This window comes from the organism of the source record quoted next, unplaced genomic scaffold (assembly GCF_019419815.1).
Source record: "Pyrus x bretschneideri cultivar Hongxiangsu unplaced genomic scaffold, Pyrus_bretschneideri_v1 Contig1, whole genome shotgun sequence".
Taxonomy (NCBI): domain Eukaryota; kingdom Viridiplantae; phylum Streptophyta; class Magnoliopsida; order Rosales; family Rosaceae; genus Pyrus; species Pyrus x bretschneideri.
In genome coordinates, this window is record NW_025999390.1 from 1591062 (window position 1) to 1718929 (window position 127868).

At 37.9% G+C, this 127868-nt stretch overlaps 18 protein-coding genes, 4 non-coding genes and 2 pseudogenes across 30 annotated transcripts in view; 10 read left to right on the top strand and 14 right to left on the bottom strand.

Moving 5' to 3' along the window:
- Positions 1-272, bottom strand: part of LOC103954491 (zinc finger protein GAI-ASSOCIATED FACTOR 1-like) — a 3443-nt gene extending 3171 nt beyond the window's left edge. The window contains exon 1 of the mRNA XM_048578215.1: positions 1-272. This exon is cut by the window's left edge and continues 229 nt beyond it. The gene's annotated coding sequence lies outside the window, so the exon portion shown is untranslated.
- A 4253-nt stretch (positions 273-4525) lies between these two features.
- On the bottom strand, positions 4526-10091 carry LOC103954480. 2 transcript variants are annotated; one of them, XM_048578218.1, is made up of 16 exons: positions 9779-10091; positions 9010-9221; positions 8463-8674; positions 8266-8376; positions 8038-8139; positions 7795-7903; positions 7501-7701; positions 7068-7236; positions 6838-6919; positions 6655-6748; positions 6383-6479; positions 6042-6135; positions 5819-5891; positions 5420-5593; positions 5204-5326; positions 4526-4910 (listed from the first exon to the last, which is right to left on the bottom strand). In XM_048578218.1, the coding sequence occupies exons 1-16, from the start codon at positions 9789-9791 to the stop codon at positions 4749-4751; spliced, it is 2028 nt and encodes a 675-aa protein (XP_048434175.1). In that variant the 5' UTR covers positions 9792-10091; the 3' UTR covers positions 4526-4748. The 2 variants fall into 2 exon arrangements, with proteins under 2 accessions (XP_048434175.1, XP_009364592.2); XM_009366317.3 differs by having other exon boundaries at positions 8463-8599; positions 9779-10080.
- Positions 10092-13179: 3088 nt separating this feature from the next.
- On the top strand, positions 13180-17073 carry LOC103954468 (COP9 signalosome complex subunit 4). The gene is made up of 14 exons (XM_009366305.3): positions 13180-13467; positions 13576-13721; positions 13937-14040; positions 14143-14203; positions 14578-14670; positions 14769-14869; positions 14953-15061; positions 15139-15183; positions 15318-15386; positions 15467-15558; positions 15641-15683; positions 15891-15950; positions 16364-16423; positions 16628-17073. The coding sequence occupies exons 1-14, from the start codon at positions 13338-13340 to the stop codon at positions 16700-16702; spliced, it is 1188 nt and encodes a 395-aa protein (XP_009364580.1). The 5' UTR covers positions 13180-13337; the 3' UTR covers positions 16703-17073.
- A 360-nt stretch (positions 17074-17433) lies between these two features.
- Positions 17434-19790, bottom strand: LOC103954458 (uncharacterized membrane protein At1g75140-like). Its single transcript, XM_009366296.3, has one exon. The coding sequence runs from the start codon at positions 19504-19506 to the stop codon at positions 17626-17628; it is 1881 nt and encodes a 626-aa protein (XP_009364571.2). The 5' UTR covers positions 19507-19790; the 3' UTR covers positions 17434-17625.
- A 688-nt stretch (positions 19791-20478) lies between these two features.
- On the bottom strand, positions 20479-24896 carry LOC103954450 (clumping factor A-like). Its single transcript, XM_048578232.1, has 11 exons — positions 23872-24896; positions 23727-23781; positions 23537-23636; positions 23270-23426; positions 22815-22868; positions 22589-22728; positions 21827-22430; positions 21553-21664; positions 21388-21437; positions 21155-21292; positions 20479-20960 (listed from the first exon to the last, which is right to left on the bottom strand). Exons 1-11 carry the CDS (start codon positions 24490-24492, stop codon positions 20598-20600), a joined length of 2394 nt encoding a protein of 797 aa, XP_048434189.1. The 5' UTR covers positions 24493-24896; the 3' UTR covers positions 20479-20597.
- A 146-nt stretch (positions 24897-25042) lies between these two features.
- On the bottom strand, positions 25043-27072 carry LOC103954438 (outer envelope pore protein 24B, chloroplastic). The gene is made up of 3 exons (XM_009366276.3): positions 26801-27072; positions 26367-26723; positions 25043-25221 (listed from the first exon to the last, which is right to left on the bottom strand). Exons 1-3 carry the CDS (start codon positions 26996-26998, stop codon positions 25141-25143), a joined length of 636 nt encoding a protein of 211 aa, XP_009364551.1. The 5' UTR covers positions 26999-27072; the 3' UTR covers positions 25043-25140.
- A 1207-nt stretch (positions 27073-28279) lies between these two features.
- Positions 28280-33045, top strand: LOC103954403. 2 transcript variants are annotated; one of them, XM_009366231.3, is made up of 7 exons: positions 28280-28643; positions 28780-28845; positions 29184-30741; positions 30826-30901; positions 31774-32156; positions 32267-32365; positions 32567-33045. In XM_009366231.3, exons 3-7 carry the CDS (start codon positions 29251-29253, stop codon positions 32735-32737), a joined length of 2220 nt encoding a protein of 739 aa, XP_009364506.2. In that variant the 5' UTR covers positions 28280-28643; positions 28780-28845; positions 29184-29250; the 3' UTR covers positions 32738-33045. The 2 variants fall into 2 exon arrangements, with proteins under 2 accessions (XP_009364506.2, XP_048434214.1); XM_048578257.1 differs by having other exon boundaries at positions 28280-28622.
- A 67-nt stretch (positions 33046-33112) lies between these two features.
- LOC103954411 (transcription repressor OFP7-like) lies at positions 33113-34566 on the bottom strand. The gene has a single exon (XM_009366240.3). It carries the CDS (start codon positions 34289-34291, stop codon positions 33263-33265), a length of 1029 nt encoding a protein of 342 aa, XP_009364515.2. The 5' UTR covers positions 34292-34566; the 3' UTR covers positions 33113-33262.
- A 2205-nt stretch (positions 34567-36771) lies between these two features.
- Positions 36772-38448, top strand: LOC103954421 (annotated as a pseudogene).
- A 754-nt stretch (positions 38449-39202) lies between these two features.
- LOC125480229 lies at positions 39203-39290 on the top strand. Its single transcript, XR_007260622.1, has one exon. It is a non-coding gene; the product is annotated as a small nucleolar RNA R16 (small nucleolar RNA).
- Positions 39291-39353: 63 nt separating this feature from the next.
- Positions 39354-39439, top strand: LOC125480232. The gene has a single exon (XR_007260623.1). It is a non-coding gene; the product is annotated as a small nucleolar RNA R16 (small nucleolar RNA).
- A 4731-nt stretch (positions 39440-44170) lies between these two features.
- On the top strand, positions 44171-46396 carry LOC103954431. The gene is made up of 3 exons (XM_009366264.2): positions 44171-44898; positions 45025-45249; positions 46021-46396. The coding sequence occupies exons 1-3, from the start codon at positions 44638-44640 to the stop codon at positions 46099-46101; spliced, it is 567 nt and encodes a 188-aa protein (XP_009364539.2). The 5' UTR covers positions 44171-44637; the 3' UTR covers positions 46102-46396.
- Positions 46397-47786: 1390 nt separating this feature from the next.
- On the bottom strand, positions 47787-55514 carry LOC103955714 (protein ESSENTIAL FOR POTEXVIRUS ACCUMULATION 1). Its single transcript, XM_048589336.1, has 10 exons — positions 55359-55514; positions 54649-54737; positions 53543-54466; positions 53350-53461; positions 53065-53256; positions 51971-52735; positions 49219-51829; positions 48808-49002; positions 48676-48734; positions 47787-48400 (listed from the first exon to the last, which is right to left on the bottom strand). The coding sequence occupies exons 1-10, from the start codon at positions 55426-55428 to the stop codon at positions 48030-48032; spliced, it is 5388 nt and encodes a 1795-aa protein (XP_048445293.1). The 5' UTR covers positions 55429-55514; the 3' UTR covers positions 47787-48029.
- A 1705-nt stretch (positions 55515-57219) lies between these two features.
- LOC103954394 (deoxyuridine 5'-triphosphate nucleotidohydrolase) lies at positions 57220-58147 on the top strand. Its single transcript, XM_009366220.3, has 3 exons — positions 57220-57479; positions 57558-57649; positions 57754-58147. Exons 1-3 carry the CDS (start codon positions 57292-57294, stop codon positions 57996-57998), a joined length of 525 nt encoding a protein of 174 aa, XP_009364495.2. The 5' UTR covers positions 57220-57291; the 3' UTR covers positions 57999-58147.
- Positions 58148-58222: 75 nt separating this feature from the next.
- LOC103954379 (glucose-6-phosphate isomerase, cytosolic 2B) lies at positions 58223-64828 on the bottom strand. Of its 2 annotated transcripts, none has more exons than XM_009366200.3 (24): positions 64693-64828; positions 63734-63820; positions 63572-63648; positions 63371-63452; positions 63231-63278; positions 62929-63084; positions 62753-62849; positions 62562-62604; positions 61888-61955; positions 61696-61780; positions 61508-61556; positions 61169-61241; positions 61030-61090; positions 60602-60668; positions 60448-60504; positions 60309-60362; positions 60097-60225; positions 59860-59923; positions 59696-59769; positions 59406-59459; positions 59264-59332; positions 58869-58958; positions 58660-58767; positions 58223-58524 (listed from the first exon to the last, which is right to left on the bottom strand). In XM_009366200.3, exons 2-24 carry the CDS (start codon positions 63782-63784, stop codon positions 58474-58476), a joined length of 1707 nt encoding a protein of 568 aa, XP_009364475.2. In that variant the 5' UTR covers positions 63785-63820; positions 64693-64828; the 3' UTR covers positions 58223-58473. The 2 variants fall into 2 exon arrangements, with proteins under 2 accessions (XP_009364475.2, XP_009364484.2); XM_009366209.3 differs by lacking the exon at positions 64693-64828 and adding an exon at positions 63919-63963.
- A 120-nt stretch (positions 64829-64948) lies between these two features.
- On the bottom strand, positions 64949-65020 carry TRNAE-UUC. Its single transcript has one exon. It is a non-coding gene; the product is annotated as a tRNA-Glu (tRNA).
- A 144-nt stretch (positions 65021-65164) lies between these two features.
- Positions 65165-67723, bottom strand: LOC103954364 (protein LIKE COV 1-like). Of its 2 annotated transcripts, none has more exons than XM_009366188.3 (7): positions 67444-67723; positions 67073-67125; positions 66512-66621; positions 66044-66211; positions 65738-65962; positions 65512-65636; positions 65165-65413 (listed from the first exon to the last, which is right to left on the bottom strand). In XM_009366188.3, the coding sequence occupies exons 1-6, from the start codon at positions 67588-67590 to the stop codon at positions 65530-65532; spliced, it is 810 nt and encodes a 269-aa protein (XP_009364463.2). In that variant the 5' UTR covers positions 67591-67723; the 3' UTR covers positions 65165-65413; positions 65512-65529. The 2 variants fall into 2 exon arrangements, with proteins under 2 accessions (XP_009364463.2, XP_009364455.2); XM_009366180.3 differs by having other exon boundaries at positions 65165-65416; positions 67444-67722.
- Positions 67724-68083: 360 nt separating this feature from the next.
- Positions 68084-70451, bottom strand: LOC103954357 (glucan endo-1,3-beta-D-glucosidase). Its single transcript, XM_009366168.2, is given in 6 exon segments — positions 68084-68397; positions 68468-68765; positions 68767-68796; positions 69063-69386; positions 69585-70249; positions 70344-70451. Coding segments are annotated over 6 exon segments (1413 nt in total). The 5' UTR covers positions 70402-70451; the 3' UTR covers positions 68084-68359.
- A 1661-nt stretch (positions 70452-72112) lies between these two features.
- Positions 72113-77068, bottom strand: LOC103954346. The gene is made up of 7 exons (XM_048589552.1): positions 76150-77068; positions 75798-75859; positions 73975-75692; positions 73871-73889; positions 73692-73805; positions 73494-73563; positions 72113-73264 (listed from the first exon to the last, which is right to left on the bottom strand). The coding sequence occupies exons 1-7, from the start codon at positions 76256-76258 to the stop codon at positions 72642-72644; spliced, it is 2715 nt and encodes a 904-aa protein (XP_048445509.1). The 5' UTR covers positions 76259-77068; the 3' UTR covers positions 72113-72641.
- A 139-nt stretch (positions 77069-77207) lies between these two features.
- LOC103954337 lies at positions 77208-79425 on the bottom strand (annotated as a pseudogene).
- A 3534-nt stretch (positions 79426-82959) lies between these two features.
- Positions 82960-83031, bottom strand: TRNAD-GUC. Its single transcript has one exon. It is a non-coding gene; the product is annotated as a tRNA-Asp (tRNA).
- Positions 83032-89984: 6953 nt separating this feature from the next.
- On the top strand, positions 89985-92238 carry LOC103954309 (NAC domain-containing protein 71). 5 transcript variants are annotated; one of them, XM_048578340.1, is made up of 7 exons: positions 90020-90071; positions 90161-90228; positions 90561-90769; positions 90882-91108; positions 91185-91385; positions 91490-91784; positions 91879-92238. In XM_048578340.1, exons 3-7 carry the CDS (start codon positions 90577-90579, stop codon positions 92100-92102), a joined length of 1140 nt encoding a protein of 379 aa, XP_048434297.1. In that variant the 5' UTR covers positions 90020-90071; positions 90161-90228; positions 90561-90576; the 3' UTR covers positions 92103-92238. The 5 variants fall into 5 exon arrangements, with proteins under 5 accessions (XP_009364403.2, XP_048434310.1, XP_048434297.1 ...); XM_048578361.1 differs by having other exon boundaries at positions 90027-90071; positions 91224-91385; XM_048578354.1 differs by having other exon boundaries at positions 90029-90071; positions 90561-90736.
- A 7004-nt stretch (positions 92239-99242) lies between these two features.
- Positions 99243-102749, top strand: LOC103954301. Its single transcript, XM_009366117.2, has 6 exons — positions 99243-99686; positions 101045-101171; positions 101627-101766; positions 101872-101934; positions 102023-102091; positions 102249-102749. Exons 1-6 carry the CDS (start codon positions 99483-99485, stop codon positions 102321-102323), a joined length of 678 nt encoding a protein of 225 aa, XP_009364392.1. The 5' UTR covers positions 99243-99482; the 3' UTR covers positions 102324-102749.
- Positions 102750-119216: 16467 nt separating this feature from the next.
- LOC103954292 (calcium uniporter protein 4, mitochondrial) lies at positions 119217-121476 on the top strand. Its single transcript, XM_009366106.3, has 2 exons — positions 119217-120185; positions 120719-121476. Exons 1-2 carry the CDS (start codon positions 119610-119612, stop codon positions 121184-121186), a joined length of 1044 nt encoding a protein of 347 aa, XP_009364381.2. The 5' UTR covers positions 119217-119609; the 3' UTR covers positions 121187-121476.
- The last annotated feature ends 6392 nt before the right edge of the window (positions 121477-127868 follow it).

The window sequence follows — 127868 nt, forward strand, 5'->3', positions numbered from 1 at the left end:
CAGTTCTGATTGATTAAAATAAACAAAAACTTTCTGTTTGTTTCGAGGGGAAGTGAAAAATTTCCGGGAAAACCCGACAAAACTGCTCGAGCTAAATTAATGGACTTTTTGAACCGGAACGCGGAGTCAACTCAGTCATCTAGGTCGCAGACGGAGAGCCAAAGTCCCATTAGGCGGCGCGCCTCCGCAGCTGGCAATGGAAGAGAGGGGGAGAGAGAGAGAGAGAGAGTGCTTGTGAGATGCAGGTAGAGAGAGAAAGAGAGAGATTTGAACGCAGTGGAAAAATATTAAATTTATTGAAAAATGGGTTAAAGCGGCGGAAGTTAACCATGGTTAATAGTCGGAGGACATGGATTTAACCATGGTTATACCTGAACCCAATGAGTCCAAATTCTGATCCCGTGGCTGATGTGTAGATCTGGCCGTCCACGTGGGGCAATAAGCGGGAAGATGACATTTGTCGGAGGAAGTCGGACTAGGCAGTGCCTGCCTTATAGCGCTAGAGATCGAAAGTTCAAACTATTGTTCAATCAATACACTGGGAAGAGATCCTCATCTCATCAATCAATTAATTCGGATTCTTAAAATTTGATTTAACAATTAAAATTATTATAATTTTTAAAATAATTTCATACTTGTAATCATTAGATTAAATTTTAAAAATCAAAATTAATTAATTGATAGACTTTGATACGAGAGATTATCTCTCGGAAAGGATCTCTTTCCTTACCCAATTATGCTAAACTTGTCCTCATCCGGACATAAACTTTGCCAAATCCTATTTACGTTAAAAGACAGTTATACCCCTGCACAATCCACCGTTTCATAAATGGTATGACGGGTTTTCGAAACACCATGTTTTGAGTCAAACAGTAGTACTGTACCAACGGAGGTCAAATGTCACTGATACCCTCGTGAGTCGGGTGCTTGTACTGCACACCTTACGTGCACGTGCTCGAGCTCGAGTCTGCCACCAAAGTGAGTCCAAAGAGCTCAAATCCCGTAAGCCACAAGTCCATTGCAACCCATGGACCTCATGGTGTTCGGAGTTTAATAGCCGTTGTTAGGTCAGATCCAAAGTTTAAGATGGAGACGCGATGTATTGGATAATATAATGTTTGCCTACGTAGGCAAATACGTACCGTTCTGAGTTCTGTCATCCCAAAAATGGACAGCTAACGCAAAGGCCACCATCTTTTTCAAAATTCGGATCACGGCCGGAGGATTTTCGATGGAAATGAAAAGTTGTTGGGTGATGTTATAATTTTAAAACGTAAGGTTAAGTAATGGTTGAGCATGAGTTTTTAACTTTTAACTTGAAATAATTTATTGTTAATTTATAGAAGTTTATGCTTATCATTAGAATCGTTCATATTATAAGTTATTTTATAAAAATCATCTTTGAAAAAAATTAATTAAAACTAAATTCGTTTACTATCAAACTGTATAAAAAAAAAATGAACAAAATTGATAAATGCATCACAAACCGTCCAACGGGTTTTAGATATTTTATAAAATAGTATATTTGTATTCAGATTCGGATTCAGATACAGTGGACTGAGTTGTGCAGGCCGTGGACGGTCCACATCTCTCAGGGCCCACCGCCACAGGTGCTGAGGTGGACGGTTCAGATGCAATCTGCCAAACACTCGTTAGTGTATTGACAGGTACTTTTTATGCCATTGTTTTATCTCAGAGGGTCATAATTACTCAAATAATTGAAACGATGGACATAAATCTTGATAAAATAATAAATAATAATATTTTGTTTAAGCAAGTTGCACCCTGAACTCCACCTTAATCTGTGATTTTCCCCCAATAAACTATTTTTAATTACAAAATTGAAACCTTTTAGTTGATATTTTATGAATTTTACCCCACCTAAATATTAAATCCTCATAATTTATGTTGTGCCAATTTAGCAAGAAAACAGTGCAGTCACTGCTCCGGCTCTGGCTGGCTTGTTGCAAACTGAATGAGTCAAACGACTTCGTTTGCTTTGTTTGATCTTTGTATTATTTTATTTTTGTTTCGTTTGGTTCTTTTTGTTTCATAGTGTTTAGACGACTTTTGAGGTTTGACCCCAAAACAAGCCAAACCTCATGAATTGGACTTAAATTACACGTCTTGAAGTTTATCAACATTCCTTTTATTTCGTTGATAAACTTAAATGTTCCTTAAATTACACGTCTTGAAGTTTATCAACGTTCTATCGGTGTTATAGTGTATGTTCTCGCCCATATATTGTTAATTCTGTCAGTTATTCGATAATGTAAATAAATGATATTATCTACATTAAAGAAGTATGAAAGTTAGAAAAGCGTTACAATGGACGTGGTTCAAATTCGTCTTTAGTTGGTAATTGAATATAAAATTATTCACTTACAAATAAAGATGAATACTACTAAATCGTAGTACTAAGTGACATTAAAGTTTAACTTTCTCCATTTTGAATAGTCAATGCCTTTTAACTTTTTCTGGTAACTTAATTATTGAAATGAAATTGAAAGTGTTTATCTATTTGTGAACGTAACTTTTGTTAAAGTATATATCTTTTTTGTAATAATTGAATTTAAGACCTCTCATTTATAAATGAAGATAAATATCACTAAACCGTAATACTAAGTGGTATGAAAGTTTAACTTTCTCCATTTTGAATAGTCAATGCCCCTTAACTTTTTCTGGTAACTCAATTATTGAAATTGAAAGTGTCTACCTATTTGTGAACGTAACTTTTGTTAACATGTGCATAGCGCGAGATCACGTGGGGAGCATTAACACAAAAAATTGTTACGAAAATGACGGTCTGAGGCTGCTGGTGCGTATTAAAAATTCAAGAGGGTTGAAAACCAAATTAAAAGTTTGAAGCAGCATCAATAAAAAAATCGTATATTAAAATAAGAATATATTATATTTTCGAAAGTCCAACAAGACAAGTATACAAGTTGGATTGATGAAAGCTTACCAAATAAAGAAAAATATTAAACAATGTCATAATTTGAGATTGAGACGGATTAGTTTATGCTAAGATCATAATTAAGCATCCATTGGGGTCAAAATTTGGCATGATTATGTTCCAAGATAAACTTACTACTTATCCATGGAATATTGACTTGGCAAGAACATATTATGCTAAAAAGGGTAACTGTGGGAATATTCGGATAAGGTTTCATCCAATCAGAGACTGGCCACGTGGAATTTCACCATATAGTCTTTTACTTTGGGAAGGGAAGAGTGGTTGGATGAGAATTTTTTCACTTTGTTCATTGATTAATTGAGAACACAACGTCGGATGTGACTGAAAACACAGACTTTTTTCAAAAATCGAAATCATTTAGTGGCTCAAAAGCAAATAAAAGCAAGCAGAGAAAGTTGAAATTTAAACATGTTGAGTTATCTTGCTTGCTCGAAAGCATCATCTTTTGTTGACAAGTTATGAGATCATGGAAGACTAGCGTCTTTTATTGCAGATTCTTTAGATGTGATTTTAAAATGATTATAAGTCTATAGTTAGGCTATTTAGTTTGAAAATAGTTTGGTTGGTTTGCTTTTGATAGAAGCGCTTATGTTATAAATATATTGTTGTTTGAATTAAAAATTTTAGTGCTTTATAAAAAAACCGCTTAGAATGTACTTCTAAGTTTTTATGTTAACAAACTACTAGAACTGCATTTAACTAGCAGAAAACATTTTAGTCGTTCCATAACATTTTCAAACATGACCTAAGCAATTTTTAAATAATTAAAAGTGCTTCTGACAACACTAACAACAAAATTTGATAGGATTTATAAAAGAAGAAATTGTAGCAATGATTCTCAAACTTTTAACCAATTCAAGCTATAGCATATGAATTAAAAATCTGTGACTATTAATCTCTGAATTTTTCAAAACGCAAAGCAAAAGTCTTTTTTTTTTAACTCTGTTAAAACTTCAGTGCCAAGTGAGGTTGCATTATGTGAAAAAGAAAACAAATGGATGTACAGTCACAAGCCCAAAGTAATGATGACTAGTTTGATTATATCTTTCGGTAGCTTTTCTGATTCCAATATGATGCAAAAGGTCCATCTTCAATCTCGATTTTTTTTCGTTTACGTGACCCCCACTCCCTCCCTTTCTCTTTTTTGCCCTTTTGTTATAAGTGGCACTGTGGGCTCCGATACTGCTTTGGGGATGCGTACGAGTCAATGGCGTACTAATTTTTGAGGGATAAAGGGCCATGGGGAAAACGATTTTAATTGTTTTCCTGTTTCTGTGTTGTGCTAAATGCAGTGAACCAACGAGATGAGTGTTATCGACAGAAAGTAGGCCACTATTGTATGCATCGCCGGCTTTATTGGCAAATTAGGATGCGTCGGGATGATTCCATCGCAGTATTTCAAATCAATCATGCTATTCCACGAGGAGAAGTTGTGGCATTAGTGATTGCTTTTAGTTACCGCCGTAATGACATCTTAGTTTCTCTTAGTAAAGTAGTCGGAAGATGTTTCCTACCTATACCGTAAACTTTTTCAGACTGTTTCACATGTATACAGTAACTTTTAGTAATCTGACTCCGAAAAAAAGGTATACTAGTTGTCTGTACATTACTCCAAAAGATTATGAAAATATGGAAAATGCAATACCCGGGGGTAAACAAAAACATCTATCGTGATGTGCAGGCTCCGATCTCGCTGCAAACGATGTTCGTTTGCAAGTCTGGAAGTGCGTGATGAACATTAAGATTACATCCTGGTGCCGACTGTTTTTTCTCACGACCGGCATGCATTGTAGATCTCACCCCGCATTGCATCAATGGGCATGTGCTCGTGCGTGTAACGCTCAGGACCCAGGTACAAACCCGTCTTTTCAAGGAGAGCCAGTCCTTCCTCTCTACCGTATCTTGAAGAATAGAGTCTGAGGTACTCAATGTCCTGATGAAATAACCACACAAATTTCTAATCATCATGAAACAGGACTTGGAAGAAAGAAACAAAACACCATACACGACGTTTTCAGTTGCAACCGCCATGGAAACGCTTTAGTTTTAAGATTCAAAATTTTTGGAGCAAGAAAAGATTCAGGAAATAAAGTTCCGGATTTGTAAACATTTGTGTTTTGATTGTCAACAGAATGAATGTATACCCCTAAATGACTCGAGAATTGCTCAAAGAATAAATGAAACCAGACCGGGATAAACTGACTATAATATCGAAGTTTCACTTACCTGCAAGCCACTAAGAATGCGTTCAAGTCTGACCGAAGCAACTGGTTGACTTGATGATGAGAACACCTGGCCAGGGTAGAACAAAACTCCATCTCCAGGGGGAAGGCCACGCCTGAATCTTATCTGCTCAGTCACGTAATTTATTTCAGTAAAATGCAAGTAGCTTTTTATAATTGCTACTCCATCTCATAAATTGTCTAGATGCTAGGAAAGTACCTCTGCGCTTGGAACATTTGCCTTCTCATAGCAATTGGCACCCCAATATAAGAAACCTGTTCCACCTTCTTTCCATACACGCCACATTACAGCACGGTGTTGTGTACCTCGCATACCAAGGTGCCAATTGGGATGCGGGTCAGACGGTCCCATGCACACATAAGTCCACCATTCCTACAAACTCGACGAGCTCACATCCTTCAGCAAGCAACATCCAAGATGCAAAAAATTGTAAACAGGTATCCATACATAATTCTTACAAACTGTTTAATCCATAAAAGCAAAAGACCACAAACTATTCCTTCAATTTAACCAAACTCAACAAGAACAGATCCAGAATTTTAAGAAAGCTTCTCAAGGAAATTAGATAAGAGCCAGGCAAAATTTCTGTTACATCACCTCGCCATTTTCTGGTTGTATTTCGGAAACAATATCCTTGACCAAATCTTCTCGATTCCCAAGCACCCATTCACTACCAATTCAAACCAAATTATATTGTTCTCAGACATTGTCATTGACCAAAAACTAGCAACTAAAGTCAAATACCTGAATACTATCACTTCCACTTTTCTTTTACAGAAGGTTCTTAGAGGGCACTCACAGTACAAATGAATATCAATACCTTGTACAATAAATTTGAGTGTGTGGGCGCAGGAATTTTGGAACTTTCACAAAAGCCTCAAACGCAGTAGGTGCAAGAGGTGCATCGCTTGGCCCTACATGGTGGAAAAGAGCAATATATAGTAACATAAATTCGCAGGTAGAAGGAGCCAAATATAGATAAACTAATGAAGCACTCATCAGCAGAACCAAAATAAACAATCAGACACACACTACTAAAGATAAACTAATGAAGTACTCATTCAGCAGAACCAAAATAAACAATCAGAGACACACTACCACCTATGAAACTCTATGCAATAATTAAAATCATTTAGCTATAAGAAGAATATGAGTTCATACCACAGTAGTAAGTAGTTAAAACACGAGCATCAGGAGCATACGCATGGATCTCGTTGGCTATGCTGCGGAGGGACTCGTATTGCTCCAAATTCAGTGGCTGACATATATTATAAAGCAGGCACATTAACTTACAATAAATTAGTAATGCATTTTGCAAAAGGGAAAATGACAATGCATGAGTTATATCTAGTACTGCTACCTTTTACAAATATTTCTATACTGAAAAACTTAAGCGGAGTTTAAGGGAAATCATTTTTCGATTGTGTTCATACCTCATCCCACAAGTAAAAATAGGCTTTCTTCCAGTGAGACTTTGTCCTTAATATATCAATCTGTTTCTGCATGTAATCCTTCGTTGCATTACCACTGTGGCACATCAGCAAATGGGTAGAACCTCATCAGTTTTCATCACACATATACCTGAAAGAAGTGAACTTGGATGATGAGCTCTATACCCAGAGACAGATCGACTATATGGCAAAGCATAGGCTGCCAACCGTGGATCCGAAAAGTATTCATCTGATTTTGGATGATCAGCTGCAACAAATGAAATTCAGAAAAGCAAATAATGCATCTTTTTAGAAGGCATTTATTGAAGACAACAAAAAGAGAAAGTTTAATAAATCAGAGATAACAGCATAAGTAATTGATAATAGCAGAGTAGCTTATGGCTTGTCGTAAGTACCTGGCCAAGGGCAGGTATATGTCAAGACACGCATACTATCACCCCATCTGCAAAAGTATGGACTGATTTTGTATTGAAGAAGCCACTTAAAATGCTGATCCAGTGCCTCATACCACTCATCAGTCCCATGTTCAACACCAAAACGATCTTCAATTACAGTATCAGATATCTAAAATATAGTTTAAGGATGCAATGACATTGTAGGATCAAAAAACATGTGGTTGAACATACAACAGAACATTAATTTATAAAAAACTTTTGGTCTGTCATAAGAACAGGACATCTGCATCTTCACGCATGGGCATTATTTGCTGTAAGGAATTAATGATCCCCCTTCCAATTTTACACTTACTAATAAGTGTTTATGCTTCTCAGTTACTTGAATTAATATGTCAGAAGTTAAATACTATTTTTTTAATATAACACAGGATACGCCAAAAACGGCAGGGAGTGATGGGGTTACAGGAAGAATGAAGTCCCAAACTGTCATATTAATCTTCACACGTACTGAAAGGCTCGAAATAGCATCTTCCTCCATCATATCAACTGGCCCATTTAATGATAAGTATTCAGAAAATAGTGGCGAAAGAAGAACACTTCTTAAAGATGCTGTAGCAGATTTCACCCCTTCTACCTAAAAAAGCACATGCTCAAATCAACAGCTAATAACACACCAAACTAAACAGAAATAATACAATTGTGTACAAAGTTTAATTTGTAAACCAACCACTTCATCCACCGGTTTCCCATCAATGGGGTCCAACATTTCAAGACAACTTTGAAGATCCCTATAAAGTTGATGCTTCTCGGCTTTGCCCAAGCAATGTGCTGGAACCCTGTACCAAGTCAGAATCAATAAACGTGGAGAATATATTTCAATGTATAAGGAAAGGAATACCCATATTGCTAAAAGAATAGAGAGCTAAACTTTTACAACTTATTGACTAAAAATAATTGTGAACAGACTCACTCCGAATCTGCCTTTGTAGCAGTAATGATGATCTCCCCCTCATACTGTCCTGGGGGTTGTGCACTAGGAACATCAATGGAAACCCAAACTGCAGTTGTTTCTCTGGAGGCACCAGCATGGGGAGGAGAGGGAAGGAGAAAGAAGATTGTGTCAGTCTCTTGCAATAACTGTCTTATAGAATTATGTCGCACCAAATTAAGACTATCATATTACTAATGTGATCAGTACCCTGGTAATAGGCTTATTTGACTAACTGGAAGATCAAGAGGTGCAAGAGCATCTGGGACACCCAATATGGGAACCACACGCCGCATGTTTATTGATTGTCCAACTACCAACCTGCCCACAGTAAATATCAGAAAGTAAGGAAATGGAAGAGTAATTGTAAGCCTACAGCAAGAAAAATATGACTTCAAAGAACTAACCGATCACCAGATGTGGAGCATAAGTCACTACACTGGACCTGCACAACCCCTGCATTTCCAGGACCACCCCATGAAACTTTTGGACGCATTGCAATTTGAATACTTTCTTTTTCATTTCTACCAGCCAGAAGATTAACCTTCAAGTAAACCCAACTTAGAATCCAGAAGAGTACAGTACCTCTAGAGCAGAAGATCGGATGCTTCATCCTATTCTATTAAGTAAAAAGGTCACGAATATAATGTTTCACAATATATGATAGCTCCTACATATTCTAATAGAAATTAAATGGAAGAAAAGAAAAAAACAATAGCCTCCAACAGGAAGGTAAGTATCTATTGAAATGCAAATTATTAAAAAATAAAAATAAAATTGCATAACTCATTCTCAGACATGTTAAGGATTGAAAACCAAATTACATTAGGTGTGGCAAGAGTCGCAAGACGGCACCTAAGCTGCTTGCCTTCCATTTTCAATAAATCTTGTGGAATTCGTAGTTTTCAGAAGCTAGTTAACATGACACCATTTAAATCAAGGAACTATACGTACCGACTCCAAATTCCTTGGCATTTCTTGTGGTCCAACATTTGCTGTGCTTGGCATGCACCACACATGCACTAAATCAGCAGTCGGAAACTCTGTAGGGTCGATTGATCCTTTGAGTGGACTTGGAACTTGTAAGCCACCATCAGTCCATCCATATGCCGTCCCTCCTCCAGCAACACCTTCAACTGGTGGCACAACGATGTCTTGAGGATTCCCTGGTAAGTTGTATCCACAACAAAATCAGCTCATATGAATCTCTAGATTCAAAATTATTTACCAAATTTCAAGGCAAATCCAACTAAAAGGCACTTTAATTGGTTTATGGTCGAAACGCTTTGCAACAATTAAAAAAGTGAATTATATTTCCGAAATCCAATCAGAAAAGCCAATTCATAAACTCTACATCAGAAAATTCGAAGTTCCGAACAGCTTTTCAAGTAAATAACCTTAGTCGATCATCAAAGCTAAAATACAAACAGTTGCGCGATTACAAGCAACATGTTCAGTTTCGCTGAGATTGCAGTGAAAAAAGCAAATATTTATAACGTCATTTGCATATCGGACTGTAACCGTGAAGACTTCAATTTTAATTTCTCATATTTTCTCACTTACTCCTCTATTTTTCTCAGGAACTCAAACAGTGCATACAGGAATCAAGAAAAGAAGCAATTTTCCGAGAAAATGGTAGAAATTGAACACCGGCGACTCAAACAAACATTAAACTAGCGCCTGAAAAACGAAGAGAGAAAGGTGAAAATTGGCCGGGACTAACCTGAGTCATCCATTTCCGGCAATTACAATTTGCAGAAGAAGATCGGCGGTATCTTCTTCTTCCTCCGAGCTCGGTATTTGCTTTTCAGGTGAAGAAATCGAACTGTCGCCTGAGGACTGAAAGAAATGATCACCCGCTCCGTCTTCTCTCGTTGCGAATTAAAAGAACGCAAATGGATCATGTAATAAGTGCTTGGCAGATTTAGGGGTGTGGTCGATTTAGATTTAAAAGGATTTTAATAGGCTCTTTTTATGTGACAGATTTTAAATAATTTTAATGGGCTTTTTGTATGAATTTATTTCATGGATTTCTTAGTTGAATCTTATAATATAAAATGGATCCTTAGATTTATTATGTGTTTCTCTTTCTCATTTGAATTGTAATTTTTTAAAAGAAAATTAACTAACCAAAACAAGGATAGATGATTTCAATTACATATCTTATAGTCAAAAGCTAATACAATTACATAAAACACACATAAATCAAAATTTAAGAAGATGATAGATGGTTTCAAGATAAACAAGATAATAATGTTGCTTTAACATGCATATTGCTCCCTCGGCCTTCATACGGTGCTCCTAAAAATCAGAACACTAGCATTATTGATCACTCATTATCCTCCATTCACATTGTTATAATTATGGGCATATTTCCATATGTCCAAATCTATGTTATATCTCCATTCATTAGCAATATTCCGTTTTTGTTCTTGTGTTTGAAAATCTTGGTCAAGATCCCCTTCCAAAACTGACAACGGTTGAGACGAAGAAAATTCATCATCTGGTTCAACATGAAATTAGTCCACTTCCATTTCTTCCTCATCTCCTTCCGCTTCCATGCTTGATGGAGACATTATATATAAACTAACCAACCAAATAAACAAAATCATAAAGAAGTTTGTACTTCTAGCAGACGAACAAGAACAGGAAATAATATAGAGTGAACACGAAATGAAGCCAAAATCAAGTGAAAGTAGAGCAAGTACAGAGAAAGCTTGAATCTTAATAAAATTCAAATAGCAGAAAGTTTACTTCGCTGTCTAAGGTTCACACATTCAGTTAATGAATAAGCAGGTAGTACTTGGAGCTCAACATGATCACATAAAGTTTCACAAATATAAGTTTCAATTTTGCATTTAAAACAAGAAAGGGGGAAGATGAAACAATAGCGGTTTGCCTGCTCCAAATTTCAGATTGGAAACCTATGTTGAAGAATATCAACCATAACCACTGAGATGCCACAACTAAATAAGTAATTATACAGTTACAATGAAAACAAAACGCAAGACTGAGTTCAAATACGCATTGTGCTTACGTGCTAAGAACAACTATTTATAAACACCATGAAAATAATAAAGAGTCCTTGTACAAATTCAGAAAAGAAAAACAATACCTTGAGGAATGGAGAAAGACTGTTCTTCCTCTGTCTGAGAGAGGAAGATTGTTCCTCTTCTATATGATGAACGTGAAAAGGAATCAAAGGGGTTAGTGTTGGATTCTTGATGACATAATAGTATTTATACCTCCCACCCTCAAATCCATCCAAATCCATCATTCATTAAAATCCCAATAAATATTTGGTATTCTCACTACACCTATGATTTGGTGGATTTTTTTTTAAAACGTAATTGACTTCCCATAGATTTGGACGTATTATTTAAAATCCTAATTTGACTACCCTATGATTTTGAACTCCTTTAAAATCCTCTTTTAAAATACTGATTGACTATATTTGGATTTTAAAGTCTATTAAAATCTTACCAAATCCTAATTGGATCCGCTCCGGACCTTAGTGTCCGGAGCTTAAGGATCAATTCATTTGGACAGCACAAATTGAATCCAATGATTCCTATTAACTTATTTTCCTGACCCACCACATAAAACCAATGGTTTTGATTTCTTTTACACACCAATCAACGGCCCAGATGATTTGATCCTTAAACTCCAGACATTGTGTCTAAAGCAAATCCAATTCCATTACTAAACAGTGAGAACTGGGAAACAATATTATGATTATGTTTCGCCACAGCATCTGTCAAGAAATTCGCTTCTCTAAAAATATAACTAACCTAATTGGTATGACTCATCAATATCATTCTACTATTTTATAAGGGTATTTTGATATAGGCGTCTCGTTTTTTAATTTTTTAGACTAAACATACACTTCCCTTGAAAATTTGATCACACATTTTCTAAAATTTTGGTTATTAATTTCAGTTTTTATATAAGTTCAATTTTGTTTAGAATTTTTAGTTTTTCATGACTTTTCCTAGACATTTCGTTTTTTTCTCTTTCTTTTCCTCTTATCCCTATATTTATGCATTTATTATCCATCCCTATGCATTTTTTTATTGTTTGTTATAATTTTACTTTTTTTTTTGTGAATATAGTAGAATATTTATAAAAAAATTGTCAGATTTTATTATTTAGAATACCCAACACATAATAAAAATTTGTTTGATTATATAGCTACGTCTAGTTACCTATAATATGGACACATTTAGTTTTATAGTGGATTTGATTTTTTGTATTTCTCGGTACATTTGGAATGTAAATATACCAAAAGAGTTATCCAATAGATACATTTGGTTTTGTGGTATGTTTGTGATTTTTTGTTCATTTGGTCTTTTGGTACATTTGGAATCTAAATGTACCAAAAGGGTTATCTGACAATGGACACATTTGGTTTTATGGTACATTTGAAATTTTGATATATTTGGTTTCTCTGTAAATTTGAAATCTAAACGTACCAAAAAGGTTACATAACAATGGGTATATTTGGTTTTATGGTACATTTGATCTTTTGGTACATTTGAAATTTAAACGTACCAAAAGTCAATACTTTTGTTCTCAAATGTAACATAAGTTTTAGTATAGTTTTTATATATCTATACATGAAAAACTATGTATTGAAGACTTTTTATTGAGACATTTTTAATAGAAAGAGAATTTTTTTTTAATACGATAATAAGGTAATGAGGAATTAGTTAATTATTTTTTTTTATTTTATTAAAAAAATGTCATTTAATGCGTAGAAGGGGATTAACGAAATTAAATTTCTATATTATTGACAATTAGTTGCTAAGCTCTTTTATGCCTTTATATAAATGCATTTAAATTAATGAAATGAAAATTAAATAAATAGAAAATTATTGAAGTGACAATTGATCAAAGCATTTAATCAAATATTTAAAAGGAATGAATATTTAACCTAACAATTATAGAAAATATGTAGACCATTCTCATTTTCTCTATTTTATATAGCTAACCTAAATAAGATGTAAACCGACTAAAAAGACGATAATTCCTTGTTTATGTAGAGAGACAAAATTACCCTTCTTATTCCACCACGTGTCATTCCCTGATTAGCTATAAATCACGCAACGCTACACCTGGATGCAAGTAGCCCAACCACTGCTCCTTGTTCTAAGCGCCCGCCCTCACTGGAAAAAACTTGCCGTCCGTAGAGGTTACGAAACCACAACGCCACCGTAGCCTGGGTTTAGGGTTTGCGTGACAAACCACACCACCCACCGTTAAGCGACGTCGTTCAGGCTGCCATGGAGAGTGCCTTCGCGAGCGCCTCTGCGATCTCCGACCAGCGGCAGAAGATCGAGCAGTACAAGCACATTCTGTCCACCGTGATTTCTTCAAGCGACGTCGTTCAGGCCAAGAAGTTCATCGATCACTGTAAGTATTTCCTCAGCGCTCTTTCTCTCAATTTTTGCAATTATATTATTTATTTTGGTTTAGCAGCTTTGTTTGGAGGCCTAATTTTGTAATTTTCTACGCCTTCAGTGTTGTCGGATGATGTTCCGTTGGTGGTTTCCCGGCAGCTTTTGCAGACTTTTGCCCAGGAGTTGGGGCGGTGGGAGCCGGAGACCCAGAAGGAGATTGCCCACTATGCCCTTTCTCAGATTCGTGTCGTTTCATTCGAAGAACAGGTTCTTTTCGGACTTTTGTATATCGGGAATTCCCCGTTTTGCATTTGTTTTGTTCAATTTTCTAAGATTTAGATTAGCATTGCCCGCATTGTCGTGAAACATGCGGAAGTTACTTGATTTTTTATAGCACATTTAGAAAATAGTTTTGATTGTGTACATCTTTTATTTGGGATTATTGTGATTTAGACAGTACGGTATGGTTTTGTGTGATGCAGGTGATGATAATAAGAGAGAAACTTGCGGAATTGTACGAGTCTGAGCAACAATGGTCAAAAGCAGCTCAGATGCTCAGTGGAATTAATCTCGACTCAGGAACAAGGTCCGATAGTAGGATACTGCTGTTGTTAGTGTAACTTTTCCTTTTTTTGGCATGACCAGTTATGGAATTAACAATGTTTATGTTTTCATGGTATTCCCTTAGAGCCGTTGATGACACATTCAAGTTATCAAAATGTGTCCAAATTGCTCGCCTATATCTCGAGGTATTGACCTTTTTTTTTCTTTTCTTTTTTTCCAAAGGGTGCCTATTTTTCATTTGATACAATTGATGAGATTTGGAATGGTGTTTAATGCTGTTGTTTTGTTGGTGCTGCAACTCCTTTATTACAAAAATACGAGCTGGACTATGAATGTCTGCATATAGAAGACCCATGATGGATGATTTGCGTTGGAATTGATGTGCTGCCTATATCTGTTTGTTGTATCTAGATATGTTGTAGATAGCCATAGTGTGACCTCTGCAAGTGTTTACTGGAACAAATATCTTCTTTTCGTGTCAGTTTTGGAACAAATAAGACTTTTATTGACAAGTTGTTGACATGAAACCTTACCAAGTTTTTGTATGTTTGTTTTGCAGGACGATGATGCCGTGAATGCAGAAGCTTTTATTCATAAAGCTTCATTCTTGATTACAACTATTCAGCATGAAGTTTTGACTTTAGAGTACAAGGTTTGACATTATTGGATAGTCAGTGAAAATAATTGCATTAAGTTTGCATGCCAAAAGCATTTTTTAATTTCTTTTCCCCTTTGTTTCCTTCCTATTAGATTTGTTATGCAAGGATTTTAGATTTAAAGAGAAGGTTCTTGGAAGCAGCATTACGTTATTATGATTTTTCTCAGATTGAAAAGAGGCAAATAGGAGATCAGTATGTCAAGTTTAACTTTTTCCATTCTTGTTATTTGTACCACTTGAAAGACGGGTGATATGAATGTATGCATTTTGTTGCAGAGAGATTGATGAGGAAGCACTGGAGCAAGCTCTATCTGCTGCAGTTACATGTACAATTTTAGCCGCAGCAGGACCCCAACGTTCTCGTGTTCTTGCTACTTTGTACAAGGTTAACTTCTTTACCTGGAGATGTATATTATGTGTTCTTTATTTTAAATTTGCTGATACCTTGGGGTTTTCATTCAGGATGAGCGATGCTCAAAGTTAAAAATATATCCAATACTACAAAAGGTGCTCTCTCTCTCTCTCTCTCTCTCCCTCTCACACACACACACACACACACAAAAGGTTTTCGTCTGTATACCTTTTTCTCTCCTGACTGTATGTTACACTTTTATTGTTTTGCTTCAATGGATATTTATTAGGTATATTTGGAGAGAATTTTGAGGAAACCAGAAATTGAGGCATTTGCTGAAGAGTTAAAGCCCCATCAGGTTATAAACTTTCTTCTCCTTTATCTATGATATCGTATCTGCACATGAGCCATAACAGTTATGTCTTATTTTTTCAACAGAAAGCACTTCTTCCAGACAACTTTACAGTGTTAGATCGTGCAATGATTGAACATAATCTTCTGAGTGCCAGCAAACTTTACACCAATATAAGGTAGGAGATATGTTGCTATTGATTTTTCCTTTTTTGAATTATGTGGGACCATTTATTCTAACTATCATGAATTCTGTGGCAGTTTTGAAGAATTGGGCACTTTGCTGGGAATTGAGCCTCATAAGGTACAGTTTTCTTTTGTTGAGCCATTCATGTCAAACCGCATCCTTCTCTTTCCTTTTTTACTCCCTGGACATGGGGATGTAAAAAAGGGGATCCTATCAACTTGTTCCAACCTAGGATAATAAGCTCATGAGCTTAGTCTTACGTCAACGTCAAGAAACGAAAGAAGACTCCCATCTCCTGACATGGATTTAGTTTATTTCTTACAGGCTGAGAAGATTGCATCAAAAATGATATATGAGGACAGAATGAGGGGATCTATTGATCAGGTATGAATTACAACTTATCAGTATCCAACCAAAAGGACCTTAAGTCGTTTTCAAAAGAAAAAAAATGTACTTTTAAGTAGTCAGACCTCTTTAGTTGTGAGAGCCACTGCAGTTTCTTTCTATGGAATATAGTTAAATAGTCTTTTAATCCACTGTATGGCCCTTAGTTTCATTTTGTCTTTATGAACGCGGCTTCCACTACGAAAAACTTGGAATTCCAAAGTTTTATGTTAGGGGAGGGGGTAGATGGTTGTAGTTTAAAATGCTTCGCATCTACTACCCTCCTCTTTTACTGGAACAAGATTCAGAATAGTTCGTTTGCTTTTGTAATCCATTCTAAATGTGTTGCTTTTGGTAACATTCTTTATTCTACCTTGTACCTCTCAAGCATTTGCCATGATGTTTCACAACAGGTGGAAGCTGTCATACATTTTCAGGATGACTCTGAAGAGCTGCAACAGTGGGATCAGCAGGTAAATTTGTCTGCCTTAATTAGCATTATATACTCACTGGAATTTGTTCGATTTCAAAATTTGCTTTACGAACATAAGTTGTATCCAAATATGGCCTTGTTTACACTCAGTTTGCAACCTAGAACTGTATCTCTCTCTCTCTCTCTTTTCCTCTCATATTTTGGTGATCCAACTCTTAGGTATTATATTATCCTTTGGTTGCAGATTGTTGGCCTGTGTCAGGCTCTCAATGAGGTCTTGGATGGCATGGCAAAGAAGGGCATGGCAATTCCCGTCTGATCTTCGCTAGCAAACCTCCAGAAATTGGAAAGTGAATTTGCTTTCACCCCTATACATTTTGTTAGCCGTCGCCTTGCATATTGTAGTGAACTTGAATTTCAAATCCTGTTACCATGGACCGAAGATCTCCCCCGGAAATGATTTTTGCGTATAATTTGGTTGTGGTCGGAAATCGTAGGATCTCTTTTTTGCATCACCTGTGGGAGGGTTTGGAGTAGCTATACTTTAGTATCTTGGTGCCAGCAACCAAGTTGAACCCATTTCTTACTTCTTCCGACCTCCAATCGAACTACATTTGAATACGAGGAACATCTGTTGCTTTTGCCCCAAGACAACATTTATTTGAATTTTGATGCGATGTTGAATTTGAATGGTATTTAGCGCAACACAAAATCTCATGCTTGGGGCACCGGGGTTGCAATTAATCATAAATGTCCGACTACTTCGTAACACTTGGGCGGTTTCGCCGGGCTTCTGATGAATATATATGAGGCCCTAAGGCGGTCATAGTGATGCTTTCGGCTACTGGACTCTTGCCATCTGGGTATCAACACTCACACTGCTTTCGGAAATTGATTATAATTACACGTGAATTGCTCTCCTGCAACCTCGTTTTCATGGTTTAAGCATGGTACTATAATCAATTTCCGTGTAATTATCAACAGAAATTTATAAGTAAAAAATAATGAAGAATCAATTCATCTACTCCAACCAAAACAAGAAACAAGATATTGTTGATCATAAATATATATTCCTTTCTATAGTTTTATTGTTTTATTCAAAAGTTGAAGTCGCGTTACAAAATACAACGTAGTGGGAAGTTCAAATGGCCCTGACTTGCCAAATGAATTGGTCTAACAACTAAATCTTAAACCAACTTCTCAAGTAACAAAATACAAGTTGATGAAATTTGATCACACGGGTCAGCTGCTATCATCCTTCGCTTGGTTGTTTACAAACAAATTCTCCCTCCGTTTCGGAAAACCCGAAGATTCTAACCCCGAACCTCTAAACTTTAGCTCTGAAGCTGTTCTAAAATTAGGATCGACAGATGATGGTCTAGGGTTATGATCCGCCGTACCTGGCCTGTATGAACTGGTTGCTCCGCCTGCATACCGGGGAGGAGGAGACACATACCTCCTCGACGGTCCTCTTAGGCCACCACCTCTCGAAGACCCTTCCCCAAACGACCTGTCTCCGGTGTTACTTCCCCCCAATGGAGCTCCCATTGTAGCAGATGTTGATGTAAAAGGATCATCCGGTCCCCATGAAGTGAGCGCTTCCTTTTTCTTCGCGAAAAATTGCCACGCTCCGAATAGGAAAAGTACAAAGAAAAATACAGGGCTGGTCCATAGCATTGTGTTAAATTCGTTTTTGAATACCGGAAGGTTAGAACGATACATTCCAACATACCCTCCGCCAAGGCCAAGCACAACAAGCCTTTCCCTGTCACTTGCGATTAAAGGTATCACATTTCTCTTCTCTGCGTCCACCGTCTGATGATTGAGAAACGATGACCTAATCTCATCAAGACCAGCGGAGAAAATAATCCGAGGCGCACCAACCCTAACGTAATGCTGAGTCGAAACATTGTACACGAAAACCTTCTCCCCGCCAACAATAAGCAAACACCCCTTAATTGCCTGAAAAGCGAGAGGCTCATCAATCTCAAACTTCCTCTTGGACCTAACCCTGCATTTGAAGTTCATTATATCCCCCAACAACAAAACATGAATCAGATCGCCTTCGGATGTAAACCCGTATGCCTTGGACCGCTCCGTGGCATCAAAAACATAGTACCGAGAATGCGAACGGTTCAACCCTTCACACTCACTCTCCCGAACTTTCATGGTCTTCAGGTCCAAAGACCCTGCACCCGTCTCCGTCAAGAACAAAAGCCGCTGCCTCAAGAAAGCAAGCGGCCTGCTCGACGGCATTGTGGAGCCGTGAACCGAACCATCCTCTCGGTAAACCGAAATCTTCCCACTCACATCACTAGCCAACACATAACTCAACCTCCCAACATGGTGCACTTCCAAAATCGTAACCGGCAACCCTTCTCCGCCCGTGTTGAATTTCGTCACGGTTTCCATTAAAAGCGAGCTCCAATCTTCCCCACTCGCTCCCTCCCAAACCCTATGCATCAAAATGACACCGTTTTGATGCCCAGTGACCACGAAACTCTCATTCTTGTAAACCGACAAGAAGGAAGCCATGGCCATGATCGGAGACCCCAGCAACGTATCAAACTCCACCAAAACGTCGCCGTTTCTAACAAACACATAAACCCTCCCTCTCTCGTCTCCGACGGCAACATATTTTGTTACCCCCTCGAAATCCCGAAACGGCAGGACGTGAATACACGTGGCCTGGGAATCCAATTTCACCGCGGAAACGAACTGAAACCGGTCGGACCAGAACGGGCTGTATTTTGTTACCGAAACTGGCCTCGCCCTTTCTCCAATTTGACGATCGGAACCAGACCCCTCTTCTTCTTCAACCTGCTTGATCAGCTTCTGGCTTTCCTTTTCGTCAACCGCCAAAGTCAAACCCTCGTCAATCGGAGCAGGTTTTTTCGGATGATTCGATTGTAATTTGAATTCTAATCTCGCGACTATTTCGGTTAGGTTCTTCACTACTTCCTCGAGCCTCTGCAATACCAGCTGTTGCGGATTGAGCTCGATTTCGGATTTAGTTTCGGTTTCGGTTTCGGTAGATTGGACGAAAAGCTTAGAAACAGGGGATGGAGATGACAAAATGAAGAGGAAGCAGAGCAGAAGGAGCTTGCCTTTGAGGGAGTTCATCGCCGCCGCCGCCACTGGAGCCCCACACAATCTATTCAGCTGAGCTCGGAGACTTTTTTGCTTTCGCTCGCTACTGTTTCAGTTTCGCCATTGCAGCGGGCGGGAGTCTGGGATCTGCGGGTTTGGATCTGCGATTCGGAGGGCTTTGGACTCGAGATTTTGAGGAATATGGCTGTGGCGGTGCGGCCGTGTGGGGTGGGTCAGTTAGAGAGACCTGTGAGCTTTTGACTTGGGTCTTAGATTTTCAGACTAGATTTTGGAATTTTGGAATTTTAGGGCAACAATTTTAGATTTTCGGGATAATTATTATGTAATAAAAGGTCATGGTTCGATGCGACATACTTATCTGCATCGCATGTGATATCGACTGACTAACCTCTAAAGACGTGACACGTATATGTTTCCTACTGCGCTCCGTTTGGGTCAACCAAAATGGTTGATTTAGCCTCTCCCCTCCTCCTCGTACTGGATTAAGATGTCATGATAGCTAAAACACCTTCTTTTTTGGAAAGCGATCCTCTTCATATCCCTTTCCACTTAATCCATTTAGTCCAGGATCCTAGTCGTTGAAATTTGATTCAATAACTACAATTATTATCACTTTTAAAGGAGCCTCTGTTTATAACCGTTTGATCAAATTTCAACGATTCTGATCCCAAACTAGGTGGATTAAATGAAAAGAGATCCGAAAATGATTTATTTCCTTCTGTTTTTTGCCATCTTTAGTTTATGCAGTACTTCCTTAAGAATAATACTTGCATTATCTCAGTAGAGGATGAATTCATACACCCAATTTCAAATAACATATTTTTAATGCAGAAATTTCATAATGGGAAGTTTAATATCTTAATTTTTATTTGAAAATCATTCTTACAAAAAATAATTCGAAACAGTAACAATTTAGTCATCTGAATGTATTAAATAAATTAAATAGCATATTTATAACGAACAGTTAATTTATTTACATTTGAATGACTAAAAATCACTAATTAAATGATTTTTATAAAAATAATCTTCAAATAAAGATTAAGAGATTTGAGCGATTGAGCAATTCTAATTATATAATGTTCCACAAATCTCTTATGCATACATTAGGTTCTTCTGTATACTTGTCCGTTCGCCCGCATCGATTTCCTCCCGTTTTCGAACGAAGCTAAGACGGATTCGATTTGGTCAACCGTAATCCCCCTAGTGCATCGCTTTGATGGCAAGGAAGGCTGCCTTAATATCGTGAGTAACGAAGATCCAGCTGGTGCGGGGACAGCTAATGCGTCCGCCCACGCACCAGCTCCAGCCGATCTATCTTTCTGTGCATCGGCTTCAGCCAATGTCTCTGTATTCGCAACAGCTTCAGTTGATACCGCATCAGGTGACAATGTCTGAGTACCAAACTTTGCTTTGGACTTGCTAAGCTTGGCTGCAGTAGTCTTTTTCGGTAGAATCTCCCTCTGTACCTGCATTTCATTCCATAACCAGTCGACATTCAGTGTTTGGTAAGAAAAAGTGATGGTTTGGCATAACAAGTTATTCCTATTTCCCTTTTAGAGTTGATATCTTTCGAATTCCTGACCAGCAGAAGAAAACCAATTGCTAAAAATACCTAGTGCAACTTTTGAAATAACCATACGATAAGATCTAAATGCACTACCATGTCTGAAGAATCCTCTGACATTGAGCTCCTACTATTGCTGTCACCTTGTACTAAGATAAAAGAACGAACTGTGCTCAGTCCATGCTTATTGGATGAGGGCAGAGAATGACTTGGCCCCCGACCTAAGAAGGACGACTGCAAAATTTACCAATAACAGTTATGATCAAATGGCATCTTACAAAAACTTGGCCCAAAGACCAGATGTTGCATCTACTTCTATATCAAGTTACCTTTGATGATATGCTCCTGTCTCCTCCCGCGAGAAGCATATTAGGGAAGGCTGCAAAATTAACAATATGTCAAATGACGATAGAGTTAAAAACAAAATGATATCAACATTCTACACGGAAGAAATTTACACAACCGTATAATACATGACAAATAACAGATCTTACAAGGGACTTTGGCCTTCTTAGTATCAGGCGCAATATTCAGTTTCTTTATATGACCAAAAACTTCTCTTGAACTTTCATCCTCTGCCGGTGACAAGAAAGTAGCCTGCATTTCCTGTTCCAAATCAAAATGTTCCAAATCAAAATGTTCTTGTAAGGTTAAAAGAATCTGTACAGAAAAAATGACATAACATGCAGTTGAAGAACATTAGCACGGATAATTGATTTAAACAGTGAATTAATTTCCACCATCATATGGTATAGTGGAAGAACTCACAGCTTTCTCAGACAGGCACTGTTTAGATAGTCTCTTTTCTGTTTCATCATCATCAGATGACAGGTATACATCATCGTTATCAGTATACAGTAGAGGCATCATTTGCTTCAGCTCTCGTAAGTTCATTCGCACAGCATTTGCGGGTGCTGAATCATCTGCATCTTCATTACCAAACTCTTCATCTTCTGCATTTTCTTCACCAAACTCTTCATCTTCCTGTACATCTGCATCTTTCTCTTTGACTAACTCTGTTTCTTTTTGTTTAGAACCAAACTTCAGCTTCTGCATAAGTTTTTCTGTTCCAGAAGCATCCTGTTGCTCGAGCCACTTTTGATGGAGTTCATTCCGTCTTTCGTTATCAACTGGTCTTTCTTCATATCCAGTTGCTATCATATCATTAAGCTCCGCAGCATCTCCATCATCCTCATCGTCGTCACTATCTTCGAACCGATGCAGGTCATGATCACTGTCGTCTTCTTCCTCGGCTTCATCATCCACAAAAGCTTTGACAGGATCACCGATTGGAGATGAAGGCACGTCAGCCACTTCAGAAGAATGAGGAGCAATATTTTCTTTGTCATTGTAGTCCTCCTCGTCAGAAGAACTACAAAGAGAGAAGTGTCATTTGTCCATTTCACCAGAAAAACTTAAAAAACAAACAGTATCCAACTTAATTAACTTTAGGAAACATTTGAATGCAACAATGACACGTACTAAGCTTCAAATTTACAAGATATGAAGACATAAACAAATAACACTTACACATCATCGGGAGGAGCAGAGTCAAGTTTTAAGTTCATTGCAAGTACGGATGGTGCAAAAACCTCTTCCAGCGGACTTTTGGAATCATCATTTGGCAGACCATCCTTATCGCTGGTAGTCTGGTTATCAGAAAACAGGTCCTACAACAATGGACAAGATGAAACAGTTATGCTTAAATACACAATCCTATCGAAGAATGATAAATCTAGTGAAATGTGAAAGGAACCTGAGTATAATCAATAGGTGCTCGAAATGTTTGCTTGGGCTCCTCGTCAACATCCTGCAGTTCAACAAATACAATTAGATACTGGATCTCAAGTCTCTCAATTTAATGCAAAAGACTATCTTCCCCAACATAATAAAGATCATCAATAGGATGAAGGTTTGACAGAAATAATATTTTAAGAATACATGGTATAACATAAGAAGGATTGAAATGATAACCATATTGTTCTTGGATTACCACTTAAAACCCCTCTTTTTTTCACTTTGAACTCTTTCCAAATCACTCAAAATTTTGTTTGCGTTATTAGTATATAAAGTATTTCATTGGTCAAGAAACTCAAATCCATGGATGCATATATCCCTGTCCCACTATTTGTGGTTAAGAAGGAACACTCAGTCAATGAACTTTTATTTTGGCAAAAACAAAATTGATAAAGAAACTCGAATTCAATTTACCATCCCGGAAGACACATTTCCACAGCTTGAATGCTCCTCCTTATCATTAGACCCATCAATGCACACCTCATTTGCACTATTCCCCTTTCCAGCCTGGGATGCAATTGACTCCTCAGTTGCCACTTTCAGTACCTTATAATCTCCTGTACTACTACATCTGCAACACTCAAAAGACCAACAAAGAATTACTACAACTATTAATTAATTGAATAAACACTAAGAGCCAAAGAATAAGATCATATCTACGGTTCTAAATAGAATACCGACTTTTGTGAAACCTCCAGTTTCCTTTTCCGAATTTTCTCCAGAACTGAAGATATCGGCTTCTGAACAAGTGGTATGGGTTTAAATGCTGCATCTCTGGTTTCTAACACAGAAGAAGATGATAACGAATAAGACACAATCAAAAGTAATACATTGTAAATGAACTATATAATTAGCATCACTTTGTTTATACCTCGCAAAAGTCTCTGAGATTCAGCATGCAGTTGCTTCAGATGCTCTCGTCTTTCCTACAAAATCATAACAATTCAGGCCTAAGCAAAACAGTACAAACTAATTTCAACCAATTTTACGGAATACAACACGAAAAATCTTAATACTTTTTCAGTCGTCCTTATGCCCTCGGCAGCCCCGGTTTTGCTCTTGGCCCTCTTTTTCTTCTTCTTGTTCTCCTCTTCCTCAAAGCCATCAGAACCACGCCGTTTCTTGTCCGTCTCTTCTACCCTCACACCCCCACTTTCTTTCGGCATCTCCTTGTTTAGATCTTCGCCTTCTTCGCCAAATTCCTCTCCCGCAGAATCAAAATCCAAAACCCTCTTAGCTCCGTTGCCATCTTCGCCGCCACCCAAACCATCAAAACTCGAATTCATTTCACCTTCACCGCCCAAACAATCAAAACCGGAATCGATTTCCCCTCCACCGCCCAACCCGTCGGAACCAGAACTCATTTCAACTTCACCACCGCCCAAGCCGTCAAATCCGGAATTAGAATCCCCTTCACCGCCCAAACCTTCCGATCCCAATCCTAACCTTGGCGGATCATTCGATTCCTCCAAGCTTAGAGCTTCGAATTCGGAGGGATTCACTCGGCCGCTCTCCGATTCGTCGACGGGAGGTTCTTCGGAAACCCTAATTGCTTTCTTTAAGCGCTTCAGCTTCGTTTCTCGGACTGGCGGAGCAGCCTCCGCTGACAGCAGCTCGAAATCGTCGTCGCTGTCCATCTCCGCAGTGGATTTCTCGGCGTAACGGAAGAAAAATCAAATTAGGGTTTAGGTTCTATAAGGCAATGAAAATTTGGGGCGGATCAGATCCAATTCCTGAGAAGAAAACAGGTAAAAGGCAGTGATATTTAAGCGCCAAATGATTTTAAAATTCTTTTGGGGATTGCCACTGCCGCCAAATTTACCCGTTTTCATGACGAAACATCAGGACCGTCAGATTTTTCAGGGTTTGGTGAGCGGTTCTGATTAAAGATTGAGATCAAGCCCCATACGTACTGATAGTATTGTTTTGGGCTCGATTGGGCCCAATTTTGGATTAGGCTGATAAATTGATAATGTACTTTAATTATTTTGATCCAAACAAAGTCTAAGAGGTCTAAATTCCTGTATTTCCGTACGCATTTCATTTTAAGTGGCTCAGATACGTCTGTTATATTCCTCCAAGAGAGGATTATTTCTGGTAGCAAATGAAGTTTTTGGTTACTCGGACCATCACAAGTCGATGCTGCGCGTATGAAGCCGCCTATTGCCGGGTGTATCAACTAACTAATGAAAGGAAAACACTATTCAATGAGAAAATGATGTTTTAAATCCATCATGAGACAATTCTAAGTTGTTATCAGACTACAAGCAAAATACAATAATGAATCACATCTCAAAATCCCAGGTACTCTCAGCAGTCAATGTTGGCATCTTTCGTTCCTCCGCCAAATTGACAGATGCTGAAACCTGGAAAGAATACATGAACATTATCAGGAAAAGCTTGGTTTAGTAACAACAGATAAGCAAAACGCTACAATCTTCGAAGTAGTCATGCGACTCATATACTCGGAAGCAACATTTCCGAGAGTTCAATGAGTAGGAGCTAATAGTTTTTTACATATGAAGATGTACTAACATTTAACTGATGGTCACATAACGATTGAACTACACTGCAATACCATTACCGCCCAGAGCAGTGCTATCCACCACACAAACATTGCTAGTACCGCTGTGGACATGAAGCGTCATCTTTGATGCTACTACCACCAAGATTTCAATTCAATCCAACTACCCCACTAGTAGGAAAAACCACAGTTGTAGCTCTGGGCACTGCCACAACCACAACCCTTAACACAGAAAACAATAGTGGACCACCTTGTTTTACAACACACTCATGAATTGGAGGAACCGAGTGTGTTGCAGAATTGCTTCTTCTTTGTAACTTCATAGGACAAACTGTTACAAGAAACCCTTGTGTACTTGGATTGACCGACATTCCAAATGACATAACAAAACCAAAATTTCAACTTCACAGGCCAAACTGCAGCCCTTCCAACAGAAACATTTCCGGAGTGTTACACACACCCGATTTCACAATCATCAACTCCTCAACACCCTCATCTCGAAAGAACAATGTCACCCATGTCCCTCAATTGACGTTAATCCATTCCTTAGCAGATTTAAATTTCCCTCGAAAACCTCACACCTCACTCACCAGAGGTATATTCAAGTTTAACAACGAAAGTAACATCCAGGATCCAAAACATGAATACTAACCAAATGCAATTACATCTCCTAAGTGATAAAAGCATACCGTACTCAATGTACTCATATCAAATCTAGTGAAGAAGCGGAAGCCCAGGATGACACAATTGTCGACAGAGAGAACGGATCATTTCCACAAAACACATTCTTGTGCCATAATCAATTTACACTCACCATATCACTTATTCAAAACTAAGACCATAATCTGAAAGCAGGCACAAATCATTGACAAACCAAAATTCAAATGCCATACTGCACTCAAACATCAAAATCCTAATTGCAATTATATAAACCAAATCAAATCCAACATATAAAACAAGAAATATCAATTAAAAAAGTTTAATTACCTTAAAAGAGCCATTGATTTTAGAACTCCTCGACCATTCCAACCCCAACAACTTGCTCGACGTCTGGTACGAAGCCCTGAATACATCATCATAAACCCTCTGGGCCACCGCGAAATCCCACGAATTCTTGGCCAAATCATACGACGGCTCAAATGTCGTCGCTCCGCCGTGCAGATAAGAGTACTTGAACTTCCCGTTCCTCGAGCCGAGCACGTGATTCGCCGACACCTTGTTGGCCGAATCGAGCACCAGGGTTCCGTCCAGAATCGTCCGGTTGTCTCCCCTCATGTGAATGTAATTCAAATTCAACGGCTTCCCCACAACCCTAACCGAGTTCATGAACTGGAACCTCAAGTCCTGCACACACCAATTATACAGTTAAATCACTCAAGGCCACCAATTATAACCAGACCAAGTCGCCGAAATCTGATTACCTGTTTGGGGACGTTGTAATCGACGATGAAGGAACCGGGTTTCTCGACGGCGAGGACCAGGCCGTTTAAGCTGGGTCCGGCGGCGAAGGTGGCATCGGTGAGGGAAGCTCGGAACTTGACATCGCTGGCGAAGAAGGCGACGTTTGCGGCGGCACCGCTCTTGTCAGTTTCATACTTGCCCTTCAAAGATGCCTTCATCGTGAACGAGGTAGGTGGGGGCGGGGGAGGTTGAGAGAGGGAGGTGATGCCGCTGGTGAGGGTTTTAAAATTGTTTTCTTGTGAATTTGTTAACTTTGGAAATGTCGGTGTTTTTGGTTGGTGGTGCAATAGGAAAAATTTTTAGGTGTACCGGGTACACCAAATTTTTTTGGTGTACCCTCACTCATTAGAATTTTTTTGGTGTACAAAAAGTGAGGGTGCACCAAATTTTTTGGTGCACCCTCACCATTATGAGTGAGGGTACACCAAAAAATTTGGTGTGCCGGGTACACCGAAAAATTACTCGGTGCAATAGGGCGCCACGTCAAATCATTTTTTTTGGGTTTTAAATTTTGTCGCCATTTTTATTTTTTATTTCTATTTATTTTTAATTAAAATTATGATAAAGAATAAAAGGAAGTCAAATTGAATTTATAACCTAATTAGTTTTGCAAAATATATTTTTGCTGGAATTTTGAGTCTTGTTTTTGTCATAAATTGATTTTGCATAGACATGAGGATGTGGAGTTTAAAATGTGGTAAAGGCTATAACTGTCACATCCCCACTAGGGTGAGACCACTTTCCGGCCTTGATTCCGCCGCAGCACGATATTGTTCGCTTTGGGTCTCAACCACGCCCTCACAGTTTTTAGGAACTCACACGAGAACTTCCTAGTGGATCACCCATCCTAGGAATGCTCTTACCTGAATTCGCTTAACTTCAGAGTTCTCATGGAACCCGAAGTCAGTGAGCTCCTAAAAGGTCTCGTGCTACGTAGATATGAGAATATACATATAAGGCTTACATGATCCACTCCCCTGAACGATGTGGAATTTCACAATAACTTTTATGCATATTTTTGCGTAAATAAGTTGACTAGGTTAGTATGAGTTGTGACCCTTTTACATTTGAATTTGAACCTTTTGATACGAATATTGGTTGAGTTAAAAAATAAAACTGTAATTTCTAATATAACAAACAAATATATATGGCAAGGAAAAAAACTCACAAATTAAACAAACAAAAAAATTGAAACATGGGCCGGCTCAGGAACTAAATGCAAGGCCTAAACCCTGCTAGTTTGAAATTGGGTCAGCCGAGTCCATAACCAAAAAAGTAAAACTGGGCTCTAAACGGCCCATCGGGCCTCCGCCCTTTTTAATCGAAGTGACTTTCAAGGGATAAAGAGAAAGAGACGGATGGACGGCGAGATATGTAGAATCTGGCGCGCTCTCTACAATTCCCACCCGAATATTCAATGGAGGACGGATCATTTGAGTTCCCGCCAAACACAATTTGGCGCGTTCTCTACAATCTGAAAATCCCTCTTTTCCCGCGAGCTAAAAAGCCCATTTGCCACTGCCACTAGCCCTACCATCTCAAATCTCAAACTTTCCGTCTCTCCAAACAGTCCCTTCCGATTCAGTCCAATAGCTTCAACATTTTCAGCTCTCTCTCTCTCTCTCTCTCTCTCTCTCTCTCTCTAGGTCTTCGTTTACGCCCTCTCCGTCTCTCCGATCCGGATATATCCCCCAATCATCTCGCCGCTGTTTCGGGAATCACAGAGAGAGGAAGTTCGTGGAAGGTTCTATTGCTCTTTGAAGCAACCGAACGTTTGCAATTGTGAGAGATTAAATTTTAATTGTATGTGACCTAATTGATTACTGATTAGGGTTTCAATCTGGGATCTGACTTTTATGCTGGATCTATTTGTTTGAAATGATTGTTTAAATTACTCTGTGTAATGTTACGATGGCCTGAAAGCTTCTGTTTCCCGCAGGTGTCTCCGATTCAATTCACTGGAGCGAATCCAAATTGCAGTGGTGCTCCTCGTGGTCGTAATCTGGTACAGTTTCTCTTATCCCTGTATTCTTTTTGTTTATCATATTTTGAGGGTTTATTTTCTTTTAATTGTTGCTATCAGCTGCTCAATCTGAAAACTTATTAGTCATTTTCTTAATGTTTTTAATGGAGTTAATGTAATTGATTGATCTAATCTTTTAGGAATGGTCAGTACTTTGAATTTTTTGTCATTAGTGTAATTTAGTGCTTTGATTTTGTTTCAAAGATTAATATGTGTCTAACATTTTCTGAAATTTGAGGCTGTTGTGTTGTGTTTAATAACTAAGAATTAGTTGAGAACAATTTGTTTAGTTTTATAAGTAAGGTTGATTTCCGTTGCAGGGAAAGGATCTTGTGCATTTTAATGATTGTTCGTGTACTAACGAGTAGAACCTGAGTTTTATATGTGATGGAGTTGAGAAGTTGCAATCATTTGCACTTTATCCAGGCTCTGGAAGGTGGTTTAGTGGTAAAGACTCTGAATGTGGCTCGCGGACGGCCAGTACTCAGATTCAAGGAGTTGAAAGACATACATGAAAGATTAGATGCCAAAAATGGTGATTCATTCCCAAGAATTCCGCCAAAAGATAAGTTCAGGGGATCACTTGTCAACAGAGATAGGGTCATGGGTGAAAGTCCAAGTAGGAGTACTGTGTGGAATGTGACAGTCAAAACTGAACCTGAAGTTTACGATTTTGATAGCAGTGATGGCAATGCCGGAAGAAATAATGATTTGGATGGTTTTGGTAATATTACACTGAAGCAGATTAAAGAGACATGCAAGGACAAGAAAAGAAAACGTTCAACATCTGTTGATTTGAAAAAAATAGAAACGTGCTCACCTGTAAAGCATGAGTGTTCCAAGTTGCAAACTGATGAAGAGGATTTTGATCTCATAGAGCCTCTTAGTAAGTGGAAACTCTCAAAGAAGGCAAAGGCCAATATTAAGAGTAAGCGTAAGAAAAACGGTTTCTTTTCAATGTCTCAAACTTCCATATCGACTATCACATCAGAACACATCCCAATTGAGCCGGAATCTGGTCTGAACATTAAAGTAGAGGTTCCTGAAACTGAGTTTTCAGATATCCAAAACACAATTCCTGCTGCTGGTGATACCTCTTTGTCCTGTGATAATCAGGAAGGTTCTTGCAGAGTGGTGCCTGATGAATCTCCTGCGATAGCTGCTGATTGTGTTTTCAAGACCGAGTTGCCAATTTACGAAACAAATGAAAATCAGATTTGTGTTGTAAATGAAGTCTGCTACGAAGATATGGAATGTGCAGATCCCACACCTATTCAGATTGTAACGACCTCAGGATGGGAAATTGTTGAGGTTGATGATTCAGAGTTCAATAGTTACGAGTGCTTGGATTTGCCACTATTAGAATATAACGTTGAAGGACATATCACGAATTCGGTTCACCCTGACAACTTCATTGAAGCAATATGTTCGGCACAAGATCAAAATTTTGATATGCAAGACACTACCTCCTCTGAGGATGAAAGGTTATGTCAGACTAACAGCGAGACCCAGATTCGAATATCCGAGGTGGTGGGTAATGATCTCTTTCAGTGCATGGGACCTGTTAACGGAACTGATTCACGTCTGTCTGAGCCTGACATGAATGATGATTCACCTTGGAATGTTGAATCCAGTGCTGGCTCTGCTAGTGATTGTGACTCGGGCTCTGGTAGCGGTATGGTTTCTGTTGCAGATGATTCCCCCGTGGCTGAGGAGAGGAAGCAATCCCCCAAGTTTGCCTGTGCTGGTGCAGAAAGAAACTTGTCTCCAGGGATATCTTCTTCTGATGCTGCTGACGAGCTTACAACACTAGTGAGTGGTGGGAGTCCTAGTTTAAACCAGCAGCGTCCTCCTCAAAGGCTCTTTCCGACCAGGAAGGTATGTAACAGCTATTCGTTTTTTTATTTTTTTTGCTTTATCATAGAGTGGAGTTTGTTTCTCATAAACTGTTTTCATGTGCAGGTCATTTCACCAACTTCCCAAGAAAAACTGTGTAAGGCCATGAAGTCAATTGAGTTACACAGTGAAGAACGTCCCAGTAAGTATACAAAGCCTGTTGTTCTATTCAAATGATTAGGATTGTAGGCTCGTAGCATACTCTGTCAGCTAGCTGCTACAATGATGCAGTAAAATTTAAGTTTCATTCTTGAAAGTACAGTAGAAATCTGACATTATTAACCATAAAAGTACTAAGCGCATATTTTATTGGCCATGAGAACCTATTGATGAGCTGATAATGGATCTCCGCTGTGTTTTGATGTTCTCTATACTGCGGTGTTATGTAGTCCGTTGACATGTACAATGCTTAATCAATTCTTGTGGCCCAAGTACACAACTGAGTGTTATTCTGGAATACTACAAATTTCTTTCTGTCTGTTTTAATTAAATTGCTAGAGTTTTCGGTATCCAGAATTGGGTTGTGCGGCTGGACAGAAAATAGGAGTTTTGACAACATTAGGGGAGGATTTACTTAGATGGCTTAAACCATTCTTTTGTGACTTATGGCTGTTGCCTGTTGGTGTTTATTGTACTGTAACTTGTATGTTTTGCTGTGTAACTGTTTCCTTTTCAGGCCAACTGTGTAGCTGTTAGGTTTGGTTTCTCGTACAACACCTCAAAACAAAATTTTCTATGTTGGTTTAACTGATTTTTCGTTACTCTTCTATCAGAAACAAAATTTTGCTCAATTTTTGGAAACAAAATTTTGTTCAATTTTTCTTAATATTTAAGCTTTCAATTGCTTTTGCATTTTCATAACAAATTCATTACGAAATGCCAAGAAATTGTTTGGGTACTTAAAATTAAATTCCGTTTTTCTGTTCATTACTCCATTTGCAAATTGCACAAATTGCTATTCCTCTCTTCTCATTCACCATGTACTTGACTTTCATGGTTTTCTGATTATATCAGGTTGTAAGGCGAATCTATGTTTTGGAAAACAAACCGAGACGATGATTGGCGGAGCTCAAGGGCCTGATCAGATCAAGAGAGCGAAATTGTCTATCAAAGTGCAAAACAACCTGAATCCGAAGAACGAGAAGATTAATTCCCACCCTAAAGGCATCCCTAAAGCTTCCAAAGTTTCTGCAACACCACCGCGTTTTACCACCGGGTGTACTTCAATCCGAACCTGTTCGGAGAGTGCCATTGCATTCTCGCAACGCCAGATGCAGGACATTGAATCCCTTGCAACGAAACTCACGAATGAGTTACAGACCATGAAGGAGATAGCAGAAGAAAGATTACTGCCCGAGGCCTATCATGCTACAACCTTGAAATATAATGCAAACGAGGTACCATTATATACTTTTTTCAGATGCGTTTTCTCACACAACCCCTTTTCTGTGTGAATGTGCAAGAATAATTGTGTGCTCAACTGTGTGCTTCCAATGAAAAAATGCAGGTGCGGATGGCTATTAAGAACGTAACTAGAGTCGAAGCATCTGCGAAAAGGTTACTTTCCATGATGTCAAGGGACTGCAACCGGTTTTGTAAAATCATGGTTTGCTTCTCACCCTATTTCCTTTCATTTATCCGGATTCTGTTATCGCAAGTCTAAAATAATCATCCTGCATTCTTCAGTTATGTGAAATAAGATAGAGAAGTGCACGATGACTATTTCGACGTGCTAATAACAATTCTATTTTCTTCCTCGGTCTTGTTTTGAGGCATGGATTTGATCATTTCTGTTTATCCATTGCAGAAAATGGCTGATATCGACGCCGATGCTTCTGAAAATGTTGCAAACAAGGACAAGGAGGGGAAGAAGATTGTGTTTGCTGATGAAGCTGGGGAAAAGCTCTGCCATGTCAAGTTTTTTGAGAATGACTTGGCAACATTTTCGGATCAAAATCTGGATTTTCTGGTTAAATAACTTGAAAACCATGTTTTTTCTTGCACCTTAATTTAACCTGGATCCTTTCCGTACCATCAGGAAATCCAGATTCTTGATTTGTGTGGAAGAGAAATTGGTGTCTTTGGTTTGTATGAGGTGAATCAAGAAAATGGGTTAACGAGGATTGTCGAATTTCGTTTGAGCAATTCAAATTGCTTGATATTTTTGTTTTGGAGAGTAAAATCCGAAGTGAATTTTTGTACATGCATTTCAAATTTTCAACAATTAGAATTTTTTATTACTAGTGTGAATCAAGAAAATGAGTTAACGAGGATTGTCAAATTTTATTTGAGCGATTCAAATTGTTTGATATTTTTGCTCTGGAGAGTAAAATCCAAAGTGAATTTTTGTACATGCATTTCAACGATTAGAATTTTTTATTACTGGTGAAAACTTGACAACATATATTTATGAGTAGTGTTACGAAGATCACGTATTTAAACTATAATATTTTTACATTAGTAATTTAGTAAAACAATAAGGGGCAAAAACGACAGTATCAGTTTAACTAAAATTTCCCTCTTGGTCCGAAGGGTCGTAAAACAAGAGCTCCCAAATCTCAGAAAACGCCTCCACAATAACGTCCTGGTAATGGCGGGAATTCAAAGTCAAGAAACAATGGAGGAGCTCTTCCAACTCCTTGGCCTCGAATATCTGTTTTTCCATGATCATCTCCATCATCGACCTCCGAAAGTCCTCGTAGGGATCCTCCGACTTCTTCACCACCGCCACGCTCTCCCTCACCCTCCCCTCTTCCCCCCAGCACGCCCTCATCGGCCGCAGCACCGTCTTTATCTTTCCGAACTCGCCGCCCGTCGTCCCCACCGATTTCTTCGAATCCGAATCTGAATTCGATCTACGAACCTTATCGTAATCGCCACTGTTAGGTCTCTTCTTGCTGCTCTGCTTGTGCGGTACCGAGATCTTCTGGCCTATGGTGTCCATCACCAGCGAAAATTCGGTCGAGAAGCTTCTGGAAGAGTAGATCGGAGTTCCGCTTTCTTCGCTGATCTCTTCGCCGCCGTCGAATTCGCCGCTGAACCAGTTTCCCGACGAAACATTTATAAACGGAAGCTCCGGTTTCGCTTTCAATTTCGATTTCTTCCTCTTCGTCTTCCTCTTCTCCTCGTTCCGCTTCTTCCTGTAATAATTCTCGGTTTCCGAAATCGGCGACATAAAATTATTATTATAGTTATTATAATTATGATTATGACTAAGTTTGTCATTATCTGCGGATGATGTGATTTCCACGTTGCAGTCGGAGATGAATAGCGTGGATGACCGGGACCGGCACGATCCGCAGCCGAGGGATTTGGTGGGCTTGGATGACACGTGGCACTTTACGGAGGGGTGCTCCAGTGCGGACGGTGGCGGGACCGGGAGGGTGAGGCCGGGGAAGCCGATGTCTATGGCTTTGGCGTTTACGGGGGACAGCCGGTAAATTGCCGGTAAAGTGGAGTTGTGTTTGGGGCGACAGAATTGGATTAGCGGGATAACCCGGGGGAATTTGAGCTTAAAGGAGCGTTTAGCCATTAATTAAGCTCGGGATTAAGCGGGATTAAGATGGAGGATTTGGGGTTGAATTATATAGTGAGGTGAGGCCGGCTGCAGATGCAGAGACAGTAGGATCGGATGGATTAAATTAAGAGGGATGAAGTGTGCATGGAATTCTGTCTAGCGATTGTATGGATCGAAAATGTGTGTAAAATAAATGGCTTGGTTTATGATTAATTAATTGATAATCAAATCACTAATCAGGTTGAAAGCTACTTAAAAATCAAATTAAGGAATATCATTTATGATTCAGGTGGAGGATGTGGTTGGTTGTATCCAGTACTGATAGGTTGACGAGTTCCATGCAAAGACTTGATCATACAAAGGGCCAAACCAATCTCATTACCGTACATAATGGTATCAACATAGCATCGATAGTACAGAATGCTGATAGATATTGCATCAATAGTACAATGTCAAGAAGTACCGTGTTGTATGATGATTTTTAACTGCACGATGTACAATTAACGAAAACAATTAATTGATCATTCGAATTCTTACAAAAATGATCAAAGAGGCTCCTATTCCGTTGACAAAATCGACGACGAGCTGCTAGCCAGATAGATACAATTTTGTATGACACGTGTACGAGCAGAATATCACTACAAGACAAAGTGTAGAAAGTTTCTTCTACTATACAATACACACGCGCCTTGACTTCTTGACTTTGCACTATGGGTCGGGCTGGAGGCAAATACCAATTGGGCCTTCAGGGCCCGGGAGAGAAGTAATGTGCCTGTTCATCTTCCAATTCCAGCTAAGATTTTATCTCTCTCTCTCTCTCTCTCTCTCTATGGCTTACGATTTGGTCAAGCTCCCCCTTTGCCATATTTGCCGACTGCAATGATTCAGGCCAGTCACAGGCAGCGTCAACGACACAACCGCCACCGGGGTGTGGCTAAGCTTGGGTGGGTGGGGTTGGCAGATGACGGACGGGGGCGGGGGAGATGCGCCTGAGATTATGTTTTGTTCTTGTTTGCTGTTTATTTATTAATTAATTTGGCTTCTATTTTTTTTTATTTCAAATAAATGGTTTTTTACTGTCTACGTTGTGTGGGCTCTTAGTGTGTCACGTTAACAACTTAACAGAAAATTTGACGAACCTAGATGATCAGGACCAAGTTGATGTGTGCTGGAAATTTATGGATGACATTGATTGATTTTCAAATTAGGGGACCAAAACGATGAGCGAGGTCAATTTCATGGACTATTTGTAATAAAACCTTTAAAATTATTTTTGCAACATAGGTTTAGCTATGTTGGTTAGAACAGTGTGCCTATGTTGGTTAGAACAGTGTGTTCTATCATTTGCACTCAAATTCGAATCTATTTTTATTAAAATTTAGATGAACTTACAGTATGTTTAGATGTCACATCCTGGCCCGGGACGGATCACTTCCCGGGCCTGCTCCACTACCGTAGCACGATATTGTCCGTTTTGGGCTCCGACCACGCCCTCACGGTTTTGTTTCTGGGAACTCACCCGAGAACTTCCCGATGGGTCATCCATCCTGGGAATGCTCTCGCGCGCTACTCACTTAACTTCGGAGTTCCGATGGAACCCAAAGCCAGTGAGCTCCCAAAAGGCCTCGTGCTAGGTAGGGATGAGAATATACATTTAAGGATCGCTCCCCTGGGCGATGTGGGATGTTACATTAGATGAAGAACTTTAAGATTTCTAAGAAATTTTAAAATGATGAGATTTTATTTTCTAGAATTTGTGAATTTTCTTGTTTGGTTAACCTAAAAGAACAATGGAATTGAATACATAATTTGTTATTTATAAACTCTCAATCAAAGAAATTGGGAAATGACACCTATTTACATGGAATTTAAACTTGGGAATTGGAGGTTCCAAAGTTCCAAGTTTTTTTTCCATCCGGAAATTCTAAATTTCTATGTTTATGAATCCAAATAAGGGAATTAGTATATGTCAATTTATAAATTCTGATTTTTATCCAAATTCCAAGTTTGTTTCCCTCATCTAAATAGTGTTAATGTAATTACCGTATCATTCACAAACAAAGAATAACAAATATTGTCATACCACTATAACAATATGCATAACAAGTTGAAATTAACTTAGCTACCTTGACTTGATGATCAATGTTAATTAGTTGTGGTAGGGGTTAAGGGGTCCTAAATATGCATGTGATGTGCCCTTAAATGGTTCCAAGCCACGCGAGACCTACGCGCAAGGAGCACCTTAGGCAACATGACCTTCTCATTTCCAATACCAACTTAATCTCCCACTAATTAAAATTAAAATTTCCACAAAAAACCACCCCTTGTCTCTTCAAATTTTCAAGCACCCTAAAGTCCCTTTAGGGTGAGAAGGGGAAAAGTTTCGCTTTTCCTCTTTCTCTAATTTAATCAATTTACCTCCTCCTCTATCCCCTCACATATGTTCCTCAAATATTTAATTATTACACTTTGACTTCACAATTTAATTTAATTTAATTTCTATGAGGAAGCTGTGCCCTAACCTAGACAAAGAAGATGGCCTGGATACCGTCCTCGAGGTGCCTATTCCGGAGGAAATGTTCACCAGCATGGGCAGTAACGCCGTGTTGCGGTGGGCGATCTCTGTTCTTTCATGAAAGATCAGTCCCACGTCGAGAAAAATTCGAGATCATCTCATCCGTCGTCAGGATCAAACAATGAGTTTATGGCATTGCTCAAGCTCTTGTTGGTTCTCCTCTCATCCCCCTTCAGGTTCATTGTGACAATGCACTCTCCCGCCCCATTAAAGATTGTTCCATTGTATGTAATATTAACCTAATTTACCACATTATATAGTTTTCAGCTTTCACTTTTCATTAAGTACGTACGTGGTTTGATACATGCATGCATGCATGGCGGGCAGAGGCTTCTACGGCCAAATATATAGTGCAACAATATGTGGCGGCAACCGGGGGACTGGCGTCGTTGAACTCTGTGAATAGCATGTACGCCGTTGGGGAGGTTAAGATGGTGGGATCCGAAATGCGCCAAGGTGATGATAGTGTACACGTTCAGAGCAAAGTCAACAGCGAGGTTGGTGGGTTTGTCCTATGGCAAAAGAATCCCGACTTGTGGTACATGGAATTGGTTGTTTCCGGCTTGAAAGTCAGTGCTGGAAGTGATGGCAAGGTCGTGTGGAATCAATCTGGCTCACAACCTTGCCACGCGAATAAAGGCCCCGCAAGACCCCTCCGTCGCTTCTTTCAGGTATATACAGTTTTAGGTCGCAATCATCTTGAATATTAGGACTCATATGGAACTCTCTTTTCTAAATGTACTTTTGTTTAGAAATATATGTTGAACTTTTTAATAAAGTCTCAAATGTTTAATGAAAACTGTGGTTAAGGAGCGCAGTCAACTTCAAATCGTGATTAAGGAACAACATTAACAATTATTTGTTGATTAGGGTTTGGACCCCAGGAGCACAGCCAACTTGTTCCTAGATGCAATGTGCACAGGAGAGAAAAACATCAACAAAGAAGAATGCTTCATCCTCAAGCTCGAAACCCCCACGGAAATACTCCAATCCCAAAGCACTCCCCAGACTGAAATAGTCCATCACACCATCTGGGGCTACTTCAGCCAGCGGACGGGACTGCTAATCCAGTTCGAGGACACCAAGCTGGTCAAGATGAGGTCGCGAAGCGACGACGTTTTCTGGGAGACGACGATGGAGACGGTGATCGGGGACTACAGATACGTCGACGGGATAAACATAGCGCACGGCGGTAAAACGTCGGCTTTGCTGTACAGGTACGGACACGCTTACAACCAGAAGAGGAGGATTGAGGAGACGTGGAAGATTGACGAAGTGGATTTTAATATTTGTGGGTTGTCCATGGATTGCTTTCTGCCTCCGGCTGATCTTAAGAGGGAAGATGGCGGTGGAGATCAATAACACGTACGATACGACTGTGTTTTGTTTGGTCAATTGATTTTTACAGAACCAATACAAAAAACAAAGAAATAAAAAAGAAAGAAGGACTGAGGAAGAAGTGCATGTACATATAGGTAAAAAGCAAAATTGTTTTTTATGCATTGAAGCCTGTGGTTTTTAGAAATTAGAGAGCAAGAAGAAGAGAGATTAACATCATTTGACCACTAAATTAGCATGATATTAAAGTAATTGGTCGGAGGTTTAGTCCAGTTTTAGGCCCCATGGGTAATCAAATATCAAATCAATGATTTGCGATATTAGTCGTGCGTGTGAGTTGATCTTGACCGTTCATAATTTTTAGATCCACGGAATAAGATCCCATAGGCATGCGTTACTAATCCAAACACTCCTCTTTAAACACAATATCTGAATCAAAGCATTTGTTTTACTGGGCCAGTCCATTAAACTTTACAACTGGGCCTAACAAAAGTTGGACTATTATAATTTTATTAAAGCCCATAGAAAACCCTAGAATTCCATTCAAAGCCCAAAATAAAAAGAAGTGGGCCGCGCCACCAAAATGTCAAGTCTGTTTGTCAGATGGGTAAAACCCTAATTCACATATACCCCTATATAATCTCGATCCTTCTCCTATCCGCCTCTCATTCTTCCCCTTTCTGAGTCGCCCTTCAAATTTCAATCTCCGCAGATCCGATTGTGTTTCGGATCTGAGTACGTAGCGTCTGTGTTTGTTTTCCGAATTTTGGTTTCGATTTTCTTTGTGCGCGTCTATGTTTGTGTCATGCATCTGTTTACCCTCTCATTCCACGCAAAATTCAATGGTGGACGAGCTTAGAACGGATGCAGATATCGATTGGTTGGCTTACCAGCTCACTGCAGATTGTTTGAGTTTGCTTTTGGGTCAAATGGACCTACCGATATACTTATATGCGTAATTATGTTTAATTTATTTTGTTAATTATGTTTGGTTTTGTGTGAGTTGAAAATCAAATGGCAAATGATGAATAATCTTTTCCGCTTATTGATATACTGAATCTTCTGTGTTGACATAAACTCCGCTTATTATCTGATGCCATTTTTCTATCTTTTTATTTATTTTTTTGGTTTATTTAATTTTATTTTTGGGAAGAAATAGAAGGGCAAAGCGTATGATGTAAAACATTATCACTTATACTACACACCGAAATAAATGTGGACAAAATCTCCGCTTATTATCTGAAGCTTTGCCAGATTTTATTGATTTTTAATCAAACTAGTATTTTTTTTTCTTTTTGTGGATTTTTAGTGACAGTTTTGTTATGGTGTTAAAAATGGTTTCGATGATGAGGAAAAGCAGACGGGCGGACAGAATCTGATGCTGTGTAGATTGTCTGCAATTTCCACGTATGTGGAATTGTCTCTGAGGATTATTTGTTTTTAGTTTTTAAATTGTATTAAAATTGAGTTAATAGTGAGTAGAAGTGAAATGTGTGAGTTAATTGCGTTTGATTAGTAATTTAGTAGTTTAATTGTTTGGATTATGTTTTCCTGAGTCAGTGCAGTGATGATGTTGCTCTAATATATGTCTGGACATATGAGATTAAAACAGTGATATCATATGCAACACTTCTGAGCGCCCTAAAAATTTGATTTCTTCAACTTTTGATTTATTTATACATTTTTGTGTTGTAAAATCAGTGGAATAAATTAAAAATGATATAATATTTATGAGCTTCCTCTACAGTCAGTGTGACTGGAGTACATTATGAGGGTAAATGAAAGCATCACTATTGCTTTGAGCACTGGAGTACATTATGAGGGTAAATGAAAGCATCACTATTGCTTTGAGCACGTACACCAACCACACAAACGGTAGAGGAAACTTGTGAATAGTGTCTTATTTTATTTATTCCACATTACATATACTGTCGATTTTACAACATTTTGGAATTTATATGATTTGTCATTTTTTTTTAACAAATAGTAAGATACTTTACATTATGATGGTAACACGGATTAATAGAGCTACAACTCACTTGCATATGATGGTAATTAAACATTGGTAAATGGCTTTAGTAACCTTTCGAAAATGTTGACATTTTGACAATACATATCAATAAAATTGACGGTGAACAAATAATTATGTCGACAGAGATTGAGCTAATAAAATGATGAGGAAATGTAGCAATGGCTGGTTTAATCTAACTTAATTTGAGCAATTGTCTTCCAATTAAAAATACCATTAGTTTTTTACTTCATCAAACTATGCACTTATGATTCTTTTATTTTTAGTTAAAATGAATCACGTCCCAGTGAAGTTAAATTAAAGGACAAATATGAAGAACCAAATGAAAAAATTGTAGCAATAGTCTTTTAATTGTAATGTAATTATAGCAATGGTTCTTCAAATATGGTTTCTTTTGACGAAAGCTTTGAGGAATTGAAGGACTATAGTTGTATGAACTTATGATCACAAATTTTTAGCTAAGAGATCATAGTTAAAGTTGGAGATCATTTCTTCAATTCAATATAATATTAATGGAGAATATCGGTTTGGTAATAAGGATATAGAACAATTTAGGGAGTTTCCTCTTTTAAAATTCTTCTGTTGGGCTTAAAGAAATATCAAAGTTATGGGTTGAGTCATTCATATCCCTCCCTAAATGGGCTACTTAAAACGCTATGTCGGCCTTGATTAAAGCATGAGTGGGTTGTTAGTTCCGGCCCTGTGACGAATAACGTTGGTGAACCTAATTACGAATTAGAAACTGAAATTAAATGGTTTTTTTTTTTTTTTTTATTATTTTCAAAAAGTGGACAACTGGTTCACTTTTTTCCGATCCAGAGAGGTTATAGAGAATTTCATCATATTTGTGGTCATAGTAAAACAGACTCATCATCTCGGAACATCAAACTTGGGACCTTTCACATTTTTTTATCTATTAACGAGCCGTAATCCGTCTTCTTACCACTAGACCACTTGTTGCTATTAAATGGTTTTATTCGAGTTTGACAAAAAAAAAAAAAAAAAAAGAAATGATTTTATTTAAGTGTGGTTTGTTGTCGGTTAATTATTATATGCGACTCGCGAGTCGGCGGTCCTAATTAAATTAGGCTAATGTCGTTGCTTAGATGTCAAATCGGTGGTCCTACTCACGTTTGTTTTCGAGTCTAATCTATCTGTTATATTTACAGTCAACAATGGAGGAGTGAGGCCAAGGTACGTCCACATCCACTAAAGTAAAGATTGTCTTTGTATGCATTCTTTCTTACTTGGAATTTAAAAAAAAGATGGAGGGAGAATAAGATTTTGTGAGGGTTGTAACTGGTAGATTGCTCTACAAGTTAGGAGTTTAATTTTTTAATTTATTGTGTTTTGGATTCAAATTTTTATTTTTATTTTCTTAGTCTATCTTAGTGTCGTAATATAGATTGTATAAAAAAAGACTTGCATTGCGAAAGGTAATTTCTTGGATAAGATAAGAAAGCTTCACTTGTAGCTAAAAAAACACGAAAATCTTCGCTTCTATTTGATCAAGGTTTCCCAAGAGGTACAAAATCTGGAATCACTAAGTTGTAAACAAGCTACCTCTGCCTATCTCTCTCTAAGCCCTCTTATGTTGCCCCATTTGAGAGGGCATGCCCCCATTTTAGGGGACCAAAGGGTGCACTAGGCACATAGCTTATCGAATCCAGTTGCAACACAGATGGGAATGCATCCTACGAAAGATAGAGTTGAGATTGATACATTAAATGTCTAGTTAATATCTAGTTCACAATCACTGCACAAGATGAACCTTGGTTTGGTGAATTGAAGTTGACCTTAGGTGTAATAGGGACTACTAAAAAATAAAAAATAAAAAATTTACAGGGGATAGTAACTATGATTTGGTAAATCTAGTATAAGTTCTTTAGTATTTCTTGGAACTAATTATATAATTATTTCTAATCATGATCAATTGACCAATGAACACAATATCAAAAGTTCACCTATCACAAGTTGACATAATTTAATGGTATCTAAATATTTCTTAATAAAATTCACAAGTACCATACATAAAAGGCTTAAAAACGAGAGAAAAACTTGAGTATGAACGTTGGACCAGACTAGCAATAACATGGTTCTCACAAAAAAAAAATCATAGTACCATGATCGTGATGGAGGCTAAAAACGATAGGAAAACTTGAGTACGTATGCCAACCACACAAATTGTAGGATGTTTCTGACAATAACACAAGACTATATATTTCAATCGAATTCCGCATACACGATCACATTCGAGATGAGAGTCGGTGATTAAAACTGGCCCTCAATGCCAAACAAACGGGTGTCGTGACGGTGGGAAATGACTTGTGTAGTCGACAGATGATACCTAGGGATGGGCAAAATACCCGCGGTTATGGGTAACTGCGGTCACCCGTCCATTTAAATTTTACGGTTACAGTTATAGGTAACCGTTTAGATAAATAAATGGTCATGGGTATAACCGTTTACCCGTGAAATTTAAATGGTTGAGTATGAGTATTAACCGCAGTTATAAACGGATAACCGTTTACCTATTTATTTATTCAACTTCCCAGTGGGTCACCCATCATGGGATTGCTCTAGCCCCCTTCTTGCTTAACTTTGGAGTTCCTACGGAACCCGAAGCCAGTGAGCTCCCGAAAGGCCTCGTGCTAGGTAGGGATGGGAATATACATTTAAGGATCACCCCTGGGCGATGTGGGATGTCACAATCCACCCCCCTTAGGGGCCCGACGTCCTCGTCGGCACACACGCGACCAGGGTTAGGCTCTGATACCAAATTGTCACATCCCGGCCCGGGCGGACCACTTCCCGGGCCCACTCCACTACCGTAGCACGATATTGTCCGCTTTGGGCTTACCATTCCAACTGTCACATCCCGGCCAGGAGCGGATCACTTCCCGGGCCCGACTCCACCACCGTAGCACGATATTGTCCGCTTTGGGCTTACCATTCCCTCACGGTTTTGTTTTTGGGAACTCACGAGCAACTTCCCAGTGGGTCACCCATCATGGGATTGCTCTAGCCCCCTTCTCGCTTAACTTCGGAGTTCCCATGGAACCCGAAGCCAGTGAGCTCCCAAAAGGCCTCGTGCTAGGTAGGGATGGAATATACATATAAGGATCAGTCCCCTGGGCGATGTGGGATGTCACAATCCACCCCCCTTAGGGGCCCGACGTCCTCGTCGGCACATTTCCGGCCAGGGATAGGCTCTGATACCAAACTGTCACATCCCGGCCAGGAGCGGATCACTTCCCGGGCCCGACTCCACCACCGTAGCACGATATTGTCCGCTTTGGGCTTACCATTCCCTCACGGTTTTGTTTTTGGGAACTCACGAGCAACTTCCCAGTGGGTCACCCATCATGGGATTGCTCTAGCCCCCTTCTCGCTTAACTTCGGAGTTCCCATGGAACCCGAAGCCAGTGAGCTCCCAAAAGGCCTCGTGCTAGGTAGGGATGGAATATACATATAAGGATCAGTCCCCTGGGCGATGTGGGATGTCACATTTTATATATGTAAAATTAACACAAATCATGTTCTTTATCAAACAAATTATGCTATTGACTATAATGCATTATTTATATAGCGGTGTTTTAATTAATTAAACAGTAATAAACAATAATCCGTTGAGCATTTCTATCCTTAAATTGAATAAATTAAAAGAAATTTAAGTGAGAAAAATAAACAGAGCGCACTGAAAAATAAACGACAGATGATAATTGATGGGGTGTGCTATTTACACATCCCATTTTACTTCTCACACATCCTTTAATAATTTCTGTCCGTTGATCTTCTTCAATTTATCTGATCCGACGGTCAAAAATTAAAAAGATGTATGAGAAGTAAAATGAGATGGGTGAATATCATAGCCCTAATTGATACCCCTCCCGCGTCCAAGTGGACCCCGCATCCACACATACTTTGCTGGGTGCTGTCGCCACAAAACCATTCAGAAGTTTCGGAAATGGTAGCTCGCAAAGCACTCCACGATTTCCCTTCCCTTCCCACATCAAAATCCAATTTCAAAGCTTGTCTCGTGTCTCGTTCCGTTGACTAAAAGCATTCATCGCCAAATTTGAGAGTTTGAGTCTGATTTTTTTCACCTCGCATCGTCTTGCTAGGAACTTGTTGTTCAATTAAACAAGAGTATTTACCACAACTTGAGGTTTCTAATTCGATTTTATTCATCTCAAATTGCCTTGTTATGAGTTGGCTGATTAGTTAAACTCGAGATCTCAAACTTCTTTTTCTCCACCCTATCGTCTTGTCGCTAATCTGAACCTGAAGTCACAAGTTCAATTTTCCCCTAACCCCATATACACACACACACACACATATATATAGAGAGAGAGAGAGAGAGAGAGAGAGAGAGAGAGAGAGAGAGAGAGCTCAACCGTGAAACTTCATCTTCTAAAAATGAAGGACAACGACTCACCGACACTGATAACAATCCCATCATCAACGGTGATCAGGAAGGACACCTCGTCGTCGTTGTCGTCGAAAGCCGGAGGCTTTCTCGACAAGAATCGCTACAAGATCTCAGTTTTAGCTGCGATTCTCCTCCTCGCTTTCTGGTCAATGTTCACGGGGTGCGTCACCCTCAAATGGTCCGCCGGCAACTTATCCCACCTCTCCGACGACCTCGATATCCCGACCTTCGACGATCTCGACATTCTAGTACTTAAGTTTACATCTTTCTCGTACTTGGGAGACTAACCCTTTTGCTTAATTTCTCTGTTAATCATTGTGGAATTGGAATTACACAAATTAATTAGTGATTAATACTGGATTAATGATTTGCAGGAGGTGGAGGAGAGAGAGAAGGTAGTGAGGCAAATGTGGGATTTGTACACGCAGAGCAGCAGCAGCAGCACGAGTCGACTGCCGCTGTTTTGGCAGGAGGCTTTCGAGGCGGCGTACGAGCATTTGAGCAGCGACGTTGCTGCCGTTCGAGACGCCGCCGTTTCGGAGATTGCCAAGATGTCCATCCGCTCCATCGTTCTTGATCCCATCCCACTTCAATCAACGGTTAGTATACCCTCTAATTCGTATAATCAAGTCTCTCTCGTATGTTCACGTGTGATTATTTCTCTACTAAATTCTTATTGAGGGTTTAGTAAAGTTTTTTGGAAAGGGATCATCTTTAGATCCTTTCTATCTGATAAATTCGGATCTTGAAATTTGATTTAATGGTTAAAGTTATTATAACTTTAATGGCCTCCTGTTTTTAATCATTGGATCCAATTTTAAGGATTTAGATTTGTTGATTAGGAGGCTTAGATGGAAGGGATATGGAGAGGATCTTTCCAAGTATTTTTAACTTCAAATAATTTCCTGCTAAACTACTTTACTCTGTTTTTGTATTCTCGCTTCTGTTGACCCGTTCTATGAAAGTCCTTCGGCTTTAGGTTTCTTTTGATGATTTGCTTGCTCTCTGATGATGCAAGATTAGCTTTAGCCACGAAAGTTTAGTGAGCTAAACAATTTGAGTAAAAATTAGTACAAGTTCAAGAGCTTGAATAGTAGATGTAGGTTAGGTGAGATGATCGAGATCTCTTGCACCGGAGTTTGAATCCTCATTCTGATAGGCTAGAATAATTTAGAATATAATATCGTCATGTAAAAGAAATATGAAATTGAGTTTGTTTGTGCACGAACAACGTGAACCTCTCTATAACATCAACCCAAGTTGTGATAACTGTTGTAAATTTGTCGAAAATGGAGCTCACAAATTCGTATACGAGCCTTGGTAATATGTGATTGCGATTTGTGACGAATTGTGTTTGTTATTGTGTCCAGAACATAAGAGAAATGCAGAAGAAGAGATCCAAGAAAGCGGATGAAGGCAAGAAGGTGACTACATTACGAAGTAGTGGCTAGAATTCTCCGTTTCAAGTGCTCGCCGTCGAGCTCAGTGCTTAAAGTTTCGTCGGAGAACAGTGAACACGCGCCGGGACTATGTGCACGGTTTATACATAATTAGGGTTCAGGTCAATCCCCTTCTCAGATAAAAAGAAAAAGATCCATATATGAAAACTTGTCTCTGAATTGTCCTCCTGTGAACCCCATTAGTTGGGGAACTTGGGACATTAGAAAATCCAATTAATTGGAATTTGATTTACTAGTATATTTTATTTTTAATTAAGAGTAATAAAAACAGTAAATTTTCCGGTCCTGTAAGTGTGAAAATTGTGTTCATTTTCGAGTTAAAAATCTCAGCAAACTGATATATATCATTTTTCACAAAAACTGTGAACTATTTATGCGTTTTAACTGGTTTTGCGGTCAAAGTTAAAAGAAAAAGTTTTATGATGGTAGATGTAGGAATTTGCTAAATCGTTAAAAAAGCATGAGTTTCACAGTTTTGGGTTCCACTTCAACGTTAGGTAACATTAAATGTTAGTATTGGATAGCCTAGATTCACGAAACCATACTAAAAGCAATAATCTAAACAAATGTAGATCATCCAATGTTCAAGTATTTAATGACACATAATACGAAAGAACTGTCCCTCAGTTTGGAAAATTTTAAAAAAATAATTAAAATTTAAACTACATACAAAATTATGGCCACTCTTTTAAATTTATTATAATTCTAACAAAAAAAATTGATATAAAAGTACTTTAAAAGTTGACTGGGACTCTCTCTCCAAAAATCCCAATTGAAATTCGCAGTTTTGTTTCTTTATTTGGGCGCTCAAAATAGTCCCTTTGCAACATGGCCAAAACGAGCTGCAACAGCGCGAAGCTCAATGGCTGCCGCCACGAGTCGGAGGTGCCTAATCTAATCTTTGTAGCTTCGATTCTCGTCGCCAGTCGTCGGAATCGCCACTCTCCTCGTCGGTAAAAAACCGCAGCCTCTTCGTCGCTTCTAAATTTCTAGTACCTTCGCCAACGTCAATTTGGCCAACCGGTTTGACCCGACACGAGAAAATGTCTAATTATTTTATGTTTTAGTAAGTCATTAAGGATATATTAGTACTTTTATATCAACTTTTGATTATAATTATCATAAACCTAAAAAGATGACTATAATTCTATTTGTGATTTAAATTTTAGTTATTTTTCTAAATTTCGTCCACAGTTTTGGTAAAAAATGTTATTTTTTAGTCTTACAATAACTATTTCGTTAGAAAATTATTATAAACCCTCATCTAGAACCAGTCGCAAAATGTAGTTTTTCTATTAGATTTGACTCCCACAACATAAACATCCGATTTTCAACACAAACATTCCACAATGGTTTAGAAAAGAGCACGTTGAGTTTGATTCGTATTACATTATTATTACAATATTGTAAGCTTGTTATTTATTTCGTAATACTTATGAATTCAACGTATATATCAAACTCAAAAATAAAAATCACTCTCATATCACACAAACTTACCGGCCTACTGTAAAAATGTATTTCCTATATTATTCGTACAACTCAATTTTCCGGCTGAGTTAAAAAAATTTCCTCGAATAAGCAAGTAGAAATAGAAATCGGCGGTGAAGTTGCAATTCAAATTAATCAAATTGAACAAAAAAACCAGAAACTCGAGTACGTCGATTGAGGAATAAATATAACTCTCCCGCAGGATCTCAAAAAGCGACAAGATTAAAAACATGACGATAGTTTAAGGTTACACAAAATCGCTCGAGCAGAAAAATTAGCACTGCTGCTGTCGGCTGGCTGGAACTTACTACTACAAGTCTACCTCTACTACTACATCATTAGAAGAAGAAGAAGAAGAAGAAATGACAGTCCAAAAGCCAAAAAACCTATTTACAACTGCCTCTTCTCATCTTCAAACTCCATCATCCTCCCTAATCTTCCAGTGTCTGGATCTCACCCATCATGATGCGGTTACTCACGACATTAAATCCCAAGACTGCCGGACTAACCTTCTTTCCTTTCTTCCCCTTCTTCTTGCCAACCCCTTTCGAGGACGCGTCTTGGTCCACATCCCCAACATCTGCACCGTACAAATTCACATCTCTACCGCTCAACCCAGCGACCCTTTGGTCATTCCCTTTTTGAAACGCAATTTCAAGGACATCAGCAGGTAGCAACTCCTTGTAGTTGAGAAATTTGTCAATGAATTCGTGATCGGGATCATACGACCCTAGGTTCTCTTTCAGAAGCAACTCAGCCTCCGATTTGGATTGCTTCAGGCAAAACTCAAGGAAACTCGTATCTGGAAAGAAAAATATATGACAAAGCCAAGAATAAGACTTTGAAAGGACGTATTCTTCTGAACAAATTCTTGCAAATCTTATAATTCTCAGATCAGTAATCCAATTATGAAACTGAATATCACGACAAGGAATGGAGTTGGACCAACACAATGACTACTATCAATTCACCTTTTTAAGCTACGAAGAAAGCAAAATCATTATAGCAAAAACACCTGGTTCTATGGATTTTGCCCACTATTTAATTATATTATGCAGGTCACAAGGTCAAAAATACCTTTCGTGCCAATAAGCCTAATGCACTCGTTCTTGCACCAATCCGGAAGCCCATGGCCTCTGCAAAGGAAAATAAAACAACGTAAGTACGTGACAAGAAATATTTCTGACAGAAAATCAACAGTACCACGACTGCTTACCTGATTGCTTGGTCATGGCATCTCTTTTTGCTTTCATAGATGTCTGAGACGGTGAGGATGAAAGTAATCGCTCAGTTGCTTTTCCACCCACTGATTTCTGCCCGCCTAATGAACCAGCTGAAGTTCCTTTACCAGGAGTAATTTTCACTCCCCGACTGCCCTGGCTTGCAAGATGAGGAAAATCTGCCCTGCTCACAGAAAAACAAACAAAAACACAAGCTCCAGGTCAAACTAGGTCAAATTAGTTCCTTACAAATGCAAAAGATGTGAGCCAACCCCATGTATATGCATTCCGACAATATAATTAAGTGAGGCTCATAAAGCTTTCCTTCTCAAGGTAACATAAAGCGGACAGAACCACACGATGAATTAATATAAAATAAAGCAAAGAAGTAATATCATACTGCTTATTTTCTTGCTTTGCTTGATCAATTGGGCCCCAGAATAAGTCATCTTCTACTTTATTTCTCGACTGAGAAGCCTGGGAATTAGTCGCGATGGGAGATGCAGCCTCAGATGGAGATGATGCAGAAAGTGACCATGATGGAGCACTACTGCGGGTGACTTGAGGTGGCTGTGATTTCTGAGGAGTTGGAATCTGATTTTGGTGCTGAGCAGCAGCAACCCTCTTCTCCTGCTCCTTTTGGATATCTCTTAAAGATGTGGGTTTAGAAATCTTCCCAGAGTCCGTAGACCATGCTGGAGAAGGAGCAGGGTTAGCTGTTTCTCCTTTCCAAAGAACAAAATCTCCCAATGAAGGCCCTGATGGAATTGCAGGCAATACTTCATCGTCCTGATGTACAGAACGGGAGCTTTTGACTTTCTCAGTGGGGCTTGAACTAACAGGCACATCTACAGCTGTGACTGATACTGAAGTCTTGGTTCCAACACCCTTTGATTTTGCTGACCTTTTGCGACTTTTTTTGGTGTCTTTTGCCTCAATAAAGTTATCGTCATCTACAGATTCTGGACGGGTGGGCATAATTTGTGAAGGATGCTGAGTTGATACACCATTAGGAATTTCAACATCTCTTTCACTAGACTTGGCCAAAACCTCCTCTGCTAATAAATCATGCAGCGGGCTCTTCTTGCCCTTTGAGATTTGAGAAGTTTTGGGCTTCCCAACATTTAAGTCATGAATACCTGCATCTACCGGAGTTTCTGTAGATATTTTTGGTTCTGAATTGACTACAACCCCGGCCCAAGGAGTTGACAAACTGGGGGAGTTGATGATGACCTCAGGTATAATCACTTCTGTCCATGCCTTCCTCTGTTCTTCCTGTTGAATTTCTAGCAACGATTTCGCCTTAAAACCAGGAGCAGGTTTCCAACCTCGCTGCCAAATCTGTGTTTGAGTACTTTGCCCAGAAACAGACTCAACTAACTTAGAATCACCCCTGAATTCATTAGGTTCCTTATCACCTCCAGAAACTTTTACAGGTTCTAGATTTTCAGCTTGTTGGGATTCCACAGCCTCTGCTGTAACAATTACAGACTTACTGCCTTGGTTGCCTCTCGTCTCCAATTTTGTGTCGCTAACAACAGGCTTTTCAGCTTCAGGACTGCGCATTGGATGCTCCTTTGCTTGATCACCAGAAGACTGTGCCTTGGCAGATTTTTGCTTCTTGGACTTCTTCTCAGAAGTCTTTCTTTGCCCTCTTACTTCAACGTTCTTTGCTTCAACTATTGTAGGAGCCTCATCATTGCATTTTTCCCTTTCAATCTGCTGTTCTTCAATTTGATTGCCTGATTGAACATTCACATCCTTAATATGCTCATGTACATCTTTCTCGAAAGCTCCCAACGATGGCAAAGAATCTGCAACACCCTGAGAAATTGAAACCCCAGCAGATCCGTCAGCTATGAAAGTGTTTTCAGCTGCCCGTTCCAGGGTTTTCACAAGAAGGAAGTCAGATCCAGGTATGTCCCGTGCAAGGGACACCTCTCTAGATTTGATCATCACATCAAGCAAAGGTGAGCTCTCAACACTTGTTGACATTGGCAATGACTCCTGCTGAATAGAAATTGGTGCTGCCATATTAACATCCAGACTACTTTGATGAGTAATATTCTCAAGCACTTGATGAGGTAACACTGAGGATGCTCCCTCACTAACATTATGATTAATATCTTGGGTACCTTGGGGAGGCAAAGTCATATAACTACTAGTGAGTTCATTTTGCGTATTGGGAACTTGCACATTTGTACCAACTGGAAACATTTCTTGTGATGACTGAAGCCGGGAAGGATCTATCCCTTTCAGCACCGCAGAAGCCTGCATCTGTCCAAAAGATGGCTCAGTAAAATGCTGTCGAGCTTGATGCTCTGACATAACCTGGGAAAGCAGCTGCTGTTGTTGCCTTAACAAACTTTGCTCCTCCTCCTGTTTCTGTTGCTGCTGCTTCAGCAACAAGAGCTTATCCAACAATGTCATTTGTTGTGTTGGAACAGGCGCTTGGGAATGTAACTGCAACAAATACTGCTGTTGCAACATGCCCAACACTTGTGGATCTTGTAATAAACCAGAAGAAAGTAATTTCTCTTGCGTTGAAATACTTGAACCATCCATAGCTTGGGAAAGTAAAGATTGTTGATTCTGAGGATGCAGCCTCTGCTGTTGGAATCCAAGAGGGACCTGGGGAGGAAAGTTAATCTGAAGTGGGGCTTGAGGAGGAAAATTACTCTGGAGTGGGTCTGAGCCACCTTGGACAGGAAAAGTTGACCGACCAGCAGCACCATTATGTATGCCCAATGATGACCGGTCAGTTAATCCTTGAAGGATGGACATGATGTCAGAGCTTTGGGTATGAGGAGGCTGACTAGGACTTTCTGCCACTGAAGAGAGGAGGTTTGCATCTGGGACAATCTCCGACTTAGGTATCACAGATGAAGCATCTCTCCCAGGCCAATATTGATGAGGATTGGGAAAAGACCTCTGTCGTTCAAGAACCATTCTCTTGGCGAACAGATTATCTAATCCAGTATGAAGATTGTTTTCCATAAATCCTTGTAAACCTAATAACAAAACATATAGATCAAAGTCACAAGAAGGCAGCATGTGATATGCAGAACAAATGAAAATAAAGTATGAATAGAGCTTCAGAAAGTATGAAAACATTATAATCAAAATGTAAAAGATACGTCAATATCACCAACCTTCCGTAAAAGGAAACTTCTGAAGTGGTGAGCCACTCGGATTACCAGACATTAGTGACTCCAGAAACCTATTCTCAGCTTCTGCTGTTGAACCCTGTTTATTCCTTGGATCATTTATTGCCATCTCTGCCTCACTTATGCCAGCTTGCATCATCCCAACATTACTAAAGTTTGGCCTTCTTGATGTATCTGCAACCTCCGGTTTAGGTGCAGTAAATCCAGGTGGTGGTCTAGCTTTAGCTCGTAAATGAGGCATAATATCACCAAGTGCCAAAAATGGCGTATCATTTGAAGCACCTGCTATGCGAACTAGCAAATCTATGCCAAAATATCCAGCCTCAAACCAGCCAATAATGTCAGCCCCAGAAAAAGGACCTTGAATTATACCTTGAGGATCTTTATAATAAAGCTGAAGATCCTCTGGAGAAAGCTGCTGAGGTTTTCTCAATTCTTGTTCCCTATCTAGAATTCCAGATGGCTGCCTCCTTATAACTGGATCGTCACTGGTTTTCCATCTTGCCTCATCCCTACTTTCCCATTCGTTATTAAGATCTTTTGGTCTTAGCGACCAGCCCATATCAGGAGTTCTTGACTTGATATCACCGGGAATCTCTTTCCAATCATGCAAGACTGTATGTGCACGCTCCTGTGATGGAGCTCTCCATGGAGAGCCAGAGTGAGCAGTAATACCTCCCTGCATGCTCAAATCTGCACCAATAGGTACATCCTCAACCCTTCTGAAAGGACCACTGTCTCCTCTAAAAGCTGCAAACAGAAAGTAAATTGAGTAAATTTAAACAGGGAGACCCATCTCACGTCAGTAACATGTCTGAAAAAGGCCAGTGCCAGTTTCCTTGTTTTTTTTCTTTTTCTGAAACATAATCTCAAGAAAGAATGTAAAATTCTATATCAAGAATCAAGTAAACCAGTTGCTCATGGGCACTGAACAAGAGGTTAACATTTTCCTTTCCATTCAAAAGACTAGGTGAATTCAAACTATCTAGCCCAAACTTTTCCAGCCCACCCTAGTAACCTTTACCAATATGCATACTGATGTTGTTTCAACATCCTTTTCATGTCGTACATCAACATACCTTCCCCTCTGAAATTGTTCTGTGAGTATGTTTTCTGCTCCTGCGTTGTTTCTGCTTTTAGGCTGGATCCATGATGGAGCACCTGCCTTTCATAAGAAAAGCCCTCTGAATAAATAGGAAGACCACCTTTTGAACTAGCAGTGCTTTCATCTTTACAGTCACTAAGTGCGAGGGGTATATCTTCTCTACTGCCTGCTCAAACAAGACAGTTCCAATACAAGTCAATTCCCACATGAAAAGAATCATGCATGTATAGTTTTAAAATACCGTGAGCCAGTAAACTACCAAGCTTTGGTCTTCTTGACTGTGTAAAATCATTTGGGTTCCTTCCATCTTTAGAAGTCTGGGGTGCACCACTACTTACTATATCTCCTTTGTCAATTCCCTTCAAAAGAACCTGCACAAACAAAAAAATATTCAACTGCACTGATGAAAGTATCAGAAGTAATCATAAAATAATACAATGAATCTGCATTACCATTTCCTCAGAATTCGGTGCACAAAGCGCCAGAGGCTCCAATGGTTCATCCACCGTAAGAGAACCCATTTCTATAAACCCATCAACTAGTTTTTGATATGATTTCATATCAGCCTTCCTGTATACATCAATCAGCTTTGTCCTACTATACCTTAATGGATAAGGCTCTCCATGTTCACTTTCAACTTTGTCCAATACAGTTCCTATAGACTGAGGAATAGCAGGACTGCTGTTCATAAAGCCTCCACCAGAGCTACTCCTTCCATGACCAACAGAAAAGGTGGGAGGTGCATTTTCCCCACGCCCCCAATTAGATGAATATATAGGAGCATTCTTGTTTGTTGATAGAGTCTGGTTATGAGAAGGATCTCCCCTTCCTCGGGCTTGGGATGAATTTGATCTCCAAGGCCGGTAGTGATCCCCATCCTTCTCATCCCTTACATAATTTCCAACATGAGACAAACCCTTATCAAGATGCATGCTAGCATCTCTACCAGAGTCTGCCCACTTGTCACGCAAACCTTCTGCCTCCTTGTCATCAGGCCCCCAACGCGTGTTCCATTTGCTCTCTCGCCGTTGTTCATAATTGGATTCCTTGTTACTTGAGTCAGTCCACCGCTCAGGTGGGGCACGACGTGCTTCTCCAAAGTGCTTTGCAGATGAATTTTCCATCCGTCGATCCATCCTGCGAGTGTCACCAATTTCCTTATCCCCATCCCTCCAATGATCTTTGCGTCCTGAGAAGTTGGTGTCTCTTTCTTCATCACGCCAGCGTTCACGACGACCACCAGCTTCCATATCCATCAAGGATGGCCTGAAAACATCCTTCTTCTTCAGGGTATCGTGAATTTCATCACCATTACCTGATGATTTCATGGTATCCAAGTGACTGCCAAAGGATGGATTTGGGCTGGGAAGTTTTTCCTGCATTTATTTTTAGGAAATAAATAACAGAGAAACTCTGAAGCAATATTCCAAACTTATTTTGATAACTAAGATAGAGGTGCATGCTAACTGGAACAAATGTAACAAAATTTTCTTCTGAAACTAAGCAGCAATTGAGGTAAGCAGATTAATATACAATCATGAAAGCGATGATAACACACCTCGGTTAACATTCCCTGCTTACTCTCCCCGGGCTTAGGCAGAAGCCATTGCGGTGAAAGGGGAATAGGATTCTCAGAACCTTGTCCACCTGTGTACACCAGAAATAAACACAATTTAGAATTATGTGAAAATTATCAAACAAATCCAACTAGAATCACAGTTATTCGATGAAGCACCACTATTACGAAAAAATAAAAAAAGAAGGGGAAAACCTAAACCACCAAAACAGGATCGAATTAAAAACATCATAACATTACCTATCCAAATCAATCAAAATATGAATTGAGAAAAAAAATTTGTCAGAACTTTAACTTTGATAAAGTTTATGATGCAAAATACTACTACAACGGTCAAGCATGGAAATTCTTATGGTGAACCAAATTACGATATTCCTGGAGCATCATCATTAAATTCATAATATTATTTCTTCCAACCAATAAACGGGAAAATGTAAAATTAATTGCATTTACCAAGATTAATCAAAACCCTAGGCATAAAATATTTATCAAAACCCTAACTACGGAATATTTATCAAAACCCTAAAATCAGCCATGTAAAACAACAGTCACAATACGAACGACAAAGAAAACGACAAATGTGCGAACTTTGTCAGAACCACCGCAAAAGTCTAGGGTTGTGGTAGAAAAACGGAGGGTGGAGGCGGAATGCGAAAATCGAAGACGGCAAAGGAGGTCGAGAGAGAAAATACCTTTGGAGATCTGGGGCGGAGTGGTGACGGAGAGCTGGTTGCGGGAGGCGGAGCTGGAGAGGTCGGCCATGGATGATCAGTTGAAGTTGCAGAGAGCGAGCGAGCCAAAGAAACCTTTTTGCGCTTTGAGAGTGAGGTAAGACGGAGAGAAGGAGAAGGGTGGGAAATAAGGGCAACAAAAAAGAAGGGAGATAAATGCGATAGGGGTAATTTAGGGATTTTGACCAACCGGCTCACGTTAGCAAATCAGCGATTAGTTGTACCACACATCACCCTCCTAACATTTTTTTACTTTTTCACATCTTATTCACGAATGTCTGAGTAAACCAACCGTTTTTATAAACACAAGTACGAAAATGTAAAAACGTCTGAGTAAATCACCCTCAAAACATTGTCGATACAATGAAGAAAATGCAAAAGAAAAAACACAAGTACGAAAGTAAGATCTCAACTAAACTACGTGAACAACTATTATAAGGTGATTTAAGGTTGGTTTGGTATGTTGTGCTTTAAAAAAAAAACTGTTTCTGTTACGATGTGAGAATAAACTCATTTTTGCTGTTTCACGTTTTCAGCTTTTTTTTACCAAAAACTATGAAAATAAGTTGTTTTTAAGTGTTTACCAAACACCTTTTTTTAGCTCAGTTTTTTTTAATACCCACTTTTTATAAAAGCACATCAGTACCAAATCAGTACTTAGTGGTTGAAATCGAATTTCAAGCTTGTGTACTACATAGCTAGTTTTAAGTTCGATTTTTTCCGCTGATGAAACACAGTGGTAATTATAAAAGACTGTGAAATACCTTAGTAAAACTTCTTGACTTCCAAACGATATTTTCGTTATCACGTATAATGGATGCATGCAACTTACTGTGTCGTAAGCCGTGCATGTTAATAGAAGGTCAAACAATTTTAGTTTCGAATCTTTATGCACTTGAGTTGTAAAAGATATAATACTAATCAGATTGTGGTATAAGTGGGATGTCAAAGTAGTGGAGTGGTTGGAGTATAAAGCTCGATTCTTACCAATCAAGTGAGATGTCAAAAAGTTACTAGCTATTAATTTAGTGATACTTTTATTCTCGATTCAATTACTTTTCTTTCTATTTATGAAATTGTATTGTTAAGGGTTTTATTTTCACAAGTTTTTTTTACATTTAAAAAATGATCCGTTGGTGGTTTCATCACAACAACCTACTCTTTCGGAAGCCGAAAACACTCATAGAAATATTTCAAAAGCTTTAATTTGGTAAATCTTTTCAAAAGCTTTCATACTTGGGATTCTTAGAAAAAGCTTATTACCAAGATGAAAAATTCGTAGTGACCATAAAGCGTTTTTGGTGAAAATGTTTTTAAAACCAATCTTTAGTAAAAATGTAAGTAAATCCTGGAAATATACTTAAAGTGTTTCCTAGAAGAAGCACATAACTGGTGCTTCTAGCAAAAAGCACTTCGAGTGCTTTTAGAACACAAATTTTTTTTTTAACAAATTTTTTTTTTTAACAGCACTTTTAGTCATTTTAAAAGTACATCCAAATAAGTATTAAATAAACTTGATCACTTCCAGACCAACTTGGGCCGGTCTTTTAAGTGAATTAAAACTGACTGGGCTGATGATCTTTCTTTCCACACTATTGGGCTCAGACTCCTCTACATTTTAAAGATCGGCCGAAGGGAAGCCCTAAAATTCAGTAGTGATGAATTGCTAAAGGCGAGCGTGGGAGGGAGGGAGGATGGACACAGCATTTATACGAGTCTGCGCACAACACGTGTAATTCCTTCCGAAGCAACGGGAAAATGGCGGGAAAAATTTGGCGCCATTGTTTGCGACTCTCTCGATTTAAACGAACCCCGTCCTCCCATTTGCCCCCCAAATCTGGTTTTTGGCAAATACGCAACACATCGCCGCCGCTTTCTCCCGCAAGCTCTCAGAATGCCCCAGCAAGACGCGCAGAACGGAAGCCATGAAGTCAAAGAGCCGAGTCCCAAGATCGCCAAGCTTCACGAGAATGGCGACGTTTCTGGAAACGCCACCCCATTTTTCCGGGTGAAGAAGCTCGCTGAAAAGGCGGTTTTGCCGGCCAGAGGTTCCCCACTCTCTGCAGGCTATGATCTCTCAAGGTGAACCCCAAAGCCCCTAAGTTTGTACTCTATTTTTACTTGAACAATCATCGGAATTTGATGTGGGTTTTTGTGTAGCGCGACGGAGACGAAAGTTCCGGCCAGAGGAAAAGCCCTGGTCCCAACCGATCTGAGCATTGCCGTCCCTGAAGGAACCTATGCCCGAATTGGTATAAATCCGAATCCACAAATTTCCTGCTCAATTTCGATAAATTTTGATCTCTTGGCATACAGAATTTAAATGGGTTTTCTGTATTGTCTGTTGGGTGTGTAGCGCCACGATCGGGGCTGGCATGGAAGCACTCGATCGACGTCGGAGCTGGTGTCATCGATGCAGATTACAGAGGTCCGGTTGGGGTGGTGCTGTTCAACTTTTCTGATGTTGATTTTGAGATCAAGGAGGGTGACAGGATTGCACAGCTGATCATTGAGAAGATCATCACCCCTGATGTTGTCGAGGTTGAGGATTTGGATTCCACGTTCAGAGGTGCCGGAGGGTTTGGGTCTACCGGAGTTTAGAACCCTCCCCCTTCCCCTAGCCACTCTACTGGTGGGATCTGGGACTTTGGGAACAATGTAGTTAGGTAGTTTTATTGAAGTTGTTGGTGACCGGTCTACTCCCACAAATATTTTCAGTCAATGAATTGAGTAACTGGTTTTATTTTGTCCGTTTAATTTGCTTCAGTTTGAAGACCAAACACGGAAGATGACTGAAAATATAAAAGATTCAATACGCGATTCCGTGATTGCAAAATTGCTAGAGATATATTATATGCATCTATTTTTTTGGACAGCATTTCTTGGAACCCAGAAGCGTATCAATTCGACTACAATTATGATCAATGTAAGGTATTAGAAAATTGCAAGCAAAACTGGTACCGCGGTATTCCGTATTGATTGTAGTTGATATACATGAGGTTAAAATTTATTCGTTCAGCTGACTTCAAAGTAGATTAACCCGTCAAAAGGCAACCATATCTGTGGCAAAAGGCAACTATATCTGTGGCAAAAGTGTCGGAAGGTCAGCAGGAATATCTTTACTTGCCTGTCATGAAAGAAAGTAATTTAGTTTCATGATACTTACATTCCAAACCGTATCTCAAACAGTCCAACAGGAGACAAATCTCCCGAGAAACTTCAGCTGATCTACAATTCCAAATGAAAAACTTGATTTGCATACCTCCAAGTATTTTGTTAACAACGTTGCGGTACTGTAGTTGAAGCCCTCGATAGGTTGCCCTTTTGTACGAGATGCATTGAGTTGCTTTCTAACTTGACTAGCCAATGACTGCTCACAACACAAAATGTCTTAAAAAATATGGAGCAAGCGCACAGAAAACTCATCCTTAAATGGAGAGGGGGTTGATGAAAGTTAATGCAATTCTGTACCTTTCCCAATTCTACTCCCCACTGGTCAAAAGAATTGATTCCCCATACGAAACCTTCAACTGCAATTCTGTGTTCATAAATTGCCAACAACTGGATGCAGGCAAGTTGATATTAGAATGCCAAAGCAGTACAGACTATAAAATTCCGACAAATATAAGGTTATACTTCATATAGCACACGACCAGGACAACTTCCAGTAGAAAACAAGCACGGAGACCAAACATGCAGGCCTTGAATGTTATCTTATAGAATTGACAAGTTTGCAAATATGTGGTGAATGCCAACTTATCAAGCAATAAACTGTTTGTGTTTGAATGTGCAGAAAACCTAACAAGTCGAAAAACTATAGGATGACTAGAGCACATAACAAAAGGTCGAAAACGGAAACAAATAACCTGCCCGATGTTGTAAGCATTAAGTGATGGAAGCAGAAGGCTGAGAGAAGGCCGATTTCCAGTGAAAGTCTGTGAGAGATGTGTAATAATTAGCAACACTTATTTACCTATAAGCCAATGACTAAAGCTGAAAGGAGCTCACCTTATGAGTGATAAGATGCTCTGGAACATTCTCTTTCTTCAGCTGTTCTGGGTGCTACAAGAAAATTGATTTTGGTTAGAAACATCGTAGACCATATTTATGTGCTGCTCTATTAATAGAGAGAAAATTGCAAGTTTATTTGCTAATCTTGGTTTTATCATTTTTTCTGTTTTATCCTTTTTAGCATCATGGTGCAAACTCATTTTCCTTGAAAGAAGAAGGGCATAAGTTTAGTTTATGTAGCTAAGAAATAATAAAAAGATCAACCTGGGAGTCGGCATAAATCATACCTTTCCATAGGCAAGGGCATCGGGCTGTGCAAAAAAGTTAGACATGAGCTCATCATGATTACTCACCACTTCACCTGTAGCAATCCGCTGACTAAACATTAATTCAAACTTTGAAAAATACACTGACAGCTAAAATCTTTTCAGAAGAGTTTTAAATTATGTACCTTTCAGGTAAACAGGTTGCTGACTCTTCACAACACCAATAAAGTCACAAGGAATAACACGGCCCTGATCATTCAGGAAGAAAAACGTTAGCAACCATACACGCACAACATAAACAAAAGTATCAAATGAATCATCTGAAGGTCAGTAATGTGCTTGATGTTCCTTCACATGTGACTAGAAAACTGAAGGTTTTGTAAATCATTTTTCATGCTAACCTAATTGAAAGTTGAGATCACCTGGTGAATTAGTTGGTAAAAGCTGTGCTGACCATTTGTTCCAGGTTCACCAAAGTCTATTTCACCAGTCTCAAAGGGAAGTATTACACCATCAATTGATACACCCTTGCCGTTACTTTCCATGCTAACCTAAATTGAAGAAAAAATTGGAAGATATAAATTAAAGGTCCAGTTAACAAAAAATTGCAGATAGAGGGCAGGGGTGAACTTGCCTGTTGAATGTGCGGAGCAAGCTTCTCCAGTGCTTGGGAGTAAGGTAAGATAGCCTAGGGATAAGTAGCAACAAGTAAAAACACAAAACTCATTGATGCTTACAAATATGAAATCTGGAAAGGATAAAATAATACTCACTCTTGCAGGGTATCCAAGAAATGATACATTCCATATGCTCAACAGACCTAAAAGAACCTAAAGCAAGGATGAAACGTTAGATAACACATCACCAATTATATTACAAGGCAATCATTCTACAATAATTATGACAATACAAACTTTGGGTACTCACAGGTATATTTTTCTCAAATGGTGTTGAGTAGAAGTGTTGATCAATGCTTGAAGCTCCCTTTAAGAACCTTTGATTAGGAAATATAACATCCAAGTTAGTATATACAAAGATCATTTACCAACTAGTGAATTAAACATATAATTCAGTACTTTATTTTGGCATGCAGTTTCAGAAATCTCACATATAAAAAATGTTTATCAAGTACATACATTTACTGGAGAAAGCAACGACCTTTTTTTGTTTTGTTCAACAGAGCAGTAAAAGTTTTAGTTTCTCTATATTAACTACATTTCCATTGAATCCTGGATAGAAAAATAGAATAGACAATTAAATCCTAATCTGCAGCCTCATGGAGGGAGAAATCAAATCCAGGCATCACAAACTTCAAAAATGACTATATATAATTGAAACAACTACAAGTGGCTTACTTCTCAACAACTGAGAACCCATACTGAAGAGATAAGGGCAACACTCCAACAGCACTACAAACTGCAACCAACAATTCAAAAATACTAATTAAACATCAAGGTAGCTGCAAATATCTATATGAGAAGGCAAACAACTTACCACTATATCGGCCACCAACCCAGTCCCAAAATGCAAAAGCATTTCTTGGGTCAATTCCAAATTTCTCTACAAGCTGAAACAGAAAAAGATAAAGATAAACACGTGGATATTGACCTTAAAATTTCATCGTGGGTTTTCAATAGAGCACCTAAATCTGCCAAGTATTCATCTCAAAATATAACCAGTCCTAATGGTCTTAATAAATTGCATCAGCAATGAAACCAAAAAGAAAAACTTAGAAATTTATTATGAAAAATGAATAATGACTATAGTTAATTAAAATATATGATAATCTGAGTGTTCAATCAGCCAAATGCAAATGAACAATGGAAACTATACCGTAAGATTAGTGCTGACTGCAACCATATGCTTTGCAACTGCAGCAGGCCTGAAATTATTACATTCAACCATGAGATAGAGAGAGAGATTAACTGAGTCCAAATTCAATCATCAAATAATAAACAAATCTCGAATCCCAAACAACTATTAGACCCATATATCCAAGAAGAGTTAGCAAATGCACTAACCCGAGAGAAGATGAAATCCATTCCCTAAGGGTTCGAGCATTCAACATAGTTTCAGCTGTTGTAAAAGTCTTTGAAACTACCACAACTGCAAATATCAAAAGAATATGAACAATAAGAAACCCCGCATAAAGCTTAGATCACTACTTTACTTCAAAAGTCAATACTTGGCATATAAATAAGCTCAATGCTTACCAAGGGTAGTTTCTGGGTTGAACCCAGCAATATTTCTGGCAACATCAATAGGATCAACATTTGCAAGACTACACACAAAAGAAAACAAAGTATTAGATTGACAAAATAAAGTATCATATGGATAATATTATTGAACTGTTGTGTATTGAAAAAATGATTAATAATCATAAAGTGATTCAACCATATCAGAATACTCTTAGACCACAATCATAGATCTTCTGATAAATATATGTACACACAAAAAATATGTACGACTGAATACAGGCTATGTTTCTTCAACCAACACAACTACAAAGCAAACCCACAGAAAAAAGATCGTTTTCCAAAAGAAAAACAAAGAAAATTTGAAAACCAAAACCGTGCCATATCTTAACATCCAATGTCCGGTATCAAATACAGAACACTTCTCTCAATGTTTTTAACATTTGCATCCCTCCTTCAAGAACTATACCACTGTAATAAACTCATGAACACAGATTATGTCATTGTTACAATCAGTTGGCCCTAAAAAGGAGTTGGAAGAAAGCTAACCTGCAACCTTTGACAACATTAGGGGGGAAATCACTTAAAAAGCCTCACGCAATGAATTCTTACCATCACATCTTACTGGTTCTAATTCATTAATATAGAGAACTTAAAATTAATAAATAAAAGTTCAGTGCGAAAGTACTTACAAATGCAGCTGCCTTCCCTTTGCTGCTTCCATAGCCTCTGGATCTGTAAGATGGAATCAAACTAATGAACACTTGCTAAACTTTTTTCTGAAGCAAGTTTAATCATTTTCACAAGGAAAACCCACGGTACAATGTACAAAGAGAAGAAAATATGAATAGAGATGTAGATCGATGAAATGTATCAGGGTGACCTGTTTGAAGAGCTGTGTGCACAAATAGAGGACCTAAGAAGCTGCCACCAATACCAACCGCAATAACATCCTTCAATGCTTTTCCTGTGGCTCCAACCTACCAGAATTGCCAATCACTTCAGAATTCAAGCAAAATGGACCTAAAAAGGATAGCAAAAATTTTTTTGGTTGATTACCCAAGATCCACTTCGAATACTCTCTGAGAACTTTTGGATCTTGTCCAGAACTTCCCAAACATCCGGGACCACATTTTTCCCATCACACTGTATAGCTGCATCCCTTGAAGCACGAAGAGCTACATGAAGCACCGATCTATTTTCTGTGCTGTTTATCTGAGGCACCATCCAGAAAACAAAAATTCAGAAGAATCGTAGACTATTGGTTTGAGAAATTTGCTGGTCTCTTCCATAAACCCTATAAAGCTTCAAAAGATGTTTTGAAATAATACTCCACCAAAGGAAGATAAACATGAGCTTACATGCTCTCCACCAAACATTCGATTAATCTTCTCTTTGAGGGATGCAGCCTGCATTGTGGAATACAAAACATTAACAAAAAAACAATACATTCACCCAACCCCTCCCAAAGAAGGGGAATTTAGGAATGATCCAACCCCACCTCCGCCAACTTGAGGAGCTTCTGCAAGGTTTCAACTGTGGCACACTGCCGCGAGTAGTCCAACAGGAGCCCATCAAACTCACTGCAAGAGTAAATGCACACATTATCAAGTTCCAATATCCATAGTTCCATACAAAACAAGGATTATATAAAATTGAATTAAGATTAAAAGCTTTCATAAGTTCCGATATATGAACATACACCGTCATTGCCTGGGACCGCTTGACATCGTTCAGCAAGTTGCGCAAATGGGTCTTCTTTATGTCTTCAACGTGAGCCTGAACAACAAAAAATTACCTATAATTAACGCAAAATCAGAATACTTTCAACTCCCCGTTCGCAAAGAGGTATCATCTCGATTACCTTCAAATCCTTCCACGGCTGAGCATCAGAGATCAGAACAGACGAAGCCATTTCAGATTATGCTGAATCACTTCTCAACCAAATTCCCTTGCATTGAAGAATTGTGTTATTTTTCGACCAACATTAAATAAATTTTCATACATTTACCAAAAGAAAGCTGAAAACTTTGACTAGCTCTCACGTACTCCTGGAGCAGAAAATTTGCAGCAAATATTCTATCTTTTTCCTAGCGTTTCCGGGGAAGCAAACAGAAAAAACAATCAAATTGCCATTCTTTTCGCTTTTTATTTTCACCTGATCCTTTTTCTGCTAACGATATTCAAAATTGAATGCCTTCTTTTGCCGACTGGGTATCATCTAAGATTGCGACAGCCCGTCGTACTCAATAATTACCCAAAGTTTCGATAAATAAAGCTGGCGTGAGAGAAACGCGAATAAAATTCGGATCAAATCCGAATGAAAATAAAGAAATTGAGCAAATTGGCATTTCTCGGGAACCAAACAGGAAAAAGAAAAATCAAATTGGCACTGATTCTGCTTTTTTAAGCCGATCCTTTTTCTGCTATCAGAGTACACAAAATCGACTACAGAATTTCACTGACGTCGTACTCAATGCTTTACACAGAACAAACTTTCCATCTTTTCCTAGCGTTTCTCGGGAACCAAACAGAAAATATGATCAAATTCGCAATTTTTCCCGGCTTTTTTACCTGAATTTTTGTTATAACTAACAAATTACAAATCGACTGTAAAATAATACTGAATTGCGTATCCCCTGTGATTGCAACAGCACATCCCCATCAACAATTGACCAAAAATTCGATAAATAAAGCTGGCGTGAAAGAAAAGCGAATAAAATTGCGATCGAATCCGACTGGAAATAAAAAAAAATTGATAGGACAAAATTAAAAAAAAAAAAAATACTTTAAAAGTAAATAAAAAATGGAGATGATGTCTACCTGGTGGAGCCTCGAGAAGGAAAAATTCTTGGTGCAGAAGAAGATAGATTTGTAGACTGGCAGAAGGTTTGGAAGCACGCTAAAAGGAAAGAGAGAAGCTTCGGGCTCCATGTCCACTGTGTCACCGGGCCTACTCGGTGAATCGGTGACTCGGGCACGTGAAAGCCGAAACTGTGGTTGTTTTTTCGGATGGATCGGACACGTGGCAAAGTACGATTGCATAGAAAACAGGGAAAAATGTAAAAAATTAAAAAGGTTCCGTTGCCGGGAATCGAACCCGGGTCTCCTGGGTGAAAGCCAGATATCCTAACCGCTGGACGACAACGGATTTGTTGTATGCCTCACCTCGCTAAATATATTTATTAGAACATGGAAGAGAAGCCTTTGCATCCCATGCTTATTTTTTCAGACCTTTTGTTATGAGTTAGTTTTATTTTTCACAACTTTTACCACGTGCAAATCGTGGCCTATATAAAACGGGAACAATTATCCCAAATGGACTAAGATAAAAAGAAACATTTACAAATTAAAATTCATCATATATGGTACTTAAAAGACTTCTATTTCCATTGTATACATGTTTATAGTTTTGATTCTAAATGAGTTTTTCACTGCATTTCAAAGTTCTACTATGGTGTACTTCCCTCCATTCCCGATCCGATCCGGCCGCGTTTGAGCCTCTAAACTTCCTCTGCAAAACTTTGTCTGAGGTTGACAACTTCTGCTGCAAAATGAAACAAAGTTCTTGCTATCATTCCATCAACCCAAAGACCGCAAAAAGAAAAAAAAAAGGCAGCGAAGTGCATTCTCATCTCTCACCATTGTAGAAACGCATCATCATACTTTTGGCTCTTCGAAGTGGGGAACTCTTCTGGGTGTAAGGACTTGTGCATCCATCGTAGTTAAAAGTTGCGGTATCGACAGACCTCCTGAGATGACAATTTCTGAAGCAAATGAAAACCAAAAGAAAACAGCTATGAGAAGGCGAGATACATATTTAGATAGTACATTATGTTGCAAATATTTCTGTACGAAAGAGTCATACCAATCCCCTCTCCAACCGACAGATTTGGTCTCAGAATATCCTTGGGACTGATCAGAAAAATGTCTCCCAGATAAAGATGGTTGGTAGGTACATAAACGCAGCATAGCTCTTCTCCTACGTTTCTTTGATCAAGAACAACTGTTGAAGTGATAAACCCTAATGCATACTCCCCGATTCTTGGATGCCTTATGATCGCCACTTCCTTGAAGGCGTTTATGCTCTGATCTGCAAAGCGATGTAAAATGAGTGGAAAATTCTGGAACATGGAAACTTAGACTACGATTTATTGTATGGTTTGCAATGTACCTGGTGATATTGCTGTGCTAATTTGCTTTGATGCAGCATAGATATAGCTTAGAAGTGGCATTTTCGTAATAAACCACTCCCATAGAGTAAGAACAGAAGTTCCCAACCACGACTGCATGAAAACGCCGACTAAGAAGATGAAGGCGAGGGAGGTGGCAAATCCAAGACCTGCATATTGACATCAACAGTGTACATGTTTTGCTTCGTAAACTAGGCCCCGAAAAATGATTGAAACAGCCTTCCACTTAACACATTGCAGATCCTATGGGAGTTCATCAGGGTAGGAGTTAAGTCTTTTGCTTTGCACAGAAGATTGATTACATCTTCAAAGTTTATGCCTACTTACCCATGTCGACTAACCCACGCAAGTCACGCTAAAACTCGAATGATGACGAGTTTGTAACACAAACTTGAATTCTTCGACTCTTTGGAAATAAATTTACAAGACAGAGAAGCAATTCTGCTTACCGAAAATATTGATTCCGAGGTGATTGTAGACTGGGGAGAATAAACCATCAACAAATTTAATGAAAGCCCATGTGATGTAGAACGTAATAGCTATTGGAAGAAGAATGACACTGCAAAGAAAAAACAAATCATGAAACATATCACAAAAAATGTCGATTTGGACAGTAATTTGTATACATTTCAAGAGAATCTATGAATCAATTTGCTTTGAAATATTAAATTTTAGTAAATTACCACTTAACTAATATTTGAGTTTGTAGATACGGGTTAAGTAAGTTGGTTAGGGCAGAGTGCCCACCCTAGCACTTAAGTTCAAATTCCCCCTCCGTAAATTAGAGTATTTACTTGATGCCAAGTAACAACAAAGCGTTCATTTTCATAATATGTGAAATTGTGAATGTTAACCCATCATTTAATTGAGATTAAGCGACTAGGGATCGTTGTGGCAGGTACCCGGAGTAAGTCCGGCTTCATTGGAATCATACAGAAGTGCAAACGCCACAGAGCAACTAAACAGTGTTGACGAAGAATTAAGAGGGATTAGAAGAGATAATATGTTACCATCCAGTCATAAACTTCTTTGAAGCCCAGCTCCGAATTACTTTCGAAAATGCCTATACAAAAGAACAAGCAAAGAATTTAATTTCATGTAACTTTCTGAGAAAATATTTGATCTAACGTCACTAGGCAAGTAACAAAACAAGGATATGAACAACGAGATCACACTATTTTCAAGTTATGTTAGAATGTAAGCGTCGAACCTTAAACCAATTTGCGAATGTGACATACTAGACTTTCATCGTTCGATATGAAAACAGATCAACCATAACTACCAAAATCTATCTTCACATTTCATCCGTATTCATATGATTATGCAATATTTATAAACCTAATTGGGAAAGGCAAGAAGGAAAATGAAATTGGACGAAAACCTCGCGGCCAGTTTGATGATGGGAATGGGAGGTGGTGGGAGGTGGGGAGTTTGGTGGGGAGGAGGATTTGGAATCTCCTCCGTTTTCGGAAACGGCAGCGACTGGGATGAGGAGCTCGAGATCCCTTTCTCTCCCGCTCGTCGCCATTGTTGTTGCTTTGCGTCTGCGTCTCTGCCTCCCTTTGTTTTTCAGGAATGCTCGGAAGTCGGACCACTAACTGAAAATCAAATTTAACCAATCATAGCTTCCTCAGCTGTTGTTACTTGTATTTCCCGGGTTGAACCGGGTCCAAATAAACAAGCCCATCACGTTTATATATTATAGTCTCACATTTTTCTTCTTCTTATGGGATGAATTGATGTTATAGATAAGAAGAAACTACAAGACATTGGTGAAAGGGAGATGTTGAATCCAAGGAGTACATAGGATTATTAATAGTTGTCCGCGGTGGTCATATGACTGGTTTGGAAGTTCTTTTAAAATAACTAAAAGCGCTTTTGGTGAAAGTGTTTTTGGATTTTAAAAGCAATCTCATCAAAAGTGTTTCCAATCATTTTAAAATAACTTCCAAACGAGTTGCCATACCATAAATATAACATGTACATTAACTAACTCGTTAAAATCACAATGATACGTAATGTGAACAGGAATAAGTGGATAAAAAATTAAAATTAAAATTACAAACACGTAATCACAAAAATACATAATACGTCGAGGTACAAATTTAAGTACACCAAACCATGACATCAAACTCTTCAGCTGTCTCATAGAATAAGTAATAATCACTTGACAAAATGTAGAAAACATTTCTTCACAAAGAATCCTAAATCCTAAGCAAACATACATATTCAGGAGGCAGATTAACTGATATCCCTCCGTATACATTTCTGAGTCTTCCCAGGTTCCTTCATACATCTTAATTACTCCCACCTGGGTAGTTGCAGCTATCATAGCCTACGCAACACAGAAGGGTACAAAGTTTAATAAATGAAAAGAAGAAAAAAGATCAAGATTAAAAACTTACTAGGGTTGTTGGATGTGAGTGTGGCGGTTTGCGAGAAATCGCAGTTCCAAGGTTCTCTGCCAGCGGTTTGATATAGGAGATTCATGGCGTAAGTAGCATGGGATTTTACTGTGTTTGGTTCAAAACAAGACCCTCCGGGTTGAATTGGAGTGCAATCAAAACCATGTCCACAAACATAATCTATATTAGCCTGTAACTGAGAGTCTGATACGCCGGCCTTGGGCACACAATATGATCCTTTCTTTGGCTTTGGCCCCGATGGATTCACTGGCGTGGGGGGCATGGATGGTGTGGTGGGTCGTAGATGGCGTGGTGGGCGTGGTAGGGGTCTGAAGCAAAACAAATCAAGTTAAATTTAAACACTGCAACAAAAAACATTTAGAACATGTCAGTCCCTTTGTAACTTGTTACTCGTCGGACTTGGAATGCAGTAGCTGATACTATAATCAATTTCGATTGGCCCTAGCTAAGTCCGTCAGGGTTTGTAGTACAACTAAAGGTCGACATGTTTGAAGGTAATCGACAACCAGTTGGATCAGCATATCAAAATTACCATAAAATCACAAATTGATGATTGCGATATCATGATTTTTACCTGGCTGCTCTTAGAGAGACCAACATCATAAGTCATGGTGAGGTCAGGCTTGAAGAGACCAAATGCTCTCTCAGACCCAGGGCCAGGCTTCAAGTTCTCATCGTAGAGTGCAAAGAGGTAAGTGTCCACGGACTTTCCCGGCATCAATGGCGTCCCAACCATTGATCGAAGGTGCGCAATCAGGTTTCCGTTATAAGCTTTCGCGTTCTGGACACTTGGACCAACCTCATTGTCGTCCCCTTTGTACGGCCACCCGGTCTCCGCCACCACAATTTCCACCCCCTTAAAGCCTATAGAGTCCAATGCCGATCTTATTGCATCCACCTATACAGAAATGGGCGGTAACATTTTTGAGTTTGTTAGCCACGTTAACTAGAGCAAATGAGCTCTCATGCACTCGAATTTGAATTTTTAGTACTGAAGCGTATATTGATTTAAAATTGAATATCGCTCGTAAAAAGAAACAAACGGAATGAATAAATAACGGTCTTGGACCGGACAAGGCCGGTGGAAATAATTTACCTGAGCATCGAACATGTTCATGTAATTAATCTTTGTGTTGGAGTCGAACCGCCCATTATTTGGCTGAAATAGGCAAAAAGCCAATGTCTCGGGTCTCGGGTCACTCCGGTACGCGAAATACGGGTACGGGTTGATAGCGAAAGGCGAACCGGTGGCGTTATTAAACCCAAGCAACGCCTTCATGACGTCACCAAAACCGGGATCGAACCTTGCGGAGGACGGCGGCTCGGAATGCTTGAGCACCGCCATGGAGTGTACGGTGGAGACCTTGATTTGCCCGCCGAGAGACAAGGAATTGAGGGCGTCTTGAACATTCTTAATCGCCGGGACCAGCTGAGAAATCAGGCCCTGGTCGCCGTAAGTCAAGACCTCGTTGCCGACGGTGATGAGGATGATGTTGCTCGCCGGGTAGAAAGGGGACACGTTGGCTCCAACCCAACTCTTGGCGAAACTCGGGTCGGATGCGAGACCAGGGATGTCGCCGTTCGATGCTCCGATGACGATGCCCAAGCCGGTGTTCGCCAGGGCTTTGATTATGGCCGGGTCGGACCCGTAAAGCCGAACCTTCTGGATTGAAGTTGACTGGAGCAGCTTCGCGGTGGACGACGGTGGCGGTAGGTTGTCGGCAACTTGGCCGTAGTTTACCCCGATAAATGATTGGCAATCTGCATTAAAAAAACAGAGCAATTAAATTATGGGGTTTATTTCTTTTGAAAAATATATTAGAATTCAATCAATCAACATTTTTTACGAGCTTACTTGCGAGGTTAATGGATAAAACGAAAAGTGCTACTGTATGAAGAAATGTAATCGCCATGGCTGAAGACAGAGTGCTCTGTTTCTGTGAAGGTGAAAAGAACGGAGGGAGAAAATTAATAGAAGGTAGGAAATTGCAAGACTTGGGGGCAAAATCGTAAAGTGACGTTTTGGTAGGCTTCGACTTCACAAAAGCAAACATTTTTTTCAGTAACATGGAAGAAGGAAAAAAAAACCAATAAAGAACAATTAGTCTAGTTCTAGCCACTTCAGAGCAGTTATTCGAAAGAATTTGTCAAGCTCTTGAAAATTCATCTTGCCTTTTAAATTCAGTTGGGGGAGTCAGCTCTAAAACTATGTTATATGAACATGCTACGAATTACAAATCTAGTTCTCTATGATCAAGCTTCTGTACTCCAATTCATAACACTTCGTAACAATGTTTCGACATAAATATTCTACTAAATATATATTTATTGCTAAACAAATCGTAAAACTGCTTCCAAATTCCTTAAAAATTTTAACTTAATGCTCAGAAAAAATATTTTGCAAAAATAAAAAATTTGCATTTTTTTCAAAACACATGGGTGTTAAAGGGCTCGACTCATGCAAAACGAGGCTGGCTTCGTGCACGCCAAAACGCGTGCGGGCTCTATGGACAGAAAAATGAGCGGGCTTCAGGCAACCAAAATGTTGCTGACACTCACATGCAGAACAAGGCGAACCTAAACACACAAGACTAGGCAGGCTCCGCGTACGTAGAACGAGGTGAACTTCCGGGTACTCAGAAAATGAGTCGGGCTCCATGCATGGAAAATATATTTTGTAAAACATAAATATGATATTTTGTAATAGTGGTAAGAGAAATAAAAGAAAAATGCACAAAAATGATTCAAATATTTGAGGGTGCCAGAAAGTCATGCTCGACTTTCTGGCGCCCCAAGAATTTGAATCATTTTTTAACAATTTTGTTAATTTTTCTTTTATTTTTCTTATCATCACAACCAACTATCATATTCATATTCTTCAAGATATATTTTTTTTCGAGCAAAGTCTATTATAATTCGTATTTGAACACTTGTAATCAATGATTTAAAACCTAAATTTAATGATATTTGAACCTTTTTTTTTTTTTTTTAAATTTTTCTTTTATCTAAATCTACACTATATATAAATATAACCATTGTTGTCAACCAAAAGAGGATCAAGGACTGTTTAACAAAACAAATTTTGTTATTTTTTGTTTAAATCTCACCTACACGTGATTTTAACGTCTCTAATTTTTTTAAAAAAAATTAAAAAAATATAACTAAATATATATTTTAACATCTCTATATTTATAACTTTTTTTTTTTTTACTGAGAAAGAGCATCTTAGCACATATGTAATGACAACAACAAACATTGATTTTTTATAATCAGTCAAAAGAACAACAAAATCTAAACCCAAAACCATTTTATCTCATTAGAAGACGAACGGAAGAAGAAAAAAAGCACTTTTGTTAATCTACGGTCTACCAAAATCAATACCAGCCACATTACACAAAGCGAAATTTTCTTCCTTACTAAGAAAGAAGCACTTCGTTTTAGAAAGTGACTACATTTCCAGCTTAAAAGAACTTTGAGCAACATAAATGAAGCAAGGCATTTGCCAAATAAAGCACTGTGAGAAAAAGTGCTTCTCATATATTAGTAGAATATTAATTTGGTCACTTGAGGAGCAACAAACGCACAAAGGTAAGCTGACTTTGAGAAGTTGGGTATAATTGGCGCGCAAGTAACCTTTTGAATAATGCTAAGAATAATGGAAAGGAAACAAGATTTCGAACATTCAAAATTAAGCCTTCTGCTTACCACTTCTTGAAGGCTTTAATTAAACAGTTCATGAAAGAAATTCCAGTTCGGGTGGAGCAAGAGCAAGCGGAGCATGGCGATGATGTTAACCGGACAAGTAGTTTACCGATAGAGCAACAAAAGCAACCAGTACAGGTTCATGTGGAGCTTTCACCCTTGCGGAACATGGGCTCAATAGTTTACCGATAACTTGCGCAAGAGCTTCATAAATTCGTAGCACTAGACGAAGCCAATCAAAATCGCATAATCTCTTTGGACCGGATGGCGGTTATGGCCTAATACAATTGTTCGCTTAGACCTTGGATTCTGGTCTCAGAGCGAACAAATGAAGATCAATTTGTTGGAAGCTAACTGGTACAGAAAAGAAGTCAAGAATGCAGAATTAAAAGCATAGATGTTACATTATTCATCTCCTGAAAACCCAAATATGAATTTCTTATTCACTAGGTTAATGTATCGCTGAAAAACCCGTGCGAAAGAGGTCTCTCGTAAGCTCATCTACAAGTCCACTGAGCACAAGCCTCTCCAAATCTTTCACGACTTCATCTACTTCAACAACTGCAAACATAGTTTTATCCCAGCCCATATCCCACATGCAATTCACGTCCGGCTCCCAGCTATGCATATCGCTTTCCAGCATTTTCGGCAGATACTCTTCCGCCTCACATTCATATTTTCCTTTTCTCCCGTAGAACTTCAGAGTCTCGAAATCTTTATGCAGTTGCCTAACCAGCTCATTCAAGGACCGTACTTTGACAAAACTTATTGATATCTTCTCGCATTTAGGATGAACATTGAGCTCATGCCTTATCCCTTTTCGTTTCATTACTTCGTAGGCACAGTCTAATGTGAGCTTGCTGTCTACATCTGGGTTGCAGTCGTGGCCACTGTCGTGAAGAATGCTGAAAGGGATGTCGAGCTCGAAAAGTGCTTCTGCTGTGTTGAGGAAATGATGGCTCTTGATCACTACCTGCTTCAGGTGGTTTTCATTTTCTGTCTGTGGCTCTTGTTTTCTCAGGTTGAGTGCTTTATGGTGCTCCAATACTTCTGCATAACAAATGTCACGGTTTCCTGCAACTTTTAGAAACTTAATGAGTTCGCATTTTGTGGAAGACGAGAAAACTTACCTGCAACAAGATGCCACCATGGCTTGTATTTCAAGCCACTAACACATTGTCATACTTTTAACTTCCCCACATTGCAGTGATTGGCTTGAGATACTGCCACAGTGACATTCCCAGTTGCAGAGAAGTTTTTCTCTTGTAAGAAGGGAAGTTGAATTGAAAGAGGTTCTACTTACCATTAACTGTAATTGATGCGGTTAAGCACTCATCATCTCCGAAAGCAGGTGCTTGATCTTGCTGATCATACTGCATAACATACAAAAAAGCTTAAGTCAGTTACCAGCCTATTTCGAATTAGACAAAAGTTTGCAACTGAAGAAGTATCTTTTATTTGGAAAGTTATCAATTTTCAAATTTTGTAAAGATGGACATACACTTTCCTTTGGAAGTAGAGTTTGTGATTTTTCGAGGCTTCGACTTTCAACTTCATGGATCGTACAAAATGGGAGCCTCCAGCTCTGCTTCTTTATGTAGGTTTTGCGCTGAATCTAATGGTTGAATGCTTGCCGTTGACTTGTTGAACTTGGCGATGCGTGGCTCAGCTTGTTTTAGCCTGCTGGCTCGAACTTTTTCTGTTGCATTGTGACTACCACGTTTTTCATGGCTTTGTCTGGTTGCCACTTCATCGATTCTTCGAGGCATTTCACTTTTATTCACTCTTCTAGATTTTGCCTTCTGCAGTGGTGGTGCTGCATGAACTGATCTCTCCTCCATAGCCGGTAGAGTGCCAAATTTTTCTTTTGCTGGTTGAGGATCCGAGAGTTCGGTGAAGAATCTTTCTTGTTGAAATTCAAGTCAGCGGAACTTTTGCTTCTGACCAGATTTTCATGATATTTGCCATTTGGAACTCTTGTGGATTGCACTGTTGCAGCGGCTTCTCTAGCGATTTTCTTATTTACCCTAGCTAGCTCTGCAAGTGTCTGCTTCTTTTGCATATCTACTGCCCCTTTTGACTTACTTCTTGATATCATTTCGCTTCTTCGTTGTTTTTTCGCCACCAACTTTGGTTGTGGAATCTGCTGCTCCTTTGTCTTCCGGCTGCGCTTTTCTTTCGGTGACTCAGATTTGAAAGCCATGGATTGCTGCTGGAGTTCAACATTATATGGGGACTTACGCTGCTGATTTCTTGGGAGAACGTTGTTCCCATTTTGCTTTTCCACTGGAACCCGAATTTCCTTGAACCCTGGTTTTGCTTGCATCACAGGTTTATCCTGTTTGAAGGTCTGAGTAGGTTTTTGGTGCTTATCTAATTTGATGGTTTCATTTCCTGATATCGCCACGGGTTTAAATTCTTCCGGATCATGAACAACTACCCCAAGGCTGATATTATTGGCAAGCATGCTTTTTCCTGCTTGTGAAACAAACGTCGTATTCTGCATCAACGGATCCATAGTCTTAACCCCAGAAATCTTACTGCTTTCGTTTGTTGTTTGCTCTATCACGTGCCTTTCTCTTTTTGACTTGGAACTCAAGTCTTCCTCCACGGTGTGCTTCAAGTTTTTGTTCTTTGGAAGCTCATTCAGCCCCATTAGTTTTGTAATTACATTTGGAATCCTCTCCTTTTTTGGTTTAGACTCTTTCTGTTCTGTTGATGGATTCTTGACACCTGCGGTATAGCTGACTGATTGCCTCTGAGAAACTGATGTTGAGGAGGTTATTTTCCCTTGCTTTTCGCTGTTTAAGCTACTACCTTCTGTAGTGTAAGTTGGAGCTGCAGTCACCTTCTGCCCGAACCCCGGCCTTCCAACTTCTTGATTTTTACGCCCGTGTCTCGAACCCTTGTCAAAGGAGAAGCTTGGCAGATCAATTTGCTTTTCCTCAGCCATTTTGACAGCATTATCTTCCTCATCTTCATCCTCATGTAGCAATGTGATCCCATTTTTCCTCTGAGAGGCAACTATGTATTCAGAAGTTTCCTGCAGGTTTACAAGCATTCTCAAGGACTCTTCCAAATCCATTGCCTCTTTCACTAACTCCTTCCCAACTTCTATTGAAAATCTATCAACATTAAGTCCATTCGAGCAGGCCTCTAGGATCTGATTCAATTTATGTGCTCCTTTCGATATTTCTTCGATATGGTGATGAGAAAGGTTAGGAAAATGGTTACTTGAACTGAAGTCCCTATTCGCGCTACCTTTTCCTTCCATCTTGCTGAACTCCACGGCTCCCCTCCCAATTTGATTAAAAAATCCTAGCATTGAACTTCTGCTAGATGTATCCACTTTCCCAAGCTTTCCTGGATTTTCAAGTGCAAAGGCCAAGGCCCTGGAAAAATCTCCCATTTGTTCCGAGCTCCTACCTCCTCTCCCATAAGCAACAATCTGATTCGAACCCTCTTGAACAATCGGTGTTCTGCTACTTCCTCCGGAGCCAATCTGCAGTAGTTGGAAAGAAAAGAAAAATATTTGGACCAAATTAACGAAGTTCATTCAGTCCTGATTTCTCATCTAATTACAACAATTTCACGTAAGATTACTTACTGGTCCATTGGTGCTTACATCCACTCTTCCTCTATAATTCTGCTTGGAACAAGCATATGCATCTGGATGAACGCATGAAAAAAACATAAACCTTATTTCGATCAATCTTTTTTCCCTTGCATCGACTTTTTTTACCCATGATTACTTGCAATAAAAAGGACACATAACTGGATTCTTTCCTTGAGAATTATTTTTGTGGTTAAATTTCTACACTTGTTGCTGCTTTAACTGCAGCCTTTATTCGTGCTCTTTGATAGTGATGAACAATTAATTAAACATTTTCCTCATTAAGGACTAATCAGTGAGATCAATAAACTTTCAATATGGTACACAACTTAGATTAGAAACTTACCTATTGCCATTGAATTCCAACGGTTTGAACTCTGAGGCGCACCCATTTTCTCCTTGCGGACGCGAAGATCGTCCAGCAGCTTCTGCGCAAAATCTGATCTCTTTGCCATGCTGTGCTTGCAGTTCAGCTCGCAGCTACATCATATGTTTCAGCAAGAAATTGGAAGACTCTGTTGGGGGGCATTAAATTTAATGACAAAAAAAAATAGAGAGGCGAGAAGGGAAGCTCAGTTTACATAATTTGTGGGTGGATCGAGGGATCCTTTCAAAGTTTGGTTTCGGTGGCAAGTCCCAAGTCTCTCTCTCTTCTCTCTCTCTCAGCTTTCTCTCTCTTACTCTCAACTCCGTTACCTATACCGCTGTGGTCGTGTGAGTGACCAACTTATATTCCAATCTAAGCAAAGGCTGAGGATTTTTCAATGGGCCCTCGCTTTCAAGCTCTCTGTTTCATTAACTTTTTCCTGTTTTTATGTATGGCTTAAAGCCTTAAATCCATGATTAGTGGAAGCCAAATCAAGACGTACTGATAATAACCAAGAAACACGCATGCAAATTTCTCAAGCTAATTGACTTAATTGATTAAAGGGTCCTCGTTAGAAGAAATACATAATTGCTGAATCCACACTCATTGTGCAGCATTAGTTGAAAGGGCCCTATGCTCAACCTCTCTACAAGATCTTGACACTGTTTGCTGCCTATTGGAGTATCTCCACCGGTTCCCAGTTGCCTCTGCAATTGGATTGAATTGCCTCCAACCTAAAAATATATTTCCACCAATCCAAAAAATGATAGGGCAATTGGGTCAAGGGCTTGCGCCCTTTCAATTGCCCTTACAATTGTTGCACGGGCTTGTGCCATTTGAATTAGCTGAAGGGAATGGGAGGGCCACACCCACGCCACGTGATACCCCCCACCCCCCTCCTTTTAACACAGCATAAACGCCTTGCAAAGTGTGCGAACTATTGGATCTGGAAAGTTGGATTTCCAACATAAAAAAATAAAAAATAAAAAAGCCAACGTCTTTTAACAACACGTTTAAAATACTACACACTAAGAAACTTACGAAGTTCGACCATCTTCTTCATTAAGTTCAACCACCTTCTTCGTTTGCCCTTATTTTTGTTTTAGGTAATTATTTTTAACTAAATATGCTTACAAGGCATAAAATATTAAAAGAAATACATTTGTGAAAGTAATCGCCCTTGTCATTGCCTTTTCTTTTTTCAAACGGGTAGACTTACACAAAAACAATTACTATTTAAGAAAAATTTCATTGTCCTTGCCTTTGCGGTGCCCTTGCCCTCCTAAGCAGGTGGTGATGCCCTTAGATGATAACCAAGAAATAGTGTTTATTCCCAAAAAGTACCACTAATCGTGTACTTGATCTCCTATCATTTGGGTCACCAGCCAAGTCTGCATCACTTAAAGCTTTTAGAGATGACTAATACCACGAGACAGAACAATGAATTGAGACTCCATTCGAGAGTGCATAAATTGGCAGACTTGGTGCACACAAAAAAAACAATATTAGGTCTGGTTATTACTAAATATTGCAAGGCACCAACTATGCTTCTATACAAAGCAGGATTATTGAATGACTTCCCCTCATCTAGTAAAAGTCTGCTATAACATCCCAAATGAGTTACCTACACTCAGCTACACTACGATGGCATCCCAAATGTAACGCAATGTCATGTGTTTTCACGTTCTCATACGGCATCGCGTGGTGCACACCTAAATACTTGATTTAATATTTACGTTTCTGAAAATACTTCTACAAAAAGAAAAATACAAATGTTGTATAATGTAGGCATAAATAAGCAGACAAGTAAAATTTCCAATGTACAACATTCCCATTGAACTGTCATTTCTTGAGTCTACAAAATAAGATAATATAATACAAAAAATAAAATAAAAAGAACTGGTGCATATGAACAAGAAAAACGATACACAACAATGCCAATATCTAAATTAAAACATCCCAACTAAATTCGAATGGAATTTTTTTTTAAATAAAATAAATTTAAATTTTGCAAATAACATGTATGGTTCGAGATATGCAGATTGACCCAGAAAGGGTTGTGGCAGATCGCCAATCCCGAATTCGGGATTGGATTAAATCCGAGCCTTACCATTTCCAAGCGTGAGCTCCAAGTCATCCAGTCCCACCTCGTGAATCTTCTCTCCGATCCACGGCTTTACGTCCGGAATTTGATCCACGGGAATATTCTGGTGAGGGAAAACAGGCTTCACAAGATTGAGGGTCGGAGAGGCCGGCATTGCCGACAGAGAAGGAGCAAATCTCTGGAAGCAAACCCATTGGCCGGAATCGGCAGTGGAAGTATCGGACTCGTCACATTCCGGGATAGTGGCAGCTGGAGGATGAGTATAGTGGTGGCGGGTCGGGCTCACCGGAGCGGAGATGGCGTAAAACGGGTAATCGAAAGAGCCCATGGACTGTTTAGCGATGGAGTCCCAGTTGGGAATTGGGTTGGGGCGTTTGGAGGTCGGGGAGGAGAGCGGCGGGGTTACAGGGGCACTAGTTGGAAATTCGCAGGGGAGGAAGAGATGATGGGATTGCAGAACGGGGATAGTGGATGGGATTGGATGAATTAGTGCTGGCATCGAAACGGGTGGGACTGGGATAGGACGAAGACGAAGGACTGACTTGGTAGGACGGGATTGGACTCGGATTTAGCGAAGAGTACGGGCTGATCTTGGTTGATGCGCCCGGCGTATCAGTTTGAATTGGCTTCAATCCCTGTACAACAACAAACACAATCAATTAATTGAATTTATCATAATTTTCCATGGATCTAAGCTACGAGCAATTGAAAAATAATTAATTAATTAATTATAAATTAAATAAGGATTTGGAATAATTAAAGAACGGCGACCTTTCGGTAGGTGGTGCCGTCGACCTCGACGGTCCAGCCGGCCTGGTGGCAGAGAGCTTTGAGGACCTCGTTGTTGTCGCAGTGCTTGGGCAAGTTGAAGTTGCCCTGAGATCGGAGGCCCGTGAATATCTTCGCCGCGATGGCTCTCCTCCTCCTCTCTCTCCGCCGGTTGTTCTCCCTCTCCCGCCACGACGGCTTCCTCCGCGCGGTCGTGGCCGCTGACGTTGCCCCATCCGACGTCATTCTCCGAACCAATTAGCTCCCTCTACCTCTCTCTCGGTCGCAGAGATTGTAAATAGTCAAGCTCAGGTGCGTCGCAGGGGATTTAAGCTATGCAGAATCACGAGGAATGCGCTTTCGCTTTTTCGCTGGTTTGTGTGGAAGAATCTTTCGCTCCTTCTTCTCCGTCCCCTTTCTCAGTGTTGGCAGAAATAAAGATGAAGATGGAGAAGTGATAGAACGCATCGCGGCTGCACTCAAGAACCTACTTGTTTACAGTTTTTTCATCAAGGACCGTAAGATTAGGGTCGTGGAATATTTACCGTCCGTGATTGAGGACCTGCCTTACGTACGTGTTTCTCATTGCAGGTGATTGATTCTCTGATGCAAGAGTGTGAGAAAGGAATTCTTTTCGCCGCGTGGATGTTGATTATATAACTGTTTATTTTCCTGCCAAACTAATAATTCTCCCGCGTTTCCAGCCATTTTAGTGGGACCTAAATGGGACCCACTTTTCTGGACACTGGGTTTTTCTGTTTTGTTCTCTGCATGGGAATTTGGGTTGGACCAAGAGAAGAAGGAAAGGAAATGGGCTTAATGTTTAACAAGTCCACTAAGCCCAATCCAAAATTCCAAGTAATAGACCAAACACGCTAAAAAACTGATTGTATTCTTACATTTTTTGGGGAAGAGTTTGCATCTAGCTGGAACGCTAATGTCATCTTTAATGGAGAGGTTAAAGGTATAAAAGCTCAAAATAGCTTAATTTGTCTAAAAAAATCATTTCTAGCTAATGTTTGGGCTATAATTCTATGAAGCCCACCAGATCATTTTTTTGTCAAAAGGGCACTAGGATGTCCTAAGGTGATGACATCTTAAACTGGTCATAAATGTTATGTTAGCAAACCAAAATGCATGGTGGTACATGGTGAAACATTTTTTAAACTATAGTGTCATCTACTATGATATATGGGGAGAAAAAATAAAACCCCGATATTAAAGAGTAAGGATACTGTATTGAGAAATTGTCCTAACCGATATATGATACATGCATGCTACTTAAGAGACTGGATGTAGGAATTCTATAGGTTAGCTAGTACCATATCATACCATTCCAAATTACACCATTTTTGAAAGAAATCAAACGAACGAAGTAAGAGGGTTCACCCAAAAAAACAAAAAGAACGAAGCAAGAAAGACCTAGCTAGGTCGAAGGCCTTGGAAGGACCTTCATCAATTGCATGAGGGCATAGGTTAACAATTTTTTACCACGCTTGGCAGCCGTAAGGAGTGACCTACATCTCTTGAATATTATTCCCGATAAAGCTATGCATCTCTGATACAACCTGGACGAAAATAGATGACCAAGCAACAGCAAAAGTAAATTAACTTGCTAAATAAAAATGCACATCCGGCAACTTAACTAAGCTAACAACGATTTGGGGTGAACCATACAGTTCTAGTATGTAATAGGGCACCGGAATAACTGTCGGGAAAACTGAAATGTCTAATACTATTGTCTGACAAGGAAAACACACCAAAATCTCGTCCGCTTGACGGTGATGCTGAATACGGATAGTCAAAAGCAAAATAGATGCAGTTTCTTTCAAGCTTCTCACCATGGGGATAATAACTGAGCTCATTATACTTGGTAGAGATAACTTTGTGGCTAGCCCTGCTCAAAAACAATATCCGATCACCAGGATCAAAAACCTGTACCCATCGTGAACCTCCATTGATACCATCGCGCTCCAGTTTGAACACTCGAAATCCTTTAGTCGTGGGTGGAGGGTGGTAATTAGCACCCATGACATCAATCATAAAACTGGCGCATAGAGAGGATGTTGGAAAGCCAAAATCTACCTTACGAAAAATCATAAACAGCTCCATAGATGCATAATCTTTTGCTAGGTAAATGAAATCACGGCCATTGTAATAATGTGTTATTCGTGATGTAATTCCACACCATGTCGTAACATCAATAGAAGGAAGTGGGTAGGACGGAAGTGGGTAGGGATCAAGGGTAATCAAGTTAGCAACGCTATAGCTAGGAGAGCTAGGAGGGCCGTCATTGACACTGGCATCGTGGAATATGTCAAATACATTCACAAACTGGGATGCATGGCTTGTTGAAGGCATATAATTTCCCGCCCATTATGACTATATCTTGAAAAAAGTTTACCCGCAGATCATCAATGGAGGTCCATGACTTATTGGTTAGCCTACAAAAAGCTATATGACCGCCTTTGCAGAGACTTGCCACAAAAGAGGGCTCCCGGCTCCTCCCTGTTGTTGGTACTGAAGAGGCGTCTAATTTCAGAATGGTAAATCCAGGCCCATTACTGCAGTGGCATGGAAGGGTGAATTTGGACGACGGTAACATCACTTGGTCACCAGATGTTGGATTGAAGAAGAAGAAGTCAATTTTAAACCTAGGGTTCTCAGGATTCAACAAGTATAGTGACCTGGGCTTCATAAAACCCTCCGAACGCCTCAAAGCACTGTCGATCATGATCAGCCATCCTTCAATCGATCCAACGCAATCCATTCTATTCATTGTACAATAAAATATGGGATCTGGCGATGGTCGTAGAAATTTATGAGCTTTCCAATCACTTGGACTTGAGACGGAATGATCTCTGTTAGAAAAGGGATGAGAACATAGCATAAGCCATGGAACTTCAAGCCGCGGTGATTGAACATTGCTTTTAATAATTTCTCGCCAAGATTGGCAAACTGCAGCACATCGACGGTAATCTGTTACACATAGTCGTTGTAGAATCAATTGCATAATATCTTTCGGAAGTTGATTGGACGACGGGCTACCGCTGCAGACCTGCTTGAATTTAGAGTGATAATACTTGTTTCTGTAGTTAAATCTGACCATTCTTCTTACTATGGAGTTCATCATTCTGAGCTTGAGGGCAATAGAAGCTTGAGTGAGCAACAAACGCATTCTTGATATGCGTTAGTATGTCAACATAACTCGAAGAGGTCTCTGCATGTTTGAATATTAATGGTACCATCAACAAGAACACCCATACTGCTTCAGGGTACAAACCGGGCCTGTGGAACACGCAGAAATGTATTTATATTAGTTCCTCCTTGATCACCTTTGATCTTATCTGAGAAAGAAACACTTTTTGCCGCGTGGATGTTTGATTATACAACTAAAAATTTCTCATTTTCCTGGCACCTTTCTGGACAGTGGGTTTAAACGAATCATAAAATGTTATGTCAGCAAACTAAAATACATGGTGGTACACGAGAGGCTCGGAATACCACCACTTTGTAGTCCCCGACTCTATTAAGCTTAATTTGAGACTTCAAATAAGAAAATCGTGCATGTAATGGTTATTGTTTCATTTAGGCCCCATTTGGCAGCTAAGACTATGAATGAGTTCATTTCAATCTTACAGAGTTTCTAGAGTGAATTTGTGAGAAGCGATATCTTGGATTGTTGTTCGATTTAATAACTGCATCCCCAACCTATACCTTCAACAAACAAAAGGAAAGAAACAATGACGGAAATGCCGCAGAAAACTGCTCGACAAAATGCTGCAGAAAACCAAAAGGAAAGGAAATGGAACGGGAAAGCAAAGACGGAAGAGAAGCAGTGAAGACGGACAAGGAATGAAACGGATTAATTGTCCTCCTTTCTTCTCTTTCCTCAAAAACTGAACTTTGAAAAACAGCGCCGTTGCCGGGGATCGAACCCGGGTCACCCGCGTGACAGGCGGGAATACTTACCACTATACTACAACGACTGTGTTGGCAGAGTAGGCATATATAATTTAATATAAACGTAACCGAACCAATTAAATTCCACATGAAACTGCAACCGAGCAAAGAAACTAATAAAATAGTATGGAGATCTGATTATATTTCTTCGTCTTCTAGCTAGTTGGGGTTTTTACTCGCTACCTTCCAAAAGTCCTCTCCTTTTTTCTTCTTCTATGCATTTCTCTACCGCGCCCCTGCATTATTGCTCTCTTTATTGATACTGTTTTGATATTAGTTTTTAGGTGCTTCAAAAGAATCGGAGAGTGAAAAGGTTGAATTGAATGGGCATGTCTAATAGGGATTTGTATGCTATGCAAATTACACGTGCCACAGAAAATGAAGGGCTTGTTTCTGGGTTGCTGATAAAGCCAAGCCCTCTCTCTCTCATGCATGCACGTACTGCATGGATGCCTAGCTGCCAAACCTTTAGCCCCTCATCGTATACAGACACCATCAACTTTGTGTTAGCTTTCAGTAAGAGACATTACACCCCATTACCCTCACCCACCAAACTAACATCTTCTGCCCTAATTGCAAAACCTACCATTATCAAGTTTTCTTTTTTGTTTAACAAAGATATCCCCACCATCCACGACAAACTATGCGATCACCCAGAATATTGTAGCAGATATTCGTAGGGCATTACAAGGTTAATTTGGGAAGTGTGAGTTTTCCAGGACATAAGCAGGTAATTTGATGCCTAAAACTACAGTGGCAGCCTCCTACCCACTGTGTAAAAGATAAAATCCTACAACCTCTCGATTCTCTAACTCTAACACTACATAAATAACACTATTATCTCCCAATTCTAAATCATCCCATCCTTCCTTGAGGCTCATCATCTTCCCAGTTCCCGCACTGTTCTCATCACTAACCACTGCTTCTCATTTTGGACAACATCACCACTCTCCTCATACCATCCTTGGATCCCATCTTCCCCGTCACCCTACCATTGATTCTCTTTGTTATTGTACAGTTGTGATTAATTTACAATTTTGTTTGCATTAGTTCGCTTCAGTATCTAGATCGATTTTCTTGTTAATTAGTTTTTCAGTACTAATCAATTAGTGAAATGAAATAAATGAGTGTTTGGCTTTTACTGTATTTAATTTGTTCATTGAATTCATTCGAATTAATTTGCGTTCTTCTTTCCTTTCGTTTGCATAAGTGGAAATTAATGTTACTATAAAAACAAAAAATGCAATTAAGCAACAAATTATTAAATAAGAATGATCATGCATGATATGACCGCTTTGTTGTCTCAAACAATTGTTTCAGATGTCAATCAACTTTTGTTTTGTTTCCAGAGTGTAAGGATGGTGCACAGAAGCTGCCTGGGTGTGCACCCGGATATCTTGGTCATCCCTTCTCTTTCTTGTCCTTCCCTCTCGGACTCGATTAGAAAAGTTCTCTAAATTATTTGCATTAACTTATTATTATTGAGAGCATTTGTGCTCAGCGTCTGTGAATCCATAGTGCACGCCATATTAATAAAGAACCTTTAATTATCACTACAGTTGTGTGTACATTTAGAGTAATGATATTCATACCATGTTTTTGTATCACATTTTCATATCATCTTAGGTGGCATTTGATGTGGACAGCCACATCATTTGAATTAATCAGATTTTTAAATTTAGTTCATTATTTAATAAACTAATAATTAAGAAAAACTAGTTAATTAAATTATGATTGTGGTATATGAGCAGTCTTTCTCCTTCCTTTCCTTAGATTTTTGCAAATTTTTCAAATGATGTGGTTGTCCACATCAGATGCCACCTAGGTAGTATAGAAATGTGGTATAAAAACATGGGTTCTTTAGATATAAGCCCGGACAATTTACATTTCATAAACAAAAACCCATATAAATTTAAATCTCTAAATAAAACCCAATTTTCAAACAAACTGACATGTAAGCAAAAAAGTGACCTATTGTTACAATATATTTACAACTTATGCCACAACTCCCTAATTAAGTCAATAAAGGTTATCATAACTCACCCTAATTATGATGAGCAACAAGCTCCTATACTGTTAATATATTATACCAACAAATTTACCTATATTTTGTTGATTAAATAATAAGTATATTTATCTAAGAAATATCAATCGTATGCCTAATAAGTGTATTTATATGAGAAATATTGATAATATGCCTACTAATAGAGGCTCAGAATGCATGATAAACATGTATGAAATATTATACTAATTTACCTATATTTTGTAGATTCACTAATGTAAATAATAAAATATATTTTATATGAGAAACATCAATAGTTTGCCTAATAAGTATATTTATATGAGAAATACCAATAATATGCCTACTAATAGAGGCTCGGGATGCATGACAAACATGTATGAAATATTATACTAATTTACCTATACAAATTAATTTACCTATATTTTGTAGATTCACTAATTTAAATGATAAATATATTTTATATGAGAAATATTAACAATATGCCACCTAATAGAGGCTCAGGATCCATGATAAACATGTATGAAATCTAATACTAATTTACCTACATAAATTAATTTACCTATATTTTCCAGATTCAAAAATTTAATAACAGGTGCATTATTTTTCAAAATGACCAAAACTATTAGTACTAAGTAGGTACACTAATCTTTTCAAAACAAAAAAAATAGGTACATTGATGTTCGAAAAATAAAACAAAACATACTAGACACATCATTTTTTACCCCTTTTGTTTTAAAGAAAACAAAAGCATGGTTTTTATTAAATCGCAATAGGGTACATTAATCTGAAAATTTATTGTTGAATTCAAAAAGTTTTGAATTTTTATTCCTACGTCAACTAAAATTTCAAAGCCATTACACACATCACAAGAAAATTAAAAAAGCTTTCCATTTTAATTTTGATATCAACATAAACTGCTATAATGACTTAACTGAGGGTAATTTGGGGAATCCAAATAATATTAAATATGACGCACAATCTCGATTAGGTAATTTGCTTAGGTGGAGTCTAGTCATTGGGTTTTTGTTAGAAAAATATATTATTGTGGGTTTTATGTAAAAAAAAATTGAGTTTGAAGGGGTAAAGTCACATTTTCAGTAAAAACATTGTATGAATAGCATTTGTGACATCCCGCATCATCCAGGGGTGTGATCCGTATATGTATATTCCCATTCCTACTTAGCACGAGGCCTTTTGGGAGCTCACTGGCTTCGGGTTCCGTAGGAACTCCGAAGTTAAGCGAGAAGAGGGCTAGAGCACTCCCAGGATGGGTGACCCTCTGGGAAGTTGCTCGTGAGTTCTCAAAAACAAAACCGTGAGGGAATGGTAAGCCCAAAGCGGACAATATCGTGCTACAGGTAGTGGAAGCGGGCCCGGGAAGTGGTCCCACCCGGGCCGGGATGTGACATTGGTATCAGAGTCTAACCCTGGCCGTGGTGTGCCGACGAGGACGTCGGGCCCCTAAGGGGGGTGGATTGTGACATCCCGCATCATCCAGGGGTGTGATCCATATATGTATATTCTCATTCCTACTTAGCACGAGGCCTTTTGGGAGCTCACTGGCTTCGGGTTCTGTAGGAACTCCGAAGTTAAGCGAGAAGAGGGCTAGAGCACTCCCAGGATGGGTGATCCTCTGGGAAGTTGCTCGTGAGTTCTCAAAAACAAAACCGTGAGGGAATGGTAAGCCCAAAGCGGACAATATCGTGCTACTGTAGTGGAAACGGGCCCAGGAAGTGGTCCCACCCGGGCCAGGATGTGACAGCATTGCTTGTACATTTAAACTGTGTATTTAACTGTATTTCCATATATTTGAGTCATTCGAGTAATCTAACGGTTTAACTTAGGAGACACGTCATCAATATTTAGGTTTAATTTAATTAAAAAAAAAATTTAAAAGAGGAATTTACAAATTGACGTTAACTATTGTCATAAGTTTACGTGTCTTCTTTTCCTCGTTCATGTTTGTCCCCCTGCTGTGTTACCCTCCTTTCAATAGAAATGTGTGTAAGTGCGGGGAAATGCAGAGAGTCTAAATGTAAGGACTTGGAATTGTGGTTAAAGAAATAAAGAAGGAGTGGTGCCGTAATACTAGTTAGTTGTATATACATCCATTGAAAATTCCACGTGTCTTTAATTTTTCCAAATGTGTAAATGAGTTTTACTTTTTCCATATATATTGCCCTCACACCTTCACACCCAACATCAAAGAAGAAGCAAGGGAAGACACAACTATGTTTTTGTCATGGACATCAAAACATGAATGTTGTTTTCACCTATGAATATCAAATGCAAAAAACATGAATAAATGTGATATTTCACAAATGCGAGATTTTTGTGATCAAACATCAAATGAATATGGATGAATAATAAATGTGTAGTTAATAATCACAAACATCAAATGAATATGAACGAATATAAATGTGTAGTTTCCAAAAAAAATATGGATGAATAATATGAATAAGCCAAAATGGTAGTTACTTTCATAGACAACCAAACCATAGCATGTTATGGGATTAGGACTTCCTCCCATCACTTGGTCATAGTGATTTCGGTAGGATAAGGCAAAAACTACACGGAGCTGCCAATCATTAGCCCCAATTGCTCAGCAACATTAAATCCACTAGTGACCAATTTCGTTTTGGCCCGAAATACTCTCAAAACAGATAGTATGTCCACAACCATGTCTGCAATCCCAAGCACAGTTGTAGGTTTCGTAATCCAAATAAATGAAATGAAAGGGGCAAAAAATGATGCAAGGATCTAAAGCCACATTTTGAATCTATATTTACTGTTGGTCTTGATATCTACATCCATCAGCAAATAGATCTAAATGTGGCTACTGCTGCCTTTGGATCCTTGATCATTTTTTGCCGCTTTTCATTTCATTTGTTTGGATCACCAAACCTGCCACTGTTCTTGGGGTTGCTGATATGCTTGTGGGCATACTATTTGTTTTGATAGTATTTCTTGCCAAAACAAAGTTGCTCAATGGTGAATTTAATGTTGGTGAGCAATTGGGGCTAATGATTGGCAGTTCGTTGTGCGTAGTTTTTGCCTTATTTTACCGAAATCACTATGAGCAGGTGATGGGAGGAAATCCTCACCCCATAACCTGTTATAGTTGGTTGTCTATAAAAGCCATTCAGAACTATTTCAACAGGTGCAGGGCGAATGCGAATGCTGCTAATCCCAGCAATAATGGAAGGAATGAAGCAAGGGATGATGCTGGACAATGCGAGGAGGCCAATGATGGAAACAACAATCAAGAGATGCTGCTGTTTGATTTGTAGTTAATTTATTTCCTTGGACTGGTATGGCCTTGAAGACTTAACATGTAAACAGTTATTGGTCCTCACCTTTGATTTAGGTGGATAGTACTGATTTGTAACTCACGTAGTTTGGGATAGTACTGATTTGTAACTCAAGTAGTACTGATTTAGGTGGAGAAATAGTCAAATTACTTAGAACATGATGCTTTTGTTTTTTATACCTAAGTTCGAATTCAAGTCCGAGCGATTTATATTAAAAAGTATTTGAGGAAATCATATTTTATCCATACCATATTGTAACACATCTCTATAAATGTGATGCTTATGACATGTTCACTCACCTTCTAATCCTAACTCTAAAAATCAAAGCTTGTATAAAAGATCAAATATGGCCTTGACTTCAGGAAATTGTTCTATGCATGCATGCATTTACAATGCGCTACAAACTATTAAACTCTTTTCCTTTTATACTTATTAATTGTATTACTTGATTATTCTTCGAGATTTCATTATCTGAAAACCAATAAAAAGCATCTAATAATTAATTAAAAATTATTTGGAGCTGTTGTCAAATTTGATTGTCACATCCCGGTCCGGGGCGAACCACTTCCCGGGCTCACTCCACCACCGTAGCACGATATTGTCCGCTTTGGGTTTACCATTCCCTCACGGTTTTGTTTTTGGGAACTCACGAGAAACTTCCCAGTGGATCACCCATCATGGGATTGCTCTAGCCCCCTTCTCGCTTAACTTCAGAGTTCCTACGGAACCCGAAGCCAGTGAGCTCCCAAAGGTCTCGTGCTAGGTAGGGATGGGAATATACATTTAAGGATCACTCCCTTGGGCGATATGGGATGTCACAATCCACCCCCCTTAGGGGCCCGACGTCCTCGTCGGCACACATGAAGTCAGGGTTAGACTCTGATACCAAATGTCACATCCCGGCCCGGGGCGGACCACTTCCCGGGCCCGCTCCACCACCGTAGCACGATATTGTCCGCTTTGGGCTTACCATTCCCTCACGGTTTTGTTTTTGAGAACTCACGAGCAACTTCCCAGTGGGTCACCCATTATGGGATTGCTCTAGCCCCCTTCTCGCTTAACTTCAGAGTTCCTACAGAACCCGAAGCCAGTGAGCTCCCAAAAGGCCTCGTGCTAGGTAAGGATGGGAATATACATTTAAGGATCACTTCCTTGGGCGATGTGGGATGTCACATTGACAATTATATTTGCTGTCAATCCACGTCCTGACTTAGAATTTGGTATTTCTGTAGAAAAACATTAGTGTTATCTTTTTTACTGTTATTGTTGTGGACATTTTGAAATTTTCCTTAAAAATGCTCTTATGAGGAAACTGAGTAATGAAGTTTTAATGCAGAATTGATCCTACATCAATCCGAAATTTTCAAACTTTCTTTTTCTAGGTACAATTTAAACACTTCATGTTTATAGTTTGTGTAAAATTTTCCAACAAAATTTCCAAAACTAGTAATAAAGTTAAATAGTACGGCATGACTATTATTTTCTTTAACACATTCGCACGTACTTGCTGAGAAAGAGCGGGAGGGTGAGCTCATCTGTAGGCCCCCCAATAATAACAGGATTGCGTTACTCGACCAGTGACAAGTCTCCACGTAGTAAGTGTTCACTGCCTCAGCAGCCCTATAAATACTCGACGACCCCAACCATTTTCTTTTGTGTAGCGAGTAAGGAACCGAAGTGGGGAGCATCTGATCAAGGCAGTGGAGTCGTCGGTCGTCTCTAAAGCCAAAAGGTCAGAGCTTTGAACCTGACCATCTTAATTATTCTCACAATTAAGTATGTAATTTGTTTTAATTATTTATCCCTTCGATGTTCTTGTAGTTGAATGTTTCAAACATTTGTTTGGTTAATGAGAAATTATGAAGGGGAGTAAATAGAATTTGAGAAAGGTCAGATCTTTTGTTTCGAAACCCAATTAGTCCGATCTTTTGTTGAGAAAGATGAGATCTTTGGTAAATTAATTTGGGAATTTTGATGGATTTCGGCGATAGATTAGCTTAATGAAGTTTGTTTAAATGATCAATTAATCTGTCCACGCATTGCGGATTAATTTTGAGTGGATGCTCATAGTTTGATAGTTATCATCGTAAATAATTATTCACTTCTTATTTTATAACTTCATTTTCGCGAATTATTTCCTGTTAATTCTTAGTTAAAAACTCTCTGATTGATTAATTGCTTTCCTAAATCATGTTTTTGGTCCTGCTTGTTCCTTTAGCAGACTTAATTGAGTTGTCATGTATCCGCAATCTGCTGCCCTGCCTGCTGATATCAGCTTACAGTGTACCGATGAGGAGCTCTGTATGTCCTTAGAGAAAATACTGGACGGATCCCCGCTTCCTGGAAATGTGATTCGAGATGTAAATCCCTACAGATGCGCGCCCTCGAATTTACCCGGTTATTTTTCGTGCCCTTCAAATGGATGTAAATGTAATGAAGTTGATTAACTGAGTCGTACTGGGATAATATCGATGTGATTAGTAGTAATCTACAACTCTGCAAGTCTGTCTCTCTAAAGCTTAACAATATTATTCTTATGCAGATGGTTTTTGGTACTTCATTCGCTCGAGTGAGAGCAACCCTACAAATATTGGGCAGTGGAGAGCCAAAGGGGAGGCCAGTAGAATATTCTCAAACTCCTCCGTCTATGGTTGGAGAGCTACCCTTGAATTCTATCAATGCCAAGCCCCTCATGAAACTAAAACCAATTGGGTGATGCAAGAATACTGGATAACTCAGAAGAAATCGTCGGAAAGCAGCAAATTGAAGGTAATCGATTGGAGTCTGCCAATCATGTATATTACATTGCCTGATATGTTCTACATATTTTGTTTCTCTGCCCAAGCTGCCAGTTCACTGCCAGTTTGGTTGGATAAATGTGCAGGATGTCTGGTCGCTTTGCAGAGTCTTTCTTGGGGATGATGAAACACCAAACTCCAATAAGCTTCAGGAATTGGTGAATTCTGATAGGGCTAGTCACTCAACACATTCAGTTGTTCCGCGTGTTGAGGATCGTGGTTCCACCAGCAAGCCTCGTGTTGAAAATGTACACTTGTTTGGAACAACATTATTTGCTACTAGCTTTTATGATGCAGATATAGTTTGATCATTGCTCTGATGGGATGTCGTGATTTATTTGTTATATTGTAGGAGGCAAGCAATGATCGCGAAACGGGAACATTGGTAGTTACAGAAAGGCTTCCAGTTCGAGATGATAATGTGCAAATTATGCACGAGAATGATTACCTTTCGAGAGGCGACTACTTGGAATTGCTGGATCTTGACACACCAGCATCTCATTCATTTAGTTCAGTTTCGAGTTGCTTGACAATGTCCTCGGACGAATGCTTCGATTCTCTGGCATTGTTGGAAGAACTAGAGCCTAAAAGTAAGCAAGAATTGGTGACGAACAACAATGAGTTGGTCGTGTTGGCATCCTCTTCAGGTACATAAAAAAATAATGCTGCTTAATTTTGGTGAACAATAATAATCCTTCTATATGAAGAACCTAAAATTACTCTATTTTTTTTTGTTAATAGGATCTTTCGACAAGTCTCGTGACGAAGAAAGAATCAGAAACTGTTCTCCGAATCCTGGTTCATCTGTTTACGCCAAGATTGTCACAGAAAATAGTTCAAAAAATGTGAGCAGAAAACAAAAATCAGACGATAGGAATGAAGGGCCATCAAATTCTCAGAATGCTAATGTTGGTGGAACCAAAAAGCTTAAGAGGAAGAAGTATTTCTGCTTCATGCCGTTTTAGGTCATCTGTTTTCATTCTACACGTGTGTATCTATGTATAATAGCGAATTTGATTAGCACATAATCAACATGTTTACACGTACTTAGACATTTTTTGTATTGTTCAAATGAATCATTTTGGAAATTTTTTTGTAGAATCTAAAACCTTTTTTCTACTATTGTTTGCTTGATATGGGGAATTCATCACATGTAGCCCAAAACCGATCTGCATAACCAAATCAAAGCATTTTTTTAACCCCCAAAAAAAAAAAAATCAAAATCAAAGCATTCAAAATAGCAATTGGGTCCATCACTTTGTACTCTAGTCTAGTAGTGAAGGGGGCTTAGATTCGATTTTGGCTAAAAGGCGAATTTGAACAATATTATTGCTAATTCATTGTGAAGCTAAGCCTAAACCCTTTCCATTATTGTATATAATATCGTTTGTTAAAAAAAAATTAGCAATTGGGCCCAGATGGCGTTTTACCAGTAATAGAAAGTGATCATACCTATGCACTCTAGTGAAACCTCGATTTCAACCGATCTCCTTCCCCATAAGAACTAACAATTTAATTCCCTAATTGTATTATTTGTATTATAAAAATAAAATAAAATAAAATAAAAAATAAGTTTTAATGAAAAGCCCACGGTACTTTAACGAAAAACCACACTTTTATACTAAAAAGTCAATCCTGGTACTATCTAGTTTACATTTTATTTTGTCCTTATCATTAAAACTCAAAGTTTTCAAACTCTTTTTATTAGTTTTCGTACAACAAAAAGAGCATGTTTACTTGTCATGTTTTTATACAAAGTTGAGAAAATCTTATCGGAATACGGCTACTCTCTGCAAAAACACACTCACAAGGGATGAGGTGTCGTGGCACCCTAATGAATAAGGTCCAGTCTCTTATGAGTAGCGTCCCTCATTTGATAGGCTCGGATAAATCATTTTTCGAATACAAGAGTAATTGTTTTTTTTTTTTAACAAAAAATATTATCTACAATCAAGGATGAAAAAAAAAATGCTAAGTCATACAATGAATTAGTAATAATATGGTTCTTCATATTTAACGAGAATCGAATATAAAATATTTCACTTATAAGTAAAGATGAATACGGTTAAATCGTAGCATTAAATGACAAAAATAATTGCTATTAATCACTTAATAAGATGTTGCCTGCCTTCGTCATCTTTATAATTTTTTTTTTCTTTGTTTGTCTAAGAAGTAACAAAATGGAATAAATACTAATTAGCCTATTATCCTAAACATGATTGTTTCATCTCTGTCTACCACCTACATGTCCTTAAAAAGTTCAAACTTTTGCTATAAATAATTCCCAAGTCGTAACTAACTCAGCACCCACCCAACTTTTAAAAAATATTATATATATAGAAAACTAGAAACAAGAACTGACCATTGACCTAATCTATATACTTTGTCACATATTTGTCCATGTGGTTGCCTAACTTTACCTGTGGAAGTCAGGCTTCCAAGTATGGGAGCATCTAACATGCTTTTGGAATTGACGGCTCACCATTTGGAACAACTCTTGCTTAATTAAACTATGTTGTCTATCCTATTCCCTTCACACTCTAAAATTGATAAAAAAAAAAAATAATGCAGATTTGGAACCGCACACATCAACAACAGTCGTTTATTGAACAATACAACGAGAGAATGAGATAAAACGCAAGCAATCCTTACCGCTCGAAGACAAAAATTCAGCAATAATATATTTTGCAACAGTCTTCTAGGAGGTTGGAGAAATGAGATAAACTTCACAATGGACTAGCGTAAGAAAAAATACTTAGTTTCCTTGTTATACAAGTAATTATGAAAAATAAAATAAATAACCTGATTTATTACAAATTAATAATTATGAAGTCTAAACTCTTCAAACGGCTCCATTGTAATATTGAATTAGAATTATTCTTTTCAAGACAAAGAAATATTTGGAGTATCTTAAAATGCTTGAGCTTTCCAGTTTGACCACCTATAGTTTTCGGTAGAACCTTCAATTATCCACCAATATCTTGTAAACTTTCCAACCAAACATATCGACCCCAATCAAGTCAATATGTTCAAAGGTCATATCAACATTTGGATCCTGAAGTGATTATCAGCCTACAACCATTTATCAAGATTCTAAAAACGTTAGACATTAAATAGGCAGTGAGTTAGAGCCTAGAGCCTAAGCGAACTAAACGAATTTAAATAAACAAATTTTATATCATATTAAATAAGTGGTCTTATTAGCCCTGCATAACAATACATAAGGAAAATATTTAATTTCCTTGCCTAATAAGTAATTATGGAAAATAGGATAAATAACCTGAGTTATTACAAATAAGAAATAATTTCTTGATTTGCCCTGCATAACAAAACTCGGGTATGACAACGTGATTACGTGTATGGTTAATTAATCACATGTAGAGTGAGATTCACATGTTAAGAGTTGTATTTATGTGATGTTGGATAGTATCTAAACGGGTTCATTCTTGTGAAAGTAGTATGCTTAGCTACGTGATCAAACTGTCATAAATCCAACATGACTCTGATGATATGTTTACTTACTAGAAATGTACATAAGAAAAAAGAGGTATATTTTCGACTTAACCAATGTTTACGTTGACTTAAGAAATAAAGAATTTGTTAGTGTCATCATTAAGACCAATAATCAAATACTCTCAAAACCAAACTTCCGATAACCTACGAGAATAACTGATCCAATTTTCATTGCTCACTTTTCATATTCTTAAGTTTATCGATGCTATAATTACTTGAATTACAAGCTTTTACAATTAGTATTCATCTTTTTCACATAGGTTACACGCGAAGTCATTCTTGTTGCAATAATGAATAGCATAGAATGGTCCACAACATGAACAATGGATGATGGGCTTCTTGTAGGCCTCCCCCACACGATGAATTTTTCAGCAAATGCATTAATCTCGAATAGGGATACGATGGGTGTGAATTTCTGCTTTGGAGGCCGACAAAATGTTTGAGGTTGGTCTGCATGCGCTCGTAACATGGATAGAATATGATACTTCTATTTAATGTATACACATATAAATATTCAATCATATTCTTTATTGTAATTATTGCATATTATGTGGTCTCGATCCAAATATTTTTCAACCAAAAAAAAAAAAAAAAATTTTGCCATGCACATATGGTAAAGGCGGTTTTGAGATGATCCCAAACTGACAAATTTCAACCTGGAAGGCTGGAATGCTCACTTTGACACTCAAATGAAGACATGTTGGTCGACACACAAAAATGATGAAGTCACGAAGTGATGATAATGTACAAATAAATTAAAACTTTAATTAATTGAAATAAGAGTACGCATTTGAGTTAGGTTGAGTCAAATTCTTATTAGTTCTTACATTTACTAAATTTTGTTTATCAAATGATTGAAATTGTTTAATATATTACGCACTAATGGATACACCCACACACATCTTTTAGTAAGTAATGTGAAGAACAAATTGATATTTGTTTACTGAAATTTTACTAATTCGCTTTAATTACGGACCATTTTATTGAAATTCCTTTTTAATTATTTTTAACTTAAGTTCAACTCTTCAATTAAGTAGTGAATTTTGTATTGATAGATGAGATCTTATTCTTCATCGAACTACGTACATCTTGGATATGTATCTTATTAGTCTTGTTTAAAATTGAAATATCGTGTGCAATAACAATTCGAAGTCCCTACGAGTACTTTGATCAAATTAGGCCATCTTCAACCGATGATTGGCCATATGACTCGTTTTAGCCCTTTGGTCCTCCAAGATCCTTCAAGATATTAATATTTTAATGAACAGTACATGGTCATATTTGTCTCTATCTCCAACCGAGGACCATAGGGCTCGTTTTAGCCCTATCACAAAAAACCGTATTCAACTGAGAGCCAAAGGACTATAGGGCTAAACATAATTTCTTATTTAAATTTAAAAACTATAACAACTTAAATTTAAAAACTACAACGATAACTGGCCCAAAAAACCAAAAAAATTAGAACTTAAATTTAATGAATGGTTTAGGTATTTATAGGAAAAAAAAATTAGAAATTTTAAGAGTTAAAAAAAAAAATGGCCCAAAAAACCAAAAAAAAAAAAAAACAAACAAATGAATACAACAGCTAACTGACTAGCCGTTGTATTCAAGTTTTTTTTTTAAGCAATCCTGTCGGTTATAATCGACATGAATGCTCTATTTCTGGTCAGCCCCATGCAGCCAACCCTCCAGCCCTCTAATCCTCTTCGATTCCGTGGGGCCCTCTTAGATTCCACAGCTCTCTGATCTAACTCTCTGTTGTAGATGATTTTCAGTCCTCTGACCCTCTGAATCTTTTGGTTGGAGATGGTGTTAGGGTTAGCAACTAAATTCGATCAAATTGGATATTACTCGGAAATAAAACGAAAAATGAAAACCTAGCTACATAGTGGAGCCCATCGTCTTGTCTGCTTCAGCTATCGCTCGTACACACAACAGACATTATTTGACAACGCAAAGCTTCCATATTTTTTTGTGTTCTTTTATACATTTTTCAGTATAATAAATATAAACATTAATAATAATATGTGTCCGAAAATAGTATTTTAAACAAATGGAGACGATAACGTACTTGATGAGAACTGCATCACATTTTTCTCCAGTCGCCACATAAAGACAAAAAACAAAAACAAGTATGGTACTATTCAAATTTTACTACACGACAATCTTGATATAGTGGTGCGCTGCTCTATGAAATATGATGGTTCCAAACAATCAAAGAGAGCCATTGGTAAATGTAGGGCTAAGATTTAGAGTAACCACTCAATTTTTTCATACTGGTACGAAAACTATCAAAATTTTAACAATTTAAGAAACTCGTGTCTAAATTGTGTAAATGTTAAAACGGTGGATATGGTAGATATTAATGAGATAAATCTTTTATGTCTCACACCAGTATAACACAATTATTTTATTTTGTTAGTATGAAATCATATATGTCGAGTAGAAAAATGAGTTACGCAGTTTTATTCATGATATATAACTCAACTAGTATGATCGGCTCCAACTTAGTAAAGCATTATAACCTCTTAATTAGTTGGGTCACACTCACAAAAAGTGAGATGGTGCACATTGAGTTGGGTGTACATGGAGTCGCATGAGTATGCATGAACATCCATTTGATTATGTTGATAAAAAAATTTTAGTCTATGCTCCGAAGTATTTTATACATTGAGATTCTTAATGGTATACAGTAAAATACTTAGTCGTTGAATCTTCAATCAAAGGTTCAATGATCGAGAATCTCAAAAGCCAATAACATTGATGTATACGATATTCTAAATTTACATACAAAATCGACTTAAGTTCCGTATTTTTCTATTCTGTTAAAAACAAATACAACAAATTTGAATTCTAGATCATGTTTTGTTATGTTCCTTTTGATTAGGTTTTTTTATGCCTAGGTGTCCGAAAAGTCCACCGCTCCTTAACTTTATGATCATTACACATGCTTTAGGAGCATGTCAACTTTTCTTGATACTACTATCCAATCAAACCCCTAATCATCCAACGGTAGCAGATGTGGTCCTCCTTACTCAACGGCTGAAAACGCTTTGGTTTGGGCGGGAGATTGCACCACTAAAAGCGGTAAACGATAGATACGTTTATTTTTATTTAGTATTTACTGGTTAATTAACTTTTTTTTTGGGAAACTACTGATTAATTAATATTTTTTTTGAACAAATGATATTATTTACAAAAACAATTGCAGGTTATCTTATAACAGGCTAACAATAATATAATTCAAATTCGTCTTTGACGAGAACCAAACTTAAAACTTTCACTTATAAATAAAAAATAATATCATTAAACTATAGTATTAAATGATACTGATTATTTAACCTTTGTTTACATTATCTCGCTTGGGCGAGTAAAAGGTAAAAAGTAAAAATTGTGGTGCTACCGCGTGAGGGACAGGTGTACAAATAGGGCATTGCATTCCAACTCCCACGTCGGATGAAGACAACACCGTCGGCAGGTGGAGCACTTTCCTTTCCACTTCTCTCACTCTCAGTCCGGTGGGGTCCTCCTTCCCTAGGGATTAATTTCGGATTTCCGTTACGTCCCCTGTCCCTTCCCACGTAACGCTTTTCCCTCCTTTTCTGAAATTACCAACTGCTCTTTTTTTTATTAATAATTTTATGTCATTAATCTAACAGAAAAAATTAGTAAGCATGTGTGAGTAGTAAAAATTAATAAAAGTGCATGAGAAGTAAAAATAAGTGTGTGATTAGCACTACCCAAAGTAAAAGATTAAAATGATTTCCACACCTTCCTATGTGTGGTATTTGAACAGAAAAAAACAATTATAACCCGAAGTCTCCGGAGTGTGACATAATTCAGCGGAAAATAAATTATAACCCGAAGTCTCCGGGGTGTGACATAATTCAACGGAAAATAAATTAAAGGAGCATTGAGAAGAAGAAAATGGTATGGTGCATATCAGTTTTTAAAAAGTTTAACGCTAGTTTCAAAACATAAACTAATATACAACCAGACGTTAAATTGATTGTATCACAAGCCTATACATGCCTTATGATAAACTTGAACTCGCCCATATAAGACCCACGATTAATTATTTTATTACTTTAATTTCTTAATTTTTTTTGGTGCAAACGATACTTTAATGTTGCAATAGTAGTATGCATATTTATTTTCCAGCTAAATCAATCCATCTCCATAGATTTTCCAGCTCACGTATTGACCGTTGTGTTTCTATTTTGTAGACTCATTTATTGACGCTTAAACCTAAAAAACAAAAATTCAAAATTCAAACCATACTGTAGCGGGCTGGCAGCAGCTCCAATTATAGACCACTGCAAAAGAATACACTCCTAAAATTACAGATAAGGGTACTTACGTCATTTTAGTCAGTCCCTATCACATCCACCTCTTAGTCAAACGGTCAACTCCCAGTAACCCACCTCCAAGAAAAACCAAACCGCTAGTGGTATTACATCATGCGCGCGACCTCAGCATACAGTGTTAAAAACGCATAATTTGGGAGGACTACAACCGGACGTGGCTCTCTCCGATTGGTCGGGGGCGGGTCTTCGGGATTATAGCAACACACCAATAAACAATACCAGTCACTCTCATCCCCTCTCTCTCTCTCCTCGCCTTTCTCTCTCTCTCTCTCCTTTCTCTCAGTCTCTGTGTTTTCTCTCTGCGAAAAATCCCAAATTCCGCTCCAATTTCCCTCCATTCTCTCTCTAAAAGTCCCGAATACGCACAGAGCAATGCGTGATCTTTCGATTAAATGCAATTTTGAGTTGTAACGACGACGATTTGTCTGAGTTATTGACTCACTACTACTGAGTTTTCAACCGGAAATGCTCGAGGCAATGGAGAGCTCCGTCAATGGGGGCGGATTCTCGCACTTGCAGAGTTGCGGGGACAGCAGTGAGGAGGAGCTGTCGGTGCTTCCCCGCCACACAAAAGTGGTGGTCACGGGGAATAACCGGACCAAGTCGGTGCTTGTTGGCCTCCAGGGCGTCGTCAAGAAGGCCGTCGGGCTCGGCGGGTGGCATTGGCTGGTAATTTCCTTCGTCTGTTTGGGTTTTTTGTGGAAATATGGGTTTGGATATTGCTAAATATGAAATCCGGGTTTAATTGGAATTACTTAATTCTTAATTAACCGTGATTAAGCAATGCGAGTTCAATTTTAATGCTTTTTGGTTTTGTGTTTATCTACCGTGCTATTGTATTCTCAGTAATTATTTTTGGTTACTCTTTTCATCTTCAATGCCTCTTGACTGAATTGAAGCTTTTAACTGGTAATTTTAATTATTTCACATTCAATTAAGCCGGCTGTTTTGGATAAGTTTCTGAGTAATTGGGGCTACATCTACATGGGTAAATTTGATGAATTCAGATGTCGATGAACTCATAAACCTTTAATTTGAGTTGTAATTGTTGAATTCTCATTTGCATGGTTCATTTTATCAAGGGATCTGGGGATCTACTAGATTTTTCTCTGCAGTGGGATTGAAGATTGGGATTTCGATGCGGTTTTATTTATTTATTTTGGTGCTTAATTTAAGGGTATTATCTAATTTTATCGTCGATAAAAATTATTAATCTCATTTTAATCAATGGTTTTAGGGTTTTATGATTGATTTAATTTTTTTTGAGGGGTTTGCATGAAGTGAGATGAGATTCTAGATTAGAAGAATTCAGATTTATGAGTTGGTTTGTGGTCTTTTTTTTTTTTTTTTTTGGTCAATTTGCAATATCCATGATTTGGTTTAAAGGATAATCTTAACTTTTTTATTCCGCGTATTGCGGAATTAAATATTTTTATTGAATTATTATATTTTTCTGGTAGCTTGATTTCTATTTTTTGCATGTTTGGCTTGCTGGTAGTTCTTGCATCTGCAACCCCTGAGATGAAGATGCTAATATTAGTTATATCCTTGATCTGTCTTTTTTCCTGGGTTGTTCATAAAGTTTTCAGATTTTCTTTCAAATCGCTTTGTAATCGTTACTTTTCTATTCCCTCCGAAAGCGGTAATGTGATTTCGACTTAATTTCATTGTATGTGTAATGATGTGAATGAAATAGTTCCCTTCCCACTGGGTAGTTTTGGGGTTGAGGGTGCATGATTGCTGGTTTTCGTTCTTCTCTTGGTCTTCGAAAAACTAGTATTAGAACTTCTGTAAGCATTCTCGATCCAACTTTAGACTGGGAAATGTGAGCATGCTTTTTAGAAGATTGGATTTGATAAGAAATTTTATTCCTGAACAGATAGGTTCGTTGAACGGAACAGGATTTGTGCTTCTGCTTTTTCTTTCTGATTTCCTGAAAGTTTCTTGTGAATCTTTTCACTTTTGGGTACTTCTTTTGACATCTATACCGTTGATGCCACTTAAGTTCCCTCCAATGAATCTTGCAGGTTCTCACAAACGGCATAGAAGTGAAGCTTCAGAGGAATGCCCTTAGCGTGATTGAAGCTCCAACTGGTAATGAGGAAGATGACGACCTTGATTTCGAGAATGTGCACTGGAATGGATCAGATATGGGTGAGTTTGGTTACAAACCTTCTCAAACAGATTGAACTATGTGGTACTTATATCATACTCTGTTTTGTGAACCACTAGACGGTATCATCATTTGTATGTCTCGCTTTGCATTTCAAACGATGATTTGCGAAAGCAGTCTTAATAATTACTGATATGAGTTTGTGCTTGACTTAAGTACTATTAGTTGTGTGACTGCAACTGTGCATGCCCTTTCGACATGGTAATGCCGCTTCATTAGGGCCCCATAATGCTGTCATAATTTAATGAGACCATTTTCCGGAACTTCTCTAATTGTGGATGGAATAGTATTTTTTTTTTTTCTAGCGAAAAGTAATCGGGGTTGGTACATAGGATCCATTGTGTCTTAACCTTTTACTTTCCCTAGCTTTTACTTTTTTTTTTGAATTGGTCCCACTATGCTTTCTAATTGTCCTTTTGTTGTTTTTGATTACCAGCATCCGATGACACTCAAAAGTCCCACAGATCAAGGCACAGGGTGCATAAATCATCTGGATCATCTCACAAGACTATGTGCAGAACTTTCTCTTGTGATTCACAATCCAAGGGTTCTATTTGTACTCCCCGAGGGTCCACGGTAAGCACAGTAGCCGTCGTTGACCTCTTACTATTTATTTCATAGTCTCGAAGGTATAGGTTGACGTTTCTAGATGGTCCGTAACTTAAAATATCTCATGTTCAGAAAATTGACCTTGGGAAACTGGAGATGGCTGCTTTATGGAGATATTGGCGACACTTCAATCTTGTGAGTACTTATACCTACCAGCCAAGATCAAATGATCATTCCATACTTCCGTTTCCACAATTATTTATGTACTGAACGGTTTTTTTAGGTGGACGCCATCCCTAACCCATCGAAAGAGGAACTAATTGATGTTGTTCAAAGGCATTTCATGTCACAGGTAGTCACAGAATTGCTCAACTTGTTCTTCCTTTTATGCTTCTCAATATTTAACCATGTTGTGGCATTGAGCACGAGTTGCCTTGACTGGCAAGTGCGACTATTGTTGGTTTATAATACCGTCATTCACCATATGAATTTGTGTTTTGTCGTTGTAGCCAATCGACGAGTTGCAGGTCATTGTGGGGTTTGTTCAGGCTGCGAGGAAACTAAAGAAGTCTGTTCGCAAATGACATGGAGATCGGGGGTCTGAGAGGTGTATGAGTTTGGTAATCGATGCTAACAGAAACCTGAACCCAGATAGATATCCATTTCCCTTTGGTGATATCTGTAACATATATGTGTATCCAGACTTGTTTATGCTTAAACGTCATCGGTTCGTAGGCTAGTAATTACTGTCTCGAGTTGTAGAGAGGTTGTTTTAACCTTTGGTAGATAGTTTATGTAGATATTGTAAAACTGGTGGGAAAAGACTTGTTAGAAGAAGACCCCTGTGGCTGTGGCTTTCCTTCTAAAGCTTGGACGAATGTTTGCTAACTGGGGAAGTGGATTTGGTATTAGAATGTAAATATTCTTAGCTCTCAACTCAAAACATCATCTTTTCGGTCCCTTTTTATCCTCGCTCGAGGAGTTCAAAATCTTGGATGTTACCGATTGTATTTTTATGCGAGTCTTTAACTTGTCAAGTAATCTAATGAGTGAGATTCTCTCGGCGGATAATATTTCCCGTGATAAGGTAGAATCTCTCTTCTTTATTCGTAAACATGTTAAAGTTAAACGATGGGGTTTCTCATACGTGGGACCCTAAGCAAAATCCGACGGCCGGATTCCAATCAGAGGGGTCCAGATCAAGATGTGATGTCTGTGTAAGTTAAGCACATGGGGTGGAGATTTCTGATTGGAGAAAGGAAAGGAGAGGAAGCGTGAAGAGAAATTATGGGTTGCAATTTATGTACAATATGTTGAGAGCAATGCCTGTTTTTTTTTCATCCGTCGTTGTCCGATAATCGTAGAAGTCAAAATCAAAGATATACAGATATCAAATCGGGTCCCATGGCTTCCGTATTTGATATTTTTATTGTCCCATCCGTGTCATGTTCCACGCTAAGGTCCCCCAAGGCATGTTCAAACTGGAAACTTTGGTTTAAGCCTTGTCAAAAGCATTTAGTCTTTTCGACGATCGAGATAAACACAAGAAGACATACCGTCGGTAACGAAAGAAGTTTCGTTAGGATTGGCAATTCTCACATGAGATGGAACTAGTGTGAAGATGAAATATATATAGAGGTATCATGCTTTTTTGAGTTATGTAGTACAGATAACGTGATTACAGTGTCTTTGTCCAAGTTTTTCTACTTATTCTCATCAAAATAGACCCCACAAAGACGAGAGATTATGCGGTATCACGCGCTTGTTTCTATCTAGTCATAATGAGAAGAATAAGATAGAGACATTGGTTGAATAAACCTGGTTACAGGTATAAATAAAGCATGGGCTAATTAAATGTTGATGAATTGGTGAGTTATGACCTTATAAATATTATGGTTTGCTTAGAACTAAAGCCTTTGGAAGGATTCAAACCAAACCAAACCCCACTCTGTTCCACTGGACCACACTACCATTTCGGATAAAATCAAAATCTAATCGAAGCACTAATCTGATTTTATGCACTCTAATACTAATTAATTAATAAATATCTTCTGCAAGAGTCAATCTAGCTTGGCATTTATACTCTCAGCAGTTGAAGCATTTTCCCGCCGGAGTTGAAGGAAAAGGAGGGAAATTTGGCACGCCAAAAAAGTTAGTTGGAGAGTTGGTGGTTTGGTCAAATCTTTTTATAAATAACTATAAATTCGTTGACAAAAAAACACACTATAAATTCGTTATATGCTACAATACAAGTATACGATCCACCAAAATCAAGCAAGTCCAAATTGCTAGTGAAAAAATGAGCTCTGCTGCAAAAATGGGGGCTGTGGTACTTTGGCTACTACTTATCTCCAATGCATTTGTGCTGCATTCATCGGATCCTCACCATGGTAACTGCCGCTACCGGCGAATGAGTCCTCCTCCGCCTCTTAAACCGAAACATAAGCCGCATCCACCTCCTGGGACACCACCGCCACCAGCTTGGTTTTACTTCTATTCCCCTCCGCCTCCAAGTCCCCCATACTCTCCTCACCACTCAGGCCAAGTCCAAGGAGAAGGCCATACATGAAACAAGAATGCTAAAGTGGGAATGTTTCATTTACTCATGTGACGTTATGTGAGAAACTTAAATCACATATTGTCGTGTTATTAGTTCAAAATGTATCAGTGGTGTATAGGTGATTGATCATTGTACCAAAACCAATGTCACACTAACAAAAGTGAAAACTAAACACGTGCCACCAATGGCCATAGTGTGTGATCTTATTGTAGTTATGTTTTGAGGTTTTTATATCTTCTCTCTTTTTGTTTATTTAGACAACTTTGTGAACTAATCCAACAACGAGCTAAATCTTGTTTGTGTAAACAAGCAACTCAAGAGTCATATGTGCGTTAATCCAGTAAGTCAATATAGTACGCTCGCAAGAATGTACATGTTGACAATAAATTCCAAGTAATTAATAAGTTGAAACCCAAAACAAAATAAATTTACCCTAGGCCAAGTAAATTCAACGAAATTAGGCTTACAGTCATCACCATTGGTTCCATCATCCCTGTCCATGTCCCCCATCTCCATAGTCATTGTCATATCCCTGAGCTTCGTCACTGTCTGGAAGTTGGTGAATGGCACGGGGTTATCCACGTTGTCTTCGCAAACTTCCTCCATTGACAACGAGGATTCTTTCTTGACAGCAAACGATTTCAGATTCTCGTCACTAAAAATTTATCATAGTCCGAAACTTCAAACAATCTATTTTCTTAGCACTTTCCACTAGGTTACTCCAATGCTTGTCCTTCCTCAGTATTAATACAGATTGCACTACCAGGATAGAAGATTTTGCGCTAGTGATCTCAGCAATAATCCGCCAAAAATGACCCACAAATCCAATGTTGTGGTCATTTTTTATCATTTGCACGAACACTAGAAAATATGGCAACATCTTCTTCAGTCCCTGGTAACCATCCATAGTAGTAACATACACTTGTTTCTCAAACCCAACACTGAAATCACTTCTGAAACGCTGTTTTAAGAGATCTGCTTATGCGTAATACAGGGATATAAACGCCAACTTATGACTTGATTTCAGCTCTAGATATCTGCTTACCAAATTATAATATAAGAGCACGACAAAGTCAACCTCACAACATTCACCAAAGATATGTTTCCGGATTCTTGCTTCCCAAGTAAAAAAAAACAGAAGGGTCTGAAACAACAATAGTCATGCCATGAAATTCCGTCCGCTCTTCGATATGAGGACCATCCTCTAATGACTCTGTATAAAACTCAGCGGAAGGAAAGCTCCTGATGATCTCCGGATGCATTCGATACTGGATCTGTGTGTCAAGATAAATGAGGAATTGCATTGGTGAATAGAATCTCTTTGTAGCTCAACCCCAATGAACATAGACTGTTTTCTTGTAGATGGGCCTTATGTCATTTCCACTGGCCCATTCAGCTCATATACTTCTTAAAATTTTAATTTAATCCGAACTTTTAATTAGACTTTTATGTATTATTCTCACTTTAATTACTTATATGATATCGGTCTAACACATAAGTCATAAAATCAGTGCTGCTAATGCATGCCACCATTTACATTATAATTGATTATTTTTTCCTCCCACTATGTCCCACTTGGTGTTTAAGATTATTATTTTAAGGAAAAAAAAAACAAAATATCTTCTTGTCATAAAGTCTCGTTTGACATCTTGGACTGTACTAACTATTTCAATCAGATAGGATAAATAATTATCTCATAGTACTGACTAAATTAGTCAGGCGTTTGATGCAATATCAGACTAATGATCGTATTATATATACTGTGTTTGGTACTATACAGGACAAGTAAAAAAAAAAAAAACAAATTTTGATAATTCCTCGTTTGTTTGTTGAAATTTTCTCAAATTTATACCTATTAAAAACCACACAAATGTATATAATAGAAAAATAATGAACTCCAGAGTCCAAACATCAAAATCGAAATGTTAACGAAGTCCGGCAACAACCTCACAAGGCAAATTATCTTCACCGCAGGAGACAAATGCCCAGGACCTGTCCCCCTCCTCCCCCCTGCTCCGTGCCCCTCTTTCACACACACACGAACAAATACAAAATCTAAATCTGAAACAAATTGAGGATGAAGACATAATCATTTGAAAAATATAACAATTCAATGTTGAATTTTTCAATTTGTCTTAAATTTTCAGATTTGAAATAAATGAGAAACTCTAATTTTAATCAAAAAGCAAGATTACGAATCAATTGAAATGGGGATAATAATAATAATAATATTAGTTTGATTTATTATATAGAGAAGAAGAAAGAACGAGGGGGAGGAAGATAGATAGATAGAGAGAAATTGTGTGCGAGAACGAACATAGAGAAGAAGAACAATTTCTGGAGTTCAAATGCTAAGATGATGGAACGGAGGAAGAATTTGCGAATGCCCATGCGATGGCAGTAATTCTAGAAGTAGAGTGTTGTTTCTCCCGACTAATTATCCATAGGTTTTGGGTGACATAGTTAAGCAGGCCTGGAGCACACTAAAGTAGTGGGGCCGGAGATTTAGTCTGGATATTAAAATTATACATCACGCCAAACAACGTATTCGTATTAAATAGTAATATCCGGTGTGTAATACAACATGTTCAACGAGACATAAGTGATTTATCTACGAGTGCTTTTTTATTTATTTATTAGAACATGTCCAAAATTTTGTTGAAATCTCAAAGTGCTTCACATAAAAGTGCTTTTTAAAAAAGCTCTTCTCCAAAAAAACATTTTGTTGACCCGTAAGTACTTTTAATTGTTCAAAACCGTTTTTAGCCAAAGCAAACGCACTCTCAAACATGTCGTATATAAGTATAAATTGTCATATTGAAGCCACTATCCATAAAGTTTATGAAAGTTATCAATGGACTGAATTATAGATAAAGCCATTCCAATTTCCAATCAGAATTCTCAGAAGAGAAAAGATAGTCTTTTTGGTCAAATTTTGATTTTAGATCCTACAATGCGGGACGTCTTCTGTGTTCAATCAATTTGCAAGTAGATGATACAGCTTTTCCCCTCTAATTTGCATTAGCCAACAAAATAATGGTCAAGCAACACTTAATTATATCGGCCTTTTTCAAGAACTCCACTTAATTATATCAGCTAACTATGACAATTAGCTCAGTGGAAATGTGCGAATAGCAATCCTTTCAATGAAAATACAGAGGTTTTGGGTTCAATCTTTGTAAGCTGTAAATATGCTTAACCATACTACGAGTAGAGTGCAATTCATAACTAACCTCATATGAACCTGAAAAGGATTGCATAACTATGATTCGTCACTAGTTGTCTCCTTTTTAAAAAGAAAAAAAACTTAATTATATCAGCTAATTGTAATTTAATTAATGAGGCATTGGCCACTATCTTTTTATACAGATTTTATATTACAGAAAGTGATGAGAAAGAAAAGAATCTGACTAAGAATTGGCCATTTTGGTCCAATCAGACTGCCACTTAATTCTTAACTCCTGTTTTATATATGTTTTATCTTTTAGTTCTTGTCACCTTTTCATTGATAATATTGTGAGATTTTAACTTCTGTTTCGGGTCAAAGTTCTAAGGAAAGGGATTCGGATCTCTTCTTCCTAATTCATAAATTTAAAGATTTGGATTATTAAAATTTGATTCAATTATTAAAGTCATTATAATTTTTAAAATAAATTTTTATTTTTAACCGTTGAATTAAATTTTAATGATCCGAATCTTCAAACTTAATAATTGGAAGAAAATAATCCGAAAAATCCTTTCCATGTTCTAATAATGCAAAAGCAGAATTCGACAAAAGCTGCCATTATAATTCAAGCTTTTTTTAACATATACGTGGCAGCATTCCAAAGTTCGAGCAAACTGTCAGCTAATTCGCTAAAGCAAAATAAAAGGAAAACTATCATTTTAAACTACATTTAATAATTCAGATAACGCGCAAGACTTCATGACTTAAAAAAAATTTAAAGAAAAAAAAAATTAACCGTCAATAATTACGTCATATAATTTACAAATATAATTTAAAAAGATGATTTTCTTAGTATTACTTTTGTTTAATTACAAAGACATATCAAGCAGTTGTGAAGCGCGCAATTTCAACTTTCAAGCATTGATCGGGTTATTTGCTTGTTGTCCACCCAAGAAATTTAGAAAATCTTGGTCCTTAGCTATATTAAAATTGTACTAACTCAGTGTCCAGGAGAGTCTTTGATGTCTCCTGATTATAGAAATAAAATGATATATTCGTGTTGTAAGTAGGATTTTCTCATGTTGTTGATTATGACGTCGATTGTATTTGTTCATGTTAATATTCGAATGTGTATTTTAGATCTATATACGTTTCAACTACGCATAGTACATTACTAATTTACGTAATTTCAATTAAAAAATTAGGGAGATCGAGAAAAGAAAACTCTAATGCTATATGATTGTGTATCAAAACGATTAAGTGGGCCAAATTTTATCCTTTTTTAAGCCAACATATGATACACTAACAATATGAATATAATGAATAACACCTTATCAAACTCGCGAGAAGAGAACATTCTCAACGATTCTTTTGTGCGTTGGCATCTGAATCTGTTCTCTTTGCCTGCATTTCATTTACTTTTTCCGATACGAAGCTTGCATAGTACTCATACAAGATCCTTTTACGATCTAGAATTATATGACAGCCAGAGTGTTCATACATGAGAAGATAGGCAGGCATGAATATTTATGCAGCCAAGTGATACAGTGTCGGCCACTGCTAGTTGATCAAATCCTCTTATTCCCTAATAATTGTTAACTCTGGAATCATTGGCAACTTTTTTCACCCCAACTTGATCACAATTCTCAGACAACTAACATATATATATATATATATATGTGTGTGTGTGTGTGTGTGTGTCAACCAAAATATATATATGGAATGTAGCCTTTAAGGGAATGGATCCTCATTTTTTTTAATGGGGAGTAGTTGTCGTCCTATGGGGCCCACATCACATTGAATTTAAATAATTCAAACTGTCTATTTTTCAAGTTGTACCTCATAGATCATCCTTCCAAAATATTAGCCATTTGAAAATATTTAAAACATCTAATTGGGTTCAAATAAATTAACGAATATATTGTTAATTAAGGATGATCTATAAACCAAGACTTACAAAATAAACGGTTCGGATCGTTGAAGTTCGAAGTGGAGTCCGACAACCAGTGGCGGATCCATAAAAAATATTTCGGGGGGTCACATGTAAAAGTTTATAAACATTTCTTAGACATATAATAACCTTAAAATTAAACCATAGTTCCATCATTCATAACTTATAGAACAAATAACAATATAAGTTACAATAGTCCCCGACGCGTTTTCATATTTTGAAAACGTTGCATTATAGCTTCATTGTCAATAGAAGAAAAAACATTGCTCTCAATATAAACCACCATGCTATCACTCAACCATTGATCTCCAATTCGGTTACGCAATGAAATCTTCACAATATTCATAGCGGAAAAAACTCTCTCCACTGAAGCAGCAGCAACGAGTAGAACCAAAGCCAATGTAATTAGCAAATACACATGATTATATACTCTATTCCTCCCTGTCTCCACCATTTATTTTTGCAAGGCTACCAATTCCTTTCAATTGAGAAAATTCACTACTCGAACGCATATCAAGAATATAATGCCCAAGTTGATCTTCAAGTGCCAAGAGCTGGCTAGTAGTAAATTCATTCTGATAAAATTGAGCAAAACAAATTAGCTTTTGTTCATCAAAAGCCAAGAATGAGTCATTCGGGCTCAAACTTTCCAAACAAAGAAGCAACTCTGTATTTACCTCATCAAAGCGACTATTTAATTCCACAAGTTGCTTATCAATGATAGCAACAAAGAGCTCCACATGATAACGATGGAAGTTTGTGATTCTTTGAGCTCCATTCTGTGATCTCTCTCGAGTAACATATCCATCATCCATGCGTTTATTTTTTTGGCTCTTGGTGTTTTTTTTTTTTTTTTTTTTAATTATTATTTTTTTCTTTTTAACTAAGGGTCCAAAATGATGTCATTTTGACAAAGTAACATTTTAAAAATAATAATAATAAGAAGAGCCACTCTTACAGTTTGAGGGTATGTATGAAGCCAACTCTAATCTTCAAAAGAGCACCACCTAAGTTATCCATGGATATTCACTGAAGTTTGGGGGTTAGTCGACCCTCAATGCATCCGCCTTTGCCCACCACCAGTGGTGAAGCCAAGAATTAAAAGTGATGGGGTCAAAAAATAGCTTTAAAAAATACATCATAATTTCATTTATAATCATCCACGACGTGTTCTCATATTTTGGAAACGTCATATCATAACATTATTATCAATAGAATCAAATACATCTTTCTCAATGTACACAACCAAACTATTATTCAACCATTGATCACCTATCTTATTACGATGTGGATTCTTCATAATTTTCATCACCGAAAAAGCTCTTTCAACTGAAGCAGTTGCAACAGTTAAAATCAATGCTAATTTCACTAGCAAGTACACCAAAGGGATACTATTGTCCCTCTTTATCTCTGCCAATTTTTATGCAAGGCTACTAATTTCTTTCAACGCAAAAAACTCATTATGCAAATGACATAGCTTTGTTAAATTAAAAAGGTTTTAATTAAAAATTATTTTTTATTTTCTTATGGATAAGTTTAGAAAAGGATAAGTTTTTACAAATAAAAGGTTATTGGGATAAGTTTACAAATCAAGGTGCTGCTGCAGTGCTGCATACGGGTTCATAAATTTTCAAAGGGATAACTTGACAAGGTTATTGGGGTCAAAGGATGTCAATGTCACCGCATTGGCTCCGCTAGTGCCCACAACTAATCCCTATTTAAAAAAAATAAGAATTCTTTTGCATAAGGGGTCCTGTATAGTAGAATAATATCCATATGTTTTAATCATCAACCACCCCACGTACCCCCATCCAAAATGGTAGATTTTTGTATCCGTCATATATATATATATAGTTACGTTATACTCGTTATATAATGAGAGATATAGACACAAAAAAATATATCACAGTTAGAAAGATTCTTCTATACGTACAAGTCTTAAGAACTTGAGTGTTGCATACATACGCAAATTAAGGTTAGCTTTACCTTCTTGGCTGATAATTCGTGTCGTACGTGGCGAACAATTTGTATAGCCACCGAATCCTAAAATTTATCCAACTCGAACTCCCATCCTATTGATTCTTGTGAGAGTGCATGCTTTATATCCAAACGATGTTGACTTAATTGCCTCACTATCTGATATATATTCCGATTCATATATGTGTTTGCTTAACCTAGAGGACTCCTAGTGCATTCCTCCCCACTCCTGTCGTTTTAATTACATCTACGTACGCATGCATGTTGCTATTGTTTTCATTTCTTATGAAAAGGTAGTGCTTCAGATTCGGACATCATTCCATGCAGTAGGAATCCCGACGTGACGTTGTTAACAACTAATACTTTAATTAAGGCCTAAAAGGCATGGAATTACTTTGCAGCCAATTTCATGAACTGAAGGATCGAGTAATTTGCAAGGCCGGCCCTGTGTGAAAGTCAATTCGAAGCACTAAAAAATATTTCAGATTTTTATTTTTTTATTTTTTTGTTCAAAAATAAAAAGGTGGCCCATTGTTTTTCTTTGACTATTTAGAGGGTTAATGTTCGAATTTTCATGTTATTATGTGAAATTTTTATATTATTTTGTGAAAGCTTATGCATTTAATAAAAATAAACTGAAAAAAAGATGGAGATGAGTTTCGAACCCATCACTTAGGCTGATGTAAAGAAGTGGTAATACCACTTGTGCTTAGACTCAAATTTATGATATTCTACACATACTGTTATATATACGTGTATACATGCAAATTTCAAAAATCGGGAGCCCTGTGCAGTGGCATCACTTGCATCCCTCAGGGCCGGCCCTAGTAATTTGTTTTGTTTAATATGGTTTATTTACAAGAGACATATATTATATAATTCTTTTATAATTCCGACCCACATTAATAGCTTAATTAATTGGGCTCTGGCTTTGTTTTGCTAGGTCGCCTAATGCTAATGGTGATAAATAAATTGATACTTTTATCCCAGATATTTCTTAATGCATGGTGAGATCATGAGAAGAATTGAAGTCTAGCTACTACTGCGCCGTTGATTAAGCAGAATTTGTGAAGGCTGACCAATAATCCACGGTCGACTACAGTAATTAAGAAAAAACCTGGCTAATTTGTGAAGGCTGACAAATGTGTCCTTGTGTCGGTATCTCCATTGGAAGGCACTAAATCCTCCATGACATTGACAGAACCTATATTATTTAGGTTAGAAAGAGAAAATATATAACATATATTTGCACATAATTATGTATAATACTCATTGATTAATGGGGCATTTAGATCCGAGTCCAAAAAATTGAGCTACTTTCCAATTGAGTCCAATTCCATGTGCCTTATCAGTTTAGGTTCAACTAATCTTTTTATGTTTATTTTGCCCTTTTATAATCTAAATGAAAATATATTTAAATTTCTTGATTTATCCAAATTTTGAATCATTCAAGCCTTTAATCTATTCAATATTCAGGGAAAAAAATTAAAATTAAAATTCATGGCATGTTTATCAACAACAAAATCTACTGTGATATACATTCTTGATAAAAGTAGATTACAAAAAGAAAAAAACCTATGATATAGGTACATAAATACAAAATATGCCATGAAGATATATTTAAATAATATCTAATTAAACTATGGTGTAGGTAGATAATGCTACTAATCTATGATGCAGGTAGGCAATGCAATCAATCTGCGATGCATGTAGTTAATTTACAAACAAAAAAACATATGATACATATGCAATTAATCTCTAATATGGGTAGAGTATTATAAAATAAAAATCCTATGGTACAGGTAGATAAACACAATTAATCTTAAATTATCAACAAAATATATAATATATATAGGTAGATAAATACAATTATTCATGATACATGTACATTATAATATAAATAAATAAAAAAAGGACAAGTGATATAGGTAGATAAAACCAAAAAAAATTGGGAACAAAAATGATATCGAGGGAGGAAACACTAGAGAAAATGCTAATTCAATAGAACTTCAAAATTAATATATATATATATATATATATATATAAAGGAAAAAGAAGCAAAAAAAAAAAAAGACGAAGAATCCAAAACACTAATGCAATTTTTTTTTTTTTAATTTTAAAACCAATCAAATGTATATTGATCATTCTTATGGAAGAGGAGGAGAAGAGGAATATTATGGAAGAAGATTACTCGGCAAAATAACACAGAAGAGAAAGATATTGTGAGGGAGAAACAAGAAAAGAGAAATTACGGTTGGGGAAATGAGAAGAAAAAAAGAGATTTCAATCCCTAATCTTATAATTAAGGATAAGATTAACATTAATCACAAATTAAAAAACAGTAATTACTTAATTAGTCAATTTAAGGGTAAATTTGGCAAGAAAATACAAATAAGCTTAAGTGGGTAATAAATCACTGGACCTAACCTAAAATTTAAAACAAAATTGGACTATAACTAATAATGGCTCATAAAATTGGATATAACTAATGCTCGATATGTCACATCCCAGCTCGGGGGGGATCACTTCCCGGGCCCGCTCCACCACCGTAGCACGATATTGTCCGCTTTGGGCCCCGACCACGCCCTCACGGTTTTGTTTCTGGGAACTCACACGAGAACTTCCCGATGGGTCACCCATCCTGGGAATGCTCTCGCGCGCTACTCGCTTAACTTCGGAGTTCCTACGGAACCCGAAGCCAGTGAGCTCCCAAAAGGCCTCATGCTAGGTAAGGATGGGAATATACATATAAGGATCACTCCCCTGGGCGATGTGGGATGTCACAATCCACCCCCCTTAGGGGCCCGACGTCCTCGTCGGCACACCACGGCCAGGGTTAGGCTCCGATACCAAATTGTCACATCCCGGCCCGGGGCGGACCACTTCCCGGGCCCGTTCCACCACCGTAGCACGATATTGTCCGCTTTGGGCTTACCATTCCCTCACGGTTTTGTTTTTGGGAACTCACGAGCAACTTCCCAGTGGGTCACCCATCCTGGGAATGCTCTCGCGCGCTACTCGCTTAACTTCGGAGTTCCTACGGAACCCGAAGCCAGTGAGCTCCCAAAAGGCCTCGTGCTAGGTAAGGATGGGAATATACATATAAGGATCACTCCCCTGGGCGATGTGGGATGTCACACGATATATATAGTTATATGATTTGTATATATGAATATATATAGAATAATGCTTGCATTCTTTTGTTGATGGAATGAACTCATAAGGAAGATGTTTTTGGCACTCTAAAAAAGTTAATGTCCACTCCTTGCAAGTGTATTTTGTTTCTAAATATAAAAAATTTGAAGTGCACAATAACTTTTTCGGAGGGCTGATAACAACACTCTTCAGGAAAAAGTCTTGTACCCAAATGTAGTTGAACTTCTAATTTAGAGGATAAGAAGAATAATAAGGAAAAGGAAGAAGTAAATACTTAACCCTAAGTCTCTTCTTGATTGAATTCCTTTACTATAGGTGCTCTTATGTCATCACAAAAACTAAGGCTTAGGTTATAAATCGATCGATCTCCATCATATAACAAATAGCAAAGAAATTGAACGCACTGGTGAGGTGCGGTTAAATAATCACTCTAAATATGCTTGTCATTTTTGCACTAAGTAAACTTTTCTGGTGTTAACAATTTGTATTTCTATATGCTTTTCACAGAGTAATTTACCATGAACTTTTTGGATTGTGTGTGTCAATTTTGTGAACAATTAAGTCCAAATAATTGGCACAAAGGTATTGCATCAGCCTACTTTTCTCCTTCTCAGGTTTGCATTTCACCCTCACGTATTCACTATATACGTGTGAGCTAGGAAATAGGCTTTTTTGCTCACGAATTAGCTGCTTATGCATAAAATGCTCTACGATCTATCTCCACCCAAGATTATTTAACCACAAAAAGATACCGAAGCTTATGAGATATTTTTGGGCAAACTTAATTAGTCCACGTCTATGCAAGTGGTCCTTTACCACAGTGGTAAAAAAGAGTTGAGCACTTGTATCACGACATGAATTCAAATTTCGTCGGTGACTAATTTAACATTAAATCTAACAAAATCTATCATTTGACCAAAAAAATAAAAAATAAAAAATAGCCCACGGCTATAAATCTATGTATACATTAACATGATAATTGGAGCTCGGAATTTCTTTCAATTTCAAATTATAAATATATAGCTTTATCGTCCTAACGTAGAGAAATAATTAGGTTTGCTCGTAATACTCATCACTTAGTGCCCCATTATACGTGTTATATTTTGATTGGGTAATATATGGTTAATATATCTCACTTCTAAGTTCTAATGTATGTTAATAAAAAAAAAAAATACTTGTTCTTATACTTTGAGTGAAATAATACTACGACGCGATGATATTCAACATATACCAAAAAATTTGTCACTAACGTGGACCTCACTGGCCGTGATAAAATAAAAAGAGGTGACATAGTGGACCTCGTCGGAAAACTGTATGGCTTTGCCAACTAAAATGGAAATCACCATGGTCCATTATGGTGGGGTTCCAAAGTTCCATGCTTTGCAAATATGAAATACCAAACAATAAAATCCTGGCCAGTGGGGCTTACGTCGAAATATTTGACAAACCCTAGATTCGTTGAAGCAATTACAGCTCAAATCTTGGAGGAAAAAAATGTTAAAACTATAGCTTACAGCCAAATTTTGGTTTAGGGATAACGTTATTTACACACTTATTTTTACATTCTACACCAGTTTTATTTTTTATTTTTTTACCATGATCTTCTTCAATTCACTCAATCTGTGGCCGGATTAAAAAATATGTGTGAGAAATAAAAATACATATGTGGATAACATTTACCTTCATCAAATATAGACCCATGGATGTGAATCTGACTAATCCACTCATGGCCATGGTCCATAGAAATCCTAAAGTTTGGGAAGTGAAGGAAAATAGTGGTTGACTTTGGTTACACGCTAATTGAATTTGTACCCTCCAATGCCAACAAGCACAAAACATGATATGAAATTAAAATACGTAATGGGGGGATATATGTGTACAAATTGTAATGACATGACAGGAGTATGTTAGGAAATTGGTTCATCCTCGTTTCCCACACACATGCAAAATAAAATGGGGGTAGTAGGCTTCCACTACTGGCCTGGCCGGCTGGGATCATATCTAAGATTAAGAATCTGAAGATTTGGAATCCAACAGCCTAATAAGATTCCCCCATGCATACATTATACTCCCATTTGTTTGAGATTCTTTTGTTCTTATTCAGTGAATTTGCAAAAGGGTATAATTCGAAGGGTGAATATTATTGGTTCTTCCTCCTAAGTCCTATCATATATATTTGGATTCTTCTCACGTTTTGCTTCATGAATCGTTAAACGGTTCTTTTGGTAGAAGTTTGCTTCTCTTTATTTGTTGGGATAGTTAAGAATCTCCTTTCCACTGGATTTAAGGTTTTAGGTAACCCCTATATGCATGCTATACTATTAGAGAAATGCTAAGAGGATTTTCTTAAGATGAGACTCTTTATAGACTTTCTATTACCTCATATAGTTTAACGTTAATTATCGTGCCAACATTATAAAACGTTGTGCAAAAAACATGAGCTAGCAGAGAATCCATGAAAAATTTCACTTTTGAAAGAGTCCCCTTAACATTTCTCATATTGTTATTATTGATCAATGTGGAAGCTTTGATTAATGGAAAGCATTATTGCAATGCAATGACAAGTGAGTAAATAAGTGTCAATGGTTGGAATTTGGGTCTATCCGGATCTTAGTATCTGGAGCTTAAAGACCAAGAAATTCGGATTCTTGGTTTGTGTGAAACATAAATTTGAGTTCTTGATTTTTTGTGAGGTGAGGCAACATAATGAATTATTAAGGACCGTAATATTCAATTTGAGTAGTCGGATTGAGTGATCTTTGAGATCTGGACAATAAAATCTGAAGTGAATCTTTGGCCCAAAAGTGGTACTTGTCACTCTCTCATCAATCAAATAGAATTATCTAATATCAAATTAAAATAAAACTAAGTGCCCTTATAAAAACTCACTCATTCTTGCTGCATTGTTGCTACTTAATTAAAATAAATAATATCAATTTGGATTAGACAATTCAGTCTCTCTGGAATTGATATGTCATCCATATAATTTTCAATTTGTAAGGCTTCGTAGAACTTGTATCACTTGATTACTTTGTTGCTAAACATATATGAAATGTTCAATATGTAACTTCCTATTTTTCACTAACTTATGATCCAAAGTAGGTTAATTAGGCCTCAGCAAACATATCGTGTACTCTGAAGTTTGGTTAGCAAATTTGTTAGGGATGGATGATTAATTAAGCAACCACATAAGACGATGAATGGATGAATAATTGCGATCGATCGATCATACACGTAACTGTGTCACAATTACACCAAAAAAAATCTGTCTTCTCACCGATTGAATTAATATCTCCCCCAGATGAACCGGAAAGCAACGCAAGCCCTGACCAAACGAAGCATCAACACCGTGACACCAAGCAGTTTGGACATTGGAGGGCAAATGTCAGGCATGTGAGGATAGTAAGGGCCAGAAGGCTAACATGCAGCAAAGAAAAACTCCCGATTGACATGTATATGTGTTCATATGTGAGAAACCTCAGAGATTACGTATGCCCTGCATGATTGCAACTTTGCAAGCTAGCTAGCTAGCGCTGACCATGCAAGATGGACGTACGTCACAATGTTATTTGAGTCTCGTGATTTAAGGGGTGTTTTCTAAGAATAATGGCAAATATAATAGATGAGTGTTATTACGATAGAACCTCTGGAATAACCCCGAGTTTTCTGCAGAACTCCAAATAAAAATCTACTAGCTATTTTACCCTTTGAAATTTTGATTAACCTTTGAGTGAATGAATTTCAAAGCTTAGCTTATAATAAGGTAATTTATATAATACAATGATATATGTCAGTGAAGAAAATAGTGAACTTTAATCGCAAAAAGCTCAACTCTCATCTTTTTCTACGTAATCAAAATACGCAAATTTATTATCACACATTATTATGACAGCGCTAAATGGTGAGACAAAAACCTATCATACTCGTAATAAAAATTGTATTCACATGTTGACAACCAACGCAATTTGTCGGCGCATGAATAAAGTTTACTTGAAATCTATACCGAATTTAATATAGCTGACATAAAATGTCGGAGCAAAAGAAAAATCCGCTCTCACTTTTTTTCAAATTTGGAAATTAAAAATGTATCTTTGTGTTTAGTATAAGCGATATTCTACACTAGTATATGCTAATGGGGAGGATAAAGGTTTAAATTCAGAATACAATAAATTGGAGAGAAATATCCTAACCAATCTGACAATTTGCTACTTATAAAACTTTATATTATTAAGTCGCATAACATGATACAATAAGATAAACTTCCCCATGCTTTGGGGAAGACCATATGAGGTTAAAATGGTCTTCTCACATAAATGCCTTTCTATGACGTCAATTTATCAGAGTCGTGTGATTTACCTGCAAAGTAGAATACAAATCTAATTGGTAACGTTCAAATCAACTCCACCCGATTTTCTTAATTACACAAATTCTATATTAATTCTTTCATATATTAAAACAAAATCAAGAACTTGTTCATTTTCAATAGCTTTTAATTTTGATTAATTTTTCTCTAAAGTAATAAAAAAACGTAGGCCACAACTGTTTTAGGATAATGCTTATGTTCTGTGTAGGAAGAACTTACTTGTTATCCCACTAACAATTAACGAACTCTTATTATCTGAACATCATAATAAGAACTATTTATTCTATTTATCATCATCTAAAGATTTTATCTGTAAAAAATTATTCAAATTTTAAATCTTTAAGTTAATGTATAAAATAAGTGAACAGTTCATCATAAGGATATTACTTACTACCAAAAGTGTTGATTGATTTAACACATATGGACGACTAAACGATCTATGTATTAAATAGATAATCATAAAATTACAAATCTAAAAAAAATTCTGATAAAAGAAAATGATAATGCAACAAAAAGTAAAATAAAAAATAAAGTTCCCCAAAACATTACCGTCAATCTTCCAACAAGTTCCACTTACGTCGGACACTTGGCCTATAAATTAACAACTCCTCACTCCCAACGGCTCAACACTCAAGAGAGAGCGTTATACACACTCAACGTCTGAGCTCTCCCCTTCCCCCTACTTTCTCACTCATCCATGGCGCTCCGTCAAGCGCTTGCTAAGCGCGCATTTGGCGCCACCAGAGTGTCCCTAACGCCACCATCGTCGGTGATTACGGATCACCAAACCATCGTGCCCCCAAATGCCGCCCAGGCGAATATCCACAGGGAGTATCTGACCTCCACGGACACCCCCCGGAAAGGATTTTTCCGGCGATTCCTACACAGACAGTCGGCAGCCAAGCTCCCGGAGTTCCTCACCGTTCCGGTCGGGGAGAAACTCCGGGAAAAGCTGAGAAGCATCAACATTAGCGCTGATCGGCTCCGTCTCGGCTGTATCAACCCTCCACCGCCAGATCGGGCCCCCAACGCCGAGCTGCCGTACGGAATCTCGGTCAGCGACGCTAAGAAGATTCTGAGGCTTTCTCAGGTGGAGAAGCTGAAGGCAAAGCTGAGGGAGATTCCGGAGAGTTCCATTTCGCGATCGGAGTTCGTTCGGATCTGCGTCGAAGGCTGCGGGAGCGAAGAGCAAGGTGCTGAGTTCGCGAAGATGATGGACGAGTCCGGAAACGTCATCATTTTGGGAAACGCGGTGTTTCTCCGACCGGAGCAGGTAACTTCTTATTCTCCCGCCACGTCATTGAATATTTTTTCCGTAGATTCTCTCTGTTGTTGTTTTTGATCTGTAAAATTACGAATTTGACCTTGAGTACCCTGAAACCGTGGAATTTGGATGTTTACGTAGGTGGTTTGGAATTAAATTTTCATCACCCTCGAGGTGGAGGGTTAAGGAACCTTCATTATCGCTGGCCGTTTCACATGTGTGAAAAAAACTTGCATGTAACGAGAGCATGGTATTGTTTTAGAGGACAAAGAAAATAAAATTTTTTTAGGAAAAAAAATAAAAAGATATCATCTTAAATTCAGAAAGATTTTTTAGGATGTTGAGAATACAATTTGATACATAAAATATAATAATATAATTAGATAAATACTTCATTTATCGAATTGTGATGAATTTTGACACTTAATATACCGTATGGCAATGAATTATGAAATGCATGATTCATTTGTCATATCATCTCCGCATAGATGTTGTTTTCTTTTTGGTTTATGTCTGACAAAACGTTGTCATTTTATGTACAGGTGGCAAAATCAGTGGAGAGCATAATCTCACAAACCATGCCCACCCCGAACGATCCAAGAAAAAAAGAGCTGCAGCAGATGGAAACTCAAAAGATGGTAATTGACCAAAAAGCCAGGGCCCTGGTCCGTGGGGAGCTCTACTGTGGGCTGGGCTTTTTGTTATTTCAAACGATCGGGGCCATGAGACTCACTTTCTGGGAACTCAGCTGGGATGTGATGGAGCCCATTTGCTTCTTCGTCTCCTCCATCGACTTCGCCTTGGGCTACGCCTTTTTTCTCCGGACATCGACCGAGCCCACCTTCAACGGGTTCTTCCACCGTCGCTTCATGGCCAAGCAACGGCGGCTCATGGAGGCTCATAAGTTCGATGTTCAAAAGTACAACCAGCTCCGAAAAGTGTTTTATGCGAATTCGGATCATCCGGCGTCGTTTCGCCACGAAGAAGGGATGGTTATGGGATCATCGTAGTAGGCCTAGGTTAATAAAACTTCTATTAGACTTAAAAATCAAACAAATTTTGAGTTCAAAGAGTAATGGTCGATTGAGCAAGCAAATCACTTGGCCTTGGTTTAGAAATTGTGGTTCGACATGTTTGGACTTTTTAAGAACTGTTGAACCAAAAACCGATGTCGGGCCGATGACGAAACTTTCGTCCGGCGATGGTAAACTCGGAATCTTGTAAAGAGGTTCGGTTGTCATCCTTCCATGTGTACAGTAAATTGCCTAGTTGAATGTTAAAACAACTTTGTTATGTTTCAGTTAAAGCGACTTGTTAATTGTTGCGCAAAACATGATATTTAGGATATTTAGTTAAGATATTTACATATATTTAACGGATCAGATCCTTGATATAATTTTTTTTACGTAACTTTTGGCATACATTTTTGTGAGGCACGTTCTGTAATGTAGTTTAGCGATTCGAACCATCTATCTTTTAAGATCTCATTCATAGATATTCCTTGTAAAAAAAATTAGACAAATTTAAAATCACTAAGACATTCATTTGTAGCGAAGAAAATAGACTAATACGGTTCTATAAGAAACCCTAAACGCTTAATTCGACGGTCACATGGTTTTAAAATTAGGTACTTTTGAGAGAAGATTTAAAACATAAAGGATTCAAATCGTTAAAATACATTACGAAATGATATTCACATAAAAAGTATCAAAGATTGTGTAGAAAAATTTGTATCACAGATGTGTCCTATATTAATAAAAAAATAATGCAATCTGATAACAAATCTAAGTTCCATTTCCTTTATTAAACAATGTGACAGGTGCCTCTTGAGCCACACACCGTTTAAAAATACCAAAACTATTGTCAAGTAGTTAAAGAAGGGTATCTTGTCTACTGAAAAATATTATTCCAAAATTTCGTCCGACCGCGTATATAATGTTGGTTTCCGAGTCTATAAGTTACAAATTATATACCGATGTCTTAATTTTTAGGAGATTCTTGCTTGTCTAGTTGTCTTAGACGATAAATCTTATTCTTTCTATATTTTAATTATGTGATGCGAGATATACGAAAACATAAGTTTATCCATAGTTATAGGTTAGATTCTCTCCAAGCATCGGTAATTATCTTCGTGCTATTTGTCCGTACAGATAATCTTCACCACCTTTTGATCAACCTTCATCCACCTTTGATGGTTGACGACGATTTTGGCTAGTTTATATAGATCAACTCCTACAAACTTGGCAACTCCTTTCTTCAACATAAATGTAGAAGCCACGTTAAAAACAAATTCTCTACACGACTCCACAAAGCTAGTCACCGAATTGGGGACCCAAGTTTCAATTGACACTTGTACAGTAATAAAGTGACTCCACAAACATTTCTTTACAATACTTGAACAAAATTTAAAAAGTTGTAGCTAGTAACTATCCTATCCAATACAATTTTAGACATCAAACAACACCTTAAAATTTATAGTTATTTGTCGATTTCTCCTCTTAAACTAGTAAGGAGCGGTCACTTTCTCCTATGAACTTTAATTTTAGCCAAGTACTCTCTTGAATTTTTATAATTGGCTAATTTCTACTTTGAATTTTAATTTTAACCAATTAGCACCTGAACTTTCATAATTGACCAATTTCCCCTTGAACTTTAATTTATACCCCCAATGTGGACACCATATTGTTTTTACTTTTTTTTTTTTTCTTTTTTCTCGGTACTTCACTCCGTACATTTTTTATTTAAATTTAAGGTTTAGTAGGGAAATTGATCAATTATAAAAGTTTAAGAAGTAATTGGTTAATATTAAAATTCAAGAGATAAATTGTACAGACGGGTAATCGGCTAAAAGTGAAATTCAAGAGAGGAATTGCCAGTTTCTTACAAGTTCGTGGGAGAGGGTGGAGGAAGCGGCCAATACCTCTAAAATCTAGAAATACAGCATCAAGCTTCTTGGTTCCGTGGAAGTATTGGACAACTTGCCCAAAAGAAATCTCCAAAGTTGCCAGGCCTATTAAGCCGGCCCGCTGGTTATCGGTGATGAAAGAATTTATGGGCCTCCATAAAAACAAAAAGGCCCAGATCAATGAAAACGAAATCCTAGATTCAACATTTTCCAGAAATCAAAGAAAAATCACAATTTTCCTCCATGGCAACGTCGGCCGATCTGGTCCATGCCTGGGAAAAGGTCCAGTTTTTTTGTTGCAGAGAGATTTGGGTGTTCATTTTTCATCGCACATATCGCTTTCACAGAGATGAGAGGAGTTTATGACTTCACATGCACGAGTCACTCATTGTGTCTCTGTCCCTAAGAAAAAGATGTTCCATCTCTCATGGCCTTGGACATGTCAATTCAGCGAAAGAATATCGCTAGGGTTCTTGTTTGGTACCATCAACTTTTCTCCTCGTAACAAAAGAGAGCGAAATCGTGTGATAGTTTCCACCTATTTATTTATTTAAAAATTTGAAATTTGTTTTCATAGGTTTTTTTTTTTTTTTTTTAAATTTATATCCACAACCAACAATGGCCCACCGAGTTGTGATATATATTTGTAGCAAATATATATATATATTGAGAGAAACAGTAAGTGTGATGTGTTAGGGCTCCATGTCTCGATCGCATGATTTAGACTGGCATATATACCAGTTGCCACCCTTTCAAGTTTCTTTCTAATTTGGGATGCAGTAGTTGTCTGCCAATAGACTTATTTATGCGTGCAAATTAGGGTTTGCATGAAGTTATGAACAGGGTCATGGGTATGATCAAAATAGCTGACCTAATTAATCCATGCTGTGAGTTTTAAGTGGAAAAAATTTGCATGCAACGAGCGTGCACTATTGAAGTATGATTTTTACAAGTTTGTGATAATCTTAAGAGTATTTCAAATTACTCTTACATGCACTCCTTCTCTTCATGTCTCCTCATATAAGTTTCTTTTGAGTTTAAGTGAACATGATGCGATAATGGATATACATCCGGTGCATGCAAAAGCTCATTGAAGATATACAGTTTGTGAAAATCTCATTTTTACTCACCCACCTGCTCCATGATAATTATATACATATATATGTACATATTATTTATATATATAATTATAATTATAATACATACGTACACACACACACACACACACACACACATATATATCTTTATGCATGCTATAATTCACAAAAAAATGGAGAGTTTTGATATATGAATTTGATAATTACCGCGTTTTTCCACTTGAAAAATGGCTAGCCTGTCCACTTTCCGGATCGCTGGCAAATTAGAAAAAAGTTGATGCCACTCTTTTTCCTTTATGATTTTCGACGTTCCAACCAAGACAAGAAATATAAGATTTCTAACTGCTACATCGAAATTAAGTTTTACCCTATCCAAACAGTCTTTCCTTATTTTTCCTTGGATGCGATTGAGCCAACGCTTGCAACTGGCAACGCATTAAGTATATGAGAGAAATTCAGTCTGAATATGCAAACTGTCTACATCGCATTTATCAACTTCTTCTCACACGTGTGAATTGGTAACACTACTCTCAAATGATATGGATATAAATAGATTAATAACATCACAAGATAATACAACGAACAGATTTGAAAATCTGTTCACCCTTCGATATCAATTTCTCCATAATAGATGACATGAATGTTGCACATAAAAGGAGTTAGGTTGATAGTGAACGAACTTCCATAAGTTTTGGACAACTGATTTATCAAGGAAACTTAAACCAATAGAGTAGACTGTTTCTGTAAGGTATGCAGGGTAAATTTATGATTTTTAAAACGGTCACATTATTTTGAAATGGAGGATGCAAATCATGCAATCCAAGTTGCAACAACAATAAATGGTTTCACAGTATTTTAAAGGAATTATCAGTTTTTATATCTTGTATAATCTATCAACTGAGATGTTTACTACCATTGGATTACACTTTGGGTATTTATGATTAAAAATACTCTAAATAAACAGATTTTGATATTATGATTAAAAATGATTACACTTTCTTATTTAGAAGTGAGAATTGAAATATACTTGGATGCCTTTATTAGTCAATGACGGTGCTCAAATCAATCACACATTGTTATATATCTTAATTTTTTCGTATGGTATTAGAGCTCCGGTTGAGGGGGATGTAGGCTGTAAATCTCCAAGCCTCATATGTTTTCAACTATTTCATGCAAAGTCGAATTCGAAAAAGACTATTAGTTTGATATACATTCATTATCCATTTCTTAATAGCTTAAGTTTCAGAAGTGAGAAATTGAATTACACTTAGAATGTCATTAATCAAGACTGTATTCAAATCAATCACATTATCATATATTTTACATTTTTTTTTTGTACAACATCGGGTGGTTTACTTGAAATACTATCAGTATACGTGTCATCTTAATTAAACGCATGCATGAACGTAGAGTGAACCAAACATGAAACATAATGGTCATCAAACATGGTCCCAACTGGAGACCATAGAGTGAACCAAACATGAAACATATGTATGATTTATGAACAGAAGAGTATAATTATATGCATATGTAGATATGGATTAGGTGCATCAAGCACATACAGTACTGTTCCACTGAAGCAACTTGGATTTTGGATTAGGACATTTCCTGTGGCAAAAGAGCCCACACAGTACTGTGGTGTTTGCTTGCACTTTTCTTTTACCTTTTTGATCAAGAATTTAAAAGGACAAATAATTCTGCCACAGTTCCATTATACTTTGTTGGGGTACTACTACTGGGTAGGTACCTACCAAAGTTATGTATTTCTTATGAATAATGTGGCTTGTTGCTATCACAAATTTGTTGAATTTCCTTGCTAATTTGGAACGATGCACAACCCATTGATGGTGGTGGGATCTGCCATCTATACATCTTCAGTACTCCTCCAACCATGTCTCTTTCTGTTTGTAATTTTCCCCTCAATGAGATCTTTGCTCACTTAATTACATGATTAATCCAATCTTAAATAAGGTTAAAGGACTATCATTAATTCATTAATCGTTATTCAACGCGTTTCTCACATCTATACATTGGAGATCGAACATTTTGTCGTAACCCCAAAAAAATAAAATAAATGAAATGAAATATAAAAAGTCAATGAATTTATCAAGAAATACATTATCTTTTCATTTTCTATATGAGAACTATTATTAGCACTTCAAAATTTCATTTTACACTTCTTACAAATGTATTTTTCTTTCTAATTATAGAAGGTTTGAAGTAACAAATAAGATTTTTGAAGTGTTAATAACAATTCCCTTTATATATATGAAAACACAAACCAATATTAGAAGGAAGAGAACTGAACTTAACTATAATCTCATATGCAAAGATAAACGTTATTAGTTACTTGAGTTACCAATTTCTTGTTCTGCTTTCGTTCCTCTAAGAAATAACATGCATGAGTTATATTATAATCTATCAAGAGAAATGATGCTAGCCCGAGTAAACGAAATACTAAATTCAAAAGCATATTATCGCTACCCACTTTAATTATCATTTGAAAGTCCAAGTTGTTAACTTTTCTCGCATGGTCTGACTTTTTATATTAAAACTGCATTCTTAATAGATAGATGCTTCGATTCCATGACAACTTTTTCAAACTAAAGACGAAACAGAAGTTATCATGGCAAGTATATATGCTAGGGAAAATGACGCAATTAATGTGATTAAACTGAAATAAATTAAAAAACGCATGTAAACAGAATATTTATTTTTTCAAATGGTTCCCTTTTTCTATTTCATTTTTAATGATATAGTTCCCTTTTTCTATTTCATTTTAATGATATACTCAACTACTTTACTTTGAAATATTTGCATCACAGAAAATTGATGCGTACTGAGCTCAAAGTTTCCTTTGTAACCCCCGAAACTTTTTCGTAGTAGCTCCACTCCATGCCTCATTTTATAGGGAACCTTAAAACGGCTCTATTTCATTATATTCCATCCATATCCCAATTTGTCACAGTATTATTATATAGGTGAATGATTAGTTTATATGCGTTCCACTTTTAAGTATGTACATAATTAATTTGAGCCCGAAATAATAACTTCAGTGTGGCGATAAAAGTAGTTGTCTTCTTCTTGCAACACCCTCTCACCATGCTAAGTGTTTAATTTTAGCAATTTGACGTAAACCGATAGTCCTTTTTCGAAGGCAACACGTTGATGAACAAAGAAAGGTCAATCGGAGTGGGAGTCCTTTTCAGGAGGATGTTGATAATTAGTGAGCTTTTGGTATTTGCTTCGTGCGTTCAACGCAAAAGAGGAAGAAACATGATCTTTTTCCTTATTGTTCCATAACTCGATCTAACCATGTTGGATCAAGCTTCTGACTAAACACCAAAGAAGCAAATCCCAACTTTTGTTAGGACCTCTCGTAGAAACCCTAACATGGCAATTGGATAGCGAGTGCTCGTGGTTTGCATGTGCAAACACGATCAATGTTGGGTTTAATTAGTTCGCATGCGTAGAAGGTTGACAATTATATATAGATACGCAATGCAAACACTAGTATAAAGTGTAAACTTCTATATTATTAAGAAATGTAATCACAAAACGCATATACATGCGCAATATCTAAACTAGCAAAATTCATGCAAAGAACATGAATTAATTATCGGTGCCATTTGTTTCATATTTTAGTTCCAACATTAAATGAATTTTTTGATGCTATTAGATTGCTATGAA

Coding starts and splice junctions, on each gene's coding strand:
- LOC103954480 (XM_048578218.1), bottom strand. Junction 5,892..6,041: donor ACTCAAATTTATTGTACAAG/GTATTGATATTC, acceptor TTGAATTGGTAG/TGAATGGGTGCTTGGGAATC. Junction 4,911..5,203: donor GCATTCTTAGTGGCTTGCAG/GTAAGTGAAACT, acceptor TTATTTCATCAG/GACATTGAGTACCTCAGACT.
- LOC103954468 (XM_009366305.3), top strand. CDS start 13,338: ATGGAGAGTGCCTTCGCGAGCGCCTCTGCGATCTCCGACCAGCGGCAG. Junction 14,041..14,142: donor AATCTCGACTCAGGAACAAG/GTCCGATAGTAG, acceptor GTATTCCCTTAG/AGCCGTTGATGACACATTCA. Junction 15,387..15,466: donor AAGAGTTAAAGCCCCATCAG/GTTATAAACTTT, acceptor TTTTTTCAACAG/AAAGCACTTCTTCCAGACAA.
- LOC103954458 (XM_009366296.3), bottom strand. CDS start 19,506: ATGAACTCCCTCAAAGGCAAGCTCCTTCTGCTCTGCTTCCTCTTCATT.
- LOC103954450 (XM_048578232.1), bottom strand. CDS start 24,492: ATGGACAGCGACGACGATTTCGAGCTGCTGTCAGCGGAGGCTGCTCCG. Junction 23,427..23,536: donor AAACTGGAGGTTTCACAAAA/GTCGGTATTCTA, acceptor TGAGTGTTGCAG/ATGTAGTAGTACAGGAGATT. Junction 21,438..21,552: donor TAAGAAGGCCAAAGTCCCTT/GTAAGATCTGTT, acceptor TTAATTTTGCAG/CCTTCCCTAATATGCTTCTC.
- LOC103954438 (XM_009366276.3), bottom strand. CDS start 26,998: ATGAAGGCATCTTTGAAGGGCAAGTATGAAACTGACAAGAGCGGTGCC. Junction 26,724..26,800: donor ATTACAACGTCCCCAAACAG/GTAATCAGATTT, acceptor TGGTGTGTGCAG/GACTTGAGGTTCCAGTTCAT. Junction 25,222..26,366: donor AAATCAATGGCTCTTTTAAG/GTAATTAAACTT, acceptor TATTCTTTCCAG/GTTTCAGCATCTGTCAATTT.
- LOC103954403 (XM_009366231.3), top strand. CDS start 29,251: ATGGAGTTGAGAAGTTGCAATCATTTGCACTTTATCCAGGCTCTGGAA. Junction 30,902..31,773: donor ACACAGTGAAGAACGTCCCA/GTAAGTATACAA, acceptor TGATTATATCAG/GTTGTAAGGCGAATCTATGT. Junction 32,366..32,566: donor ACCGGTTTTGTAAAATCATG/GTTTGCTTCTCA, acceptor TATCCATTGCAG/AAAATGGCTGATATCGACGC.
- LOC103954411 (XM_009366240.3), bottom strand. CDS start 34,291: ATGGCTAAACGCTCCTTTAAGCTCAAATTCCCCCGGGTTATCCCGCTA.
- LOC103954431 (XM_009366264.2), top strand. CDS start 44,638: ATGAAGGACAACGACTCACCGACACTGATAACAATCCCATCATCAACG. Junction 44,899..45,024: donor TCGACGATCTCGACATTCTA/GTACTTAAGTTT, acceptor AATGATTTGCAG/GAGGTGGAGGAGAGAGAGAA. Junction 45,250..46,020: donor CCATCCCACTTCAATCAACG/GTTAGTATACCC, acceptor TATTGTGTCCAG/AACATAAGAGAAATGCAGAA.
- LOC103955714 (XM_048589336.1), bottom strand. CDS start 55,428: ATGGCCGACCTCTCCAGCTCCGCCTCCCGCAACCAGCTCTCCGTCACC. Junction 51,830..51,970: donor GAAGTTTCCTTTTACGGAAG/GTTGGTGATATT, acceptor TTTTGTTATTAG/GTTTACAAGGATTTATGGAA. Junction 49,003..49,218: donor GCAAAGCAAGAAAATAAGCA/GTATGATATTAC, acceptor TTCTGTGAGCAG/GGCAGATTTTCCTCATCTTG.
- LOC103954394 (XM_009366220.3), top strand. CDS start 57,292: ATGCCCCAGCAAGACGCGCAGAACGGAAGCCATGAAGTCAAAGAGCCG. Junction 57,480..57,557: donor GCAGGCTATGATCTCTCAAG/GTGAACCCCAAA, acceptor GTTTTTGTGTAG/CGCGACGGAGACGAAAGTTC. Junction 57,650..57,753: donor AGGAACCTATGCCCGAATTG/GTATAAATCCGA, acceptor TTGGGTGTGTAG/CGCCACGATCGGGGCTGGCA.
- LOC103954379 (XM_009366200.3), bottom strand. CDS start 63,784: ATGGCTTCGTCTGTTCTGATCTCTGATGCTCAGCCGTGGAAGGATTTG. Junction 61,557..61,695: donor TGGATTTCATCTTCTCTCGG/GTTAGTGCATTT, acceptor TAATAATTTCAG/GCCTGCTGCAGTTGCAAAGC. Junction 59,460..59,695: donor ATGCCCTTGCCTATGGAAAG/GTATGATTTATG, acceptor ATTTTCTTGTAG/CACCCAGAACAGCTGAAGAA.
- LOC103954364 (XM_009366188.3), bottom strand. CDS start 67,590: ATGGCGACGAGCGGGAGAGAAAGGGATCTCGAGCTCCTCATCCCAGTC. Junction 66,212..66,511: donor CCTCGGAATCAATATTTTCG/GTAAGCAGAATT, acceptor GTCAATATGCAG/GTCTTGGATTTGCCACCTCC. Junction 65,963..66,043: donor TAGCACAGCAATATCACCAG/GTACATTGCAAA, acceptor ATCGCTTTGCAG/ATCAGAGCATAAACGCCTTC.
- LOC103954346 (XM_048589552.1), bottom strand. CDS start 76,258: ATGGCAAAGAGATCAGATTTTGCGCAGAAGCTGCTGGACGATCTTCGC. Junction 73,564..73,691: donor CTCTACTTCCAAAGGAAAGT/GTATGTCCATCT, acceptor TATGTTATGCAG/TATGATCAGCAAGATCAAGC. Junction 73,265..73,493: donor CGCATCAATTACAGTTAATG/GTAAGTAGAACC, acceptor TAAAAGTTGCAG/GAAACCGTGACATTTGTTAT.
- LOC103954309 (XM_009366128.3), top strand. CDS start 90,577: ATGTATCCGCAATCTGCTGCCCTGCCTGCTGATATCAGCTTACAGTGT. Junction 90,770..90,881: donor CCCTTCAAATGGATGTAAAT/GTAATGAAGTTG, acceptor ATTCTTATGCAG/ATGGTTTTTGGTACTTCATT. Junction 91,109..91,184: donor CGGAAAGCAGCAAATTGAAG/GTAATCGATTGG, acceptor TCTCTGCCCAAG/CTGCCAGTTCACTGCCAGTT.
- LOC103954301 (XM_009366117.2), top strand. CDS start 99,483: ATGCTCGAGGCAATGGAGAGCTCCGTCAATGGGGGCGGATTCTCGCAC. Junction 101,935..102,022: donor ATTGGCGACACTTCAATCTT/GTGAGTACTTAT, acceptor CGGTTTTTTTAG/GTGGACGCCATCCCTAACCC. Junction 102,092..102,248: donor AAAGGCATTTCATGTCACAG/GTAGTCACAGAA, acceptor TTGTCGTTGTAG/CCAATCGACGAGTTGCAGGT.
- LOC103954292 (XM_009366106.3), top strand. CDS start 119,610: ATGGCGCTCCGTCAAGCGCTTGCTAAGCGCGCATTTGGCGCCACCAGA. Junction 120,186..120,718: donor TGTTTCTCCGACCGGAGCAG/GTAACTTCTTAT, acceptor TTTTATGTACAG/GTGGCAAAATCAGTGGAGAG.